Raw genomic sequence first — 129,463 nt, 5'->3', positions numbered from 1 at the left:
CTCTTCTTGATGGGCCCTTGGGCATGCAGGGCAAGGCTTTGAGGTCAGATTACAGCCATGGTATTGCTGACCCTGAGCTGCTTTGTGGGGAGAAGATTGTCTTCAATCGAGGGCTGTGCAGAGAACTAGTGTAAGTAACCACTTGCTCTTGTGAGGGTGAGCTAAAATCTAGATTAATTCAGCCCATGATTCTCTCTTTAAGTCATTTCAGCTCAGCCAGGGTGGAGATTGGGGGCTGGAAGCTGCCACTTCCAGGAAAACACCAGCTAGTTAGCTTTAGTCAGCTGACTCTTGTCTCCTGCACCTGTTGCCCCATGAACCTAAAACTGAGCAGTATAGTCAATTAAAACATGCTAAATAGTTCTTTCCAAACTGGGTCTGGCTTGCAAGCTCAGGTAGTCCTCTGGGTATGAGCTCAGGATTGCATCAAGCAGGTCTGTTCTCCAGCATGGCTGTACCTGTGTGCTTGTTGTGTGGAAGCACCACGTTACTCACATAGAGGAGCAGCATTTTCCACAAGTATTGCTAACTGGGAGTGTCAGACCCTTGGAAAGAACAGCTTTTGCAGCTCATGCAGATGCACCTGCTCAGCAGCTCTACCCACTGCTAAAACACAGCTTTGATGGAGGGAGCGTGATGAGAGGTTGATGCTGAGCTGCTTGGCGTGCAGCTTTATATAGGTTTGCGTAGATAACTGAAGCTTTCTTTTGTAAAGGCTGTGATATTTTTAAGGCTGTGATTGCAGGCTGTCACTTAGCTGAAGAGATGATTCCAGCTGGGGTAAGCTAATTTAATTGTGGTGAGAAAAGGCTGAGTGAACATTTCAGATAAGATATTTTTTTTCTTTTAATACAGCTTTGTATGTGTTTCAAAGTTAATTGGTTGGGGGAGAGGAGAGCGTGTGTAAGAGTTTTGTTCTGTACTGGGTGTTCCTGTATTTGAGTTAATCAGCACAGGAGTTTTCTGTGCAAGGCTTGTGAGAGCAGGGAAGAGAAAATGGTCCAAGAGACAACCGGTTGGTTCTGTATATTCTTTAGATCCCCCATGCTGTGCTTCATGTCACTGTTCACAGATGCTTGGCAAATAGCTGGTTTTGCTTCTTGTAATCAGAGAGTGTTCATTTAGTGGTGCCTCTCCTCAACACAGCGTCGTTACTGCGCTCACAGCAATTACCTAATGGAAGGAGTTGCCTGAAAACTTGTCTATTTTTTTCTAGCTATATCAGCTGGACTAATAAAAACGTTTCTCTCTCTATGCATCTTGTTTCTCCTATGTTCTTAAGCCATCAGAGCTGTTAACATCTGTCTGCTTTTAGTCCCTGAGTCCCTGCAGTCTGAGACAGCACCTGTAGCTGCCTAAACAATTGTGCTCAAAGCAGCGAGCCAGCTTTAATGCCTGCCTCCAACAAGAAAATACTTCTTTTTAATTGGTTTTCTTTGCCACCCACTACCTTTGCTGTGTTCCCTCGTGTTGCTGCCATGCGACCGTGCTTTTGTTTCAGCTTGTACAAAGCAATTGCAGATATTTCAGAGAAAGAATGTGTCCTGGCAAAAGCTGGACAGTGACCCAACCCCAGGTGGGACTTGCTAAAAACCTGTGATCAAGAGAGAAAGCTCCTGCCCTCTCACCTTAAGAGCTTTGGTTTGGTTTTTGGCATTACTCACCTTTGTGCCCTGGGTGTCCATCGTGGATTGTGTGGAGCAGCCGCTTGCTTGTGCCCTGGGCACTCAAAATGGTGCAGGCTGCCATGGGGTGGGGGTGCTTGGCCTTGAACCCGGCAGAGGAGAGGAGAGGAGAGGAGAGGAGAGGAGAGGAGAGGAGAGGAGAGGAGAGGAGAGGAGAGGAGAGGAGAGGAGAGGAGAGTCATCAGTGAGTGCTGTGCTTTTTCCAGGGAACCTGCAATAAACCACGTGTGTCCTGTAGCTTTTGGAAAGGAGCCGTGGCTCCTGCGCTCATCACACCCCACGGTGATGGCAGTGTCCTCACCAGGCCTGGAGCAGGGACTGCTCTGTGGGTCCCAGCAGTGCTGGGGGTGTGGGCTGGGGGAGAGGAGCCAGAGCCCTTTGGGGCATCTTTGGGCTTTCCTGTGACACTTCAGCTGAGCTTTTCTCCCCTACAGACTGAGGAGCAGGGATGGTCACTGCCATCCTGCTGCTGCAAGGCAGCCCCTCCTTGTGTTGTCCTCTTTCAGTACCCCTACTCCTACCGGCTGGCACGTTGTCCCTTGGGTGGGGTGAGACATATGCCACTTTTATAATGTTTTAAAAAGAAATTTCTGCCATTACATTTTCCTCCTAACTGTTTCTGCTTCCCTCAGGGAGCAGTTGCCCAGCCCTGGCTGGTGTGGTGCCAAGCCTTGCCTCTGGACACGCGTGGCACAGGCAGCGCGCTGCCTGCTGGCACCCCAGGGTCCTTGCTCAAGAAATGCTTGGAAAACCATTTACCTCTCATGTTACACTCACTGGCAGCATAAATGCTCCTTGTCCCACTTCCCTGCTATCTACTGGAAAATGATTCATGGTGTCTCACCCTCTTGTGGGCTGAGCACCATGGCACTGATCTGGGCTCTGGGCCCTGGCGTGGGAGGCTCCCAGCCTCAGAGAAGTGGTCAAGCTCCCCACAGGCTCCCTTGTGCCTCTGGCCAGGGGAGGGGACAGGATGGCTCCAGCTGCCCCAGGGAGGCTCCTGCTTCCTGGGACAAGTGTGTGCCAGGCCAAAGTGTGTTTGTGCTGCTCTCACAAACACAAGGGATAGAGCAAGGTGGTTTTACCTGCTGGATGCCTGGTGAGGGCTCTGCCTGGGGCACAGGAGGCTCCTGCTCGAGTGCTGCTCTCTGCAGAGGATTCTTGACAGCTCCAACCACAGTCTAGGGCAGGGCAATGCTTTCTTCCAGCTTTCCATTTTGCTCAGCATCCATTGTTAGGCCAAGGAGGAAAAGGAAGGTGCTGTTGCCTAATGTCTCCAGCACTCACCTGGGCGGGTTTCGGCTCCAGCCTGTCCTCAGATGAGCATTACCATATTTTTACGCAACATGGAATAACTGGAGCAGAAGACTTTGAGTGATCTTTGTTCTTTTCTCCACCCACCCACCCACACACAAAAAATGTGGTAGTGTGGTAGGCAAGGCACTCTTCTGAGGATGGAGATGGCATCACAGGCTTTTCATCTCCTGTTTGCTTTGCTTTTCCCCTGGGGAAGCAGCAGGCCAGCAGGCTCCTTTGGCTGCTTCACATTCCTCTGGCTAGTCTGCCTTCCCTCCTCCTAAAAAAACATAGTTACAAAGCTGGAAAAAGCCTGGGTGATCTTTTCTCCAGCTCTCCCCCGGTGGGGCAGGGCCCTTCCCCACCATCATGGGGCTTTGCTGGGCTTTATTTGTCTGCAGGGGAGGGGGAGCCCAGCCCAGCAATGGAGAGCACCCCACAGCATAAGCTGATCCCAACTGGGCCTCCTGCATTGCTTGACCCTTTTCCTCGGGTTATAACATGTTAGATTTATTTTCTTACACAGGAATCACACAAACCCCTGACCAGTTGCCATTCAAGGCTCTTATGGGCCACTTGCCCTGGACTGCCAGGCCCCCAGATCCTCACTGGCCAGAGATGAGGGCTGCCCAAGGTGTCACTTCTGAACCACTGGGCTTCTCCACCCTTTGAAACACCTTCTGGGTGGTTTTTTTTGTCCAAATGCTGCACAGAGCCAGGCTGAGTGTGCCAGGTGAGAAGTAGTACCTGCTGCAACCACAGTGTGAGTCTAGTGATCAAATTGGCCGCGTGAGCTCAGCCTGGAATTGACAATTAACAGGGAAATTCTGCAGTATCAGACAGGGTAAAAATAAACTCAGATGCATCCAAACCTACCAAAGATTTTTGTTTTTCTCCTTCAGCCAGTGAGTAAGACTCTGAGAAACCATTTCTATATATATACACATATATGTGTATATATGAATTAAACTTTTAAAAGGGCAAAATGCCTCATGCTCAACACCCAGGAAAATGGGTAGAAAAATGTTAACATTGAAGTTTTTAATGAATGTGAAAAGTTCAGCTAAAAATATACAAGAATGGGCAACCCTGAGCTTTCTTCAATGTAATTTCAGAATAAAACCAGAACTGAAAATTTAATTTACCAAATACATGCAAGCTCCAGATCTTTGCAAAGACCTCAGCTTTTCCCTGTTTTGGGCAGGTGGGTGTAAGGTTTGGCTGACAGCTGCAGTCTGGTTGCTTTTTCCACATCCATTATTGATGACAGGAGAGTGAAACTGAGAATAACCTGGAAGACCTTGGAAGTGTCAGCTTATAAATTTGCAGTGACTGATTGTGATGGTGTTTGATGGTAGCACGCAAGCCTAGCAAAGCCTTCCTGGATTATATGGGAAAGAGTGAGACTGGAAAATTACAGAATTAACTCACCTGAAACCCCATGCCTGGACCAGCAGAGCAGTGAGCACATACACCTGGGACAGGTTTGCTGGGGTGCAAATAGTGTCTGTTTGCAGTTCAGATGCTGCTGCACATCCAAACTGCAGCAAAACTGGAGATTTCATCTCTAGTGCCAGCTCTGCCCATGGGTGCTGATGGAGGTTGGGCACTGTCTTTGGCACAGAGGTGACTTCTCCTGCTGTGCTGTTCCAGCTGGCCAGGGACAGGCTGGAGATGCAAACGAGGTGGCTTTGGGGCACGGCTGGTGAAGCCATTTCGGGCATGGAACCTGGTGTTTCACTGAGGCCTTGCAGTTTGCCCACAGAAACTGGCCAGTCTCCCTGCAGGCTGTGGTGAAATCCCCTGAATCATCACTAATCCCTGCTGGGGCTGCCAGCATTCCCAGCACAGGGTGCCTGCCATTCCCAGAGCCAGCACAGCCACCCGTGCTGGCACTGCCCATCCAGAGGCCGTGCTGGAGCCAGGGACTGAATGTGTGTCCTGATGGGCAGGAGAGGAGAGGTCTCCAGTGGGAATGGACACAGGAGGGCCATGGAACTGCTCTGCTCCATGGGTGAGTGGGCTGTGTTCAGCAGAGGACATGGAGATAGCATTGTCTTGGATTGTTGCTGTAACAGCTCCAAGCTGGAACTTGTCTGGGGAGAGATGGCTCCAGAAATACTTGTGGGAATATGCATGAGAAGAGGATTGCAATGGATGGCCCCAGAGTTTCAGCTCCTCTCCATGGCAGAGTCATGGCTTGGCTTTTTTTGTTTCTTTTTGTTTAAATAACCCCTTATTTTAAGGGAAAATGTCATTGAGCATCTTGAGGATGCGCTTTCCCTTGTGGTTGGAATGGTACCTACCTCCTTCCTTCTGACCCTGGCATGTCCCCCCTTTGCCCTGTCAGTGCCCCTTCCCTCCTCCATCTGGTGGGTGGCACAGGGTGCTCTCTGTTCCCACCAAGGGATGGCTGATGGGGCCCCAGCAGTGACCCAAACCTTGCACTTGCCTGAAGGGCAGGCAGAGCCATGAGAAATCAAACAGCTCAGCTGTTTCCTGCTGCTGAGAGCTTCAGGAGAGGTTTGAGGTTTTCTTACAGCTGTCCTGGAGGCCGAGGAGAGCTGAGGAGCGAATGCAAGGTCAGGCGTGCATGGCCACATGTGCAGGGGCTGCAGTGTGCCCAGCAGCACCAGTGCTCAGCTCCTGTGCCCACCAGGTGCTTGGCACCTCCCAAAAATGCCTGTGGCTCTCCAGAGGCTGATCCCCAACCCACAGTAGTGCTCACAGCATCCCACGGTGTCCAAACTCTTCCCACCTGCCAGCTCTTTTTGAAGCCCTATCCCAGCAGCAGGAGCTAAGTGCTGGGGATGGGTGCACCCCCTGACAGCCCCCAAGTCCTGGCCAGAGTCCCTGGGCAGTGGTGACTGTACAGACTGACTCTCACTGCAAGCCCCCTCCTGACTGCAGTGAGTGGAAGAGAGCCAGGTAGATGATCATCAGCAGGGCTGCTCCAGCCAGCCCTGGGCAGGGCTGTGTGAGAGGCACCTGGGAATCATTGCTGGGAATCACTCCTTGCACCTGAGCAGCAGCCACCTTGTGCAGCAGCTGAGCTGCCCTCTGCCCATTTTCTGCTGTGCTTGCTCCAGCTCATTCCCTGTGGTGCTGTGAAGTGGGGCAGGGCTCACCTGAGCACAAGGCTGAGCCAGCAAGCAGGGACTGGCCAGCCCAGAGCCCCAGGTTGTGTGTTTTCTGTTACTTGATGGTTTGGCGCTTTTTTTTTTTGTTTTTTTTTTTTTTCCTTGAACCCTGTGCTTTGCAGAGACTTGTCAGCAGGACAGAGACCTTGCAGCTCAGCATGGGGGGGAGCTGCGTGCCTCAGACTGCAGGCAGCAGCCTGGGTCACTGCTGAGCTGAAACAAGGTGCTGAGGACAGCCTCAGCATGGGGTGGAGACAATCCATCTCTGCCAGACCTGCCCCTTGCTGCAGCAGAGCAGCAGCCCTGGCACGGGGGGCTGCATCCTGAGTGTGTCAGTAGGGAAGGGTCCCTGTGGCAGCACAGGGCTCTGCCCCGGCTCATGTGCATCACTTCCTGAGAGTAACCTAAATTTTGGACAGAACCAGGCCCCAGTCCTATTGGGAATGATCAGCCTGGCTGCAGCAGCCACCTGTGCAGCATCCAGCCTCTCTCCCTGCTGGCAGTCACAGATGCTCGGCACCATTTTGTGCTGGTGGTCACTTGTGTCCTCACACAAGCAGCAGGACTTTGTTTTGGGATGCAGCCCTCAGCTGCTACCCACTGTCAGAGAGAGACTGTGTCCCTCTCCTCTCCTGGGGGTACCAGGATGTTTCCAGGGGTGGAGCACCCTCCCTGCAGCCTCCTCTGCTCCCTGGAAATGCCTTTGGTGGCCCTGCTGCTTGAGTGTGACACCCCAGAATGTGTCTGGGAAGACCCTTGCATGTGGTATAAAATGAAGCTTTAAAAGCAGACTGAACCTGTAGTTTGTTTTTCCTCACAAGGAATAAAGGATGGTCCTGTAACAGTATTTACAGAAATTACACCAAGTGGTGGGTCAGCTGAAGAGGCAGATGGCCAGTGTATCTTCTCCAAATACTTTTATAAAAATCAGTGTCAAAACCAGCAGTGACATGTTTTTGTGGTTAGTGTATGTTCTCCATCAGCCTTGGCTTTCCTGGGGTACGTGTACAACCTTCTTTTCTTTTAAGATCATTTCCACTGCCATTGATATGGCCACATGGAGATTATTTTCATACAACTTAGTTCAAGAATGAAGCCTGCACCAAGAACAGCTGCCCTGGAGAGGCATCATCTTCTATAGGAGTTAAGTGCTTGCCTGACCTGCCTTTCAGCTCAGTTTATTCACTTCGAGTTAAAGCCAGCCCTGAACAGGGACCACCAAAACCAGGGATTAGATTATCTAAAAGGGATTTGGAATAAATGCATCAAAAAGATACAGAGAAACAATGAAATAACATTTATAAACCAAAGCGCTGTTTAAGGCTGAATGGGCATGGGAACACTTTTTAATAAGACTCAGGAAACTAGCAAGTGAGGTAAAACGATTTTTAAGATGCTAGGAAACATCTACCAGCGAGGGGGGAAATGCTTTGTTGTTTGCCAGCACTTTTAGTCCCATGACACTTCCAAACACTAACCTCCACCATTAAACTTCATTAATCCTCCCTTTTGATTTCTGTGTGGGTCATTTAGAATTACTTAATACTGAGCTTAGGGGAAAACCTAATAAGCCAACCACTAATCTTTGAACTTGGCATAATTCTCTTCTCGCTGTTTCTCAGCATGTTCTGTCTTGTCCTGCCACCCCACTGGGAGAGGCCTGGGGTGCTGGCAGAGGTGGCCAGTCCAGGCTCACACTGGCACCCAGGACACGGTGGCCGTGGCCAAGGGGCTGCACTTTCCAAACCAACTGTTGTGGGAGAGATTTTGGGACTTGGAAAGGAACTGCTCAGAAGGGTAACCTGTGGTGAGAGATGATTGCCCAGCCACACTGAGACTGGGATCCTTGGAAAGTAACACAAGGAAATTAGATATGAATGTGTTTGTTTTAAGCCATGGCACTATACTCTGCAAGAAACATGAAGCTGAAACATGTTTTAGATGCAGATGAAAGCTTGACAGCATTTTCCCTCCTTTCCAAAGTAGAAAAGCCTCCTGTCACACCCTGAGGTGAGGGGACAGGATGCTGATGCAGGTGAAGGAGATCCTAAAGTCTGTCTTGGAAAAGAAGACAAGATTGCTCCTTCAGCTTATGCCAGGCTTAGTGCTAACAGTACTTTGTGCTTCTGTAATGTTACATTTAGCAAAGCATCATTCAGGCTTTTAACCAGCCCCCATCTTAGCCACATCTCACAGCAGGGAGGAAGCTGCTTTGCTTTGGCTGGAGACAGGGTGACAAAGGTGGCTCTTGGACATGATCCTCTGCTGTGCTGCTCACCCTCTTCAGAGGTCAAGGTTTACCTGGTCACTCTTCTTCCTCTCCTGATGGAACAGGGGAAAAGAGAAAAGATCCTGGTTTGAGATATAGAATCCTCTTTTAGCTGAGTGTCTCTCTCCACAGTCCTGGGCAAGGATTTCAACCAAGTATTTTTGTCCCAGCTAGCCAGATTTTATTTATGCCCCTTTTAGTCTGTTCCTTCCTCAAGATTAAAATAAAAACAACAGAAGTAAAAATAAAGTACAGCGGTCTCGAGAGAGATCAACCTTTCCTCTCCCTGCTGCCTTTCCTGCAGAAATAGAAAATTCCTGCAGAATTTCTCGTGGGAATGGAAAAGCCTGTAAGAATCACTTTATCAAAGGTGAAAAGTATTGTGGTCCACTCGCAGCTGGACACCTTGGTCCCTCCCACAGGTCACCTCCCACCAGCATGAGGAGAGCAAAGGGGACCCCATCCTCCAGCCCAGCTCGGGACAGATCCCAGTGCCAGCCCAGGTGCTGGCAGCAGTCTCACCCTGCTGGGGATGTGGCTGATCCTGGCCTGCAGCCCCCAGCCTCACTCTTCCAGGTGCTGGGCTTTGTCCTCCAGCTTTTGGCCATTTTGGGGGTGGGTGGGACCCTTTGTGCTCCATTCCTTGGGATCCTGTGGTGGCAGGATGGGGCTCTGCTGCCCCAGGAGGCTCAGAGGGTTGGGAGGAGTGGGAGATGCTACAGAGAGCAGGGGCCACAGCAAGGGCCCGCCCAAAGGAGCCCCAGGAAGGAAAGGGGGCAAAAACAGGGAAAAGATGAGGAGAAATCTTGAGGGTGAGAGTGGAGTCCGAAAGCCAAGGCCAGAGCTGAGCTGCTGTGGCGGGCTGTGTTCCCTGGTTCTCATGGAAACACCAGCGATGCCCTCCAGCTTGGCTGTTTCCTCGGGCCCTTTTTAAAGGCAGCTCCTGTTGGTGCAGAGCGGCGTTCGGGCAGCCCCTTCCCGGGGAGGAGCGGGGCACAGCCGGGCACAGGAGGGACGGCAGCCCCTGGCTGTCCCCGTTATCTAATCGGGACGGCGGGGGAGCCCCATAAATGGCAGCACCGCAAACCCCGGCTCCGCCAGCCGGGAGGCCCTGGCAGGGCGGGGGCGGCTCCCGGCTCTGCTCTAGGTCAAAGTCCGAGCCCAGGAGCAGAGCCGGTGTCTTTCGACTTCCCCTCTACACTGAACAGGCCAAGCATCCTCTAAATAAAAAGCCTCCTTTGGCCTCTGCGTAGGGAACAGCAAGAGACTTCCAAATCAGGGCATCCCCGTCCGCAGCCTCAGTGCGGAGGGCTCCCAGCTGGGAGCGCCGGCCCGCCTGTTCCTATTAAAGGACATTGTTTAATCTCCTGATCCTCACGCAGGCTGGAAGCTGCAGCCCGGTAGAAATCCTTGGCAAGCGTCATTAGGACATCAGGTCTGGTTTGGGATGCCAAACAGGCAGGGGTGCTGCTGCTACAGCCAAGGTGCTGAGCCCTCATCCCACTGCCTGTGTGGTGCTTCCATGGGGCAGCACCCCCTGCCCTGCCCTGGGACAGAGCCAAACTGGTGTGGGATTGTGAGAGCTGCAGGTCTGAGCGATGTTCTGTGAGCCTGGATGTCACTGTGCAGGTGACAAGACCACGTGTCAGGAGAGGGGGACGTGGCACCCTGAGGTCTGGCAGGACAAGCTCAGAGACACAGGGTGAATTGAGGGCTCACAGCTCCTGGCTGCATTTGGGCTGGGCTCAGGGGCACTGGGCTTGGCAGGTGAAGGCTGCCTCCACCTCGGGCCATGATCAAACAGGGCCTGCAGGAAGGGCACAGTCCTTCCCTGACCAGGGTCTCACGATCTTCAATTGCACCACTTTCCAAAGCCAGGCTGACCCCACAGCAGCAGGTTGTGGACAGGATTCCACTTGCCTTTGAATCTTTATTTCCAGACATTCACCTGCAGGCCACACACCTGGGGCCACCATGAGTTCCTGCAATTTGTGACTGACCTGTTTTAAATGTAGGAACACAAATGCTCCCTACTATCACCTCAGAGTCCACCAAGGTGAGTGGGGCCAAACCTGACATGATGTGTCCTGCAAAGGGTTTCTGCTGATGTTTTCACCTCACTGAGGTGTAGCTTGGCCCAGAGGTTCACAAAAGCCACAGCTGATGCTGTCCAGGAGCAGTGAAAGGGGCAAAGAGCTCCCTTGCCTTTTCCTACTTACACACCAAGGCATCAGACTTTGCCTTTAGTTCAGGCACAGCCAGGTCTGGCCACCAGCACACTGAGCCACCTCCATGCCTCCTGTCTCCTCCTCCTCCCAGCTCCCCAAAGGCAGGGAGGGGTGCAGACTCATCACAGGAGCAGTGACTTTTTCCACAGGAACAGATGCCTGCTTCAGCCAACACGCTGTCTTTGTGTTGAGCTCGATCCCACCTATTCTGATTGCCACTGTTGTTATTATTTCTGTAACTGTTTTTCCTCCAGACTTCTGGCTCCAGGAACAAATTACTTCAGCCCTGCCCACTCCCAGGGCTGTGAGGCTTCAAAAGATGTCTGAAAGACCTGTCCTTCCTGGTGACAAGTGCTCCTTCCTTTGTATTCTCCGGGGACAATGTCTGCAGCACGTCACAGGTAGGGAGGAGCTGCCCGAGAGAGCAGGACCGTGGCTGTGGCCGTGGCAGGAGGGATGGAATTCTGGCAGCCAGCTCAGGAACAGCTTGGGATGGGGCAGGAGGGGAAGGGGTGATGCTCCTGGCTAGCACCAAACCAGAGGTGGCTTCGCTTCTTTGCCAAAAGAGAAAGCTTCTCTTGAATTCAAGCATGTGACAGCCTGAGCAGGAGCCTGTGCTGGAGATTTTTATGGATCACTGCAGGCTAAGAGATTCCCACAGCAGCCTGCTGGTTCCTTCAGCAGTGGAGGTGAGGCAGTCCCAGTCATCCATCCAGGGACACTTCAGCACAGGTCCCCCAGCTCCCTCCCTGGGACACGCACAGGACACCCCGGGTGCAGCTGTCACCCCACGCTTCAGCCACAGCCAGGGCTGTCATGGGATGCACAGCCCTTTTCAGCAGCTTCAAACAGACACCAGCTCTGTACAGTGGAGATCCAAGGGATTTTCTGCCTCCCCAGAGACATCACTGGCTGACCCTCGGAGCTGAGTGAATATTTATGTCCTCCAGGAAGGACAGCAGCAGCTCGAACACAGGACAAGTAGCCACAGGGCTGTGGTATTGTGCTTCCTCCTACTTCTTTGCTGAGTCTTATGACTCTAAAGCAAACCTGAAGGTCCTCCTTGCATGCTGTGAATCCCTTCTCCAGGAGAGAAAATTTCAGGAGGGTTCTCACAGTACTGTGAAAATGTATCACCTCACTTTGCTGAGAAGAAAATTTGGGACCTTCTCAAACTACTGCACTTAAATCTCCCAACAGAGCTTTTGTTGTCCTACACGTCAGCCTACCCACACTCACCACAGCGACCAGAAAGAGATCTAACTTGAGCCTTGGGAAAGTCTGACTCCTACTCTTCCTGCCTTGTGACAGACACTTGTACAAGCTGCACCACTCCCTCGGTGAGAGAGCAGGACCTTCCCTTCCTCTTTTGCACAGGCTCCAGTCTTGGCCATGTGGAAGGGCAGCAGAAAAGCATCCAGCCAGCCAAAGAAGAAGTTGGTTTAGCAACTAGAAAAGAAACCAGGGCTCAGAAGTGTCCTGGCCCCAACCCAGGATGTATTCAGACCAGAACAGAGAAATGAAACCAGCTGAGACAGGAAGAGACTTTTTGCTGTCATCAGGCAGAGTTTTGTCCTTCATCCTCCAGCTTAGCCCTGTCCTGGCTGCTACCACCCCTGCCAGCCAGAGCTCTGTGATGCAGATTAAGACACACCTAGGGAAGGATGTGCCAGGGGGGCTCTTGTTTCTTGTGCTGCTCCCCAGGACCTGCCAGGCTGGGCCCCTGCTGCAGGCAGGGGTGAGCACTGTGACCATGCACTGGTAGTGGGTCCCTGTTACAAGCACTGGAGGAGGAACAAGTGACTGCCCTAAAAACTGACCCCACCCTCCAGCAATGCCTGGGAGAAGTGTGCCAAGGGAAGGAACTGCTGCCACTCCCTTTTCAAATCCATACATCTATTCCACCTGCTTGAAAATAGAAGCCAAGATTAGATCACCCCAACCTTTCTTCCTCTAGATTTGCATCCATTTCTGCTCAGTCTCCTGCATCAGGACATGGCCTATTTAGGGACCCCCATCACCTGCAAAGACAGATTTTAGAACCCTTCCCTGAATCTCAGCACACTCTAGGATTTTCCACATGGCAGCTGGTGAGTGGGATTGCTGGCAGGCCTTTTTGTCTCCTGTGGCATCAAGGCTGAGCAGGGCTGTGCTCTAGCTCCTACTGGGTTTAACACCTCATTTCCTTTGCTGTCTGCCCCAGAAACATGAGGAAAGGAGGTTCTGTGCCCTTCAGGCTCAGCAGCAAGGTGTACAGCACCACACAAGCACCAGCAGCTATGGGCTGAAGAACTGGTCTGGGAGCCCAGGTTTGCTGGTGACTGCAGACTCTTTGCACATACACTGATTTCTAAATGAGCACAAGCAGCTGATTGGCTCGTCCCAAGCTGCATAAATAGGGTTGATAAGCTGAAGAAGCTGCTCATAGAGTCACAGAATGATTTGGGTTAGAAAGGACCTCAAAGACCATCTAGTTCCCACTCCCCTGGCATGGACAGGGACACCTCCCATTAGACCAAGCTGCTCAAAGTCTCATCCAACCTGGCCTTGAACTGTTCCAGAGACAGGGCATCTACAACTGGAGATGGCAACCTTTTCCATGGGCAACCTGTTTTTACACCTCAGCCTCTTGCCTTTGCACCAGAAGCCAGGCTGGAGGGTGCTCTGCAGCCAGCTGGGTGTTCAGTCCCCTTTGAGAAGAGACTGAGGCTTGGTTCTCAGCTTGAATGTTGTGCCAGCCTTGTTTAGTCACCATCAGGACTGGGGGTGCCTCCTCTTCTGCACTGCACTTCCACACCTCCAGCCTGGCTGTGAGGCATCCAGAAAATCCTCCAGCACAGCCAGTGTAACAGGTGCAATCAGCATAACCACAAATTTCAATGCAGCACCATGCTGATCCAGAGCTTCACTTCCAGGCTTTTGGTTTTTCATTTAGCAGCATGTCTATCTTTGGTTCAGTCCCAATTTAGGACTTGTTTTCATCCCCTGCCTTCCCTGAACTCTGCTGCTCGATCAATGAAACTCAGCTTTGCAATGAAATGTGGAATGCTACTGCTCCCAAGACAGAAAACTGGGAAAAGGCACCATCTGAGTGACAAAAAAAGACAAGGATGAAACATTCTTTATTCTCACATGTAGTTGGAGGACAGAAGGGGAGGGTAAGGTAGAAGTAACAGTAAGTTAATGAGAAATGCTGGATGCTGGTTAAATAAACAGCATGTGTCTGTCCCTATAAACCTTGGCTCTCGTCCCCCTGCTTTATTTTTATCCTTGATGAATGCTTTTGTCACTGCCTTTACTTCTACTGCTTTGCAAAGGTGGTTCCACATTTCCCCACTTCAGCAGAATTAGCCAGACATAACAGCATTTTTTTCCTGACTATTTTGCATCATGCAATGCCCACCCTGGCAGCCCCAGCTCATAATGTCAGCCGTAGACAGAAGATTGGAGAAGCATCTTTCATATTTTAAGCTACCCAAATTATTTGGTGCACAAACCAGAGCTCAGCTCCCCTTTGCACCCAGCAGAATTCTCCCCTGTTCTGTCAGGATTCACCCAAAGTGCAGCTCTCACCTAAAAGGTGACCTTTAAAGACGAGATGCCTCTTGGCCAGCAGCTCTGGTCCCTGCTGTGAACTGTCACAGTTTTTGGGCTGGTTTCCCAGAGGAACAAGCCTGATGCACACTGTGTGTGAGAGCTTGGGCTCTGTATGCTCGGTCTGTGCCCCCTGGAGCTGTGGCACCTGCAAGCGAGCAAGGCTCAGAGAGAAACCTCCCTGCTGCCATTCCATGGCTCCAGGAATGGGCCCCTCCATGCAGCCCCTGCATGCTGCAGCTTCAGTCCAAGAGCTGTTTGTTCCATCAGACTGAGAGACAAGATGGGAAACAGTGCACTGAGCTCCAGACCCAAATTCACACAAGCAAGGGGCCCTTTGAAGTGGTGCCCACTGAGCTCCTCTTTTGTCACTGGTAAGCTCCCACCATGTCTCCCTGTTCACCTTGCAGTATTCATTCCCATGTCCAAGTGGAGCTAAAGGGCAACCAGGGAGAAAAAAAATGGATGTGGTTTCCCACAGCAACATGGCCAGGACAAGCTTTTCCTCCTGCTGTGGCAGCCTTGCAGCAAGAGCAGGCTCCTCCCAACAGCAGGACAGCCCTGCCCATCCATGAGCACCCGGAGGCCTCACAGGCCCTTGCTGGGTGTTCTGGTGATGTGCACCTTGCCCATCACTGCACAGGCCCCCAAGCATTACAGAATACACCAAATAAAGAGCATTCTGGTGAGGTGCTTGGTTCCCTAATGAGAGGCCTGGAAAACACCCAGGAACTGGAGCCATCCAGAACTGATGACTCATTTTCCCCCTCTCCTAGGGACTGCTCTATATTCTAGATTCATTACAGCCTTGACTTTAATTGAGCTAAGCTGTCCTGCAGGTCTGGACTCACTTCAGCGACAACACAGGAGATCCCTTTGCTCTGGCCATGCTTTGCACCATGGAGCAGCATGGAGATGCTTCAGGGACCCCAGAGCACTTGTACTCCTTCTCCAGCTAGAAAAGCACTCACAAATTTGGTCTGTAGAGACTCATGGAGCTCTGACACCACAGGAGACCTTAAAAAGGGACTGTCCCTTGAAGCAAGATGAGTTCAGCCAAGGCTTGTCTCTGGAGATAAGGAGCAAGCAACAAGTTTTGAAAGCCAAGGATAAAGAGGTTCATCAAGGGGTCAGTTAGATAAAACCACTAAAATATATTTGACCTAACAAAGTTACTCTGGTGGCTGCTCCCAGACCAGCGATGAGGAACAGAACTTCCCTACAGCAGAATTCTGCTTTTGCTGCTCCCACTGCAGCCACACATGACAGGGTGAACCCTGTACACACCCCTCACCACAACCAACACTCCAGGAATTGCCTTGGGAGGCTCAGAAAAGGGCTCAGCAGCAGCTCATGGTTCTGGGACTGCAGGAAGGGAGGGATGAGACACAGGGCTCCTTCACAGAACAGCACAGAGGAGCCTGAAATAAACAGCTTCTCCATTCCCACTTGCCAAGTCCAAACACCCCAGTGATAAATATTAGTACCAGGCACTATTAAACCCACAACAGCAAAACTTGGATTACAATACCAGTGAAAGCTGGAGGAAAATGTGTGATTTGAAAAAAGCTCCTGTGCAAATAAGGAAGTTTTAGTTCTTGCCTACTTGAAGCACATGTGACATGGTTTGTTTGAAGAATAAAATAGACTGCAGGCATGGAAAATGCCAGGCATAAAGCTTTAGAGAGTTACTAATACAGTGGAATATAAATGGCAAGTGATCCCAGATTATTTTAGAAAAGGCTGGCTGCAATTTACAGCCTTGATTAGACTGATTACTAAAGGATGAACAGCAAAATAACTTCAGTAATTAAATTTCCGAAGAGGAAACCAAAGGTTCTTACTCGTAAAATGAGCTGCAAATGAATTTAAATATTCAATATGACTTTTGCCCTTCTCAGCAGAAGAGCATGCTGCCTGACATGGTCATTTTCTAGGAAAGGAGACTGAACAAGGCTTAATAAAGACGTGAAAAAGGGCTTCATAGCCCTATAGGTTTTCCGTGGGAAAGGTAAAGCCCATTGGCACTACTTCAGCTCAGAAAGCAATACAACTTAATGGAAAAATAAATGTTTCATTAGGGCATATGTCAAGTAGAAAAACACAGTTCCCATCAATATCTTGTGGTCAGTTTTCCTCCGTAATGCTTTTAGGTCAAAGTTGTCCGAGAGGATGGTAACACCGATAACCGATGTGAAATCGCAGGGAAGTAGTGATCCATGAAGCTCCTCTCGAAAAAAATTCCCAGAGAACCCCAACCAGAGCTGTTTCTGCGTTTGGGAGACATCCTGTGGCCGCTGCAGACACTGCACCATCCCTCTGCAGCTCGCCTTGCCGTGCAGAAGGGACCGACCGTCCATCCATCCATCCGTCCGTCCGTCCATCCCTCCCTCCCTCCCTCCCTCCCTCCCTCCCTCCCTCCCTCCCCACTGACATTTCAGCGGGTGCCCCCGCCACCAGCCCTGCTCCCCTGGGCACCACAGACAGGACCATTGCAACAATGCCTCCAAGCTCCTAGCAGTGTGTTTTTCCCATCCATGTGGAAACACGTGTGAAAACACTTCATTTCATGTCTTTTGACTGTGTGAGCTGGGGGAGGAATTTACTCCATGCTCAGAAACTTTGCTGTTTGTTGCTGTTTGTGCTGAGGGCTTGAGGCACCTCCGAGCAAACAGGATTCTACCTTGAGACAGGCAAATGACTGAAAACCATGTGAATGAAAACCACCAACAGTTTTGCTTTCTGATTCTGCATCCCCATCTGTTTTAACAGAATTATTTTCGTGGTGAGGTATTTTGTTATCTGATTTTATTCACCTAATACATTCAGTGTGATCAGTAACTACAACAAAACACAAACTGTACAAAGATTTTGGTTTTATGCCCTGAATTTTTAAGGGATGTTAAATGGTAACATAAGGGTATAAATGGAATGAGAACTGCAACATTTCTATGCCTTGAAACTCCATGCTGTGGTTCCCACAGCAACCATAACCATGGCCACTTCTCATGGATTTTACATCCCAGCCTAAACACGCTGTTCCAAGTGCTCAACATACACAAGCAGAAACCAAGCAAAAGCTCTTTTTTCCCGTGCAATAAACATCTTACCTGCTAAGTCACAACCACTACAAGGTGTTAATGGCACTCATAGGTGAAGGTGAACTCCCAAGCGCTGACAATTAATGCCCTGAATATGGCTTATTGTGCAGAGATACTTGCAGGATTCATGGCGTTGGTATTGACACCCTTTTGATTTCTGTTATTGCTGGAACAAGAGCCTGCTGTTTGTACCAAAGGTTAAAGCATTCTCAGAAGGCTAAAAGAGAACAGGTAAGATTCAAATCCTTTCATTTTGAATACCAAACTTTCAAATTCAGAAGCACTCAGTGGTCAAGAGACTGTTCCTCCATGGTTTTGCTCATTTTATCCACCCCTTTGCTTGCAGGCAGTGGCAGAAACAGGAACATGAAAACCATCAAGTTATCCAAGTAAGTTTACTGGTTTGCCTTTTCCTGCTCTTAAGTTTGCCAGAAGTAAGGTGGAGCATGCTCAGAGACAGCAATTCCCATATCCCCCTTGTTCTTTGTTTTCTTTAAGCACTTACTGCTGCTCAAATGCACGACTCTGACTGGTCTTGGGTATGAAAAAGTTGAACTTCTAAAAATTATTAATTTCTCTAGCTTGAGCTTTATCCAAAGCTCATGCCCTTTCCTGCAGGATCACAGTTTATTCTCTGAAGTGATGGAGTAATTGTCAGTGGTGAAATCAATGAAATAATTCACTGCTACTGGAGGGGAAAAACTCCAGTCAAAGGTGGAATTTTCAAAACTCCCAACAGAATGTCAAATCAGGTGTTTAACTGGCAGCACCAGTGACCTGTAACAACATGAGCCTGTCTTAACTGGAAAGCTCCAGGACCTTTCTATGAAAACTTACAGAAATGAGTTTATATGGACAGTTACAAGTCTACATATTTAAAATTAAACGTTAATCCACAGTGGAACCAGCGTTCCAAAACTGTATTTATTCTCCAACATCCGCAGTGTAAATTAGAACCCAAAATTTCGCATCAGTATGACCCTCCCCTTCCCAGATGGCAGAAATACCATCAACTACTGAAATTCTCTAAATATTTACCACTTTAGGTTACTAAGAAAAGATGTGGTCTTGCACAGCACAGTGAGAAACACCCAGCCAGGTCCCCCCTGAAATTCAGAGTGACAGTGGCTCGAGGGAGGTCCCTGAGCCCCCTGGGCAGTGCCCACGGTGGCAGAGCAGGCTCAGCACAGGGGCCGGGCACACGCTGCTGCTCCAGGACTGCACAGGGAACAGAGCTCTGGGCTGCCTGCAGGCCTAATTAATTTGCAATCCACAACGTGGTCTGTGACACAGCAGCTGTGGGAAACACTGATTAAAAACCTCTACACATTATCCCAACGGGCCCATGTATAGCTGAGCTTTTAACTGAATTGGGGAGAGCTCTTATTTAAATTCCAGATATGCCACAGTCTTTCCATATGACTGGGAGGGCTACTGAACCCTGCACATCATTTCTGCAACATAAACATGTGGGTATTAATTCCATATTTTTATAAATAATCTATCTTGACACAAACTTCTGTAATTAAAAAAACAAACCAGGATACAGTATCTTGCTATATTTGATCTTGAAGCCTCACTGTAATGCAAGACAAAAAGCTAAACCTTGCCCAAGCTTGGACAGAAGTAGTGTGCAAAACACTTAGCCCAGCAGGACTAGGTGTTCCTCCAGCCTACCTCTCTCTACTTCTCAACATGGTCAAGGACTTCAGGTCTTGTAAAGAGGTCAAATAAACTGAAGTGTTCCAGAAATCCTCAGTGCAGGGAAGGTTTGCATAAGAAAGAATGTATCTGAACTTGTTCCTGCTCAGTGTTCATTGTTTTATGTATGTATCTTTAAATGCTTTTATTTAATGATGTAAAACCCCCCAACTCAAACTCTAAATACAATTTTCTCTGCCAGGTCCAGGACTCTAAAGACACTTTCAGTGCTGGCTGACACAGGTTTCAGTGATGCAAACCTTCAGTCATGAGCCCATTACAATCAACCCCCAGCGCAGCATTTGGACCACACATTCCCAGACACCAGTCATGTCACCAAATGAAAACACTTCTCGGTTGCTGTTCATGTCTCAAAACTCCGAGACCTGCTGCTGCCTCCTCACCACACACTGACCTCTGATAATTTTTAACACTTGCCCCTTAAGGTGAGAAAAACCAGCTGTGGTTCTGCAGAGTCCCATCAGCAGTGGTGCCTGCAAACCTACAGAGATTCCCAAGAAATACGACCAGGTAAAAAGCCTGTGTTGGGGAAGCAATTTGTCTTTGGTTCGGAGAGCTGAAGAAAGAATTTTCCTTCCCAGGCAGCTCCCAGAGGCTTGAACACCAAGCATGCAGGGTGCTAAATGTTCTCATCACTCAGTAATTTTACAAGGCATTTGGGAAGGAAGCTGTTAAAAATCTTTTTCTGATTATATTTAGTGATTTTTTTTAATACCTCAAATAAAGATTTACTCTGAAAGAAACTTTTGAGAACACTTTCAGAAAAAATACCAAAGTACAAACTTTAAATATCCAAAGTATGATACTGGTGCACTTTTTAGAAACACTTACATACTTAACAGGTGAAGTAGGAAGAGAGTATTTCAGAAAACATTTAATATGAAACCTTTTGGAACTTCCATCGAATACAGATTTACATAATTTATCAGAACACTTTTTCAGTTCAGACAACAAAGTGCACTGCCAGGTGAAAAAAATACATTTGGAGGAGTGCTTAAAATGTAGGGAGTGAAAGGATAGGTGACCATTCACCTGAGAAAGTACAATGACTGCCCTGAAATGTCTTATTGCTATTACAAAATGGAGTTCTCATGGAAAAAAACCCATACTGAGCAGCACAGGCATGGGCAGAGCACTGAAAGCCAACTGAACTCCGGTAGCACCTGGAGTTCTCAAGCCATGGCATGATACAGAATATACAGAGAATAAAATGCAAATTCAGGAATATTTACTACATTTAACAACTAGGATTACCCTTTAAACTAGCATAATCAATATCAATGCTTAGGGGGAAAGAGAGGGGAAGTCTGCTGCCTTCACAGACTACAGATCACAAGAGCTAACTTGCAAAATATTAAGGACTTTGCATTTTCACCTCGGGTCAAATCTGAACTGTGTACTATGAGTAACTATTAGCTCACTGCAAATTTAAAATGCAAATTTAGGCTCCAGTTTAAAGCACATGTTAAGTACATGCGTAAGTGCTTCACTGAAATATAACCACAAAACATTAATACAAAAGGTCAAGTAGATAATGCAGGGTATTATCTACACAAGTCCTCGATGAAATAAACCGAGTGTCAGTAGGAAACAATGCGTGAAGACATCTCTTCATTCTAGTTTGCAAAATCAACTCCGCTTCACCGCTGTGCTGGCTAAAAGTGGGGGCTATCCCAGAGCAGCTCCACGTCCCCACCAGAGCTCCTCGGGGCGGGCTCCAGGGGACAGGGGACAGCTCCAGGGGACAGGGGACAGCTCCAGGGGACAGGGGACAGCTCCCTGGGCAGCACGGCACAGACACGGCACAGAGCCACCCACAGCAACGCCACTGCAGCCAAGGGGAACCACACGGGAAGAGAGCTGCAAGGAAAAGCTCCAGCTGCTCCTGCCTGTGGCTGGAGTTCAGCAAGCTGGATGTTGGGACAGAGGAGATCAGCAGCAAATTTGATTCCCACTTTTGGGGTCCCATGCTGAGGGGTGCCCAGGTGAGGGACAGCCCTGCCCAGCGTGCAGCCAGGCCTTGGAACCGCTCACACTTGGACGTGGCTGGCAGAGAATGGCCAGATCTGAGTCCCTTTGTGCTTTGTATCAGCCTGAGCCAGCCTAACGTGGCAAACCCGCTCTGAAAGCGCTGCTCAGCAATCAGCACCTCCTCTTACACTGCCTCATTCCCTGCAGGAACAACACAGAAACGTGCTCAGCTGCGATCAATACTCGTAAGCCCAAAGGACAAAGATACACTTTTAGTAGTTTAGCAGAAGCAGAAGAATGGAAGCCTTTACCCAAATATTAACGCACAAATTAACTACAGTATTAAAATTTGATTCAGACTTAAATAATAAATAGGTGGGCAAAATATAATGCAAGACTTACTCAGTAAAAGTGAATTTTTAATCATCTCATGAGATCTACTTAGAAAACAGGACTAATAATGTTCACAACCATAAATCCAAACCCTTCACACACTTTTTTTTTTCTTAACACAGCAGTGAACTGTAAACCTGTGTTTACTGGTTATCGTTTCAGTCATTTTAAATATTAACTCAAGTGTTTCCTCCTTGGCCATTTCAATTTTTAGCACCAAAATTAGCCCAAAAAGAGGTACTGGTACAGCTCAATGTTGTAAATGAATTGTTTACATATAATACTTTATATATTATACACACATACTGTACATTCACACATCCACACAAACAGGAGGCATATTTAAATGAATATATTCTGTGTTTCAATTTGTTGTCAAAGACTTAGGAGCAATGGAAATAAAGCAGAAGGGGTAATATTTTACATAGTAGGCAACTTTAATGCTGTAGTGCACTTATAAAAAAGTCCAACTCTCCCTCCCAGCTCAGCAGCTTTTTTTTTTAATATCACTATTCAGAAGGATGCAGAAGTTATTGCCTAAATGTTATTCTATACATTTCCATCGGAATTCTCAAAAACACTTTAAATTGCTAACTAATTTACAACTTAACTATTTTTTCTTGTTACAGCTTTAACTCATTGGCAATTTTGGAAGCAATGTTTTTGAAAGCTATGGATGTTCCCGATATCCGCTTAAAGCGAACTCCATTCAGGGACAGTCTTGGCAGTTTACACACCTCCATCTCCCACTGTACAAGGTTTTCCGCGTGCCCATCTCCATGGACACAGAAAAGCAAGAAACGCTCTCTTTGTTCATAGTCACAATTATTGGCATCCAGGACCTTTCGTATTTCCCTCATCATGTCATTGGGATCCATGGAGCTGGTGGTTTTCATGCTCCAGGTAAAACGCAGCGACCGAGGCTTGGCTTCCTTGTTCTCGTCCTTCTGATCCACGGCTACATTGCGGCTGAAAGACAGGAATTGTGGAGTGAGCAGGGCCAGCCACCCTCCCCAGGGCCACGTGAGTGAAGCAGCAACACTCGAGGCACAGCACCCGCGTTAGAGCGGCCCCGGAGCTGCGGCCGCGCCCCGGCTGCTGTGCACACACAGCCAGGGGAAAGCTCAGCTGCTGGGGCTGGAACACGGGCATGGCACCAGGGGTGACACAACTCACTGATACAGGAGCACGGGGGCAATGGCCTGCTGGGGGCAGAACTACATGCAGCACCTACGACTTGATTTTAAGGCAGGTTCTGCTCTAAACTGTACTCTTGGGGCACGTGGGCAGCTGAGACACCAGCTCTGTGCTAGAAGTTTCTGGAACATTGAAATAACAGCTCCCTGTGACAGCAGGGTGCTCACCCAGGCCATGGGGGGTGCCCACTTACATGGAATGGGTGAGCCCATGCACAAAGGCGCTGGGGGCTCCTCTGCACCTCCTCCTGGGCAGCAGCCGGGACACCGAGCCCAGGAAGGGCCCATGGAGCCCCGCAGCTCCTGCTGCCAGCAGAGGGAAGGACACAAGGATCAGGGTCACCCTCCTGCTGCCCAGGGCCAGCACGAGCCCCCAGACCTGCGCTGGCTCAGTTACACTCCAGCCTTGCTGTGCTGGGCGTGTTTGAGGCCATCTCTAGGGACACACCACGCTGCAGCCTCTGGGGGCTGCCTCAGAGAGGGGACGCTTCCTTCCTCCTAAGTTGGTCAGTAATTCTTTAAATTTCAACCACTGACAGAGGTAAAGTGATGGAATCTTCTGCAGCTACAAGCTCTGCAGTTAAGTGCCTCTGAGGGGGATGTGCATAAAGAGAGCTCCAAGTCACTATTAGACACCTCTTCAACATAGTTTGTAAAGATGGTGAGAGGGTACCAGTTTTAAGAGATGAAGCACTAAATATTGAGGGTGTGTTTCCCAAATATGCAGCTTTTTTTTTTTTTTTAAATAAAAAGGCTTTTCTTTTGGTATGCATAAGTGAAGTTAAACAGGACAAAGGAAAAAATGTTCCAGAAATTTCTAGTTTGCAATCATTCTTCTTCTTAAATTAAAATCAGTAGTCATGCAGCTAAAGAATAAGGAGCAAAATTTGGACTTCCAGGGATGAAATACGGAATTGCTTTGTGAATATTAGTACACTGTCAGTCATCTCTTCAATTTAATTAAATGTATTGACTATTTTCTGAAGACAGCTAACCTAACTGACCCCCAACCATGCAGTTTTGGGCTCATGTTGAGCCTCCATACTAAGCCAAGCTCCTCTTTGAAATAGATGGCAAAGGTTACACCACGTTTTATTTCTACTACCATTAAGCAGGCAATTATGAAAAAGTTAAATAAAAAGTGATAGCAAGGCCACGACTAAATAAATATATTTCTCAAATATAACCTATTTCATAATTCTCCTATTAAAAGCCTTCTTGTGACTGTGAGAGTCATAAGACTATGCAATGTGATTTGCCAGATGTTATAAAATTCATCATACAAGTTAAAGAGTATTTCGTTTTAAAGTTTTAATTTAATAAGACTGTCAAGGGCCAGGGAAAACCCCAACTTTTATCCAGTGCTCATTTTATTTTTGGAAGCTTTTTCTCCTTGGAAACATAGGCAAAACCAGCAGTTTGATAATTTCTAATATTTTTTTGATACACTGATTTTGGAAGAAGAGCAAAATATGAAAAATATTTAACTACCTGTGATTTTGGAGATGAGAAATATCTTATCACCTTTCAGGGGTTATTCCACACATTTGAAGCCTCACTAGGTACCACTTATCTACACATCTACACGACAACAGCAAATTACAATGACTAAAATGCAAAAAAAGAAAAACCACACAAGGGAAAAGGCAACAGGAAAGATGAACGTTTAGAACCAAGTCAGTCAGTGCTTTAATAGCTGTTTTGCAGACAGAAATGCTTCTTTGTTTAGTTCCAATGACTTACATGAAACAAAGCTGCTGCCTGAAGCCACTATGCCACATAATCAAGGGGAGAAAGGTTCAAACTCACCTAAATAACATTTTAAACAAAAATTTTACCCTCACCTTGAGCCCTCAAATCTCCCGTTCCTCTCATATTCAGTCGGGAGCCTCAATGAAAAGAATGCAGAAGCAAAAGGAAGTGGGAAAGAGAAGACAAATCTTACACTACAATATATAATATCTGAGTAGTTGCTAAAAGATACTGCAATCATACCAAAGGTGTGTTAAAATACAAAACAACAAAGATGTAAAGAACTTGGTAGGTTAGGCCAAACTCAGAATGTAATATATTGTCAAACCAAATGGAAGTCTATAAACTAGTTTTTAAACTGACCAGAACTAATTTTAACAGTGTATGTTTATATATTAAATCTATAGAACTCACTGAGTAAAATCTGAAGTTCTAAAAGCAGAAAATGTGAAACTGAAGTTACAAGGCATATTCAAGTGACTGTATTATTTACTAAGTACCTCCCACAAGAGAAATAACTCCCAAATATTTTTAGGCTAATGTTATTTTAAAAGTTTTATCTGGAATAAAGCATATATATATGAAAAATCCCCATGACTATTTACAGACAAGTCTGATCACCTTGTATATTTGCATGCTCATCAGATCTGAGGAGTTCAAACAATACCAAAATACCTTATGAAAAAGATGCACATACATTTTAACAGAACTTGAAGAGGTAAATCCAAGATTTCTCAAGCTGTGATAATTCCCCCCTATTCCCACACTGATGCATCTTCTCCACCCAAAAACGAGCTTAAGCTTTCTGTCTTCATGCAGTGCTTAAGGTTACACTGTTGGTCACTCCCATTGATTGAAAGCCCAGGGTCAAGAAGAATAAATGGGAAAATTATCTTTCTCTACCTTCCCATTGTTGAAGGAGGATGGTTCAATACATCAGCATTAACTCTGCCAGAGGGATGCTGCCTGTACACTGCTTTCATCCAGACTAAGGCAGTACCTGGCTAACACAAACACAGCAGTTTGGGTGGCAGGTGTCTAGGGACAGGAATGTAAGACAGCACCCTTATTTTCTGATGCAGAGTGATATTTATATCAGGGTGTGTGGGCTGTTACAAGGTGTGAATTCCTCCTTTCCTTCCTTTTGAGAGCTGTGGTGAGGGATCAGCCTTGCACGGTGACTCTGGCAGTCCCCAGGGGACCAGGAGCTGTCCTGGCACTGGGAGGGGCAGGGTGGCAGCCCTGGCTGCACAGGCCACAGAACCAGCCCAAATTCAACTCAGGTTCTACAGCAAAGCAACTGCACTGAACAGGGTGCAAAGCTGCTTAGCTGAGAGCTGCTGGTCATGGCAGCATCCGATCAGAACCCTGCTCTCTGAGGTACCACAGCTCGTGGGACAAAAGGGACAATGTCACTGGCAAATGAACAGCTGCCACAAGCAAGAAAGATACAAAAAAATGAGAAGACAATTGGAAGTCCCAGTGCAAAGTGGGCAGTTTTTGTAGTTATTTTTATGAGATCTCATGCTCCTAATCTATGGTGGATATAAGAGAAGGTGGAAAAAGATTTTTCATGCCTGTAAACACAGCATCCATGAAGTCATCCTCTATGACAGCTCTGCAGGACCAAAAAAGGGGTGGGTAGAAATCCCTACATGTACCAACTGAACAGATCCTCCCCTTTCAGATGATTGTTTTACTGGGCAAAGCAACCAACAACGTTAGAAAACACTCCTCAACTGAAAAATTAAGAGTACTTAAACTTCAAAGAGCCTTCTGTGTTCCTGCGAAGTGGAAGAGCTGCAAACATTTATGGATTTTTGTTGGCTTTGTGTTTTGTTTTGTAACTTGCCAAAGGTTGTAGAAAATGGGAGCACAACTAGTTTCCCCAACAATGAATAGCCTTACTGTTGCTGGAATCTGTCCAGAGAAGTCTGTAAGGAAAAATCCCTAATGATGTTCTGACACATTTTTCAGTTTGAAATTAAGCCAAAGTGTTCAGTTTGTAAACCACTGTACTCTAAATCTAAGAAAGGTCATTATTTAGAATATACCTGCCACTTTGAAATAATAAACATTTTCATGGAAGCCTCTCAGAAAATCCTCACTTTGCTCAGTTTTTCCATGCAACAATGTTCCATTCATTGAGCAGGAGGAACTGCAGAGTGACACACAACTTTAAATGTGAGCCATCATGCCAAGCTCAGGAGAGCTGTGCCAGTCTCTCAAGGTGTTCCTTCCTTCATGACAGACATGGTTATGGTCCAGCTCTACAGCCCAGCACTGCTGCTCTGGGACAGGCACGTACTGTACTGCCAGGATTGCTTTGGTTGGGGTTTGTGAGTCAGATGCAGCCCTGAGGCCTCCTCACTTGCTAATACAATCTTCACTTCTGTGCTAGTTTATGCTCTAAATGTTCTGCTTTTGCTTATGTTTTACATAAACTGATTTTATGGACCAAGACGCTTCCTGGTTTTGAGAATGGAACGAATACATATACAAGTTCTGTTCTCATTTGTCATGCCATGCCTACACATTATCTACCTTATGGTTTATGGAGGGCTTTCACAAATCTGATTGTTTCCACACAATCTGTCCCAAATTATGCTGTGTTTCCTGTTCTTTACATCTTTGTATGCTGTTTCAAATATCCAAGTAAACACAAAGAAAACTGTCTGAAAAGATACTGAAAATCAACAAAAAGTCAAGATGATAAAGTAAGATCAATTCATGGAAATGGAGAAATGATGCTGCAATAAAATCCAGAACACTGAGTTATTTTTTGCTGTCAGAAAAAAAAAGTTAAGACTTGAACAATATGCAGATTGGCAAAGACAGTGCATAGTACAAGATAGATATACATATATATATATACAGGCACACATATATATATATTTGATACCTCTGTGTACTGAGTACAGAATTAAAACCCAGCAGTTTAACAAGGAGTGACTGATTATCTACTTTCATTCAGCTCCCTAGAATTGATGTGGTGGCACTATGTATGTATGTGTGCCACTGGGCTACTGCAGTTCTTTCAAACTACAGTGAGCTCAGGTAGGATTCATAGCAAATATAGCCAGGAGAAACTGCCAAAAGCCCCAGCATTTTCAGCTTTTGTACCTACATACAGATCAGGTATGGAGGGACACCATGCATACTTAAAACAGAGTTTAAAAAGCACACTGGTGCTGTGCAGGTTGTGTAAGACTTTACAAATTTCTTATTCAAAAAGACATATCCATGGAAGCTGTAACAGATACTTCCACCATGGCTAAGACTCCTGGCCTCAAGTCAAAGATAATTTTAAAAAAATGACCTAAAAATTACCTGAACTCTCAAATTTTACAGTAAATTTTTAGTTTAAAACTGTACTCATGTAAGCATTTCCCATCTTTCTTCAGAGCACAGGTAGATGCATCCAGCTGTGGAGGGCTGCACAGATCACAATCCTTTGTTTCAGAAGTGGGCTGCACCCCACAGCTCATGATGCATGCTGGGCTAGAGCCACTGCCACTGCTCAGTTCCAGCTGGATGCTGAGCTGGATGGTTTCTTTCCTTAAATAAGTTGTTGCATTTTCTCCAGTCAGCTGTGACAATGCCAGCCAAGCCAACCAACACCAGTTCCAAACACGGACATGTTTGGAAGAGCACTGATTATTATCACCATGGCATGGAATTTACTCAGTTGATCAGGTAGGGAACCTTTAGCCTCGCACTGTACATAATAAATCCACATTTAGACAACAATTTACATGTCAGGGATCCCTGATCTAAGCATTTCCTGGGAATGGTCTAACTCCAAATTACAGTCACAAGCATAGCCTTGTATTCTGAAGGTTAAAACAGATGCCTGGGTTTTGGCCCCATCTCCCTGGGTTTGATCAGCAGTAGGGAACTGGAAGTACCACCCTCTAAGAAGTTCCAAGATGTGGTACAACTAAACAGGCTATTACAAAACTTTACTGGAAAATTTACCTGCACATCAAAACTGTATAAGCAATTTTCATGAATCATAGTGGATTAATGAGCTTGATTCATTCCCAAATTGCAAAACTAAATGCAATTCTTTGGCTTGAAATGTGAATCAGACTTCTGAGCTTTTCCCTTTTGTTGATAAATTTGCATAAATGTACTTTTTGTTTTTAACTGAAGTGCTCTATTTGCACTTCAGCTGCAACTCACTCCAACAAATGCACCCCATTTTAAACTAAATACACAGCTATTGAATCTTCATTCAATCTTCCACACAGATCTGTTCAACTCACAACTGTGCTCAGCTGCAGGCAATACTTCAAACCTTTTTTTCTCTTCAATATCAAAAAACAGAGTGATAATATAAATTTAACATTACTTACCTTTATTTGCTTGTAACCTTATGTTTTGTTTATATTTTCATCATTGTTATCAAACACCTCATTCTTCAAACATAAGCATGCTAAGTGTATTAGTACAGAGAACAGAATTACTTTGGCACTACCAACTCTATCAAAGAAAGAAGAATTCACAAGGCATGCTTAGCATCTTGTTATACAACACAGATGGTGCCACAGATTCTCAGGTATCATCATGAGTTAATGGATTTATTCTATGCTTTCCTCTGAAGAAAGAAAGTATTTAGTTCTCAGCAGGAAGTTTAGTTTTTGGAAAACCAAGGCTAGAAAAGCCAAATCTTTTGTTAATTGCAGGAGCCACTTTTTTTAAATATAAACAAATCCTACCTTTTGATAAACCTGAATGACATGTTTCTAAAAGAAATTAAGCCAAAATTATAATTAACAAAAAATTTTGTACAAAATAAATTGAAAAAGGCATTTAGAGCGAAACATGCAAAAATATCTCATTTTAAATGCACAATTAAATTACACTTCAATACATTCTCAGATTAGGCAGATGATTTAGGGGCTGAAGAGTCAAACTCCTGAACTTCTACTTTCAATGTTTTCTGGGAAATATCTAAACAGTATTTATTATGAATTAAAAATATGTACTGGTGTCAAAACACTTTAAAACTCAAAATCTGCAAGATCAGACAAAAATATGTTTGGATTTTCTTCATATATTTACTATAGAAAGCAAAAATTAGTAACTCTGCTATATTTATATCTTGAGTATCTTCAGAGTTAGGTTTCTTCCTTTCTTCATAACATTAGGTCACCCATGTTGTGCCAAAACCTGCCTTAAATATTTAGCTATTTTAGTGGCAGAAGTTGTAACAACATAAGCTGTACCAGAACATAAGTAGTTCATAACCAAAAGAATTCTGATTCCCCATAGAGAATGCTACAATAAATTAACAAATGATAAGGTTTCAAAATTTTATTTAACAGGAAGAAACATAACTATGTCCTTCAGTGGCACTATCCACCTCCTCAGTAGTTTGTACAGCACTGAATATAACAGAGCCCCAGCTGCAAGGGATCCTCCAAGAGCAAACAAATCATCTGTAACTGTGATATTGTGTTACAACTGCAAGTTATTTAATCAAGTCCAGGTGGAATTTAAACTACTGTCAAAAGTCATGGGGAAAGACTTCTTCAAGAAAACCACACTGCACTGCAAAAGTTGAAACTCTGAGGTAATGATACAAGTTTGAATGCTGCCTGAACAACTGAGTGAAAAGTTTGCATGTTCACGGTTTGAGCGCCCACGTTTGGAACGTCAAATGGAAAATTAAATAAGGATATTACAAACAAGAGTAGAGAAAGAAAGATGTGCCAAAAGGATGTGGCTGATTAAGACTTCGCTTGACATAAAGCAGATGGCTTAACACTTAAAAAATACTCAAATTAGACTTCTCTCTCCCTCAACATAAAAAGAAGGGGAAGAAACCCAAACTAAATTTCCTACAGCACAGTGTTTCCCAGAGAAGTGTTACCTGGCAGAGAACTGAGCAAATTAAAACATTTATCAAAAGCTAGACTGTCATGTTCTTGTTTTGCAAAGAGGCAACTTCTACATCTTTAAAGAAATTCACTCTCTAAACTGAAATCAGCCATTTGTGAAAAACTGGAGTCAGCATTACTTTGTAGGAATGGAAGATGGCAAAGGGGATACTGAGAGGGAGGCATCTATACTCATAAAATAGGCAGGAAGGAAATGGCTTGCTGCTGACGTGGTATAAGCTTGAAACAAAAGCTAGCAGGCCAAGATCAGAGTGATCTCGTCCAAAGAACTTCACCTGATAAGGAGTGTACAAAAGCTTGATGATTATCTTAAAGCAAAGACAAACAAACCCTCAATTCTGCAAATGCAAGTGATGGAGGTGAATGGTCTGAAGTATGTGGGATGGGAACTGACAGGTTTTAAATACAGAAGGAAAAACCAATTTTCAATTTTAGGGTTTGTAGTAACTAATCTAAATCAAAAATGGATTTGAAACTAGAAGTCCAGTTAGAATAAAAAGTGCAGGAGCAAAACCTGCTCAAAACTGCAAAACCTGAAGCTTGGCTTTGCCTAGACCACCATGCCTTCACACTTAACACAGAATCTGGACACGAACTAAAGGCCAAAGTAGGGATAAATTTTTCAAGGTTTGACCAGACTCCTGCCTGGACTGAAACCCTAATAACTGCCATTATTTTAAGATGGCCTGTGACAGCACTACTGCCAACAGGAGCTTTTGTCTCCTGCCCCTACCCTTTCACCTGTGGTATTTCTGTTTCTGTGTTGCCAGCAAGATTATGCTGGAAACATGGATGGACTGACGGGAAACAAAACCTGAGCTTCTAATGCTACATCAAATACCTAGTTTGGGATCCTAGTTTATGCCATCTACTGATGGGCTGTGCAGCCACTGAGCAGCTTTTCAACTGAGCTGAAATGTTTCATCTCTGCAGCATTCATACCTCAGACACGAGGCTGAAGAGCACAGAAGAAACAGCACAGACCAAACTGTCTCACATTTAATCCCATTTGACTCAACTCCCCAAAACAAATGGCTTCTGTAACCAAAACAGAACTATGAAAAAAATCATCAGCAACTGCATTTTAAGTTGCAGAACTTAAGCCAACGATCAGCCAACGCGGACAAAACCGCCTAGGCAACGAGGAATTCCTACTATACAAAGGAACAAAAGCCAGGAACACTACAGCAGCGTTTTGAGAGGCTTACCTTCTGGTCAGCTTGGATGTGAGTTTGCTGAAGAGGTTGGTGGAGCCGCGGGCGCGGGTCTGCGCCAGCGGCGTGGCCTCGTGCGACAGGCTGGGCGAGGCGGGCGGGCCGTTGTAGGTGGCGGTGCGGCGCTCGCGCAGCTGCCCGTGGAACGTGCTGCGGCTGGCCGTGCCTCTGGGGAAACGGATACGGTCAGGGGTGGTGGCACTGCTGATGCTGTGGGTGGAAGCAACGGGAGTTCTCTGATCGGGAATGGCGCTAGGGCAGAAAACAGAACAGAGAAAACAACGCTAGAACGGCTTCACACGGGCACTGCAGCTCAGCAGGAGACACAGAACACTACGTTCTACAGTAAAGCATAAGCAGACACTCTTATTTAGGCCAAGGTTGGAAATACCAACATTATTACAGCACTGTATGGAACCAAAACTTGTAAGAAGTTAGGATTAAGAGGCTGCCGAAACAGAAACCTACATAGGCAGAAAAGTGCAACAGGAGTATCCTGGAAAAGACCAGATAAACCAGGCCTACAGTGTTTCACTGAGAAGACTGATAAAAGAATAGACCGGTAAAGTTTCCTCCCAGGAAAGAGAATAGGTAACTTTAATGTCTCTCCATCCGCATTCTGTACATACATCTTTGAAAGTCTCGCTAATTTGGAAGTATCCTACACAAAATTCTCTACAAGCAAACCGCTCCAAGTAGCGAAGTCCTTCAGGATACACAGTTAAAGTCTCCCACAAACTTTGACAATAGGGAATGTCCAATACTCCTAACAATAGGAAAAAATTAAGGTTCACTATTGCAGGATTATGTCACAGACAGCCTGACACACCACAAGACAAATGTAAACGAGACTAAAAAAATGAGGAAACACACATCTTGTGGGCAAAATATACTAGAACAATCTAGGACTAAAATTCCACAGCACAAAGTTAAGAAGCAGTGGGTATAAGTTAGTGTCACAACGATTTCTGGTTCTTACATAGGCCTGAAGTTATCTGCGCCATTGTCTATTGGAGGCAACATCATCTTCGTGTGCACAGAGGCTGACATGGACATCGACTTCTGATGTCGCAGCCGAACACTGGAGAAGGATGTGGTACAAACTGAAGCAGGGCTAGCTGCGTAAGCGAACATTTCTGTCAGGCTGTGAGGGGGTTTGGGTTCAGGCAGAGGCAGAAAGAAGAGCATGATGGACCAACAACAAACTACTGCATAGAAAAAAAAAGCAAACTTTTCCTTCTATTAACTGGTTTATCAAAGAACACGAACTCTAACAGCCCTCCTCCTCTATGTAAACAGCAGTAGCTACCCTACACTCCCCTTACAAAGCATCCTTACTTACATGGCACTGACATCTATAAGTGACCATGCTCTTACCATTAGCATTAGTTTGCAGTGATACCCTCCTTGATGTACAGAACCTGAATAACTCAGAATTCTATGCCAAAGCTCTATGATAAGGCACTGATGTAACTCGTATTGCTCTTAACAGTAAACAATGCATTAAAACCCCCACCAAATGCACCTTCCAAAAGACTCGTGATAGCTCCATTACTACAGCGAAATCCTTTGTTTTCAGAATGCATCAGTGTTAAAAGAAATCAGTGAAAGTTGGGCAAGCTGTCAAATCTACATTAGATAACCGAGAGACTTCACAGGTACAATCAAAACCAAAAACACCATGATCTTTAACAACTCCAGAGAGGCCAAAAGAAAAAGGCTGCTAATAATGAACCTGTATGTGTAGTAGGCACTGAAGACGCCTGCTGTTCTCTGAAGAAAGAAGAATGACTGTTGAAGAGCACCTTGTATTGTTTCGACCATGAACATTAAATTCTCCAAATTACCATTCAGGCTTTGAAGGAAAGTACACAGCACCGTCTTAGCAGAATGGCCAGTAAGCTACCAGCTGTATGATATGTTCAAATAGGAGCATTAAATTTGTTTATTTAGGCCAAAATACTCTTTGCACCTTCACATTATCTAGTAATGATAAGGATAGGAGAAAAGTGAGAAACCACAAGATGTTTTGGGCCTTTCAGACTACACCACCATGTCATTCACCTGAAGTCTAAAACTAAGACAGCTGTAATTGAGAAATTTTGCTGGAGGTTAAGAAATCAAGAATTCTCAATGACAGTTTCATACATTGCATATGCACTTCCAAGTTACTTCATGGTTACACACAAACTCAAATCCTGTTACAGAATTCTGGTACATCAGAGTCTGGAGAGGAGAATACTAGTGCAGCTCCAAGTGTGAGCTCACCCACTGCTCAGGCTGGCTCCCAAAGCACCAGTACAAACCACGACACGGCTCAGGCATCTGAACTGCTACCTAAAATGCTTAGCAAAACATACTTGGTTTTGGTTTGTTTTTAACTTTTCAGGATCTGAAAAACTTCCTCTGAGTTGAGCATGCATCTCAACAATGCTGAATCCATCAGGATGACAGCTACAAGCACTACCTACAACAAAGCCTTCAACACAGGCCCAGCATTCACATTGCCACAGGGTTTTAAGGAATGATAAGAAAACAAACATTCATCTCCAAACTAATACCCTGAAGTCACAGCCACTGGTCACTAGTGACTGGTCACTGGTCTCTCAAGCTCTTCCAGCTCCTTTCCTCTATATTTACTGCATAAGATAAAGAATCTGCTTTGACAACACAAGACCCAAGTTTTTAGTCACCTGCCTCCAAAGATGTGACATCTAAAGGTATCAGTAAGGGACCTTCTCTTCCTCTGATGCTTTGCTAGAAATCAGCTTCCTTGGATTACTAGCCTGGGAACACAGAACAGTGAACTAACAATCACCAATTAGTGCCAAGGCTTATTAAAAATCTGAAGCCGTTGTAAATCATTTGTGTTACAAATGATTTAAAGCAATTGCCTATCATTATGAAGAGTGTTTCATGAGTCCCCAAGTGCGTTAATTAATGCTCAGGCTTTGGAGGAAAGCCAACAGAGTTGTCTCCAGCAGAATGCCTGTGTCAGCCACACAATGTGTAAAAGCAGAGATGGGAGACTTAGGAGCTCTTTCCTTCTACCAGTCTGGCAGGGGTCTTCAAGACTGCTTTCTCCAGCATCAGATCTACTGACTATTGACTCTTTAAAGTTTTCACACTTTCAGAAATAGTGCTTCCTCAGAATTCAATGTGCAAGACAAAAGCAGAATAAGCAATGTTTTAACACTTTCTCTACAGGAAAAATAGAGATTTTAAATGTATGCATCTTGCCATTTACAGTAAGTCTTCCAAGTTTTCACTGGGTCACAGCCAGTATCTGACTAGCTATGGAAAATCTAAAATCCAATCGGTAACATTACATTAATTACTCCTGCCTGTAATATTTGCCACCAACAGATATTTCAAAAGCATAAAAGTAATTTTTAACTAAACCTTGCATATGTTTATGCATATAAGCATATACCCAACAAAGCCCAGGTTCAACTTCAGGTCTTGCTTTACAGAAGAAAAAAGAACAAGTTTCTACAGTTACTTTCTGCCAAGCGGAGAGTACCATAACATTAAAGATTAATTCTGAAGAGCCAGTCCCATCAATAGTCATGTTGATTTTTCCTGCATTAAAGGTCCCTGCATTTCATGTGACCAGTCAATGCTTTACCCAGTTACAGCAACAAAATACATTCAGATGTAAATTCTGAATTCTGTGCCAAATCACAGTAATTTTGAAACTGTGCCAAAATGAACATGCAATTTAGTATTGAAGCATTTCAGACAATGACAATTCTCCAACCGTAATGCAATTAGCAATGCATTCTCATTATCTTTTCTCTTTTTAACCCTCAATAAAAATTAATGAATGTAGTAATCAAAAAAAGCATGATAAAAGCTATAAAGACATTTTTACCTGTGTAAATATAAATTCTCAGACATTTCAAATGACCCAAATAAAGCTAGTTTGTAAAGAAAGCAAATTAGGTTTAAATATCATATTGACAATAAAAGGTAAATTACACAAGGATAGCCAACTATGAATATAAAACACAACTAACATATACACAACTAATATAGTTGTCAAGTGCTACTCATTTTTAACTTTGAGTTTAAGGTCTATATGTGACAAACCAATGAAAAACATCAGTTTCCTGAGAAACTCAAAGCTGGTGAAATAAAATTACTTCAAAAGATAGCTCTTTATGAGTATGAACTTACTCCCAAACTAAGGGAACATCTAAATCTCAAGCATTCCTAATAAACAATATCTAATAGCTTTTAAAAACTTAATAAAGAAATTGTAGACATGATATTAGTTTAAGGATGAACAAAAATTGTATTAAACCAAGTAATAAAAAATATCAAAACTACTATGGACAAAAAGATTTATTTTTTTCAAGGAGTGTTTGGAAAGAAAAGAGCTATTAACATATCAAATCAGAGAAAGGATGGTGAGCTTTAACCTAGACAACTTGGTAACATTAACAAGGAGTAACCAATGAAGGCTGAGACAGACATACTGAGAGACAGTGCCAAATAGCTGTGCTGTACTTCACAAGACAGGTGACTGCAGGCCCAGCTGGCCAACTACAATTCTGGCAGTCTTCAAACTTATAATACTTGACTCTTTCCTTAATCACTTTCCATTTGCAGAAAGCTATGAGGGAGAGACAGGGTCAAAATCATGTTCTTTATCCCTAGGCTCCAGGAATCAAACAGAGAATGGACAGGCTTTCCATTCAACATCACAATTCCTCATCAACTACCAAAGGGAGGGAAAAAAATTCTGCAAAATATGCCAGATCTTCTGACAACTTCAACACAAGTTAGAGAACAGGTATTTTCTTCCCACCCTTTACAAAATATCACAATACTAGAAAGAGATGGAGAAAATTGGGAAGCACAGTAGAGGGGTACACATTTCTTTAAGTACCAGCTGAGTGCTCTCCTGGCAAGGGTTAACTACTTAATTGTTACCAGCTTTTGACAGCAGTAAAATTCTGAGAAGAAGAGCTGGAAATTAAAAACCTCAGCCAGCCAGGAAATTGGTGGTATTCCTCCCAACTGCTACTCTATACCTGATATCTACATTCACTATAATATTATTTCTGACAGCTCTTCTCAGTCTTCACAGGATGGCAGTAGATGTGCCAAGACACACAATGGTTAGCTTCAGTTCCACTGCATGCTCTACTCAGAGTTTCATTCAGTAAATTAAAAAGAAATTTGTTATTTCTGTGAGTGTTTTCACTCAGAATATGGAGATACCCTGAGGAGGGAAGCAGCTGAGTTCTGTAAATCCTGGGAAACAATTAGACTGCCACAGTGGCAGCAAGGAACAGTCTTAGGCCAAGACAATGGCTAATTACCATTTCATTTTTGCTCAGAAAAAACCTGCCTTCTCCCTGAGACTTTGCAGCAAAATTGGTATTTCAAATAATCCCAGTGACGCAGAGTTTAGAGTGAAATATAAAAGGAGAATGGCTCAAGAAAGATGGACTTTGTAGTCTGACACTAAACAAGGCTCTTCTGCAAGCATATGCTGTTTGGCCACAGAGTTCACAACAGATTTAAGATGAAGACTGCTACAAATATTTCATGTATTTAACAAGAAATTAGAAACTACCTTTTACATTCTAAATCTAAAGATTATAAAATTAAATATAGGAAAAAAACCCCAAGCCCCAACATACTTACAGGTGCTCCATAACCAAAGATGTGTACTCACCTTTCATTAAGAATAACATTAGAATATCACTTATTTTTAAATTAGGCATTACAATTGTTTTGGAAAGGTGGAGACAAGGGACATACACCACAAGAAGACATTTCATATACCTGTTCTCCTTGCCATTTTGTATCACTGAATGCCTATCAGCAGTGGTTCTTTCACTACAAACATATGTGTTGCGCCGTGTCATTGCTCCAGGGGTAGTATTATTCTACAATTAAAAAACATAGGTTTGTTATTCCCCACAGAAGGCTTTTCTGATGTTAGTCTGCATATAATTGAAGGCTTTTTAATTAATGCTAGTTCTACACAGTTCTAAAACTTACAATAATTAAATGACTTAATATACAAACTCCATCTAGTATTTGTAAGGAATAGTGCAATCAGAAAAAATAATTCTAACAAGGTGTTCTGGTATTTCATACTGACGGCTCAAAATTAATATTTCTTAAAGTTTTTAATTACAAATGCTCTGAATTACAAATTCTGAGTATATACAGCATTCTTCTACATTTGGATAGCCTGTGTCTTTATAGCCTATTTTTGAAATACTTTACCACTTGCAGCTTGGAGAATTTTCTTTTAAGTTAAAATCATAGCCTTAAACAAGATAGGAAAAGCAAAGACTTAACAAACAAATGTGGTAAAATTCAGTGGGAAGGTAAACATGGACTTGTAAATATTAAGACAAGTTTTAAAAACGGGGAAGAATAAGAGACAAATTGCAGAGAATTTTAGTAAGACATTTTTTAAAATACACATTTAAATACAAGCATAATACATTGAGGACAAGAGAACCAGGGGAACTTAAACTACAGACCTTACTTTAGAGGGGAGAAAAGAAACAGAATTACTTTGCCTCTGTCTTTACAGAGAAAGAGGGTGGAGATATGCCCAAGTTGGCGGTCAATTTTCCAGGAACGACTGAGAAGCTATAGGTAATTCACAGATAACAGAGTTATAAAAAGTTAGATGCAATTACTGTAGGAAAAGCACGGTGGTCCAGACAAACATGCACCCCCAGGTCGTAGAGGAAGTAAAAGCTGGCAAGCCTTTGTATTTTTTCTCCCCACCCCAAGAACAAAACACAGGAAACTGCAAATGGTTGGAAAAGTGGAAAAAAAAACCTTTAAAAGTTTTCTTTAAAGAAAAGGATCACGGGGCAAAGCAGGAAGCAAAGAAGGCTATAAACTTCAAACATCACTGCTGGGGAAAGTCTTGGAGGAGGCCAGCTTAAGGGAATGACTGGTCAGCACCTGGATAAGCACATGTTGAGTAAGGAGGGCCACTAAGAATCAGGCAGGGGACTTCATGCTCAACTAACCTTTTGGAGCTCTTTGAAGAATTATGCTATGATGGACAAGGGAAACTCAGCGGATTTTAAAAATAGCATTAAGAAAAGGTTTCGCATAAACGGTCACAGGAGAGAGTCATGGCAAGAAGGATTAAAAAAAAAGAAAGGAAAAACTAGTTCAAGCACAAAAGCAGAGTAGCCAAACCTTTTTTGTTTCCGAACCTGAAATAAAACTGTTAAAGTGGAGCATTCTCAAGAACTAGCAAAAGCTCCTCCAGTGCCTTAAGGAAAAATATCTGCTGTCTAGGAAGTCTCAAGCAACACATTCCCTGAGCTATTTAACCATGAAGCCATCTTCTCTATGAGACTGCTGACCTGTTTGTTACACATCTTTTTACAAAAATGTACAAATTAAAATGCAACAGTGAAGTGCACAACCTCCTGGTGTTAAAAAGCACAAAGACAAAGGGTATTTTAGATTAGCAGAACAATTAATTAACTTGTAAGATGCATGCAGCTATCTGAAGGGATTTCAAGTACTCTTCACTAAAAATTCCTTAGGGATAAGCATGTGCTAAGCACCAGCAGAAGCCTTCCTGGCCCTTTCCCTGTACTTTATTCCTAACACATCCCTTGTCTTCATATTTATTTAAAAAAAACCCACCGTTGATTCTTCTACTTTCCTCTGGCATTTCTCACTGTACAAACTCCCTTCTCTTTACTAAGCTTGCCAGCAATGAAAGTTGTGCACAGGTGAGGTTTTGCTTCTTTGCTATTGGGACATTGTGCAGGACACTTCGTGGAGGCCTCACAAACAAATGGTACAGTGAAATATTGCTTACTAGTGTTTGCAGAACATTTTGTTCTGTGTTCTGAACATACTAGGGGATGAAGCACTTAAAATATCCAACACTGGTCTTCTGGTGGGAAATAAGCACAATAATCAGTGGCTTCCCTCTTTCCACTTGCTCTCTTTGAACATGAAATGTTGGTTTCCTTTGAGAAAACATCACATAACATTCCAATGTATTGTCATGTTGCACATCTGGAAAGACAAGACCACAATCTCTGTGCTGGACCAGACTTTTAAGACTATGCAATTTCAGGTTGGAGAGCAGACAAGTTTTGTTATTCATATCTGAAATTTGAGGACTGCAAGGACATGCTTTCCCAGCTCATTCTGAAATGCAGAGATGGAAGCATCAGTATACATTTTTTCCTGTTTGACTCAGATTTCAGAGGTCACGGGAAGAGAATTAAGCATTTCAAGGTTTCAAATTTCAGTTTTGGCAAGAATAGTCTTGGTATTGGGGCCTTTGCACTTTCTAGTGTATGACCTTTCACGATTCATGAAGGAAGCTCTTCAGCTGTGACTTTTTTTGTTCAGCCAATCTACAGACTGTTAATCTCTGGACATGACTAAACACCACAGGTGCACACACTGGAAACTGGTGTGAGCAGCACCCCACTCCCTGATGGAATGACAATGCCCAGGGTCAGGGTTAGCTGCCTCAGTTCCCCTTCATGGCATCATCTGCCTTCCTTGCAGGAGGGACACAGCAAAGCACATGTTGAGACTTGTGAGCACATGCACAAGGTTCAATCACAGCACAAAGGATGAATTTGTGGTACAGAGTTCTCCTCTTCCCCTAGAGAGTGTTGTGTGCACTGCTCAGGCAGGCTATTTCCCTTCAAGAGACACCACTGATGAAACACTTTCAAAAAAAGCTTCTGACTTACAGAACAGTAGTGAACACATCTATTTGGTTAAGAGCACTAGAATGGTATTTAGTCCTGGATGATTTTCCAAATCTACCATCTATTCTCCTCTTCCAGTTTTCTTAAAGCTATCCTAAAGGTTCTGGGGTAGCTTTATTACAACACTGAGGAAAAACCCAAAGTTCTAACAAACAAACAAGGAATTATTAAAACACAGATATACCAGTTCCTGCTAACTATCCAACATCTGTAGCAAGTTTTCATTATTAATTTGGTATTTGCCCAAACAGCTTGAAGATTTTTGATGTGTACTTGCTCAGCTTGCAGAACTATTTGGTTTACAAGAGTTTAAACACTCTGTCAACTTTAGAAGTACAGCTTGGAGCCCCTCACTCCAGTCTCAGACTTAGCTATCTGCTCTGCAAGCACAACTCTTATCCTCAAGTGCATGCTTTTAAGCTTTATTATTTAATAAGAGTAGCACACAGGGTCTCCAGCATGGACTGGTTCTACTGCTTTTGCTGTTCTGTCAAAACAATAATTGTTTTCATAGGGTATTTTTCCATCTCTTCAGTGTGTTTTCATCCTATTACAGATTTCAGGACTTCAGTGCTCAGAAAAACAGAAACTCTCTTCAGCTCAAACTTTTTTCAACCTCAGGACAATATGGTAACTCAAATAATTTTTTTTCCTTCTACTTGACTTCTAGATGCATGCCAACAATGTAAGAAACAGAACTCCCTACTCAGCTGCACAAATTCAGTGCTTCCTTTCATTCCCAAAAACCAGAAAGTGCTATCTTTTGCAGGGCAGGAAAAAAGGAAAGGAAAAAAAAAGAGTTTGAACTGTCTGGTGTGAAGAGCTATAAGCAGAGACAATTTTAAACACTAATTATTGACTGACAATGTAAGTCTGATTTCCTGTTCACCACCTGGTATTGCTGCCAGTAAAAGATCAGTTGGATCAGTTGCACACTGAGTCAGGGAAGCATCGTATGGTTATGAGCTGAAATTTTATTTCAGGTACAGTAGTAAGAATTTCGGAAAAAGCCTACTGGAATAAATCCCCAATATTAGGGAGTGGCACAGAATAGCAGACGAAAAGATACTGAGTGTAAAGTATGTTGGAACTATGACACAAATCTTTTGAATAAGGCACCATACAACTGAATGTAGGACAAAACTGATTTGATTATTCCACTATTTTGAGATTAAATAGCTAAGAACTGTCTTTTAAGAAAAAAACAAATCTGAAAGATTTCTGGATTTATCAAGAACAAAGGAAAAATGTGGGGGACCACAAAAATCAAAAACGGGTCCCTCAAAATCCTGAGTTCTTGTTCACATTTATGAATAACAGCTGCTACAGTAGAAGATGTGTTTTTCCAAGGAAACTCTTGGGCTGATATCCTTGAGCCAAGCTGCTATTAGCCACTGAGCCAACTGACAATACAGGGCAAATAAAGTAAAACAAGTTTCATTTCACTTCTTTTGCTTCAGGCAGGCTGTCAAAAAGCTACAGCTCAGGAAGATATGTTCTTGTTTGTTGTAAGTAAGGGTGCTGAGTATTATGACCAAATAAATGACAGCTTTGTGGGATAAGTTAAAAAAGAAAAAAGTTCTGTTGCAAATTGAATAAAGGACTGAGAATTCTTTTCTTCTGAAAAGAAGAAAGTTTTTCAATGCAAAATCCCAAAGTTTTAGAAATTAAAGACTGAAGCATTATGTGAAAGCAGATTTCCAACTTTGCCTTTGAGGGAGGAACCACAGAGAACACATGTCAAAGCCAAAATGAACAAATGATTTTCTTTCTTTTGGCATACTGCCTATTGCTAAACATGTACATCCACTACTTTTGCTCCTTTGTATGTTTTTCTTGTTGTTGTTGTGGTTTAGAGGCAGGTGGGGGAAGCCCACAAGGACAAAAGCCAGGCACACTGCTATTGAATGCAGGCTGAAATACATCTTTGAAGGGTTCTTAGAACTACATTTCTTTGATAATCTTAACAACAGAACTATGACTTAAAATAGCATGTTTGAGAACAAAGATTAGGTGGCTCCTTACATACATGAAACTATAAAACAGGGTAACAAAACCAGAATTTTAATTCTTCTGTACACACACTACAGAGGAGAGGTTTGTGATATCAGGAGTAAGATAACTACCTTTTTTTTGTTTGTTTTACTTTTTTTAATACCAGAATCATGTTTGTTTACCAAGAGGTACTAATGCTAATTATAAATACTGACTACTTCAAGACTATTAACTTGAGGTAACTTGAATAGCTGACAGTGCAAGGGAAAAAATACCTACATTTACTCCTGATAAATGAAAAGGAAAATCAGCATCACTTTTAAAAGCTTAACACTTTTTTAAGCCTCAAAAAATGAATGGTTTTGATAAATAAATGTTTCTACTTACACTAGGGACAGCTGAGCTTTTCTTACGTTCAGGAATATCAGCCTTATTGGGATTGCTGGCGTTTCCAAGCATTGGGCTAGCTGGTGCAATTCCTCTTCCTGCAACAGCACTGCTACTGGATTTTCTTGACTGAATTCCTTCCTCTTTGAGGTCACTGTCTGTAGTACTAGTCTGGCTTCTTTTGGGATATGCCACTACTGAGGGGATGGATGGTCCAGCTTAAAAAAACAAACAAAAGAAACAGGAAAAGGATTTTTCTTCTCAGTTCAGTAATTGTTTTTTATCACAATGGAAATGTATTCACACATGAGAACCAACATAGTTAACACTGGTAATCAGAGTTGTAAAAAGATAATTAAATTATTGGAATAGATGTATTTCAGGAAACAGTAGCATATTGTGAAAAGTAAAAACCTTGCAAGGTGAAGGTACTACTTCGTTTCCACCAAAGTTTCAAGAATTTCATTAAGGTTTCTCATTTGGCTTGCTAGAAAAACCTTTTAGAGTCACCTTAAAGACACTTTACAAGTAACTGACTCATTCAAAGCAGACCATCCCTCATTACCACAGTGCTGCCATACGCTGTTCAAGCTGACTGCCCAGGAGAGGCAGCTGGTGACACAACCCTGGGGCACCAGCAGCACTGATGGCTGTTGCTCTGTGCTCCTGCAACAGCCAGGAGTGGCAGTGGCTCCTCATCAGCCTCCCCATGTGTGCCAGAACAGACAATGCTCCCAACACCTGGGAATGAGGAAGCCCCTTCAACAGTGGCAAGCTCCCTCTTGCTTTAACAGCCTCCTGGACACTGGGTAAAGTGCCAGGATTGTGTTTTCTGACATCTCACTTCGACTTCTGAAGAGGATACATCAAGTTACATCAGCTTCTTAGTGAAGCATTTTCATAAGAATTAATCAAAAAGCGTATATATATATACAAAGACATAACACATACATATAAATACATAAACATATAATGTGTAGCTAAAATGTTTTACAAGTATCAAAACCCCCAGTAAGTGGCATCCCAGAAGACTCTCCAAGGAAAGCAACCTCTGAATGGAGAGAATGTAGGCATAAACTGGGATTCCTTTCACAAGTTAAGTGTCTGAGCAGGAGGATGTTTAAGACATTTAGAAAATCCTAATCTACTCTATTGCACTCTCACTAAGCAGAAGAGTTGTAAGTTTGTTAGAGTCATTGTTCTCTAGAAATTGAATTCCTGCAGGACAACCAAGTGACACTACCCTCAGGAAACAGGAAACCAGAAATATTGGCAAACTGACATTTCTTCAAGTTTTAGACACAAGCTGACCTACTAGTGTCAAAAGAAAACAAAAGCTGAACAGACATACAAGAGCATGGGGGAGGAGTGCTGTGCTTTTCATGAAAAAGGGGCTTGCAACATTCTCTTCAATTTGTGTAACAAGACTTTGCCAGCACAGTCAGGAATGTAAGGGACAACACAAGGCAGAACAAGAGAATTAGGCTGGTGTATTCAGGGTTCCTCTAAAAGCTCTTTTGAAGGCTTTATAACAAAACCAATTTAAAAAATCAATTATTCACTAAAATATTTAACCACCATGCTGTGAACTATGCTGTTGTCATCCTCCCTATGCTTGGGGGATGGAGACAAATGCAGAAACTGAGCAGAACTGGAAGTCACTGTAGTCTGCAATACTGAAAATGAGAAATGCTCACCGTGATCACTGTACCGCCGCTGTTTCTGGCTAGAAGATATGCTTCTCTGAACTTTGTGATGAGGAGATTGTCCAGTGCTATTATTAAGATCACTACTTGGCCTAACTTTGGCAAGTGAAAGATTGCTGCTGGAGCTTGAATCACTTGCATCCAACTACAATACAAATGAGAGTATTAAAACAAGGAGTTCAGACAAAACAAATTAAAACATCCACCGCATTCTGGGAGCAGGAACAGGGAGGTGGAAGATGGCTCTGCTACACGGGAAATTAGTGATGGCATGGGCAGTTGCTTAGTGGTCCCACCTTCTCTAAGGTTGTTGTACAACTGTCTTAGGCAAAACTCAGTGGAATTTGCAGCTCCTCAAAGGATAACCAGTAAAGAAAATCCATTTGTCCTTTCAGAACTCTCCCCTCAGAGTTCTCCAAGATTTTAACAGGAAGAGAGGATACACTTTGTAGAGGCCACCACACCAACTCCCCAGCAGAGGAACCAAGAGCAGCTTACTGATGCTGAGCCCTCTCAGCATCATATGGAAAGGTAATCTACAATGCAGGAACTTTTTCAGGTTGTTCAGTCCTGCTCCTTGGTTCTCTTAAAACAGTTACAGCTGGCACATTCCCCCCTGAGCTCCTAGGCTAGCCAGGACAGTAACTGCACACAAAATCCTTCAGAGGAGTAACTGCTGAGGAAACAGGGCAGTTCTAGAGAGCCTAAAGGCAAAAGCTTACTGCCTCAAAGTCAGGTGAGAACAAATCTGCTTAATTTGGACTGCTGATGAGTAGGACAACATGACTTTAAGTGCAATGGATTTTTGTGCAGGAATGAAATGCCTACAGTAACTGAATTAATTTTTGTTTCTAACTCTGCTAAGGACACTTTCTGATTTGCTTTGCAGTTTTAAGAATGGTACTTACCTCTGACGACTTCCTTCCTAGCAGTAAGTATGTAGCTGTGATTTCATCATACTTCATTTTACTAAGGGATTCTTGAATTTCTTCTTGAGAATATCCCATTCCTACCATAATATCTAAAACCAAGCAGACATTCTGTAAGTAACTGAAACTCTGATGTTCAGGCTGGCTGAGTGCTCAAGAGAAAGGATGGAACATTTAAAGAAATACAACAGAATTATTAATTTTGAGAACATAAACCTGATCAAGTATCAGTTTTAAAGGATTAGTTACTTCTTCCAAATGTCAAACAAACACAGAGTGGTGGTGGAGAAAAAAAAACCCTCCCACATCAGGTAAACAGTATCATACTCTGAAAAGTACTCAATTACCTATTCTTTTCTGGTCCGAGATGTCTAGTTCTGGTTCAACAAAAGGTTTAAGTTCATCCTCCTCATGCCCTGCATTGATCCACCTGTCCTTCATAATTTGCTATGAAAAAAAGAAAGTTTTGTTAGTAGAGTACACTTAGCAAAGAACCTGTGGGAAGAACAACTTCTTTATGCAATAAACACCACAGTCTTTCCTAGTTTTTATTTTCCACAACATTTCCAGCACCTATTGCTTTTCTCCAGTGAGGAGAACCAACTATGCCCACCAAGCCAAGCTTCTCCCCAGTCAGCTGAGAGCCAAAAGCCTGCAATGCAGACCAGGAGCAGTGTGACAACTTTGACATGGCTTGGAATTCCTAACTCCACCAACAGAAGCCCATGGAAGCCCTGTTTTGGTCTTTACTCCTCCATGATGGTAAAAAATACACGCAAAAGGCAACTACAGCAGCCAGTATCTCCAGTTCACAACTGAAAATGTGGAAAACAATGTGGTGGATCACCCATTAATGCAGGAATCTACAAGCTAACCACCAAGAAAAGTTGTATGACATAAAAGGTGTAGTGACACATCAATTTTGCAAGTAACTGGAGTCAGGTGTGTTACAATACCTTTGAAGAGTCATGTGTTTTCATCAAAAATCCCACCTACAAAGCCCACTCCAAATATGCATAGGAACAGCATGGAAATAGTAAGTCACAGCTCAAAAATGCAGTTTGCAAAATATGTTGAGCTGTCTGATGCACCTCATTTGTGCAATTACCTCTAGAGTGCCTCTTTTTGTTGGGTTTAGCACCAGGAAACGTTTGAGGAGGTTTTCACAGTCTGTGGACATGTAGAAAGGAATCCTGTATTTTCCCCTTAGCACTCTTTCTCTAAGTTCCTTGGTAACAGAACAAGAACATAGAAGTTGAACATAGTAAGTTGACAGCAAGTCACTTAAAATATTAGATAAAATATTAGATAAACATGGCCAACAGAGTCTACAAAAAGCTACCTTTAAGTTCTGTCCATCGAAGGGAAGAGATCCACTCACGAGAGTATAAAGAATAACACCTAAACTCCAAACATCTACTTCAGGTCCATCATACTTCTTCCCTTGAAAGAGCTCTGGAGCAGCATATGGTGGGCTGCCACAAAAGGTGTCCAGTTTATTTCCAACTGTAAACTCATTGCTAAAACCAAAGTCAGCTATTTTAATGTTCATATCTGCATCTAGCAATAGATTTTCAGCCTGGAAGAGAAAGAATGGTTTGTAAGATGAAAAAGATATTTGATTTAGAACGCTATTGGTTGCTTTTACTCTTTCTTAAAAGGCAAGAAGCTGAAATACCCATTAACACTCCCTTCCTTGCAAGGTCTTTAGGTGTACTTTAGTCAATCATTAGCATATCCTGTTTTAAAAATCTCTGTACAATGGCTTCAGACTATGGGAGCTCTTTCACTACCTGAAAACTTGTTACCACCTGTTTTTTCTCCACAGAAATGTATCTTACATTTTGATCTATTCAGATGAAAATAAGATGCAGTCTCACTATCCATACTTGACAGCATGTGGTATTCTTGCAGTAGTCTGGTAATAAATATAACTTTTAAAGTGTTTTCAAGTGTTCTTTTTTTTTTTTTTAGCGGTGGTATTGGTTTTTGCTTTTTTTTTAAGTTACAAAGCTATGACAAGTTGAACAAATTATGTAGCAATACTATTAATATGAAAGGCACAGTTTAAAGAAAAGATATGCTGTTTCATGCCAAGGTACAAAGAAGCCATACTTCAGTTTCATTATCACTACTGGTAATTAATCCTGTTCAACATCAACCCTTGTCATATCTCTATCAAACCACTACTTATTTAAAAAAAAAAAAAAAAGATTTCTCAGCTAACACTGACCTGCATCAGATCTGAATGTGACCACTGGGGGAGAGGTTATCTTTCAGCAGCCATTAAATGTTCGCATTTAAAAGCTTTATAAATCCTCTTCCTTCTATTTCAAATGGTTCTAAGCTGCAAATATTTCTCAAAACTTGCTATAACATATGTAAATAAATAAATCAGAAAGCTCAGTATAAACTGGTTTTTTATAAACAATAAAGGTCACACCCAGGGGTACACAAGCTGACACACACACTTTTTCCTACTCACCTTGAGATCTCTATGAACAATATGCTTTTGATGGCAATACTGCACTGCAGATACTATCTGGATAGGAAACAAGCACAAATTATGTAAGTGACATCTCAAAGAAACAGGAGCTTTAATCAAAGATTTCAACATTTATTACTGAAGTTGACATGAAGTTACCTAGCCAGAGCTACATAAACAACTCCTACAGTGACCAGTATATTTGGGAAAAAGCTGCTGAATAACTTCAGTGTTATTTGATCTATTTGCTTTCTCCTATACTTGAACGAGGATTTTGTTTTTCCTGTGGGGCTAATTATAGACCAGTAGAAGCAATGACTTTCAGAAAGGTTACTGAAGTATTTCCATTCCAATACTGTACACAGCTATAAAAGCTTTCCTCCTAGACTGAGGTTTTCCAGGCCCTCTCCAAAGGTGATTTTTCATGCCATGCCACACAGAAAAGAGTAAGAAATGGGCTTTGGTTATTTGAGAAACTACTGGGACACAGCCTGTTTGTCAAAATTTATGCAATGAGAAGCAACTGTGCATCTGACAGAGATCTGCTGTCTAAGTGCATGTAGTTTAGTGTGTTTTGTATCCCAGCAAGCTCAGTGGAAAAACTCTCTTACATCTCTCAAATGTAATGGAATAATTTCTTCCATTATAACTTCCAAATATCATAAAGTTTCTCCTGCTTCATACAGCAAATCATATAAGCTATTTACACGATGCAGTGTCACAGTACATTGCTTTTTAAGAGTCATAAGCACTGCTGCAGAACTTCACATGTATGGAAAAGCTGGATAAAGTATTATTCCTACATGACCACAAATGCAGTCAAATGCATTTTGTCATGCATGCATGGTCAGAATTGAGGCAGATGTTATGACTTCTTAAAATCAGTGGAACTGCACACCCAAAAAATAGTAACTATATTTAAATAAATGTATTTTCAGTCCTCATTCAGGAGTAAGAGGACTTTCCTGGCAGAAAGGTGAGGAAGCATTACTGTTACAAGAAAATAACTTGTGATCAGATCATCAGTTTAGTGTAAGTTTAGTGTGCTCCTTAGGTAAGGAGCCAAGGGTTCTCTCTCTCAGCATTTAGAGCATGTGAAAGGTACTGGTAAGTTCTTGGTAGGTCAAATAACTGATGTACCAGTAAGTTATGTATTTGAAACTTAAGCACCAAAGTGATCTTTGTGTCCTGTAATATTGAATCACTCATATGCAATGGCAGAAAGCTGAAGTGCTATTTCCATTCCCTACACTTTCATTCTGGTTTTGCTTTTTCCTTTCTGTACTGGTTCCCTCTTTCAGACTGCAAGTTCAGATTTTTCCAGTTACTGATACTGCCCCAGTGCTCCCATGCCACCACTTGTCCCATCCTTTTGGTTTCCCTTCCTTTTCTCTCTGCTGCCATTACCTCAGCGCCAGTCACAAGCTCACTGCAGGGGCTTCCAATGCTGCCAGCATGACAAACACCTCAGGCTTTATTCAGGATTGCAGAGACACAGCACTATTACCACTCACTCCTGAGCTGCTTTATTGTGACTGCCTAAGAGCGGAAGGTTGAGCAGATGATCAATCAGTAATTTCCTTAGGAGATGCTTTTGAACTCCTCTGCATTGCCACAGGATGGCACAGAGACTGCAGAAGAGAGTCCAATCCACATGAAGTGAAATAATGCAATGAGTAGGACATTAATAATTGAAGAAGAGCAGTCTTAACTGAATGAAAAATAGCACAAAGCATGGCTGCACCAGACTGAAACCCTTGTCTTCCACCTTCCATCACTGCTTCTATCGACAGCTCCCTCCCTTCCTAACCTTCTTGTGTGAGGAATTTTCTGACACTTGGCAAGTGAACAGAAGAGGGGGAAAAGCATCTGAGCTTTTTCCTAGAAGTAACAATAGGAGCATTGAAAAACTTTTTAAAGAGTGGTTTAAAAAATCTGTATAAATCTAGGTTTTGAAGATGTTCTCTCTAGGAAGAAGAACCATTCTCTAAAAGGATTAAATGACAAAAGGATAAATGACCTCTCAAGGCCCCTTCCACACTGCTAAGAGCATTCTTTTGCTTTACTGGAACACATGGAACACACTGGAACCAATAAGATGTATTTTGTGGATTTTATAATTTTCTAAGATCTGTCCTAACATCCACTAGCATTAAGAATTCCAAACTAAATCAGCAGGGAAACAGTGAGAAGACTGAAGAAAGCCAGATACTATTGCTTGCAGAAAAGAGAAGGAATTAATACACACAAATTGAAGGAGACTTGATGCTCTGCATCAGATTTTTCTGTGGAAAAAGGATGAAACTGAACCAGAACTGCCTGGAAGTCTGTAATGGGAAAGAAGAATTGGGTGACATTAAGAATGCAAAACATTCTCAATTTGAATCTCTCACACATGGCTACACAAAAGGAGTTTGAAATGGAGAACTCTATAGCATGTTTGTATTTTTAGATTTTGTATCTTCTCCTTTGTTCCTTGTCAAGTGCAACTGGAATAATATGATTACTGTCTTTTAAACTCTATTTTTCTGCTAAAAACCTAACAAATATGTTTAACAAAATGGACTAAAAAATAGTTCCTTTTTATCTTTAACAAGCAAAGAAGGGAGGATTACCAAATTCTGCTCTTTGCCTGCTAGAGAGGAAGTGTCTCCTCAGACAAAACACAAGTGCTTGATCCAGAAATCACATCTACTGAAAGAGGAAACATGATCTGAGAACAAGATATAATACAACCTATTGTAAGAACTAATCTCAACACCACGGCACAACTGTTCCTTCAGTTTAGAAAGAGCCACTGTCTGCTAAAACAGTTAACAAATTAAAAAAAAAAAAGAAGACTATTATGTCATAAGTCTCTATCTAACAGAGAACAGCTGCACTGCATCAGATAAAAGGCCTGCAGAGTGCATTCTTCCTCCAACAATGACCAAAAGCCATACAAAGCTATTCCGGGACTACAGTAAGGTGAAATGAATAGTTAATAGTTGCTGGGTTATGACCTATGAACCCAGCAAGATCTAGTTTCCTTGTTTCCTTTGACACTGTCCCTCAGCCTGAGCTTTAGCATCTAATAAAATGCCAAGCTCTGATCAAAGTTACCTGATTGTCATCCAGCATGAATGCTTTTCTCTCTAGCAAAGCCCAATCAGCTTGTGCTACAGTTCCTCTCCTCTGCTTATTTCTAGGGTTCTCTCTTTCTTCCCCAGGAACTGAGGTTTTTGAAGCTTTCAAGAACCTCCCTTCTTTGAGATCAACGTCCTCTAAAACTGGTTGAGCTCAGCAGCAAGGAAATCAGCTGTTGGGGGAGGACAGGGCACAGCTGTCCTGGTGACTGCATTTATTCTACTGAAATACTAAAAAAAGCCCAACAAACCAACTCAGAAAATCATCAGGCTGGGAGTACATAAACCAAGTTCTTGATGGGTCAAATATGCAGCTCAGCAGGTAACTCCCTTTTAAATTCTTTTCCTCCACATTTCTTTTTGAACATGAAACTACATATATCCTGTACTACCCACATTATCTCATAAAATTAAGCACTAAGTGTACCTGTAAAACATGCTTGACCTGTTTCTGTAAGTTTTCACTTAAAGGGGACTAAAATTAGAATTTTAGAAAAAAATAGGTGTTTATTGAAGAAACGTGCAATTTAATGTAATTACTGCAAGATCTTTTTCCACATAGCTACTGATGAAAGAAATTGAGGACTGAGAGCAGAGAGGCTATCAGCAGAAGTTTCCAATATTCACATCTGAGAGAGAACAGTCAATCCTCTCAAGTTACTCTGAAGCTCTTCAAGTGACATTACAAAGGCAACAGCCAGGGATTTAGAGGAGATGGCTGAAGTGGGAATGACTGTTTCACATCCCACCCCTTCTACTCTCAACACAGCACAGAAGCATAAACCAGAAACCTTCAACCACAAAGGAAAGCACTCTACCTACCAGAATATGAAAGTGAAGGCGGTAGCTTTAAAAAGACATGTAAGAAATTGTTGAAGAATAAGGGAAGTTTTCCTTACTGTCAAGCTGTAGAACTCCAGTAATCATAAATGACTACTGGGGAGATGAAGTCTACAGGGCTTTTGGGTTTTTTTGTGTGTTTGGTGGTGGTGGTTTGGGTGTGGGGTTTTTTCCTCCCAAAAGATTAAAAAGGGTAAATACAAGATTTAATAAGATGAGAGAAAACAAAGCAAAATCATTAATTTAGTTCCTGGAAGTCTCATATCTTACATCAAATTTCTTTTATGTATGGCTACACTTAAGAAGTGAAACCATCAGAGCTTCCTCTTCTAACAGGGAAATGACTGACACCTCACTGCCATGATCCAGCAGTTTAAACCCCCTACACAACATTCAAAAAACCACTCTTGTCCCTGCTCATTATTTTCAAGTGTCATTAAGCTGGAGCATAATTTTGACATTTATTATTTTTCACAACATTACCAAGGCTATCCAAGTGACCAACGGGAATAGGCATTTACAAATTTCAGCACAAGAATACAAAACAAGTGTGTAAGACTGGTCAGATCTGAAACTCCAGATGCTACAAGAGCAGACATTTGGATTTAAATTAGTTATGCAAGAATATCTGGTTATGCTCAGTACTGCTTTACTGTAGAATGGAAACGCTTTTGCAGATCAATGAAAGTCCAACATCTTGGCAGGGCTAGCTTATTCATCATAAAGAAAGCTAAACTAACAAGTCTAGAAATTATTTTTCTGTGACTCTTTAGAACAACTATTAAATAGTATCTTCTCATGTAAGCAGATGAACGTGAATGGATCCCTATTACATGCAGTGTCTGCATTTTGAGACTGGCCTGTTTGTAGCCTGTTACATTTGAACAACTTCCAAAATGTTACAGACCTGCTGAGCTAAGAACATATGAAATCAGCCCAGAGGAAATGCATTTTGGAATGGAATACACTTCCAATCCAAGGAGTCTCTATGTTCTGGCACTCCTGGACACCCTGGCACTCAGCACTAAGGAAATCAGCACCACTGAACAGACTACTGACTCCTTCAAAATACTGCTGTGACCTAAGTTTTTTCTTATTCAGAGCTACAAGCCCACAACATGCTGAACACTGCTGCAAGTCAAATGCAAAGGACAGCTGTTTTACTCATTTCAGCACTAAAAACAGTGGTGAGGGGAAAGCTGACATATAGGAATGTTATACATACCTGTCTAAATTTAGCTCTAGCCTCCTTTTCCTTCATTCTTCCATGTGCAACCAGATAGTCAAACACCTCCCCTACAATTCAATAACGAGACACATTAATGCCAATTTCAGAATGTAGAGATTCCTCTCCAGCAGCTGCCCACAGCAGCTTCACTGGAATGACTGTACTTCAAGTTTATGATTACAGGACAGCTCAAGAGAACAAGGCACAACTGCTGTGCAATTTACTACACCATCATGTCTTTTACAAGAAAATAATGAGTGACTGGACATACACAAAGGAAACCATTTCCTTCCAATTACTTAGGATAGAAACTGAGCAGCATACTTCTGTTTTGTAAACAAAGACAACATCTACCCCTTCACAGACTTTCTCACAAGAGTTTCTTTTGTTTCAAAAAAAAAAAAAAGCTTCATATATGAGAACAGTTGATGATATTTGTACATGCCATCATACCAACACTAAAATTTTGATTTGTGCATGTGTATAAAATGGTTCTGAAAAAAATCAGAAACCTTAGCTTTAACCTAGGCCTGGAAGAGGTATCTACAAGGAGTGTCACAAGAATGCACATAGCAGGACACACTGATATAATCCCTCACACAGCCATCACAGCTGTAAAATACACTGAACAAGCCCACTGTTGTATGGCTGTGGATGACTAAAGATTCCTGAAGATCTACCATGTTTCAGTTTTTCCCCTCTTTAATCAATGTAGTCATTTTAGAGAATGTTAATACAGACTACAGTGTTGGAGCTTTAGGTGCAGGCCACTGGTCCATGAAACACTGACATGTTTGTGAAAGTATGTGAGATTTTCTTTACTAAAAACCAACAGTTATGTACATAAAAACTACAAATACGAAATATTAACAGGTTTTAGAAGTCTTCACCAGTATGCAAAAACCATAAAAACTTAAGTGGTTCAAATATTTAAACATTCCCTACTGAGCAAGGGAAGATCTGAGTAACACTACATTTCTTTTTTTAAAAGACACAACTCCACCAAATTGCAATAAAAAAGGAGGAAAAGCAACACTGCAGGAAAAGCAACAACCGAGCCATCTGAGGGAATGTCAGGAGTTCTTATAAAATAGTCTTCCCTCTGCAGTGTATTCCTTAATACTCAACTCAGGTAACTCTCTCAGCTATATTTTAGAGCTGTTTCTTAAAAAATCTTGAAGCAGCAAACCTGAACACTTCTTCATAATTCAGGAAAAAGACACCAGGGTAAGAATTATCCCCAATTTCTGTGAAGCGCTGCAGCTGTAGCAATAATGTCTTTCATCCTGCAGCCAGAGTTCATGTGCATCATGATGATAAAGAGAAAATAGGGAAGCTAATGCCTGCCACTGTGATTACCTGTCCTGCACAGCATGGCACATCAAAAGGTACTGCTCTTGGCCTTGTAGACCAGTACAGCACTTACCTCTCCTTATCACCCTATGAAAGCTCCTCACTCCTTTAGAGAACCACTGGCCTTTCTACCTCCTATAGGCCAATCACTAGATGGCAATAAGGCTTCACTTTTAAGTCTAGTACTATCAAACCACACAGAGATGTCTCCCCAAACACCTCTACTAGTCAGTATTTTAATGGTATAATACCCACTCTGTTCCTGTGTAAGCAAATCTTGGCTGAGCATTCAGGAAGCTGCTGGAAGAAAACACAGGTGGGCAGAGAATCTTGCTTTATTTGTAGCAATTGATTACATTTCACATAATCTAATGTAAGAGAGTGAATTCAATGCTGATTTTCTCTGAAGAAAGTACATCTCCTTCCTAAACCTAAAGAGCTTCAACTGTTTGAGATTCTCAGATGCTCAAGGGTCACACTGACAAGCTGAGTGATATTAAGTTCTAGCCAGTAAGGAGTAACTTAAGCCTGAATACCTTAATTCTGGCTCTGGTGAAAATATCTGACACTGCATGATGTGCATTTTTCTATCCCCTCTACAATCAGCAAGAGCATGTAAGCTCCTCCTAAAATGACATAAGGCTAAGCCTAGCAATTCTTGACAGTAGAAGGCCTGTGATTAAGATATGTAAGATGTCATCAACATCTAAAAACAGAAGTTGCAGTGCTCATGCTTTTGAAAGCAATAGTTAAAGAAACACAGAAATGTTTCATCTGAACATAATTTTACCAAATATCTTATACAAAATAGGACATCAGAGGTAGGGAACTGAGAACAATAAAATGAGAACATGAGTATTTATTATGGGCAGGAACAATAAGTAGCCGAGAAAAGATTCCCAATTAATTTGAGTTGTGAAAAAAACCCAAATGTTACTAAGTTGTAGTAAGTTTAGAAGCTGGTTTTACAAGTTACCTTTATTATTTATGTTAACCACACAAGTCCCAATGAATATTAAAGATTTTGCTTAATATTTTACATTACCTTGACACAAATATTTGCTGAAAAAGAAAGCAAAACTTTCAAGAAAACAAGTGCTTTCTCCCACTTGGCAATTTGCTTACATGTGTCACTACAGCAAAAAGGTACTTACCCCCACTTGCATATTCCATTATTAAATAGAGAGTTTTTTCAGTTTCAATTACTTCAAATAGCTTCACTAGAAAAGAAAGACATTTAGTCATCAGTTCACTAGCTGCAGAATTATTATGTTAACCCCCCTCCAGAATTCTGTGAGAGAAAAATACCCAAACTGTTTGCCTGCCACTTGATAGTATCAGACTATTTACTCTAAAGAAGCTTTTTCTGTTGGATGTAGAGAATACTGAAACACTTTTGGTCAACTCATACAGAACAACATATTCTCAAGAAACAATACTTTGCTTCTGTTAACATGGGAACATAACTAAACTAAGCAGAACATTCACACAATAGCCATGTGTGTGCACTGAGCTGACACATGTAGTGACACATCAGTTACCAGTCTGCTGACAGTCCCACTGGAGTACCACATCATTTAAATGTACAAACTTCAAAAAATTCTTGACCACTTCTTGGTTTTGGTGTATGTGCTAATTTTTTATGAGAGCCTGAATTCAGTCAAAAATCAATACTATACTCAAAAAGAGCAAATTTATCAGTCAGCTATGCAAATAACAGTTCTGTGCAAAGGGACTAAAATGTTTATTTTTTTTAAACACACAGTTCTGAAATACCATTTATTACTGCTATCTTAAATTCACACTTTAGTGCAAAATTAACTTTTAAACTCATGCCACAACAATCTTAATGGTGAAAAAGCTAAAAGTTCTCCAGAGATAGAAATTATGTGAGAGAAACAAGATACCTATATTTGGATGATTTAAGATCTTCATTATTCTTACTTCTCTAAAGAGCTGAAACAAACACAAAACATGAAATAAGTTAATGAAATAATTTACAAACAGCAGGTCTCCTTAAAGACTTTGATACATTTATTTAAACACACAGGGGAAACATTATTAGCATTTCAATGATGTTCATGAAATAAGCACTTATTGAAAGGAGAGTTAAATGCCTCTCAAACAAATGAACCCTCAAAACCCCAAAAACACCCAGGTAGGACTCTGGACAGCTCAGGAAAGAAGCGAGATGTGGTTTGCACACTTTTGGGGTCAGAAGACCATTGTGAGCCCGCGCAGATTCCTTCTCGGTAGCACATCTCACACATCTTTCCCTCCTTTCACAAAAAGTACAATTCCACATTTTCGTGGCTCCCCACCAGGACACCTTCAGAAGACCACTGCAGTATGTTACTGGTATGAATTCAGCATTGCCCAGTACTTTGCTAAAGCCCAGGAATGACTGTGCTACAACAGCAGATCACAGGTGAAAAATCAGCTGTTCTATTGTGCCAAAATCACGTTCTCCAACTACACCAGCAAGGAGCAAGTTCTAAGGACAGAAGGGAAGACAAGGCCACCCTGAGCCCTTCAGAAGCATTCCTGCAAGGCAACTGAGGCACAGCAGCACTCAGCCCTGGGTCTGCCAGCACAGCTCCACTGACTCCCTTCCACACACAGCCTCAGGCCTGCCTGGACCTGCCAAAATTACCAGGGCAGAACACAAACGGTGCCTTCCTGAGCCCATCCTGCTGCTTCCCTTCGTGCAAGCACTGCAGTTAACCCTCACTGACACACAAGGTACAGGAATTTTTAAACTGAAAAATCTCACTGAACACACAACTCCCCCATGTAAAAGCACTCCATCTCTAGCCCACCCCAGCAGGATGGTGCTGAGGGACAACTGCCCATTTCAAGCTGCAGGATGGCACTACATCCCCCGTCCTAAATCCAGAGAGAGTGTACTGATTGTAAGGATATTGTCACGTTTCATGCCCTGTCTGTCCCTCCCCCACTGCCAATACTCGTGTGAAGAGGGCTTTGCTTGACTATTTCTGAAGATTTTGACTTTGCCTGCCACACAGAACACACACTGTCCTTCTGCAACTGAATGAAAATATGGAGTGACATTTAACAAAGTAGAAATGAAAGCACAGTCATGACTGCACAGTTGTTAATTATTTTCACCTCTCAAAACTCTTCTGCAAAAGGCTATTGTAAGATACACACAAATTTGTAACTGTAATACTAAAAATGCCACGGGTGGTGTTACTGCAATATAAAACATTGGTCTGAACAAAGCTGGCAAATAGCAGATTAATTAAAAACAGTTCCAAGATAAAATATTAGTACAAAAAACTTGAAGCACAAATACTCTTGTATTCAGAAGACCAAAGAATTCTCTTTTTATGCACTACACTACATGGCTGTCAAGTGTGCAGCTGTTCTCCCTCTGCAGCTCACCCATGCCAGCCCAAGATGACAGAGGGCTGATGTTCTTCAGTGTCAATTATTTTCTAACAGCATGCTTCAAAAAGTGGGGGTAATCAAGAAGTTTATTAGAAACCTAACACAAATTTCTACAGGAATATCAGTAACCTAAGATGATACTGAAATTCATGTAAAGAGACTGAAGCAGAATAGAAGTCCACAGCTCCAAGGGAATGCAGACACAGGAAGAAACCCACGAGTTTTGTAGATATGGGATAGGGATAACAGCATTGTTAATTACAGTAAAGGGGAAAAAAGTGTAGCTGGAAGATTTGGCTCAGGTCAGATTTCAGATAAAATGAAGAAATTTGGTATGTCTACACATATAAGTAACAACTCAAAACCTTGTAGGTATATTCATTCAATGAAAGTAAAGAAAAGGTGAAATTTTGTTACAAAAAAAGCTGAAACATTAGAAAAAAACCAGAAAACCGCTAAAGAGTCGACAAAACAAAATCCTTACGCCTCTGTGATTTTTAAGAAAAGAAAATGCAAGGGGTGGATTTTAAATCAATCAATAGGACAAATTCACAACATGGAGACCGGTTGTTCTAACCATTCTCTGCATTTTGACATTTCAGATTCATAGAATTTCTGCAAATGCCAACATTTGGGGAGCAATCCTCACTGCACTGCCCAGGAGATCTCCCTGCTACAGCCACAGCTGGCCTTGGCACACGACCTGAACATAGAGAAAAAACAAACAGTTTTCCAAATGCTTTTAATTATCTTGCTATCCAGGTCTGTGCCTGACGCTTTGCTAGATGACAAGCTGCTTAAATGAAATCACAATTGATTGATCAAGTAAATTATTTGCCATGCAAAATAGTTTCAAAACCTCTGTGTGCACATTTTCTTTATCCTCTAGAGAGGTGAAATTGCCTTCTTTTCTTTTTTCAACTATGTTATTTCTGGAGCTTTTTCATATGTAATTAGGCAGGGTAGACTACATCATCTCTCTCTTGATCATCAGGAATTTAAAAGCAGTTGATTCTATAGCTATTTTTTTCTTGCTTTTCATTCATTTCAGCTAAACTGGTGTATAATATATTCTGAATACTCCATTAATACTTTTAATCACAGCTTATATAACTGAAAGCCTCTTATCAGTTTTTACAATTTCAAAGAGAGTTTGCTTAATTCACTCTCAAATTCACTCTCAATTGATATCTGCTATCTTCCACCCCCAATACCCAGATAAAGCCTCCTGGGTCAGACTTTCACCAAAACACTGGTCCACAAAATGACTACTTTGCTTTACTAACCCCAGTGAAGCATGTCAAAAAGCAGCTTCTACATTATGAGCCATTTGTTCAAGTGGTGACTAGGAACAAGCTCTTTTAAAAAACAGACTATTTCTGTCTCAAAGGAAATTAAAAATAAAAATACTTGAGAATAGAATACAACCACCACCAAAGTGTAATTTTAGTTAGATAAAGGCACTTCAGATTGTGTACCCTTGGTCAGTTCATCTATGTTGCATTTTGACAAAGAAGGAGATATCTGCAAATGCCTGATATTGCAGTATGTATTACAGTCTATTTCTTATAGAGGAATAAAATGTAAAACATCATACAATTTTCCCAAAGTATGCTGGATAAAGGTTTTATGCTGAATAAAGATTTCATTTCCCCAAAATACTATGTGCACCAGCTTCTAGGAAATGACATAATAACTATCATCACACAATAAAATTCATTGCAAACAGCCAGATATGATAAAATCTCACACCTCTGAGGTTTCCTGCCCACAGGAACACAGAACAAAGTGCAGTATCAGAAAATGTAACACGAGGGTTCTCAATACAGAAAATTATTTTCTTCGTTTTAGGAACTTACTTGTCATAATGAAACTATAAAGGCAGACAACAACTGAAAACAGTTCTCATCAGTTGAATGTCTAATACTGAGCTTAAAAACTACTCCCAGCTTGTTGAACAGCTCATTTTCCGTCAACAGGAGCTCTACAAATGTTTCCAGGCAAAGACAAACATCCTTAGTCTGCCAAACAAATGGCTTTCAGCTTTGTTGTGGTCTGGTCCTTTGAGTGTAAGCCATGTCAGATACAGGAAAAGAATGCCATTTAATTAATGTTGTGAGCCAAAAAACTGAATAAAAAACCCCCAACGAACCAGCAATGGAAGCTGGTTCTTTTAGGCTGACTCTTTTTGAACCCAGCCAAAGACAGACTAGAAGTGCTCCTGCGTAGCTATCACAAGACTGTAACAATTTATTTAAAAAAATACTGAAAAGGTTTGCTAAAAAGTGAGTTAGTGCCAGTTGCAAAGCACCAACCTCTCCTGGTCACCTTCTCCCATAAAGGTGGAGGTTTTTCACGGGATGTTGACCCAAGCCAGCTCAAGCCTGATCTGTGTATTAGGCTTCTCCTGGTAACTGCTCACTGAAATATGCCCTACATCTAATAAAGAGCCTCAAGCAAAAAGTCTTTACACAATACAAGTTTGCCTCAAACTAAGCACAACTTGAAAATAGAAAGGGATACTCATTATAAACAGAAAAGCCTGAGATTTTAAATTCTCCTCCTTTTTTTTTTTGCAGTTCTTAAAACACTGATTGACCCACGGTCAGAAAGGACATGAAACATGTTAAAATTCATGTTTAAGAACACTTAATTCTTTAACAATAAGTATTGCCTAAGTAAGTGGCAAAACATCTGCACATAATGAACAAAAATATTTGGCTGAGGAGCCAAGTTCTAAAACAGGAAAATGAGAAGTGATTTAGTGCCATTACAGAGGCTTGATAAAAACCCTTGCATATAATGGCATTGCTAACTCAAAAGAAAAAAAAACCCAAACAATTTTATTTTTTGTCTAGGAGGAAGTGAACTCCATAGCATCAGCACTTGTTTGCAGTGAAACCGATATCCACTGGAACAGCATACACAAGTCCATTTGTGGAGAACAGGGATTATGACTAACACCACCAGCATGGGAAAAAACCTCCAAGAATTCCCTTCTCTTTCAAAGCAGGGAAGTACAAGTTACAGCTTCCTCTTCACTAAGCAAGAGCAGCAGAGCAGTAATCAGGTCCTAAAACAACAGTAAAGAGTGGCTGCGTGTGGCTGCCTCAGAACTTCCTCAGCACAGCCAAGAAACCCGAGCCCTGCGAAGAGCTGAGGATCAGCAGCGCGCTGTCAGGGCTGCAGCGAGGGCATACCAAGAATTACTGCTCCGGAAAGCAAAGCAAGCCCTTAACAAGGTTAACTTCTTCCTGGCAGCTGAAGAACCCGTGTGCAAGATGGAACACAAAGAAATCAGAACTGGCAGCCTTTAATCACCATTTGTTTCCCCACCTAAGGATGACTCGGGCATGCAGCTACACCGCAGCTGAGACGCTGTACACCACACCCTCTTCTGGGCACAGCCCTTCCCTCCCCACCATACCTCAAATATTTTATCTCTCTCTCCAGAAGTGCAAGATGGAAGCACTTCCATCCCAGCTTCCCCCGCATCCACAGGTCGCGCGTGCAGTTGCTCCAAAGGCACCGAGGCGGCGGCACTGCCGGCAGTGCTGGGGGGAAGGGGGCAAAGGCTTGCAAAATAAAAAGCCTTGGTCAGGCAAAGCTGGCAAGCAGTATGTTCTGCATTCACCCTGCTTCCTACAGCAAGCAGGTATTTAATTTTAATAAAACTGCTTTCAGCTTTTGAATTGAAAAGTGACACATCTTGCTAAATTCTTTCTGTGCTTGTATAATGAATGAGCTTAGAGAGGAGAGCACATTAGCAATTTCACTCCACATATTTGATCTGATATCTACCCTGCTATTTGGTACTGTTCTTCCAGACTCCTAGTTAAAAATCCAGTAGTTCACAAGATCATACTACAAATCACACTTCATAATCTAATTTTATAGATTGTAAATAAAAATTAAATTATAACAGAGATGGAGCCATGAGTGGACACTGAGCTGGCTGAAACTCAGTAATCAAAGGTCCATCATGCACATTTCCAGCTTGTGGCTTTGGCAGCTGAACACCTGTGACTCGTAAAAGGTTTCTGTTGTACCCTGGTATGAGCATCTAACTGGCATTAGAGCCCACAGAGCCCATCATTTGAAGGACTATGATTTTACATGTTTAATTGAAAACATGGCCTCTTTACATCTCTCTGACCACTCCTCCCATGCCCTGATCTTTCCCCTTTTTACCACACAGCTTTTGTTTCGCTTTCAAGTACTTCAAGCATTCAATCCTTCTTATTTAGGTATTCCAAGTTGCAATCTGCCACAGAAATCAACTTTGTCTAATCCATCATATTATCTAATTTGCACTTTATTTTCACCCTGCTTACCCAGAAACCACCAATAACCTCAGGGACTAAACTGTGAAAAATTCTAACAAAAATAACCAGATTATCTACTTTTACCCCATATCCTGAATCATACAAAGTTGCTGCCTGCTCAGATGATGGAGCCTTTCTTCTACAGGTTATTCTCTGCCTCTCAACAAAACCATAAACTGTAAGAACTTGTGTGTTTTTCCAATTTACTTTTGCACCATTCATCTTGATAAAAAATCTAGTCACATGATCTTTTTAGTATTTGCATAAAATACAAATGTGTATATTCTCCGGTTTGCTCTAGTTACTCTTTCATTTTGTTTGCAGGTAAATTCTGCATATTCTCTTGTTCAAACAGAAATATTTCAAGGGGGTTTTTATCAAAGTACTCAAAAGTAAACAAAAATCCTTTGACTGAAGCACTTAAAAGGACAGAGCTAGAGAAGTCTCGAGTAAAAGTAACATTTAAATGTACTTCCTGCATGGACTACCAAACAGACTGGGTTGCTTAATGAAAGAGCAGGGTTTATCACTCTGTACTAAAAAGATAAGGTGATACAACTCTAACAGCACATTAAACATTCAGAGCTAGGGGCAAGAAATCAGAATGGCCATGGCCCAATTTGTTTCATACAACTGCATCACTTCTCCTGCTGCAAACTACATGAAAGGCACACATGCTGCCTGGCCTTCAGTCCACAGGCAGTATTTTCAAGGCCAGTTTAAGAGGACAGAACATAAGTTTTGTATTTCCAAGTTTAACAAAGTCACTGGCACAAAGGAGACATGGGGGCATGACACCAAACCACAGACGTCCTCTCTTCAGAGTCACTTCTGCTTGGGAGACACAGGATGTGGCAAATACCACAGTTTTCTCAGTTTACAGCTCCGTACGAACTCAGCTTGAACAACTGCAGGGTCGTCAAAAATATCTGTTCCAAACCCAGTTATTAAATACGGTAGTCAGACGTGTGCAAAGGTATGCAATGCTTCAGATTCTCCAGCACAGGCACTCAGGGTTAATGGAAGGAGGTGGGGAAGTGAACAAGTTATAATACAGTTGAAAGATTAAATGTGAAAACATACCTTTTGTAGACTAGTTGGGTTCAGCTGTGTTTTGTCAATTATTTTTATGGCAACCTAAAGGAAGAGTTCATGATCAGTATTTTCCATAGGAACAATACCCCGTTATTACAACATGCACAATTCCAGTAACAGAAATGGAAAACATGAAAAATTACACAAAAAAACACTGAAGTTCCTTCTGCAAATTATGTACTTGTATTTAAACTAGAAGCAGGAGTGGAAAAACCCTGTTATTTTAAGGATGAGAAGCTTTATTAAGATGAGAAGCTTGCTGAATGTTTGACTTGACATTAAGACCATCACAGTCATGACAGTGGAAGCTCCAACAGCAGACAGTGCCCTGATAGAGAGCAGTGTGCCTACAGATAATATTTACACAGTATAATTACACAACAGATTACACAGTAGTGACTGGGCATTGGCAGTTTCTAAAAGCAGATATTTCAGAGCATATTGAAAGCATTTCCACACAAATTTGGCAAGAAGTTAAGTTCATCTCTGGAAATTCACTAAATATTTGTGTCAATTTGCTCCCTGATGGGTATTAAAAAAAGTATTACTTGGGAATCAACAAAAACACATTGGCCATAGTACAACACTTTGGGTAAGTACATTCATTTAGTTTTCTCCTCTTTTCAGTAAATGCTGCGCAAAAATATTACAGAACAAAATTAAAAATTCACATAATAAGCAAGAGAGAATTTCTGTATTTTGCCAACTAGTCAGAACCTGAAGATTTGAAGCAATGAATAGGAAACAGAAACTTCAGTGCAATGCAATTTGGATACTGGATGAGGTAGAACAAGAAATGAGACTCTTTCTAGAATTACATGCCAATTGGTATCCTTCCTTTCTAAATTAGAGACTAAGCATACCAGAAGAAGCTCTACAGAAGGAGATGGTGCCTCTCAAAGAGGCAAGATGCTGCAACTCAGCTGATTATAATACCTCACTGGTGCAAAGCAAAGGCTTTCAACTCCACTTCAATTTCTGGCTCAAACAGTAGATGCTGCTGCTTCCCATGCCACAGCTCCCATTTCCCTGCATCACTTTGTGCTATCTTTGTCACCTCATTAACTTGGGGTTGTCAACATATGGAATAAAGAATATCTTACATCAAAGCCAATTTATATCCCTACATTCAAGTGCAAAAACACAGGGATGGATTGTCACGATGGAGAGGGCAAGAGGGGAACAGTCTTCAACACTTGGGTGCATCATGGAATTATATAATGGATACGGTGTTTTCTGAAACTGATATTCAAGACTTATTTTGAGCTCTTCTAGATGCAAGATATGATGAGACATGACTGAGAAGCCATCTAAGAATGCTTTTACTTTGGGGACTATTTTCTTCTAAGGCAAGCCACTGAAATTAAGGATCGCTATTTCCCGAGGCAAAATTCCATTGCAAAACCTTGAGAAATCACTTCAAAAATATAAACAAGAGAGAAAAACATTAAGCAATAGGTATTTTTATATTAGCAGCTGTGTACGAAACTAAGAAAGATTTTTATCTCTACCTTTATGCCTGTTGTTAACTTTGTGACAATAGTTCAAATTATTAGCTTCTTGCAATCTCTTGTAATTCCATGCTGGATGTGGTGACCACTGCCTCTGTCAACAGCAGGTAATGATATTTGAAAGTGAGCTGGTGCCACAAGACTACTCACAGCTGTTGACTTGGTAAGTGCATTCCACTCAGAAAAGGTTGCATTTTTGTTCTGGGCTAGACCATTCTGATCAATCTTTAATGAATGTAAACTTTTTTCAACCCATCAAGTCTCAAGGTACCATGTTACTGCAAAACCAGCTCACCTCAGTGTGCACTTGGTGCCAGATAACCAGAAAGGTCTCTGACACATCAGACAAATCCAGACCGGGAGATACAGACCTCAGTTTTCCAAAAGACACTCTCAGGCCTGTTCAATGCACTAATTATAGCCTTAAAGGGAGGCTGAATTTAGAGAATTCCTACCCACATGAACACTGAGAGTACAATGTGTTAACATGGACTGTGAGAGCTTGAACCCATCATCAGAACAGGGAACAACTTCAGGTGCCTTGATAAGGTCTCCACAGGCAAAGGCAGCCTGCCCTCAAGAATAGTTCTGACAAGCCTGAGAAAGTTAAATGGAGAATTTTCTTAGTACAGTTACTAAAACATTAAATTGCCTTTTGAAGCAGAAACTTTGCTCTCTTTACATAAAATGCATTTGGAATGGTTTAATGTACTGTGAGCTAGGGCCAGTGTTGGGAAAATGCAAGTCCAACCTAGACTATTACACCATTGCCATGTGAAATTGTTAATAGAATGAAAACGGAGTTTGCATTCACCAGCCACAAAAATGCCACTTTAAGCATTCCTCCTACATGATCTGAATAAGAGAGTTAAAGAAATCAGAAGTTTGGACACTGAGCAAATTGGCCAAACTGCTACTATTCAGAATGTTTTCTCCCTCTTAAATTTCACTTTTTTCCAAGAAAAGAACAGAAAGAAGATGACAATAGATTCCTTGGAGTCAGACTTGGATTCTGAAAGAATTCAGCCTCACTGGGAAACTTCAGCTCCCTGGATATTAACTAAACACATCGTTACTGAACAGAAGGGTCCATAATAATTTTGGCCATCTCAGTAACAGCAGAAGGTAGTTTTACCTTTTAAATTTATTTTGGCAAGTACAGAAAACTTATCAGAGGAAACACCCTTTGATGAAACTACAACAGAAAATACATGGATTGTAGTCAAAGAATTAAGAAAAGCAAATTGTCAACGAAGATGTGTGGTTTCAAAAGGGCAGACAGCTTACAAATAACACTCCCCTAGGCAGAGGATCAAGATGGATGGCGTGTCCAAGCACCAGCTCTAATGCAGTGAAGCTGATCTCTGGCCACACACTCCTTGCAAGACAATTCAACCCCCTCAAGTTAAGCTGATGTTCTGATCATCCCCTGAAGGGCTCAGCATTTTTTCCTTTCTGGAACTTGAAGATGGGCTCTCATCATGCATCCTGCAGACACGCTAAAGATGGAAATGAAAAGGAGTCCTAGAACTTACTCCAGTTGGAAACATGATATCTTCACCTCAAGCAACAGGAAAATTCCCAGGGAAGGACTCCAGATGCAGGGAGATGAGCAGCTACCCTAAAAGAATGCTTAAACAAACATCTCCTCCTCCCAGGAAGTGACAGAAAAGTGCTGATCTGCTTCGGGATTTGGAAGCTCCTCAGCACAGAGGTATAAAGAAGGAATTGCCATAAAGTGAAACCAACATGGTCACTTAAAAGGACATTCAGAACAGAGACACAGATAACAACGAAAAGATAAGTGGGATTCAAATACAACAAGAACATAGCAGAGATGAAAACTCATTTAAGTGTGACTCCCTAAACAAAGCATTTCGTTTAGGTTTTGGTACGTAAGATAGAAAAAAAAGAACAGGAACAAAGACAGGACAGACAGCAGGAGCAAGTGTGTAAAGCAGGAAATCACAAATTTAGAAAGCTAAGTGCCATCTGGCTGAGGCCAGGCTGAGAATATGACCCTGGAATTCTTATGAGAAGCAGGTTTTTAAAGGAGAAAGAAAAAAAAGCACTCTTGCAGCACAGGTTCCTAGCATCTACCAAAAACAGCAGAGCACGATTTAGAAATGAGCAGACAATTTTTTTTTTCCAATTAATCATGAAATTCCTGAACTTGAAACTGGCAGGGAAAAACCAAGGCAACAGAAGGTTTAAATGGAACATATTTTCCTACAGTTAACTGTACCCTATGGGAACACACAAGAAATGAGTATCTGGACTACTGAAAAGCCTCACCTAGGACGCTGCATGGAAATTTTTCAACTAGATAAGCTGAAAAGTGCAGAGAGTTGTGTTTTGTTGTTTTGTTTTATTTTTTTTCCCTAAAAAAAGATGGCTGAAGAGATATTAGGTTGGAAATAAATGAATAAGAGTTTTTGAAGGACAAGATTTTGGGACCAATCTTGTTTAATATCTGTATCAGTGGCCTTGGCACAGGATGTCAAACCATAATGATTAAGTCTGTTGCAGGAGTTAAGAGGCACCATCAAATGCAATGGAAAACTGATTTAAACAACCTTGGAGATGAGTTAGCAATGAAACTGAGATTCAACATACAAGGTTGGTGCTGTTGCTGATCACAAGCAAAATACATCAATTTAACAGCCACGAGAAAGTCTAGCACAATCTGAAGATTGATCAGATAAATACTTCTGTAAGGGCAAGGGTGAAGTAATGACACTGGGGAAATTGCTGTCCAGAATATTGGAAACAATTCTGGTGACAGACATCTAAAATTATTAACATTGTACAGTTTATCTAGCATGAAGAGAAATTTTACTCATCTCCCTCTTAAGGAAAAAAAGTTTTAAATATCTTGAAAATATTCCTATAAAATTAGCTTAACTGTTCCCTTCTAAGGAATGACACTCATTCCAATGGTCACAACCCAGAAAGTATTTGTGCTCTGAATTGATTGAACTACATCAATTCCACGAGTGGAAGAAACTCAGGACTTGAACCTTTCCAAATTTAGCCAAAAATTTTAGTGTCCTCTTTGTTTGTTGAAATTTCAAACAAAAGTGATGAACCAGAGGTCAACACAGTTACCTGCAAGTAAAGGAAAATGTACTTCAATTTTTGCAAAGTGTGACACATATCTATTTCCAAGTTCTACACCTATAATAATAGCAAAGAAATACTAACCAAGTACTTGCATATCCTAAGTATCATTAAAAAGATGAGGGAACTTGAGTAGAAAGGAATTAACCAAAAATTTTCTCTACAAATGAGAACTAATATCAGAAGACAACGGGAATTTTCAGCCAAAAAAAAAATCCATTTCAACAGCTCTTGCAAAACGATGTCCCCTCTCTTCTTCCCTCTGTTCCTGCTACTGAACTCTGTATTAGCTCAGAAGAGAAATTCCCTTAAAGCAGTGCAGTCAGCAACACAGCTTCTGTAAAAGTCCTTGCTGCTATCAGCAAACATTTACTTCATCAGACAGGTTTAGCAAGAAAAGGTCAGCAAGGTGCTTCTCCTTCTTTCAGTACTTCAGAGTTGCTTTTAATAAAACAGCACCAAGAAACACCTTCTTGTAACAGCTCCCAAATCAGAACCACCATTAAGTGCAAGTGATTAATTACATTGCCATGGCATGCAGAAACTAAATATGGAGCTGAGTCTGACTCCAAGAAGAGATGCAAGAGAAAGTTGTCTATACTACACACAGTGGGCAAATTGCCACTGACACACAGACTATCTCTGAACAAACTGAAGCATCTTCCCAAAGCCACTCAGCACTGCAGACACCCTGGGGTGATCCACCCTAGGATTCCTGGGAGATACATTGCTTTGGCAAGAAAATGCTGCATTTGGGTTACTTAGAACATAATTAAGACAACATTTAGTTCTCATGCCCAACTTTGCCTCCAATACAGCTCTGCAGTATAGAGATACTAGAGGCAGTCTTTCCAACAAGCTTATTTAATTGCTGTATATTGATCTGTTTTTTGAAAATGGAGGATTTATCCAAGAATATTAGTAGCAAACTTTAATATAATTCACCTGGACAGAGACTTGTCAAAAAATAAATTTAAGAAACCATTTCCAAGAGAAATTGTTTTGTAATCATTTACTAGAAAAATAGTTTTCAATTTCTGCTTTTTTCTACATCAGTGGCAATATCTTTAGTAAAATGTACTCTGTGTTCACTGACTTAGACAATGCTATTCCAAGAGAACTTCCACACCTACAGCAACTCACTGCTGTTTACACCCATACCACTTTACCTCTCTGCCAGTCAGGATGTGCCTTGCCAGTTTCACTTTTGCAAAATTCCCCTTCCCAATGGTTTTAAGGAGTCTGTAATTCCCAATGTGCGGCTGCTCATCGGCACAGGAGGCTATGGAGTTCCTGCAGCGAGCTCCAGAGCGCCCAGTTCGGGAGGAAACTTCCTGCCGTCCGTCTCCATGGGACGTGTGCTGCAACAAAAACACACACTGGTAAGGCTGAGGAATAAAGACAAAACACATCAATGATGAGAAGCACACAACATTCAAAAACATCAGCAATGCCTTTGAAGAAACCTTCAAAGGCTCCAATTGAAACTTCGTGTTCACACTGAACTTTGTTCTGATGGGGGGAATAAAGCGGTGCCTAGTTCACAACAAAATATTCACCTCATCACCTGCTAAAGACAGTGGAACATCACCTGCACTGCAGCAACAGCTGAGCATTTTTAAGTAACTTAAATGGACTGCAAGATCAGGTACAAAATATGGAGGTGTTTGATATTATTTCCCATTTGCATTACTGTGCATAACTAGTGCAGGAAAGCCTTTGGAAAGGAAACATGAATACAGATTTTCCAAGAGCACAAACTGTTAACCATTATTGGACAGCTTATACTAATAAAAGGGTTTTCTTCTTTCCTGTGGTACTAAACTTGTGTTCCTACAGATCCACATGACTGAAAATACCCAGGATGACCTGGAGAACAAGAGAAGAAATCTTACCTAATGTACTGAAACCTTGAATATTGATAGGCTGAAAGCCAGTTACAGAGACGTGAGACACTGTCTGCAATCTTTCAAGTTTCTTTCACTCTCATTTCCCTGAACAGCTACTAATTGTAAAAATTAATGATTATATATTATCTGTAACAGTCTTTACTCATTAGATCACATGGTTAAGATGAAAGTATTTTTTTATTTCCTGATAGCCTGTTTATGAAAGCACAGGTGCCCTCTTATATTCTTAAATCAAGGCTGAGGTCCATACACCTACCACACTAATTAAGGTATTAGCTAGAAATGTTTAGGGCTGTCCAAATGTGGAGCAAATATCTAGCTCCACCAAAGATGACACATTAAATTCATAGTCATCACAGAAACCCAAGATCTTGCTCTCCTGCTACTACTCATCTTGCTGAAACCCATTGGGGACAACCAAGAAACTGGCACACAGCAACATTCAGTCTGAAAATCACTGTAGTGTGAGGATGAGATCATACCTCAAGAGCTAACAACCATGGTCCAGGCACAAATGAACAAATCCACGCTTGCATGACACTTGGCAAGTTTCACTTGCCTGATGTAACCTTGTGACCATATACTCTCGCATCTTAGGTCCCTTGATTTGTTGAATACAACAACTGTGATCCAATTATTTTTAAAAACACATTCCTTTCATTTAAGAAATGTTACTGAGAGGTAACTCCTGGAAAATAGTTTTAAAAGTTACTATTTTAAAAAACACACAATGTTTTAGTATCAATCTGGCTTTAGCTTCTCCCTACTGCCTGGCTACTGCACTGCCACAAGATTTGCACTTCCCACAGAGGTACTTAATTTTTCTGATGACAGTACCCTTTCACTTTAGTAAATGATATGTATATTGAGCCCCCCAAACAGGCTGTTGTATGAATGATTAAAGACAAGGAAACACTTCCTCTACTTCTGTTGAGAACCCTCTTCTACTTTTCCAACATCTTTTTGTGGGGTTCCTGGTAGACAGGACCTACCACACCAAGAGTTGGTGCAGCAGGACTACACACAGAGGCTGCATTTTCTTTTCAACACCCCACTGATTTCACAGGGGCAGAACTAACCCTCTTTGCAGAAGACCATCTGTACCTGACCACTCCAACACCAACCCTGATTTACTGCTTCTCATTCCTGGACCCTTACATGCATGATCACATTTGGCTGAAGTGAAATGCAAAGTTTCATTTCATGCAGAATATCAAGTGTTCCTGACGAGTGGCCCATCCTGCCCTATTTCATAGTCTAGCAATTTTATCACACTTTTCAGGAGCAAGAGTACACATTTTTTCCAAACCACTAATAACTGGCACAAGAACAAGAAGCACACTCGTAACAACGTCCAGTAAAAATTCACTGATAATAATTCAGTGTTCTAAATAATATCTTGAGACCTACAACAACTGGGTGTTTATCAATCAGTAATTCTCAAGGAGAGAAAGGACGAGCGGTCAACTCTTGTTCCTTCAGTCAACTGGAAGAACTACTAAAGCCAGTGAAATCCTGTATTAACCATTTCAATATTTTGCATGCCCTTAACGTCAGGCTGGTGCTTATTGTTCAGGCCACCTCAGCCATCCCTGTGTGTACTGGCACAGCACTGCCAATCCTCTGTATTTCCCTAAACTTTGACTTCTAACACAACGCAGAGAACTTCTCTGTCAGCTCCTTTCCCACCTTCTAGTGTCAAATTATTCAGACCAGCTAGAAAAAAGCAGTAACTGCTAATGCTAGATGCTAACACCCTCCTACATTGCTACCCCTGGTGATCAGGGACCACGATGTTCTGTACAGGGCCATGAGGATGTTTCTTGGATATATTAGAGGAAGGTTCATTTCAGTTCAAGTACAGCATCCCAGGAATACAACTGTACTACTTACACTGCACTTCACTGAGCTGATAACTTTCCTCAGAAAAAGAAGTGTACCACAACTATTTAAACTCCGGCCCTTCCACACCTGGCTTCAGCAGGAGCCAGACTGCCTCCCAGCAGGGCTTGTCAGCTTAGGCTCTCCAGCAGACAGACTCAACAACTTGAATTCAACAGCTTTTGAACCACACAGCTGACTGAAAACACAACAGTTGTGCTGCCTTGTGCTTGAACTAAAACACTGCTAGCCTTGAGCTAGCCTAAGAAGCAGCTGAGATGTGGGCATCAGGTATGACATATTCCCAAGCCACAGAACAGGTTAGTCAAAATTGATCTAACACATGCCCTACTTCACACAAGCACTATGAGGTAAAGGAAAATTCTGTTATACCAACATAATTCTATTCCACATAGTAAACCACCCAGTTAATATGTCTTGAGAGCTTCACTGTACTCTTGTTGAGAAATTACTTTTTGTGTCCTGTAATTTTTTCATCCTTCCTAGCTTTGCATTTAAAGGGCGGAATTAAAAGCTGTAAACTCATTTGGACCAGGGCTGAACACAATCTCCTTGTATGGAGGTTTGCATTTCCACTCCAACCCAGATTATTTCTTTTCAAGAATATGACCTTTTTCAGCTGTAGGTTTTAAGTATCAAGCTGTGCGTTCCTAAGCAGTTCAGTCTTCTCCAACTGATTTGCTCAAAGCCGTGTTTCACTCTGTAGAAATCCAGCCATTTGCAACCATATCTAATTTGGACTATGTTCCACTTTACATAAATAAATCTATCAGCAAGTCCTTCCTCTGTCAGTTACATTATTATACTGCACAGACAACAAGCTTTCTAAAAACCACAGAAAACAGATTGTCCATTTCAACATGGATTTTCTTTTGCATATGGAAATGAAGAGCATAAACTCAAAACTGAGTGAAAGTGTTTCTCCCAACCTAGTCATTTTCAAGAAGCCGTGATAGCCAGATGGAAAGCTAAATGGTGTAGGCAAAAAGCAAAATATAGGTGGTCCAATAAAAGCTCAAATCATGCACTGGGTGTATAGCATCTAGCTGTGCTCAAGTACTTCCCAGGGCAGTTTCCTCAGCAAACAGATTAACAGTGCCCATTTCAGCCCAGAGAAATGCAATAGCATCCTCTCCACTCCAAACTGAGATGCAGGTCATTTGTCTTTTCCCTCAAATCTGCACATTTTGCCTCCCTTACTATACTGACCTCACCAAAACTGTTCAAATTTCAACCTTCTTTTCCAGGTCCACATTTATATGGTTTCAAGAAGATACAGGGTTTATCTTAAAAACATAAGATTTAAAATCAACATGTGTTTATTTGTAGTAAGTTTCCACATATTGTGGCAGGCAAGTTGTATTACCTGGAGGTGTTTTCTGTGTAAGAATTACGCTTGCTAATGAACTCACCATGGCTGAGTGATTCCCAAAATATCTGTCTTCATGTAAAGCAAGACCATTACACTGTAGAGGAAAACTGAGGCAAGGAGATTGGGTACTTTGTGCAACTTCAGGTTTGCCAGTCCCCACCTCTTTTAAAAGAAAAGTCTCCTGAAATCCATTCATGACAATAAAGCACTTTCTCCCATACCTTGGCATGCATCAGGTTGCATTTAAAAATCTTTTAAATACTTCAAACGTTTGTTCTTTTTTTTGCACTATCCATTTTCAAGCTAACAGGACAACCTTTGTCATTAAAAAAACCCCAAAACAAAACATTCTCCTCCTCCCCTCAGCCCCACCCTATTATTACTCAACCTAGAAGGAAATGAAGTAAAACATCTCCATTTGTGAGAGGGAGGGACTTACTGCAAGGGAGGGACTGAACCCAAGACCAACTATATTTGGAACACAACACAAAACCCACCTTTTCGCAAAAGCCTTCCCCCAATGATGAGCCGACATCCTTTCATAGCCAGATAATGATTAGCATGAAGAGAAAGAAAAAAGAAAAGGAAAAAAAGTAAAAAGCAAATGAAGTATGAGGGTGTCAACAACTGAAATCTTTTTGGTAGATGTTAGTTTTATCCAGTATCTGTATGGTTTCAGGTATCTTAACATTCAGAGCATCAGAAAACACACAGGGAAGGACATGACTAGTATCAAAGTTCTTGAACTGCTTAAGAAGGTGCCAAAAGTTGAGGAAAAACCTGAAAGAAACAGAATCTGATATCCATTCGAAGAGCTGAAAAACAGTAAGAAATCAGAATGTCCAAGACCTGCAAAAATCCATGTTTAATTACAGTAAACAGGAAACTTTCTGAAATGGAGGGACAAATGGCATCAACTTTTTAAAACTATTTATTTAATTAAATAGTGATAACTACCTTATCATGAGCAAAAATGAACTAATAAAATCTAATCTTACTAAGTCTTCAGGAATCTTTATTACCTTAGCTGTTACCCCACCTCTGCATGAAATACTACAAAGTGATATTACAGAATTTCTTGGAAAGCTGTCAGACCAGTAATAGATCATGACAGCCTAATTTTATTCAGCTTTTTTAATTGTAGTAAGAAAAAACTGTACTTAAAGCCTATACTTTATAATGTTAATAACATAAGCATTCCAGGACATGAACATTTAAGACACTAAATTGTTTCATTACCTTTAACCTGGGCTCACAATATATAAATACATGGTAATTTCTGGCTGTGCACTTCTCACTAGCACTCACATTTACAGAAAAACTTAACAGGAAACATACCATGGGTTTGTTTTTTTAAAAAAAAAACGACTCAAAAATATTTTAAATCAAACATGCAAAGACAAAATTTCACTGCAGCCCTTCCCAACAATGTGTTGTATTTCATTTCCCACTTTCATTAACGTCTTCAAGAACACACAGACTGCTGAGTACTACTCAGTGTAAGAGCAAAAAGGTAGCCCTGAGGATATGCACAGAGGTAGCATCTTACTGAGCACAGATATCCCTGAAACAGCACAGCAGGGCATCCTGCAACTGCTGACAAAGGAATTCTACTGGAAAGTCAAAACAGAGACTTACGTTTCTGGCAGCCACCAAAGGGTGTCACAGCAAACACTCAAACACAGTTGTTTATATACCAGTTACTGCTCTGGGAATCCCTAAATCACCATGTACTATAAAATATTATATTATTTTCCTAGATTATAAAACAGGAACGCATCAGGTGAAAATGTCCTGTACTTGTTCTGATTTTAGTTCCCTCCTACCAGTGACCAAGGCACAAATCAGGATATGGAGTGAGGTGGATTTTGTCAGACCCAGTATGCATATGTTGATGTTTGCATAACCAATTATTTGGTTCAAACACATATAATTAAAAGGTAGTTTTTAGACTAGCTTGCTCCATAATCAATCTTGAGGGTAAACAGTCACAGCTTCCGTCTCTCAAAATTTTAAAGTGTCTCCCACAAAGAAAAAGGCACTTAAGTTATCAACCCATGAGGACAGATTTATTCACTGATGTGGGCTACAGCCCAACCATTACAGATGTTGTGATCAAGTGGAACAACAGAAAGGGTCAGAATTCATCTATGAAGACAAGCAGACCTTCTAGAAATATAATATAGATGTTAAGGGAGAGAAAACACTAATTGTGTTTGCTTCCATTGTCAAAAGGGGAAGATTTCACTGCACAATTCTCAGCCTGTCATAGTGTTCATTCATGTAATTGGGATGACATTTCATGAAAACGAGTGGCTATTCTAATTAGGTCAGATCTGTCAAACCACTGGATTAAAGGGGGAACCTGAAGAGTAAACAGCCTTTAGCACATGGAAGCTATACCTCTGACACACATTCCTAATTCCTCCACACCTCAGTGGGGAAGGCAAAATAAAAGAAAAAACAACCAGGAGTAACACTCAGGACACGGCAGATCCAGCTCAAAGTGAGCACAGCAATGCAACGCCCTACCCTGGGCAGCCTGATGGAGCAGGGAGACACGACACTTTCACCTGGCAGAGGGAACACTGCTACCCACAGCAACACTTGCACACTCCTTTTTCTGGCTGCTGACCAGCAGTGGGAATTGCAGTGGGAATTGCTAGTGACAAGTGCAGCACTGCCCTGAAGACCAGAGTGGGGAAGTGCTGACAGCAAAGCACTGACAGTCCTCAGCAAAGGAAGGATGCTCTGGCTCAAGAGTTATCCCGTGTAAAACCACTACAGCCTCTGCGGTGTGCTTGGCAGTATTTGGCTCATGGCCTATACAGCATATGAAAGAGAGTGAATCTGTAATTCCATGATTAGCACTGAACAACACAACAGTGAAGAAATCCTGCTTATATAATCAAAAAGATAAGTCTGGTGCCAGTTAGAAAAGCTCTTTAAAAGCTCCTTTGTTGCTTCACATTATCAAGATCTGACATTCATCATATCTTTCCAGCCAAAGTTCCTTTACTGCTGATTAAAATGGGTATTTATTGACACCAGCCTGGGGAATAATAGCTGAAGAGCCAACCATATTCTATTCTTCATCAACAATACTGCCAACTAAGTTGTTTCCAGAATCATCACTGTCAGTAATTACATGCTAAACAAAAAAGAAAAAAATCCAACCACCTCACAGTTGGTTTTCAAAAACCACACTGAGCTTGCAGATAGAAAACTTTGCTTAGGCTTTAACCCCGCAGGAACAAATTTTATTTGAAAGTCAATTTCTGTTTATATATCTATATATATACATATTGAGCTCAGAAACTTGCTGCTTTATGGAGCAAGAATTCCTCTTAACCCAAGGGTGTCATCCTTATCACAGGAGTACTCAGTATCTTTCAGGTTTATTTTTTAAGAGCAGTACACACCTATTTATCATATGTTCTAAAGAATTTTAGTGGCAGATGATCTCCATGTTAAGCAGAGCCAACCTTGATATGCCATGAGCCTAAAAAAAAAGTGACCTCCATTTTTCATCTGGCTGACACCCATGAGGCAGCATTACTTGACTGAGGAGAAGAGGAAGTTGCAGACACATGCTACTTATATATCATATGAAATGGAGATTGGGAGAGACAAATGCCTCCACTCTTTGAATTCCTTTGACTTGAGTCACCTGAGACATGTTGTCAACAGGAACTGTCCGCTTACATCAACATGAATATATCTTTTGGCTAAAACTAAAATGGAGAGTCGAGCAGGTAAGGATACCAGGTGAGTGGGTAAGAAAAGCTAGGAAGAAGTCTATGAAGTCCAGTGTACTAAATATTGTATTTCTTCTCATTTATTTTCTGTCAGCAATTCCTGTAGCTCTGTTTTTCAGACTGCTACCTCTAAGGCTGCAACATAAGTCACATTTGGTGGTGCTAATGAATTAAATCTATGTAACATCTTCTGGAATAAGGTCCTGCAAACTAGTTTTTCTGAGTTATTGAAATAATGTAAAAAAGGGGTAAAAAGTTTATTTCCAGGAACAAAAAATTCCAAATTACACTGTTGTAAATATGTATCTCTGTTTGTAGTTGTGGCACAACTCCAGCCTTAGGGTGCTGTGCTACGACTGGCTTAATTCAAACCAAAACAAAAACACTAGGCAGCATTTCTAACCTTCCCCACCAGAACTGGACACTCTTGTTTGCTGCCACAGAATGGGGATAACCCCACTTTTCTTAAGGTCTTACAGCAGTGGGATCAGAGCTGACCAGACCCATCACACAGCCCCATGGTAATCAGGGCTGGCACAAACCACGGGTGGGAAGAGGCACCCGAGGCTGATGCCCCCAGCAGCCTCTCATCAGTGCGAGCTGACTGAAACCAACTGATTAAACAGCACAGGCAGCTCCCCACAGCTAAGAATGAAATGTCTCACTGTAAAAAGGTGAAAAGACTAGCAGCTGGTGACTCGCAGTGTCATGCAGCCTCACCAGGTATTTTCTGAGTACACAGTACCAGGTCTGTTGGGCATCAGCGGTTTTTTCTGCTCTGGGGAATTTTGGCACTAAAAAATACATCCCAGGTGAATTCCTAAAATCTTTTTTATTTCTGGTTATCTTGCCACCTGATTTAATTCAAACCGGAACATTTATTACAACTGGTGAAAAATATGGAATCGTGTAGATGGTCCTGTAAAAGAAAATCTATCAGAACTCTTGGCCACAGGAACGCTTCCCTCCTCAGTCCTGTCTTTAAAAAAACCCACAGGATTTCATGCTACGGAAGAAAGCATTCCAATTACAGATCTATCTGTAATAGGAGAAGACTGATAAATAATATATAGAACAATGCAAGCTTGCATATTGTCTGCAAATGCTCTAATGCATTTCAGTTAATTGGTAATAAACCAAAGCATACTGCACTAACTTTCCCAGTATCTTAAAATACATTTTTGTACCTAACCCTGCCTTTACTAGATCTTTTTAAATAAAAAAGGGGTGGTACTTCTGCTGCACAGAATCCTTTTGTGCAAGCACAGTTGCCATCATGCTGACATTTTTCAATAGCAAATTTTTCACATTAGGCACAGTCATGGAGATAAGAGTATATTTTAGTCTTGCTTTTCCTCAAATTACATAAATTTTTAATTCAGATTGGCCTGCAGAACCAACACATTCAAAACAGTTACCCTTTTTTTCCTGAAAAAAAACCACAGCTGTGCAATGAATACATAGGTTTTAATTAAACTCTTTAATCCAAGATTTTCCTTTTCTATTTCATGATGTTAAAAAAAGTAATCTTCCAACCTCCATACCACCTGTATTTCCTTGTTTCTATCTATAGTTTGCTATCATCTTCCCACTCTTTGAATGGTTTTTTAATGAATAGTTGTCCTACTCCTCACAATCTTGCTCCTTCTGCTCCTATTTCTTTGTCACTGGTTGTCCTCCACCCTGCTATATGCACATCCTCTGTGACTCCTCTCATCTTTTGTTTTCCACCTTCTATCTTCCTGTCCCACTGTGTTTCCACACTCTATTCTCCTCCATCTTCTCTCCCTTCCTTCTCATCACTAGCAGAACAGGTTTACTCATTCTTCTGTCATCTAAAGTCCTTCTGTGTCTATCCTGTCTCCCAGATTTGCGTGAAGGAGGTCTCTGCTGCGTCTGTTGCTTTCCTTCTCACATGCAGGGCACATTTTTGAAAAAGCCAGAGAAGATCTGATCCTGTCCTGCACTTCTGTCCCCTAAGCAGCTGGCAGCCACTGCTGCACAAGACATGGCCAGAGAGGAGCTGCTCTGTCTCTGCAGCGAGGAGCCAGCTCATGGCAGGCCCACAGCCAGCTTCCAACTGTCCAAGTGTGAAGTTCCTATGATCACAGATCATCTGGGATGCCTTTCCTCTCAAAACCAGGTGACTCGCAGCCAAATTCTTTAATCTCAAAGGCACTTAATGCTTGGTAGCTCTGAGTAGCTTTTGGGGAAAGTCAGTGACATATTTCCACTTCAGCATGTCTTGATAGGAAGCCTTAGGAAAAAAAAATAAAAATCAAGTACTGGCAATTACACTTTTTTATTCAACAGGACGTGCCAACCGCTGAACGTGGTTAACTGCAAGCACAGACAATGATAATTTACACTCACTGTCATTCTGGAGGCTAACTTCATTTTCAAAACTGCAAGTATAGGCATGGATAAGCTATGATCAGCACACTTCAACCAGATTCAACACCAGCCAAGCCTTTGTCAGCAGAGCTAACCTTCCAAGCAGAGAAAAGGCATTAATGGGGTCCACAACCATGGCCCAAAGGCTAGCTGAATACCTTGGCATGTCCTAAGCCTCTTCAAAGAGTCCTCTGAATATTAACTAATTAGACTTCTCTTATGTGAAAGAGAATGAATCAAGGCTCAATTTACCTGCCAACAATACACACCCAGATTTGGAGCAGAAGAACAGTTAGCTGAAGTAACAAAATTATTGTATTTGGCATTAAAAAAGAGACCTGGCATTCACAGCTATAGGGGTAATTCAGACAGATTAAATGTCAGATTTAAATTTAGTTTTTAAGCAAAGCGTTACAGAATTTAGTTTGGTAAATTTCTAGATAGCTGACAGCCAAAACATCAGAGAGCCTCCTGAAGAACATGGTATTGTACTTGGGAGGGGGCTTGGCTTATTTGATCTGGTAAGTACTTGGATTAATCACTACCTACAGGTATTTCTGTGGACACCAGCACAGAATACAGCAATTAAAAAATATGCTTCTTCTAAACCTAAGGCAATTCATCTGCAAGGAAGACAATCCATGTACGTCAAATTATGAAGATAACTAAACAGAAGTGTTAGACCAATATTTTGAAGTGAGAACAAGGTGCCTTAAGTGGAAGACATGTAAAAATCTAACTTCAAGTGCTAGAACGCACAGCTTGTGAATAAGTATTTTTCCTCAAGCACATATTAAGTCTTTCCACTGTTAAGTTATCCACAGTAGAGTTTGAATTAATTGGGGAATCTGATCTGAAAACGTTCTAAAATTATTACTATGTGGCCTCCATCCATTCACATGGAGCTTCAAAACCCCAGTCAGGTTTGGTATAGACTAAAACAATCATCCAAATAAACTCTGCATAGTATTTTGTAGAGTATGTTTCAACTTCAACTCTCCCCATGGCATAGGAAGGGCCGTATATTTTAATTATTTTCTTCCACAAGACAGGAAGCTCATTGAGATTTTACAACCAAATATGCTTAGTTGGCTTTTTGCTCAATACAGCCCTTAGCCTGCAGGTTGCATGTAGTGCTAAAACAAATAAAGATCACAGAAGTTAGAAGTGCCTATTATGTCAATAAAATCTAAATCCCTAGTAATGCAGTAATTGTTCCATGCAGCATGTTTTCTAATGCTTTGTCTGGTCTTGTTTTAAACAATGGGGCTACCATCACTTTTCTAGGACTATTTATGGTCTGGAACAATCCAACAGTTTTTCCTGATCTTTAACCAAAGTTTCCACCTTTTATGCCAGTCCAAAACACAAGAAGCCCTTTTAAAAAATTAAAAAAAAAGAGTAAGCTTCCTCCATCAAGCTTAGGATCTATCTTGTAAAGAATACCAGATAGCCTTCACAAAAAGCTGAATACAAAGTTCAGTGATCCACTCATTTTAGACTATAGTGAGTGACAACTCCCTTCTGTTTATCATCTGGGGACATGTCAGAGCCCATGTAGAAAAATAGTCAGACAGGATACAGCAGGATCAAGTAAGTTTTAACTCAGGAAAAACAGTTTGTATCTGCAGAAAGGCAGTCTCCTACCAAGCTTCAGCTTCGTTTGTTGCTATATGCTTATGTGGTAGGACTACTTTTTTTTTGTTCTTTCTTCCTTTAGCATACGACCTTTGTAACTGACTTAATCTTGTAAATCAAGTGTCAATTCCTAAACCTTGGCTTTGTCAAGGTAGGAAAAAAAAAAAAAAGGAGAGAGGGTATTCGGTGTGAAGGGAACAGGCTCCCTTGCGCGAAGGGTAATTCCAATAAAGAAACCCTTTTAATGTCATCTGAACAGGTGACTAGCCTAACAGCGTCATTACCATCGAGAACCCTGCAAATTAAGCAGGGAAGAGGCCTATTATCTAGGTCACCTAGCCCACCCCTAGCCAAGCTGAATTATTCCCATCTGTTTACCAGAGGTTTATTCGGGTGCTTTAGCAGTAAGTTTGCGTATCAGGAGAACGCAGCAGCCCCCCAGAGCTCCCCTCCCCACCGCGGATCCCCGTTACCGACAGAACCAACCCGATCGTCGCCACCCTGCGACACTCAAATAGCACAGGGGGAATTAAAGAGGGGACACCGGGTTTGGGAGGGGGAGAGATGCCCGCAGACGCCACGGAGCCGGCGAACCGTGCTGTGGAGGGGTTAAAAAAATAATCAATTCAGAATAAATCGGCAATTTGGGCAGCGTACAGGCGGCGGGCGGCAGCTGACAGCGCCCCGCGGGGCGATGCCCCCGCGGCGGGGCCGGGCGCGGCGGGTCCCCCGCGGCCGCGGTACTCACGTTCTCCGTGTCGCGCTCGTTCACCGTGGGCAATGGAGTCCGAGTGGACATTTTCCCTCACTCGGGCGGCCGCGGCGGCGGCGCGCACAGACACACACACACGGGCCCCGGGCTGCGCGTCTGCTCCGAGATGGTGGTCGCAGGGAGCCACCATGAAGGACGAGGTGCCTGGCGGGGGGCGGCGTCGCGTCGGTGCCCCCCCACTAGATCCTCCTCGGGGAGCGGAGCGGCCTCGCCCCCTCCGAGTCCTTCGGGCTCATCCTACAGCCGGGGTCCGCAGGGGTCAGCAGCGGGGAGGGGGCCGCCTCATCCAGCGGGGAGGGGAAGGAGCCGAGGGAAGGGATGGAGCCGGGGAAAGGGAGGCGGCGAGGGAGCGGCTCCGGGGGGGAGGGGGGTGAGCGCAGGGCGGGCGGGAGGAGGCGGCAACGGGGCGCCGCGCAGCCCGGCTTCTCTCCGCTGCCGCCGCGGCACGGCTAGCGCAGGCCCGCCGCCCGGGGGGCTGCCCTCTCCTTCCCCCGCCGCGGCCCCGCTTCACCGCGCCGCCGCTCGCATCGCGGCCCGCCCCAGGCTCCGAGAAGGCCGGCGCCCCGCGGGCTGCGGACGCTCCGTGGGTGCCCGCCCGCCGTCCCCTCCCTGCCTGCCTGCCCCCTCCGCCCGCCCCGCCGCCGCTCCCGGACGAGGCAAGATGGCCGCGCTGCTCCTCCGCGCCAGCCCAGCGCCGACATGAACCGGAAGGTCCCGCCCCCCGCCCGGCGTGAGCGGGGCCTCGGGCCGGCCCCGGCCCTGCCCTCCCGGGGACCGGCCCTGCCCTCCGTGCCGGCCCCGCGCCCTCCCGGGGATCGGCCCCTGCCCTCCGTGCCGGCCTCGCACCCTCCGGGAACCGGCCCCTGCCCTCCCGGGGATCGGCCCCTGCCCTCCCGGGAACCGGCCCCTGCCCTCCCGGGAACCGGCCCCTGCCCTCCGTGCCGGCCCCGCGCCCTCCCGGGGACCGGCCCCTGCCCTCCGTGCCGGCCCCGCGCCCTCCGGGGATCGGAGCAGCCCCGGGGCGGTACAGCTGGAGGGGGTTCGCCTTTGTGAGACCCCACCTGGAGCGCTGCGTACAGTTCTGCTGTCCCCAATACAAGGAGGACATGGAACTGTTGGAGCAGGGCCAGAGGGGACCTCGAAGTTGTTAAGAGGACTAGAGCATTTCCCCTACAAAGCTGGGGCTGTTCAGCCTGCAGAAGAGAAGGTTGCATGGGGAACTCAGCAGCCCTCCAGTATCTGAGAGAGGCTATAGGGAAGCTAGAGAGGGATGCTCCATCAGGAGCTGTAGTGATAGGACAAACAGTAGTGGGTACAGATTGAAAGAGGGAAAAAATAGATTAGATATTAGCAAGAATTTCTTTACCATGAGGGTGGTGAGGCATCAGAAGAGGTTACACAGAGAAGCTGTGGATGCCCCATCCCTGGAAGTGTTGAACCCAGCCTGGATGGGGCTTTGAGCAACCTCGTCCTGTGGGAGATGGCCCTGCCTATGGCAGGGGGGTGGCACTGGGTCCCTCCAACCCCTTAACAGTGTCTGATTCTATGATTCTATCAAGAGGCCCTCAGGGAGCTGTGGCCCCCCATGGAGGAGATGCAGTGTGAGGTGAGGTGGGGAGCTCGGGTTTTGAGGAGCACCGTGGGGCAGAGGGGATGGTGCTGCAGAGTGGCTGGAGAAATGTCAGATCTCCCTACAGAGCCAGCCCTTAGCTGGGAAGGGGGCAGACCCCACTGCCCACTCACAGCCCCGAAAGGGACACAGGCTTGGGAACTCCAGCAATGGTCATCCGTGTTCAGGGTTCTCCATCTACCAAAGGATGTCCTTCCTTTTCTGAGGCTTTCCCAGCCCAGAGGTATGTGTCTCAGAAGGGGGCTCACACCTGGCGGGGGTCTGAGGCTGGTGTTAGCAGATCTCACCTGGTGCCATCAGACATCCATACAATGTTACAGCACTGTGTTTTCATAGCAGCTTGATGCTTGCCTCCTTTGCTGAAGAAGGGTGGAAGCCTGGGCTATCAAAACATTCTTTGTATGTCCAGTAGTTACTCTGTACCACCCTTTTTAAGTCTATAAAGATCTTGGTATAGTCATGAGTAGGTCTAATTGGGAATGAAAAACAAGAAAGAGAAATAACTTCTGTATATTCAGTATGTAGGTGGTTTAAAACCAAACCTATTTCTGTTTGGGTTTTATTTCTTTTAACAGAAAAATTATGAACCTCTGTAGAAAAAAAAAAAAAAAAAAAAAAAAAAAAAAAAAAAAAAAAGCTGGGTCTGGTGGGATTTGTAGAAACTTGGCATATCTGCAGATCTGGCAGCCTAGCAGTAACATTTTGTATTTCTAAAGTGGAGTTTCTCTGACAAACTTTATGGCTCTCATATATATTTGCCAGCTCAGCCCTGAAATCCATCCTACCATGTAGGTGGTATTTCCCTTGGTTTTAGAGACATGAGCAAGGAAAGCTGGCCTTTGAATGCCACCGAATAAAGTTGTCTGTCTGTTACTTCGTCATGAGGACTACAGAATGCTCCACAACATCTGACCTGCAGATTTTCCTCCTTAACTCTCTCATTGAGCTGATGCCTTGCTCTGTGTTAATGACAGGAATTTTGGGTTTCAGGACTCACTCCTTGTGCAAATGATTGTACTTCTGTGTGTACATGCCCATCCATGTGTGTATTTGCTCAGACAATACATTCATAGTGGAGCCACTCTCCCTGGGAAGCAGGCAGGACCCTTTACACAGAGCAGGGAGTGGGATTTGTCTATATCTGACTTGTCAAGGTCAGTCACAAAGTCTAAAGCAAAGCCAGGAAAAATTTCCAGATGTCCTGACTCTGCTTTTGCCACAGGGCTGCTGCTTCGTCTTTTTCTTTTTGGTTGCCAGTAGAATATGTTCTTTACAACATGTTTGTAAAAAATTGTAATTGAGTTATGACAGAGTCAGAAAAAGAGCAAAAATTGGGCAGAGGTTTCTTTGGGTTGTTACCCAGCCTAGTGCTCTCATTCTGCACTCGTGGGCACTCCAGCCAGCATGGGAAGGCTGAGCTGCCCACGTTGGAGCAATTGGCAGAGTGTGAGACGTACACGTAATGCTGTTTGCACCCAGGAGTGTGCCTGTCCTGATCTGTGGAAGTGCTGTGCACAGGCATGAAGAGGCATTAAACTTAGCATTGTGCTTTACATACTTGCATTTCTGCTCCGTGGAAGCTCTAGCTCTGATAAAATCTGAACTGTACAATGGTGGATAGCCAGATGAAATTCCTGGGCCTGTTGATACCGTAGGAGTTCCAGTATTGCCCTTGATAAAGACCACATTTAATACTTGCTGTCCAAATTTGAAGGGGCTGGGGAAAGGACACAGGGAGCCGGGGAGCTGTGGGGGATGCCTGTATCTTTCAGAGTCGTGTTTTTGATTGGCAAAGGGATTTTGAAGTAAGAACTTCTGAAGAAGTGCTTGAGACCACAAAAATAACAGTAGCTGATTTTGCTATTTTATTGCCATTAAATGACAACATTGATTAGAGCTGGTTTTACTGTGTAGCAAAACTTGCACAGGGAATGACAAATTGCATAGCAGGTACTTTCTTCTACATTTCATTGTTGCTATATTCTGCTTCTCCCATTTAAACAGAATAGTTGATTTCAAAATGTATTCATGTTCTTCTTAGAAATTGGGCCACAGAAAAAAGCTGATTGTATGGGTTTCATCTTTCTTTGTTGTCCATAAATATTCTGTGTATTATCAAGTACTACTACTCACAAATCAGAAGGTGAGTTCGTATCCTTTACAAAGGTTTTTTAAAACTCAGAAAGCAGTCTGATAATCCTATCATGCTTTGTGGTTCTTGTGCTATCACTAGTGATAATGGCAGTGACTTTGTCAGGGGGCTTAGATGATAATGTTTGTATATTGCCAGAGTAGGCTGCAATGTGTGTTTTGAGCTGTACTGGCTACAATGCTAGCAGTTATAAAAACTTGGTTTTGGCAGTAGAACTGGAGAACGACTCAAAAACATACAGGAAGCAGATTCTGCTAGTTAAGGTAACTTTTTTATGTCACTCATTTGGCTGCCACCTCACGGAAAACAGTGAGATACAGAACGACATCACTGTGATGAAGAATTTAGATTTTTTTTTTTTCTTCTGGACATTAAAAGCCACACTAAGAACCTCTTAACACTGCACTGCACAGAGTAGACTCCAACAGCATTTGCAGTCAGAGCGAAAAATGTTGGACTTGACTACAATTGCTGGGCAAAACATAAGGATTAAGTTTAATGTATTCATATGCACAGGTTTTGAGTCTCAGTTTTGGAGGAAGGATTACAAATGCAGAACTGACTGAGGAATTTGTATTCTACTCACCACTCTTTAAAGGCTGGGGACTGAAAGACATAAGTTGGTAGAGACAAGTAGAGAATCAGCTAATGTAATTGTTATAGGTGCTTTGTTGTGTTCTGCAGCTATGACAGTGCTTACCAGCTGGGAATCTGCCCAAGTATTAAATCATTTTAGTTTATACTAAAAGACCAGTTTAGATTGATAGTCATTAACCCTGATGAAACTTTTTGGTTTTTTCCTTAAGCCTTTGAAAAACACATTTTAAAATATATAACATCCACTGGGATATAGCTAATATTATTCCTTCTTATTCCAATGTCTTTTTTCTTTTTCTTGTAGAAATTCTAAGAAATTCCATGGAGTGAAAGATTTCCAGGACTGTTTCATCATTAGTGTTGTCTTTAGACAACACTTCTTTAGTGAAGTCATTCCTTGCATTTGAAATCAGTATTTGTATTTGGTTTTAAAATCTTAACTTCCAGACAATACCTAATCTTAACAGTGGTTTATGGTAGGAAGAAGTGTGTGATTTTTAAAATGTCAATGACAAAGCTATTGATAGAAAAGGACTGATTACTGTCTGCAACCTGAATCAATAGTCCGTGCTCAGTTATGATGAGGCTCAAGTGCAGCTTGCTGTAAGGCCAGAGCAAAATGTGGTGTTAACAGCAGAGAAAACATTGGAAAGGGAAAAGATCTCTCTTCTCAGCTTCATGGCAAGCAGAGACTGAGATCTGAGAGGTGGGAGAAGATTTTGCATGTGTTGACTTCTCCCTTTGGTCCATACAAGTGCCTGGGGACAGCAGAGAGGCCGTGGCACTGAGACTGCTCTGCACTCCTCAGCTGAGGAGAGGGTCAGGTTTGCTCCTGTGGCAAACAGGCGCAAACAACAGTGGTTCCTGAACTGCACACTCATTTCATTCCCTTCCTGGGGGGCCAGGCATGCTGTGCTTTGCCTGCAGAACCATATGGTGTGGCACAGGACACGTGAACCTTCATGATGGGATGGCTATCAAGTGCCTGAACTGCACTAATTCCACTGCATTTGAAGCAAATGCCGGTATGGATCACAGCTCCAGGACAGAACCACGGTGCTGCAGAGAGCTGGGTGAGAGCATCGCTCCCGTGGGTTGGTACAGGGTCACTGTTTAGACAAGTGGAGGATTGATAATACCACCTTAGCTTTCCATGACCCTGATGCCATGCGGGTTACAAAGGTAACACAAGGGACAAGTCGCCAGTTGGTGGTGACGCTAGCTCTGAATTTAACTCTGTAGGTTTGCAGCTAAAATAGGTGTTTTCTAGCAAGCCTCTTCCATTCCTAGCACATGACTCCATCAAAGCAACATCCTAGATGCTTTGCCATCTAAGTCAGGCATGTTACTGTGCCTCCTATGCCATTTCCTGTGTGGTTGATACTGAATCAATGACTCTATTCACAATGGTGGGAAAAGAATAGATGACTCCTGAACATGTCATATTTTCAAGTTCTGGTTAAGAATTTGTGTGCCCAAGTAATAGTGGGAAATAATTGTTTTGTAGCAGCAAGATAAATTTCAGGGCTCTTGGGTACAGGTTATCCTAAAAATTGGTGTAGCCCACACTTGTTAAATTCACCTTGTTCATACGAGAGTGTGTGTCGAGGTCCAGTCATGGGCTGAGCCTCAGTATTTTCCTAAGGCACTTTAGGTGAAGACTCTGGTTTTTTGCTCATACAGTCTCCAAAGTTTTAGCAGAACCAAGCCCTGAAGTCTTGTGTTTGATTTGGATTGTATCTTTTACTTAAATATTACCAGAAGCAAGGAATCAGTGAGCAATTTAGGAAGACTGTCCATGTGATTGTTCCTTCTTGCTCTTAGAAACCTTTGCTTCTGTTCTGGGTATGCCTGCTAATGACATCTTCCAGCTACGGGAACTTTCCTGTTTTTTTGTCATGGATGATCAGACTTTTACTCTAAATCAGGACCAAGCTCACCCCACATCTATCTCTTTAAGAGACTAAAGATATTGAAGTCTTGGGGTCTGTTATCAAAAGGCATCCTATTACAATTTGTAAGCAGTAGCATGCGTGTTTCCTCTGATTCATCTCTATCTTATCTATTGGTTTGTGCTGTGGATACCAGATGTGAATAAGGTTTTTCATCAGTAATAACGTGAAACCCAAATATAGACATGATATAGATTATTTAGCTGATGCCATGGCCAAAGAACCCATTTAGCCCTCTCAGATACTATAACTCTGAACTCTGGAAACCCACATTCAACTGTGTTTCATGTGCCTTTTTCAGTATCTCTGACCCTTCCGTATGGTATCTCCTATATTGAAACTACCCTCTGTTATTATTATTCCTACGGGTGTGATTTTTACCCTTGATTGTACCCAAATGTGTATTGTTCATCTGAATGCAAACTTATAAACTGTTCTGCTTGTACTGGTGACACATCCTTTAATTTTAACCTTTTTTTCTCTGTCTTGGTGCCACCCACAAACTTTATCAGCAATCCTTTTGTTTCTTCACCGTTCTTGATAAAATACCAGTTGGTCAAGACGAAGAACAAATTTTGCAGGGTTATGGGACCATAATTTTTCTGATGTTAAAAATTTGTCGATAAATAATTGCCATCCTGAAAATTCACACAATGCAGAGGCCATCCAGGGTGGGAAAGGAAAAAATAACCAACTCTGAGAAAACACAGCTGATTAGTGGGGTCTGCCAGCAAGCAAAGGGAACGGGTGCAAGGACTGAGGACTGGAAAAATGGTGGGGTGGGACACTGAGCTGAAGGTGCTGCTCACGATGGCCCAAGCACCTGTCCAGGAACCCCATGGTGGTGTGTCAGGGATGATTAGTTAAACAACCAATTTATATGTGTCACGTTGGCTTTGGATTGTTCCGGTTTCTTAATCACCATGTCTTGCTCCAACAAGTTGAAGGCCTTAAAGAAGTCCAAGTGTTTTACATCAGCTTTGTTACGTTTATCACTCAACCTTACAATCTCCTTGGTGAAAGATAACAAGTGAGTTTGAAAGGGTCTCTTTCCATAAACTCCTGTTGATTGGCATTAATGATATTTTCCTCCTTTGATCCTTTGTTAATCTAGATCCATATGAGTCATTCCATTATATTGCTGGGACTCGTGTCAGTAGACAGGCCTATAATTACTTAGATCCTTCTCTCTACCTTTTCCAAAACCTTTTCCAACATCTACTTTCCTTTGGAGCTTCCCCACTGCCCAAAAAGTTACTGGATATTACAGGCATCTGTATTGCTGTGCTTATGTGTGGAAGACATCCTTGATAATTACCCAAAGTCAGTAATATTATATGTGCTACTGAAACACAGGGGAGTTGAACAATGAATTAACTCTACAATCATAAACAACCTTTGCAAAAGCAAAGAAGAAATGTTTTATTTGCATGTTTATCCTGAGTTTCTATATCACAACCTAGTGTTATGGCTACAAAGGGTAGAAGGTCAATAGTTTTAAACTGTATTGGAAAAATATCACATTAATGCTGTTGCCCCAATCCTGATTATAATTCACATCACACAAGAGCATAAAAACACTTTTGGATGGAGAGGGGATGTTTTATCATGTAAGGACAGGGCAGTTTTCAAGATGCATAGAAGAACAAAATGAATTAGAAGGAATGCTTTAATTTTACCAAAATGAAAAGCAGGAATTAAGACTATCATAATTTCAAACACACACAAAAGATACACTCAAGCTCTTTATTCATCTGCATCTGTATTTATCTGAACAGGCATCTGAAGTTGCTGTAGAGGGCCAGGTTCCCCCTGGCTGCCCCTGCAGCCAGCCTGGCTGGTGCTTCCCAGTGGGAAAGATGTACTCCCAGCTCAGGCTTTGGAGGAACAGGACGTCTTTGTCCCAAAATAGTCAGGGCACCAGCTCTGCTTCTTGCTGGCCAAGAGTGCCTGTCACAGCTTAGCCTTTTTTCACTGATGACAATAAACGTTGTGGGATTAGGTCTGTGGTCTGTATGAATCACAGAGCTTTGTAGGACTTGCTTCAAGTGCCTGGCACTATATAACCATAACAAATGAATAGTCCCTGTTGGCAGTGAAGTCCATGCATGCTGCAGGTATTCCGAGCAGAGAAAATCAAGTCTAGTGTACAGCTGAGGAGTTTTCTCCATGTGTCATGGAGTTTCCCTTTGCATAACTTGCTTCGATTTTCTTTTCATGTTATGCACCATCACATGATTTATAGGCAAGTATCTACCTACATCTACATAGTATTAATCACCTTTCATCGCTTTTATTCTCTTTTGCCCTTCTCTCTTTTATCCCAGTACTTCTCCTGTGACTTGTTGGACCAGAGTTTCCTTTCACCATTCATAAAAATACCATCAGAGCAGCCACAGCTGTGAGTGCTCTGAGCAGGGCAGGCGGGGAGCCCTGGGAACCCTCTTGCCTGGGGAGTGCTGCTTTTTGGGGGCTCTGCACCTCTCCCTTGCCCTCAGTGAATGCCCAGTTTGCCACCTACCTTCTCGCTGGCCCCTTAGCTAGTCTGTCAACAGAACGATAATTCTTGCTGGCTGGATTTTCCCCTGCAAATATAGGATCCCGTTGAGCTAATAAATACTTCCTGTCATTGCCTACGGTTGCCAACAGTAACATTCCCTCCCCCATTCATAGGAGATACTGAATATGGCACTGGCACTATTAACACCCTTAAGGTTTCTCCCATTAACATTTTCTGCCTGTAAAAGGATTTTCATATTTTCTGTTGATTCTGGTTTTGCTTTCTTTGGTGGCTACTGAATCTTGAACCACCTGAACTTCAAGGAATCAGACCTTTAAATTTGTTTTAAAACTTTTACAATAATTGTAGATTTTTCAGTCTGACTTTGAAAAGCAAGATAATATTGGAGAGACATGTGGGTGTATGACTCTGAATGCCTTAGGAACCTTTTATATTTACCCTTTTTATTTCAGCAGCAATAGGGAATCAAATACCCATGAAAAAGAGACACCAATAATTAATAATGTAAGACTTTTCTATGGAACAGAGGAAATTAAAAAGGGAAGATTGAAAAAATGGAAGATGATGGAATGGAGAAGATTTTGCAAATTTTTAAAGGTTCAGTAAATGCTTGCTCCTGTTTTTCAAACAGCTTTTGCTGAAAGCACTTCTGTGTATCTGCATTAGCAGATGAGATGGTTTTAACCCCAGCAAGCAGGGACACGGGAGCAGTGCTGGCTCCTGCTGCCTTGCCCCAGCAGGGGAAGTGAAGGATGGCATTGGAGGAGCTGGGCTGTGGGAGGCTTCCCAGTGGGAGAGGAGGAAAGGAACACATGTGGACATGAATGAAGGACTGACAGACTGGAAAGGCACATGGATCTGAGGGATGGGGAGAGAGCTAGCAGCTGGAAAAACATGCAGACACTAACCCTGAGAGTAAATCTGCTCTTCTCACAAAGAGGAATGAACTCAGAGGCTACATTAGGTCCCACGCTGGGTGTGTTCCTGGATGGTTTGAGTTCTTGTTTCCTCATCCTACTGGGCTGCATTGAGTATTGCAGTAGTTATTGTGAAGCTGAGCCTCTAAGACACCCTTTAAGAGGAGGAAAACCATTTTGCCTTCATATATGAGGGAGATGATCTGTGAGGACTCTTGTCTGCAGGAGACACTGCTGAGGGTCAGAGGCATCACCTTTAGTCACCTGAAATGGAGCCTGGGCTCACCTGAGGCCAAAGTCTGACTGCAGTGAGCTGAGCAAGGATGTTTGGAGGATACTGAAGTGCTCCTTTAGTGGGGCTGCCCATTAGAGGAAAACGTGTTGTTTCCACTGGGCTACGTTTGCCATTCCCTGCCATGTCCTGTATGCCTCTCCATGGCACTGTGCCATGGATTTCAGGAGCTCTGGGCTTCTCTGGGAAGACTCAGCATGGACTGAGAGAGTACTGGGGAAATGCACTCTGTGCTTGAGACACCAGTGTGGGGCAGGCACAACCAATGCTCCTTGGCAGTGCTGAAAATTGCTGTGTAAGCATCCATACACACACACACATATATTTATATTCCTCTGTGTCTGCATGCATATAACAGGAAATCTTCTGCTCCCCTCATAGCAGACCCTCCTGGTATCTCTAAGTGTGACACACACACCCCTTGGGAGTCCATGGAGGCTGTAATGTCTAACAGAGTACGATTTATCTCATTCTCTAACACCTAGGGAAAAGACTAATACTATTTTCTAAAGTGCTGCATTGTTTTTAGGTTCATCTATATTGCTTTTAATATTTTATGTATGTGAATATGATGTACTGCAATGAAAACACCCTTATATCTTTTTCTAGTAAGTGCGTCTTTCAAAACTAGAAATGATGTCAAATGATGGAGAGGAGCTCTGTGTCTGGAAGGCACAGGGAAATGCATAAAAGATGAAGGCCTATTTATGTTTCTCACACGCACGAAAAACCCTCCAACCAAAAAAACAACCCACCTACATTAAAGAAACACTATTCAAGCTACAAAGAAAACCAGCCAGCATGTGGCCTCTCTGTACCTGCACATTAGGATCCAGGCTTTAATTACAGGACTTCATGCTGCCTTCCCAGAGGCCCCTGCACACGGGAACTGCGCTGGGAACAGAGCTGTGTGTGGGAGAGGAATCCCCTTTGCTGGGTTAGCTGGGTTACAGCAGGTACCTCTACCAGGAGCAATATAAATGCAATATTAGCACAACAGAACGGGCTGATTTCCTCTGTGCTCAGCAGTTAAACTGCTTTAGGGCCCACACAGACCTGCTTCAGGTATTTCTCCAAGAAGGATTGAGGCTCAGGTGTTGTTCTGCAAGTAGGAACCATCCATTTTGTGCATAGAGATGAGCCTGGGTGCGGAGCCTTGAGGAAACAGTGAAATGGGAAACCTGCAGAGGCAGCTTTGCTCGGTTTCTCCTGCCCCTGGAGTGGCTGGCTGTGTGACCTCAGCTCACTGAAGGTCACTGAAGGTCATGCTCACATCTGTGGGGCTGCTGGCTTCCAGCAAAGCACATGGGAGTCCCCAGCAGGTCCCCCTGGGGGGTGACAGGGCCAGCAGCACAGCCAGAGTACAGAGGCCACCGGGGAGAAGTGTGATGGGATCCCATTGTTTGTTTCATTTCACTGTTTGTCCCAGTGAAAGGACACAAAGCTGTGTCAACTGATGTGAGAAGTGGGACCATCAGGTTTCAGCTGATGACACAGGAGAAACACAGCTGGGAATATTGATTCTTCCCAGACATTCCAAGGGACACATCCTAAAGAGAAGGGACTGCTCTTTCCTGCTGTCCCATGTCCTCTGAGGCCCACTCCTTCCTTCCCCCTAGCTTCTTATCCCAACCTGCCCCTCCTCAGCCATCCCACCCCATCTCAGACTTTCCCCCTCTGTTCCCAGGATGCCCACATCTCTTCTCTTTACCTCTTCATCCCAGAGCTTTCCCAAAAGGTCAGGGACAAAATATGTCATCTCCCAGCCTCACCCTTGCCAAACTACCTTGACCGAGATATCCTGGTGTGGCAGCCAGCTGGCACATCTACGGCCAGCCCTGGTGGTTAGAGCCTGACAAAATATGTCTGAAACAGGTTTCACAGAGAGAACCCTGTGCCATGGTGACAGCAGGCAGTGCTGCCAGTCAGCAGAGACATCCTGTGCCTGAGCAGCCTGCGGGGCTGGCAAAGGCAGGGCGTGTTCCTGCAGGCTTGATTCCTGGTGGCCATTAGAACACGACTTGGGGATCATTCTGCCTTATTAATCGGGGAAAATAATTGGCTTGCCTCTCATGATGTCCTTCAACTCCACCAGCACTGGGCTTCATGGTGAGCCCGTTCTGGGAACCAATTCCTGCAGTTAGGAACAGACATTCCTGCTGAAGTCAGTAGCTTCTACTTTCCACCAGGCAAAATGCTGGCTCCAAAATTCCTTGCAGTTGCCCTCTTTCCTGAGAAAGCTGAGTCCATGCATGGTTTTGTGGGCTTATAAGCATTTCATAACCTAATAATAGGTCATATAAATTCAATTTTTTGCTCTGCCTTTACTCTTTAGAAAAATGGAAGTTATTTTTTAAAAATAAAGCATTGCATATGCTGCATGTGGGAAGTGGTGATTTCTAGCTATGGACTGAGGGGGCAAAATTTATAACTGTATAATAAATAATGAGTCCGATGCCTATGTTACTGTGATTTTATACAAGTCTAGAAGAGGAATCCTGAAGCCAAGACTCAGCCCTAATATGCTATCACTCCATTGCAGAGCTACAAGAGAGTGGAAAACAGATCCTTAGTTAATCAAGAAGAGTTTCTTTAACTCTATTTTTCAGTTCAGCTTATAGCCAGGTTGTAAATCCATTGCATGATTCAACCCTATCACTTTTGCACCAGAAGATAGGCTGGGGTAGGTGTGGAGTCCTGGACAAGAATCAAGGACTGGCAAAATGTCAGGAAAATACCTGCTCATCTGGGCTGCCTCAGGGCACCTACCCTCACTTGTCCCAGCTGATGAGCTGGCTCTGAAGTCACAAGGCAGCACCAAACCTTCAGCATGCTGTTCTTTGCCTCTGATTTCTTTGACAGACATGAGTGCAAAGCAGGATGAGGTCCGAACTTTCTCAGCACTGCGAGTTCAGAGAAGCAAAGGTTGCTGCTGACTTGTCAATTCTCAGTCTTCCTCAAACAAACCCACATTACTGTAACTCTGCTGCCTTGGAAGGCTGAGATGTTTGAGCTGGGTTCACAGCACATGCATTCAAGCACAGAACACAGGCAGGGTGAAAATCCAAGCCAAACAACAACCACACAAAACGCTGAGGTACAACAGTCCAGATGATACTTGTGTCCATCAGGTACAGACTCCAGCAACTGCAGACTCTGAATAGGAGGGAAGGTGAGGCCTTCTGCTCTGTGCTGCTGGGAATGCTGCCCCAGGATGTGGCAAAACATGGCAGACTGGAGCTGTCTGCAAGGAGCCCAGGACAGACTGCTCCCCAGTACACAGGAACAGGCCCTCTCCTTCACAGCCTCTCACACTGACACAGACACACATGTGACTTTCCCCCATGGGTTTATCCATCCTGACACCCTTGGGCTGTTCTGTCCCCACCCACTGCTGGGAATATTGTCCCCACTTCCAATGCAGCTGCCCCTGGGTGCTTGCACCCCTCACTGCCTCTTGCTGTGCCCACACATCCACTGCAAGTTCCAGGAGTTCCTCAAAGGCCTGATCCTCCTTTTGTGCCAGAGAGACAGTCAGTATCTCCACTGCTGGCTGCAAAGTCTATCTTGATGTTTCCATGCTTAAACAAGAGGAAACTCGGGGTCCTTCACTGCAGGAAAAAGGCTCCCAGGACAAGGGGAGAAGACATCCCTATTCCTGTTCTCCTACCAATTAACCCTTTCATTATGAGTACTAATGACCACTGACCTTTCACTACAGCACACAATGTACAGTGCCCTCCTCCATGTGTGAGAGGGATGGGATGGTCCTTCAGTGGGTTTGCCTTTCCCTGGGAAGGAAGAACTTTAGGGCCATGGCCTCCCACCCCCACAGCAGCTCCCCATCCCTGGGGCTGGCCACTGCTTGCTTTCCCAGTGAGGTTACACAACGGCTGTGGGGAGCGGCGTGTTAGGACAAGGCGTGTGAGTCACCAAAGGTACCGGAGTCTTACATAACCCCAGCATACATTTTTGGAGTACACTTCATCTGAAGGGGTTGTCAGGAGCCCTGACTAAAGTGACAGCCTGGGAGGAGCAGGGCAGAAGAAAGCTAATACTTCTGTTCCTTTTCCTCCACTCCTATATTTGATCCTCCTGGCAAGACCTTCTCCAGATCCAGGAGGTCTTGGTCAGTCAAGGACCAGGTGTGTCCCACGGTGTGTGATGACATCTTCCCCAGGATGGGCTTCACTCTGGTGTTTTGGACAACCAAACCACAGAAGAACCTCTGATCTACATAAACAATGAATTTACCTCCAAACCCTCTCTCTTCTGATTCTGACTTAGCCTTCTCTATCAGCTAAGCCAGCATAACCCCAATTTTCCCTCTCTGCTCTTCTCTGAGCTGGTATCATGAGCCTTTCCTTGGATTTCTGCCATCCCATCTGTACAAGCTCTGGGTCTACTGGGGTACAGCAACAGCAGGGCTGACAAGACCTGTCTGAAGCCCCTTGTACAGGACCCACGCCAGGGTCTCAGCAGGGTCTCCTGGGCAGAAGGGCTTTGCTTGGCTCGCAATACGTCCTGCTCATTGGCAGAGAGGGACACAACCCAGCTTCCAGCCTGGGAGTGTGGCACACTCAGAGTGCAGTTTGGGAGAGTGTAGGTGGGGATCAGAGGAGTTTCCAAGTGATGGGGTTCTGATTGCTTTAACTGTGAACTGAATACCTCTTCCAGTTCCCACATCAAGTCTCATGGTGTAGCCAATATTTCATGTTTCAGGTTCAACTAAAGTTTCATTAGACAGCTCCTCTGGCTCCAGGATAGACTCCTTAGGTAAATCCAGGACCAGAGGAGTGTGAAGGGTTATGGCATTAGCTTCTTGTGTAGGCGAGAATGTGGCAAATGAAGGAATCTCTCGTTATGATTTGGACAATTTCTGCATAAACAAACCTCTAAGAAAGTCTTGGCTCCCTCCCAGCATGGAAGGGGAACACTGCCTGCAGCTGCTATATTATGGGCTCCCCTGATGCCTGAACTTTTCTGCAGGGCAGCAGAGCTTGGCTGCTGTGGAGGCAACCAGCAGGGCCAGGGTCTGACTCACCAGAAGCCAGGAATGATGACACATGGACTGGGAAAAAGCAGGCACAGCTTGGACCTGGACTTTGCATGGACACCAGCGTGGGCTGGCATCTTTGCAGGGAAGCAGGGACTGGCCCCTGGCAGAGCTCCCTCTTACCTTGCTGGGGTTTTCTCTCCGTGGAAGAGTGTTTCAGGGTTGAGCTTGGAGGCTGTATGTATCCTGTGGAATGGAACACATTCCCATCAGATGCCTCTTCCAGACGGTCCTACCTCATTCCGGGGCACCCTGTGCAGCACCTTTCCCCCACAATGCTCAAAGGCAATGAGGAGGCTGAGCTGCCCCACACCACTGCTGGGCCAAGCAAACCCACCAGGGGAGCTGGCCCTTTGGGATTTTGCAGATTTTGACAGCCCAAGGCTGTGTCTCAAAAGAGGACAGCCAGGTGCTCCTGCTACAGAGCAAGGAGGGAGATGGCTCCAGAGGCAGGGCTCCCCTTCCCTGTGAAGCAGCTAATCTTAACTGGGTACACGAGTGTCAACAGGTGCCTAGGAGGGAAGAGGGACAAGGGGATATTGGTGCAGCTGGAGGAAGTATTTATAGCTGCTTTTTAAAAAACCCTGTATAGATCACATCTCTGTTAACGTATGTAACACAATCGGGAACCTGAGCTTTTCATGATCCCATGGCTGCAGGATTTCCTGTGGAATCCTCTACGGGCCACAAAAACAAGCTAAAAATAAATGCATTTAAAAGAGACACATACTGAGGCCCATGCCTCCTCTCTGGCCAATGAATTGGATTGGGGCAATCAGAGTAGGGAAGGGGACAGGAAGTACCTGGAAACCCTCTGTAGTAACTCCTCTGGTGGGACACAGACCCCAAAGGGCTCCAGGCATGCAAAGGTGAGAGCACACACTGTTGGCAGGGGTTTCAGGGTCCCAAACACAAGCAGGAGTTAAGGAAAAGTTATCCATCAGAAGAGAGCAGAAGCAGGTCAGGATTCCCCCACCTGGAAAGCAAAGCTAGAGAGCCTGCATCTCTCCTGTGCAGGCTGGTCCTCAGCTCCTTCCAGCACCACACAATCCCGGGCTCTGGAGAAGCAAACCTGCACATTTGGCACTCCCATGTATTTTAGGAAAAGGTGTAGAAGTCATTTTCTTGTGCACTGAGAGACGGAAATGCCACCAGTTCATCTTTCACAGCTACTCAGCTCCTATCAGGCTGGCCAGCAAAACACAAGAAGAGGGTTTTGGCACTATTATGATGCTCATGGGCCAAGCCCCACAGGTAGCCCCATCACTGCTCTGCACTATCTCCCAAGCCCCCACTGGCACAATAACTTGTCCCTGCCACATCCCCACAGCCAGGCCCTGGGCACCAGCTCCACTTGGAATCACGGCTGAGACAGGGTGCAGTTGAGCTGGGAGGGAGCAGTGGGGAGCAGACAGGACCTGGAGATGGTGACAGCATCACCTGGCAGCTCAGCTTCTCACCCTCCCTTGGACTCCCCAGGGTACCAGGACACCTTCTCCCCTGCGATGGGCAAAGCCATCACCTTGCTGCTGCTGCTGTCTGACACCCGCATCCACTGTGTAGGATCAGCCATTAAAGGAATACATCAGTTAAGAGGTTGTTGGAGCTACAAAGGTGTTTGGAAGGGGGGTAGTGAGATTCCCTGCAGCCTGAGCTTCATATCCTCTAATTGCCCCAGGCTGTCGGGATTGGTCGGTGCTTTCAGCAGACGCCCTGCAGGCAGCCGTGATGGAAGATGCCTCTTTCTGCAGATCTATTCAGCCTCTGCCTTTCTCCCAGCACTGTCATGCAGCACAGCAGCTGCCTGCCCCTCACAGTCCGGATGGAGTCAGGAACATGTGCTCCTGGCTGCGTCCAGCCTGAGCTTTTTGTGGGATCCCTCCACACAGAGCTGCTCCATTCCCTGTCCCATGAGGAGCTGCCTCCTGCAACCCACAGAGAGGCAAAAGCATCCCTGGGGCATGGAGAGAGGGGAGATATTCTGGTACCTGCCTGGCCATATATCAAACCCTCTCTCTTGCTGGGGGAGCAGGTAATGTGATTAGTAAGAAGGCACCTTAGTTGAGCTGCTTTGGCATATGTTCCCTTCCCCCAGCACTCTGCTATTAGCTGCCAGAGATGAAAAGCTGCGATGTGCAGAGAGACAGCTGGAGGTGTCAAAGATGTCACCTGCAAACTGGGGATAGGATGGGAATGGGGATGGGTGAGAGCAACCAGCTGGAGGAACCAGAGCAGCCTCATACCATAGGGGAATGTGGTCAGGGTTGGGGCTGCTCAGTCTTTTCCCACCCTGTGCCCACTCTGCCTCCCCCCTGCTGCAGGGGATGGCCTCTGGCACTGAGGGGGTGCCTCCGTGTGCAGGAGCAGTGGAGGGCAAAGGGGCTGCTGAGCACCAGTGCTGGGGGCTCTGAATGGAGTTCCTGCCATCACCAGTAAAACTCCCTTCCCAATGGGGTGTTTTGTGCAGAGCAAGCTACAGATGTAAAGGCTGACCTGTTTTTAATTTTTTGGGATGATTTTTAAGCAGCATCCAGGGAAAGAAGGTAACCCATTGAGAGAGAAATATCTTTAACCATGCTGGGGGGAAAGAAGGATAAAGGCTGTTGGTGTCTACCTCTGTTCAGTGTTTGGAAGTCAGACCCTGTCTGCTTGGTTATTTCTGGATATGCAAACTAGAGGAGAGTAGGATAAGGTCCTTCATGTCTAGGCCAGCATCATTTCTCATCTTACATGCTTTAACCTCTCTGGCTCTGATGCATCCCCCGTCACAGCGTGTGCAGCCCTTCAAAGCCCTTCTGCAAAGCTGCTTTTCCTGGCTTGTTGCTTTGACAGGTTTTCTTTGTATCACTTCCCTGGCTCCTTTCCTCCTTTGCATCCAGGAAAATGTGATCTCCCTTTTACAGGAAGGCCCTTTGTAACATTTTCACATCAAACCTGTAGTGCCAGCCAGGGACTGAGTGCTCCTTTGTGTCCCAGCAAACAATCTTCTTCCTGCAGAAGTATTTCTTCCTCACAAAAAGGTTCTTCCAAATACCCCATCTTCTTTTCAGCCTTCCTAAACAACCTTCCATTAAACTTTAAATGTTAAATCTAGATGCTTACAAAGTCCCACTTGCTGCTGCAGCTGTGTCCCTCCAGTGGGTCTGAACCACCCCTCAGCCCCATTCATGGCTGCCCCACACAGGCATGGCCTGTTTTGGGTTTTCCCCTCCTGCAGCAGTTCTGTGAGCCTTGAGTAGCCCCAAGGAGCTCCTTGAACCCACTTTGAAACCAAATCAGCCCAGCCTCTGCCATCATCCCTGTTGAATGTCCTGCTTTCTCAGCAACAAAACTGAGGTGAATCAGCCCCAAAACATCCTCCCACCCTGGGCTGATAGGCTCAGAATAGCACTCAAAAAAGCACTGTGCTATTAATACAGAAGAAAAGGGGAAAGGTTTGTTTTTCAGGGATGGATTTGGGGTGGTTTGAATAAGAAAGGCTCACTTGGAGTCAGTGTATGGCATCGTGGCTGCTGTGGGGGCAGACACATCAGTTAGACCTCTCCCTATCCCAGCTGGATGGACTAGACAGAACCCAGTCCTCACAGGACTGCAAGGCTGGGGTTACTTTTCTGCAGAATTAACAATAGAGGCCCACAGCTTCTCTCTGTCCCCCAATAAAACTAAATCCCTATCAAGCTGGAAACCTTGATTAACAGGCTGCGAGGAGAGACAAATCCTGGGGATCTTACTGTATGTCCAGAAGACACTGCTCCAGGGTAAACCTGCAAAAGAGAGAAAGAACTGAGCTGTCCTCAAGGAAGCCTACAGATTCACAGGAAAAACTAGGGGAAAAAAAGGTCGTTTCTTTGGAAGTAATTTTCTTTTAAGAAGTTCTGTCTGCATTTTTTATTAATGATACAACACCCTGGATGTGTCAAAAAAATATGAGAATACATTTCCTGGTGGGGAGCTCCAGCCTTGCAGAGTCAGGCAGTGCAGCTGGGCTGTCATTTGCTTCTTGGAATTTCATTTCCTAATCAACACATCCATGAAATGACTGTATTTTCAAAGCTTAGTTTCCAGAGCTGCTGTGATCAAAGACTGGGGAGGTGGGAGGAAAGCAGGGAGGGGGAACCTGCCATCCCCACCAGCAGCCCAGTGCAGAGAAATTACCTGCCTGAGAAAGCCTAAACAAAGGATGGTTTAAGGCTCTGACCTGGCTTTAATGTTTCAGAGCCAAACAAGAAGATAGGGATGCAGAGACCAAACTCTCATCATATTCCTACTTTGGTAAAAAAAAAAAAAAAAAATCTGCTTCTTAGAAACCTGGGGACCACCTTAAGATTTGCAGGCTCTGGCTGTCCCCTTCTAGGGGGGAAGTGTGATGGAGAGCCCTGGAGCAGAGGGGAGGGCCTGCAGGGACCCTCCTGAGCCACCCAGTGCTGCTGAGGGTGACACCAGTCCCTGTCTCCACCCTGTCCCTGCAAACAGATCCATCATCCAGGTCCAGGATGATATCTCACCTGCCTTTCTGTGAGCATCTGATCTTACAAAATTGTCAAGCAAGAGGAGCTCAAACACATTAAAATTGCCCCAGTCTGCCCCAGGCAATCAGGTTTTTGCTTCTCTGACACCTACAAGGCCATAAAGTCACTTGTCTGGCAGTCACCTTAAAGCTCTCCCAGGAGGCTATGCTTGTCTTTGAAGAACTTAGGAAGACTGGGAAAAAATAATTCCGTGAAAACACACAGACCCCTCTGGGGGTCTTGATTTATCAGGAAAAGTGGATGTGCACTTACTGATGATTTGCAGATGATTTTTGGGTAGTGGCTTCATCTGTCCTTTCACCCTGCCTGACAGAGCTACATGGAAGCAGCCAGATGCCAAGGGCAAGATTTTGGACATCTCAGCCTCCACCAACCCATCCCACCACCCTGCACCACCTCCCTCACTGCCCAAGCAAAGCCAAGATGCTCAACCCTGCTTCCCAGGACCAGCTTGAGGCAGAATCATGTGGGGAGCTTTCTCCTCCTGCACTGCTGATACTCTTGGCTGTTGTGCTTTTCATTTCAGTTGTGCTGTGAGCAACATGATCACAGAAAAATAACATCAGAAAAAAATAAAAAAAAAAAAGGATTCTCAGATTCACCCCATTGGACTGCTGAGCAGGAGCTGGATGGTGTTGCCATCAGTTTTATTTTCTGTGTGGCTCCCTGCAGCTCTGGGTATGTCCATGCTAACACAGCTCTTCAGAGGTGTTTAATTACAGCAACCTGGGTACCAGAGATGCAGATGGAGGGGAGGCCATGGAGCTGCAGGGTGGTGCATGGTGAGTCACTGCTGCGTGAGAGCGGGGACCATCCTCTTCCCAGCACACATCCCGTGCTGGAGGAGGAAATCTGAACACCAAGATCATCAGCAGGATGGGGCAGGCATCCATGCAGGCAAAGCAGCAACGGGCTGTGTGTGCAGGATCTCCTCACATGACATTTGGGTGAGTGCAGCTGCTGAAATGGCTCATTACAAGACATGTTAATGGGAATGAGTCAGGTAGCACACAGATGTGGAGGTGAGGTAGTTTGTTCCTGCAGGTAAAAGTGCTGCTGAGGGTGAGCAGGCTGCGTGTGGCCTGATATTTCCTCCAGTGATGTCAAAGGCATCACTTTTCCCTCAAAGCATGGGCACTGAGGTTACAGGGACCAAAGTTTTAAGACCATCCTGATGACACAGGTTGCAAAATATAAAAAAACAGGTTCTCCCTGAGTGTGATGTGGATATACCCCTGGAATGTGTGTGATGGAGAGGCAGCTGCAGCTTTCCCTCTCTCTCACAAATATTTCCTTGACAGTACTTTCAATAAAGCATTATTTTCACTACCCCCATGCCTTTCCCCATCACTCGTCTCCTTGCTGTTTCCCTCCAGAGAGACATCTCCATCACTGCAATGACTGAGCCTCACTAGGGCAGAGGGTGACAGGGCAGCCACTGTACCACCTCCCTGTCCCAAGGCCTGCACATCTCCTGGGCCCTGAAGGAGCTGTGACCCCAGCAGGGGCAGGTGTGAAAACAGGGACCCCCTTTCCATCCAGCACAGAGAATGTTGGACTTATTCCCCAAATACATCCCTCAGACAAGATGAGCTCAGTGGATGCTGGGAGGGAGAAGTCCCATCCCGGTAGATCTGTAGCCAGACAATATTCAAGAGGGTGCAAGAGGGTGAAATTGGAAAGACGAGGATTTTTTGGGTGGTTTTCATTTTTTTTAAATTTTTTTAAATTTTTTTTTCCTTTGTTCTTTTCTTCGCTGTCTTTTTTTCTTTTTTCTTTTTTTTTTCTTTTTTTTTTTTTCTTTTTTTTTTCCTTGGATTGTTTTTTCTGTTCGGTTCGGTGTACGTTTTTATTCTCTTTTCTCCCTTTCTCCCGTGCCCGTCCCCGCCTCGGGGCCGCGCTGGGCCGGGGCGGCGCCGCTGGCGCGCGGGCGCCCCCCAGCGGCCGCTTCGCTTCGGGCGGCGCGGGGCCGGGGCGGCGGCGTGACCCGAACCCGGTGTGTGTCCGCCCCGCCGGGACCCCGCACTCCTGGCACCCCCCATTCCCGGGACCCCGAACTCCCGGCACCCCCCATTCCCGGGACCCCGCACTCCCGGCACCCCACATTCCCGGTACCCCGCACTCCCGGCACCCCCCATTCCCGGCACCCCGCACTCCCGGCACCCCACATTCCCGGTACCCCGCATTCCCAGGACCCCGCATTCCCGGCACCCCGCACTCCCGGCACCCCGCACTCCCAGCACTGGGACCCCGCATTCCCGGCACCCCGCATTCGCGGGATCCCGCATTCCCAGCACTGGGATCCCGCATTTCTGGTACCCTGCATTCCGAGGATCCCGCTTTGCCGGCACTGGGATCCCACATTCCCGGCACCCCGCATTCCGGCACTCCGCACTCCCAGCACTCCGAATTCCCGGGACCCCACATTCCCGGGATTCGCATTGCCGGCACTGGGATCCACATTTCTGGTACCCTGCATCCCGAGGATTCCACTTTCCAGGCACTGGGATCCCGGCAACCTGCACTCCCAGCATTCCCTGGATCCCTCATTCCCGGGACCCTGCATTGCCTCCCCCGCCCCTCAGACGCTCCAGTGCCCGGCTCCAGCTCCCCCAGCCCGACCCCACTGTCCTCGCCACGATCTCGGCCACGACCCCTGCACCTCACTCAGCCCTGCCCCGGCGACAGTGGTGGATGCTCGGGGTCACAGGTGGCACCCAGGCCTCGTGGCCTGTCAAAATCTGCCCCTGAGCCCTTCCCATCCTGCCTGCCCGCCTGGGCTGTGTCCCAGCTCGATGCTGAGGGGCCGTGAGGGTGTTACAGTGATGGGGGGAGCAAGGTCAGTCCCGGCTGGGATCCCTCCTGCAGCCTGGGGACATTCCTGGGGAATGGGTCTTCGCCACTGTCACGAAAGAGAATTTTGGGAGGAAAAGTAGGTCACAGAAAATTCCCGGCACTGGTGGCTTCTCTGACACCCAGGTGCCTCCTCAGGGCATGGGCCATGCTGTCAGCCCTCTGATAGCTCCAGGCATCTCCCTTACAAACTCCAAACCCACCACTGCTGACCAGGCCTGGACCAGGCACAGGCTGTTTGACACCACAGCAGAGCAAATCCCATGGAGCAGGAAAGGCAGGAGACCCTCCTTCCAGCTGCTCCTCGAAGGTTATCAGGTCAGGCCCTGAACAGTGCCTGTTCTCTTTGACCAGAGCTGAGAATGGGTTCATGGGAAAGGGGAAAGGTAGAGGAAGGAGCCTGTCATCACCCTCTGGCCCTCTGTGTGCAGGGCAGGTTGGGTCATGATGCAGCCGCTCCTTCCCCATCCTGCACACATCTGCAGGTTTTCCTGCAGAACAGGTTTGCTGGTATTAGTGATACCACTGCTTCTTTCTGTCTCCCAGTCCCACCCCACAATGCTGAGGTGAAAAAAAAAAAAAAAACCTGAACAAAGGCAGACACAGTATCATAAAAGACTGTAAAATAAAAAAAAAAAAAAAGAAACTGCAGCAGTTACTGCCTTGTGTTAGTGAAGCTCCACAGCTCCTCAGTGCACATCCCTGAACGCCCCCAGAAAGGCTCTCACAACAGACAGGTACCTGCTCTCCCACTTTTCCTCCCACCAGGAACACTCAGTTCCCCTTCAGTGATTCAGATAAAACCACCCCCTTGCCCGGGAGAAGCCTGTTGGTGTTACTAAACAGGAAGGCCTCAGTGATCACCTCTCAATCCTCACCACCCACATACCACAGCCACCTTCGCTTCCTGCCTTCCCTCTCGCCGACCCAGGCCAGGATGAAGCCATGCCCGTGGTGCTGGGCCTGCCTTCCTGTGTCTGTCCCAGCCCACACGCTCCTGTCCTCTCCGAGGAACAGGTCTGGAGCAGAGGTTTCACCCAGGCACACAAACCTGGCCGTGCAAAACTGAGAGCATCCCCAGGTCCACACAAGTGAGGAGGTGCACGGAGGCTGGTTTTACCATCTGTACAGTTCTGGGGACTCCAGGAACACCTCTTGCTTCCTACAGCATTTTTTGGCCCAAATCAAATGCATTGCTCCTGTCTTCTGGCATCAGGATTGACCAGGACCTGGTTAGGAGGACTCATCACCCCTCTATGTCCTTGATTTTTAGTCAGAATGAGGAGTGCACAGATGATTAGTTCTCTATATATGTTACTGCTATTTATGGTGGGGTTTTTTCATCCCTAGACTCACCTTCAGGAAGTTGTGCTACTTGCTAAAACTTTGGCTCTTCCATTAACTGAAAGGTGAAGGTGTTGCTCTTCAGTGACCTGTGTTGGGTGGGATCCAACTTGCTTTCCTCACAGAGAGGTTTTCCCTTCCCTGTTTCTGTACTGCTCCACCCAAGTAGGGGTTTTGCTCTTTGGAGGTGCTGTGTTCCTGACAGCAGCCTGAGTTGCTGCAGCTACCACATCGTTCATCTTGTCAAAAGTGTTTCTTGGCATTTTGATGAAGTCTACCAATAGTCAAAGGGGTGGGTTTTTTTTTGTTTTTGTTTTGTTTTTTGTAGGTTTGTTTGTTTGTTTGGTTGGTTTTTGTTTTGTTTGTTTGTTTTTTTTTAAATTTTCCTAAAAATTGCCTCTTCTGCCTTCTGGAACTTTAATAGGCATCTTTCAGCAGAATAAATCAAAACTAAAATCTAGCCAATCCTGTTCATGGAGAATGCAAACTCTTGTATTAAATGTTAGCTGATGAATAAGAATCTAAAAGAGATTGTTTAAAATCCCATTACTTCCTCCACACAGAACAGTGTTTTTCTGTCATTGGAGCTGTGCTCCTGTTTCCCATCTTGCCTGACGGTGCTTGCCCACCATCCACAACCACCCCAAGTTCCACAGCTGGAACCACCAGCTGCTCTGGTCTGTGATGCAGAATGTGAGCACAGGATGAAGGAACAAAGGAGGCAGCAGGTGGAAGCTTTTAAATCCAGTTTTCCCAACCCCAGAGACCACTCTTAGTCTTTTAATTTAGTCTTTTACTTCTTTATTTAGTCTTTTCCTATGTGAACTATTCTGTTCACAATTTGTATAGTTCTGACTTTGCCCATAAGTGTGATTATTAATTAATAAACAATTTATTAACAATTCCCTGACAAGACAGGGATGGGATTCTCCTGGGGAAGTACACTTTCTTCATGCTTCTTTTCAAGATGTCAGATGACTACCTTAATTGCACCACCTTAAAAGCCAAACTCCATTGACGTCAATGCAGTTACCTGGGTTTTATTAATATCAGATAAATATAAAAAACAGTATCAAGCAAAAATTCACAGAGAATAATAAAACACCCACACAAACCTCCCGTTGAGTTGCTCCTGCTGCTGATACTTCCCTTATTTGGAATGTATGGCTGCAGTGCCTATGACTCTGCTCAGACCGGAGCTCTCCTTTGAATCGTCTCTTTTCCCCTTGAGAAAATAATGTGCAGAAAATGCCTCTAACACCACAGTAATGGGATGAGATTAGCACCAGAAAAAACAGCTCCAGACTCAGAAAATACCAGGGACCTGGGAGCAGGAATAGGCTCTGCAACCTCTTTGCCCTCCCTCCAGGTGCAGGACTGCCTGTGTTCAAGCTCCAGTGTGCTGCAGCTGAGTAACCTTGGAGCTGAGTGACATGGAAGGACCAGTGTGAGAAAGTCCTGAGAGAAAACGTCTGGGGCCAAGACACCTTGGCACTTGGGCAGGGGCCCTTGAAAAGCTTGTGCACCCCCTGGGCAGGTCTGTGCCCAGCCCTGTGCCTGCTGGTCCCAGCCCTGCCTTGCTGACCCGGCTGCCTGGCTTCACTCCAGACCTGTCGTGTCACAGCTGATCTGTGTGGCCAGCACTGGAAGCCAATGCTGTCCCATCCACAGGACACCCAGGACTGGTAATTTAGCCACAACAAAAAGCTTAAGAGCCCTAACTATTGAGTAAGCAATGACTTTGAAGCACATGCAAGCAGGAAAACTGATGTGCAGAAAAAGATGGTTTAGCATTCATTTGGTTTCCTTGGCACTAAGTACAACAGGAAGAAGAGTTCCCTCTGCTTACTGACAGAGATTGAGTGAATCTGATTCTTAGGTTCCTAACCCAAACTATCAAAGATGTTTTTTGATTTTGCTCTGAAAAAAAATGAGGAGTTTTAGAATTTTACTGAATAAAAGCAGCACCCTGGGCACTGGGGCCATGCCCTTGATGGATGTCAGCTGCAGCAGCTCTAAGGCAGCTGTGGAGATACCCTGGTGCTGGTCTGCACTGAGGAAGGAAGTGACATCCTGGAAAAGCTGCTTCCTCAGTGGCTCCAGAACATCTCCTCAGCAATTCCAGGTCGACAGATTCTGACACCTCTGTGGCAGCAAGATGATCATCTCCAAAATGAAAACACAGCAGCCTGTCAAGCATATAAGTAATCCCAACAGCTCAAACAACTTTATAAACCTTAAGCTGAAATGTAAATGTAACCATGCAGTGTTTCATAAGATAAGGCTGAAAAGAGCATTGTTTTCAAGCTGCTTATTTTTTTTTGTCTTTACTTCTTGGTTTTCTGTTTCAGAACTTTACGGTTGAGTGGAGTTGCCAAATGCCAAGGAGTCAATCCTCAGCAACATGCCTGAGGCTCTTTGGGACTGATTAGTTGGGAAGAACACAGTTTGGAAAGACTAATGGGGGTCGGCTACTTTTGTTCCATCTCTCCTTGCCATTTCTGCTCACTGCTTGCACTGGGAGCCCAGAGGTGCTGTGATCTTTATTACAACTTTGTAGCAGCCCTCAAATGAATGTTCATTACAGATAGCTACATTATCTACCTTTCAGAGGTACCTCTCCCTTGCAAACTGGAAGACACCCACATGCTAAGCATTATTTATTGTAAATCAACTTTTTAAACTCTGTGGTACATCTGGACAGCAACAAATCAACCGAGCTGTTTGACTTGGGTGGAGATTGGGATCTTTTGGCAAGCCTCTTACCCCAAGGAACAGGGCAGATCTTAGGGGGAGGAATGGCAGCCTCCTGGTGATGCCTCACACAAGTGGCCCAGCAGAGGTGACCTCTGGGGGAGCACCACATCACTGGCAAGGGAAGCCACTACCCCAGCAAGGTAAAACACAAGCATTGAGCACATTTCTGTGCCTACTGCAGTCCATTCAAATCACTTTTCTCACCTTTAGTCCTTGCCTCACTACATCTTTTATTTCCACAAGCCCAAGCTGTGCATGCTCAGGAGCAGAGAGCATTTTTATGTAATACATATCCAACCAGATCCATCTGGGGAGGCACTGGCCTCTAATGACAACTTGTAGGTTCTAATGGACCAAAGTAGAACCAGGCAATTTTACTTCTCATGTGCACAACAAGAGCCAGGATTTCAAACCCCAGTTGAAGCTGCTGAGCCCCAAGCAGAACTGGCAGCCGAGCAGCTCCTTGTCATGCAGGATGAAGAGAAGCCACTGCCAGAGGCTGCTAAGCTGCAGCAAAGCTCCCAGTATTAGGCTCCTGCAAGGGGATGAGGCCAATGGATCTGCCACGAGACCCTGCACCTGCCCAAGGGCAGTGCTCACACCGAGGTTTTTTAGACACATGGTACAGCACCAAGTTAGGGAGTCACCCAACACTGTTTCCTTCCCAGGTGCCAGAAGTCTACCTTGGAAGCTTGGAGCAGATTTTATCTGAACTCCAAGTTGTCTTTTGAAGATGTTATTTTTAATCATATAGCAGAGGCAATACATTCAAAGATTCAGGAAACTTTTAAGTCAGACTTCTTTCCCTTAAGCAATAGTCAGACAAACACTCAATTTTTATGAGGTGGTGTAATCATTGGTTAATAATCTGAGACAGAAACAGCAACATGAATATGAAAGCAGGGTCAGAAGTGTAACTCAGCACAAGGAATTTCACAGTGGCAGCCTCAGCACTTCTAGAAGCCCCCCATGACTGAAATTAGCACTTTGTGATACACTCACTCTGATCCTGTGGCCTACTACAGACAAGAACCATTCCCTGCATGTTCCCACCATGTTTTACACCATATCTACCATCCTATAGCTTTGGTATGACATCATCACTTCACTGACCCTATGAAAAACTTTTTTTGGATGGATTTATTTCCTAGTTTCCCTGCAGGAAGGAACAGGTATGTCTTGCTAGTCTTTACATCCTGGGGGAAAAGACCAAACACGCAGAGATTATCCCTATTGGTGGCAGCCTGCAATTGCCATCAGGTCTGCCCTGAAGTGGGACCTCACTGGTGTCACCATTCGGAGCAGCAACACCACAAAACGTGTACTTAAGACAGAAACCTTCTGGTCATGAGAGCAACATGGTCTTATTAGGGTGTGCTCACAGCAGTTACACGAGGGAGGCATGTGCCTGCACCAGGAGGAACAGATGTCATCCTGGGAGGGTACACAGGGATTAGTAATCCATTTTCCAGGTTCCCAAACATGCATGGAAATGGACACTTTGGAAATACAGACCTGGTTTAAACCCAAGGGAGAACAGATTTTCTTTTTGACAAAAGCCAGGAATAAACCTGTCTCTAAGTTAAAAACTATGGGTTTGTATTACAGCAATAAAGATCCACCTAAGATAACAGGGCACTGAAATGCTCCATGGCTTTACTCCATTGTTCTAGCGCTGTTTGCCACAGCTGCTAGTGGCACCTGCAACACAAGACACTGCAGAACAGAACCTGCAGCTCAAGACACCCCTGCTTTCATTATCCAAACACAATCTTTGCTTTTGTCCAAGTTCTGCCAGAACCTGACTAGAAAAAGCAGCTCACTGTGCACTGCAGCCTGTCTCTCAAAACTTCTCACACTGAATCCAACACAAACCCCCAAAACCCACACCCACTCTCAATTTTCTTGGCAGGCAGCTGTGAAGGGCAACAAACCCTCCACCCTTAATTCCTCCCTGGCCAAAACCTTTCACATACCATGTCATATCAGGTCCCTGATTTTGATGGATCAGGTTTTTATTTGTCCTGCTTCTCAAGGAATCTGATTCCTTGGCATACAGGGCACTCACTTCCAGAAATCAGCAGGTGAACTTTGGGGACTTCTGCACTCAGGGGGCCAGATCTCCTCCTCTGCCCCTCCCTCCCCCAAAAAGGCTGGAGCTGGACACTGCTGGGCCTGTGCCCTGGTGACACTGCACAGCTGGACCCATGGCCACAGCCAGATCCTCAGGACAGCACACACCAACTGCAGCAGTCCCAGCTCCTGCAGCCTTACTCCTGGATTTGGAGCTGTTGAGAAACACAGGAAAGGAAAAAACCCAAGCCCAAACCCAAATCATGTAGTGATTATCAAGAAGTTTGTTTAAAAAAACCCCAAGCCTCCAAAGATCAGAATACAGACAGCTGTCCTCTTTTAAGAAGTTGGCAGCTGCACACTGTTGATTACCCAACACCTGCTTCTTGCCCAGGTTTCAAATCTCCACTGTTGGCAGCATCCAAGGTTGATGTGGGGTTTTTTTTGGTCTCATTTGAGAGCTTGTCATTGTATGATCGGCTTTGCAAATTTCATTGAGGTGTGTAAATACTTACTTGGAAAAGCAATAAGGGGGTGGAGTCACAAATGAAGATTGACCAAAACCAAATCCTTTATTTCCACAACTGTATAAATGTGCTCCAAGTATGTGTCCAACACAAGTTAGAAAAACAAAATAGAACATGCCAGTTGCAAACTAGATCAGTTCACCGACGTGCTGACTCCTTGGTATTAGGCTTAGTTACACAAGACCAGTCACAGTAAAAAGATACATTTTAGAGTACAAAGTAGCAGGATGTTAAGCCATTTGAGCTTGTGCACATACAAGTCACACTTCTGGCAGAAAATGCAGAGAAGTTTGCATTCCTATGCTGGAAGCTATGTTGCATCACTTTAAATGGCATCAATATCAATATCGTCGTCTTTATTGTTTGCAGGCTTCACAGTTTCAACTTTAGGTACACTGGCAGTTGTGGAGTACACCACCTGTGGAGACAAGACACTTCCTTCAACCACAGCACCCACTGCCACACCAAGCACTGAACAATTCCAACACCCACCACCCAATGAACCCCGTGACCATGAACCCCTGCTCGGTGAGGCAGAGCTGTGCACCTGCAGGAAGCTCCATCTCCTGCTCAGGGGCAGAATAACACAATACTGGGAGGAGAACAACAACCAACCAATCCCTGTGTAAAAACTCCCAGCCAGTCAGCTGGAGTGTCACCAACAGATTGTACCTAGGCCTGAACTGTGAGGAAAATGGCCAGCTATTCTTCCAGCAGCTTATTTAACAAACACACCCCCACTAACTCATATACAAGAGAGACGATGTTTGATACCTCCTGTCAACCTTGCACTGCATGAGGCTGCTACTGCAAGAGACTGTCACTGCAGAATGGTGCAGTCCTGGGCTACCCAGCTGCAACTGCATTACAGTGATCTCATGTAGACAGCTGATGACAATTAGCAACACTTCACAAAGCATTGTAAATGGAGTGTTCCTCCTGCTCCCAACATGCACAGGAATACCCCAAGTAACCCATTTCAGAGGGCACCAGGACAAGGTTACAAGACTTAACAATGCAGGAACAGCGCTGCCTTGGAGCTGCTGACAGTAAATGAGCCTTTCCTACCTCTATGTTTTCATCTTCATCTTCTTCTTCATTACCAGAAGATTCTTCTTCAGCTTCCTTTAGCCATTTAATAAATGGTTCTGCTTTGACACGGATTTCTTTGGCAAGGTCCTTTGAAACGTATTTCTTTGAGGCCTGAAAAACAAACTTTGTGTGAACACTGAAGGCTTTTACATCAGACTGTACCCAAACACTGCCTAAACTGGAACTGAGATCTCACTCACAGCCTTCCACAGGCCATTTGGGTGAAGGAGGCTTCTCGCTGCAAAAACTACACCACAATGGAGAGGCCAGATACAATAGGCTACTGGTTGTGTTTTAGAGCAAATTTACTAAGAAAACTTTTGGGATACAAGCATCATAAAGTCACCCCCAGACAGCTACCTTCAGATATTTAATTGCTACAGTACATTACATACTGCCCTTTACCTTTTCTGCCCAGCCAAGGATGACTTCTTCTTCCAGAAGATCTGCATCATACATTTCCTTCAAAATATGGGGGATTTTCGAAATAAGCTGAGACTGATGCATAGCTACCACACACTCGAAGCCATGGAGAAGGTACCTCTGAGCTTTTTTGTTGTTGTGGCAGAACTAGAATTGAAATAAAAGAAAAAGTGATTAAATGAGCTTTTTTACCCTCTTTCCAGACTGAATAGAGCAGAAGCAGCTCTGCGAGATTGTAAAATTTACAATAATTCATACTATCCTTCCCAGCAATTGCCTCTAGCTAAGGGGAAGCTTAAAAATAAAACACTACAAAAAGTCCTTCCCCATAGTACCAACCAACTGCTACAAAAAACTACAAACAGTTGTCATAACCCGTGCAGAAGAGATGGCTTACACGAAGGAAGTGACGTCTGTATTTTCTGATTTGTTCTCGAATCTTTTCGTCAAAAAGGACTTCAGTGAGAACAAGCGGGCCCATGGCCTTTACATCCAGCCTCTCTGCTTCTGCTACAATGTCTTTGTCAGAAGTATCGATGACACCTTCTTCCTTCTTTTTCTACAGGGAAACAGTTACAGAGAGAAACGTTACAATGCCACCTGAGTTCTGCATTAATGTTCTTTGCAGTCGTCCCTTCCCACCACTGGCAGAATCAGTACTTTGCAGAAACTTGAGCAGTCTCTTTTAGTTTCCTTACAAACATAGCGTACAACTGCAGCTGAGTGATTACATCAAGCCAACAACCAGAGAATAATTACCTTTACAAAATCAAATAATAAGTTGACTCTCTCCTCTATAGTTCTTTCCAGGTCTTCACTAAGTGTGAGGTTCTTCGCATGGTCGCTGATTTCATCCATTCTACGCCTCTGGGCTTCTTCTGTTGTGTCCTCACCCCAGTCATCATCATCCTCCTCCTCCTACAATACAAAACCAAAACAAGAGATCCACACACTATTACTGCAGGCTTAGTATCACCCAAAGATAGAAATGATACAGACTTGACAGCATTTTTCTAAAACTACAGAAACATTAACAGTACAATATGCAAGTCAAAGATCATGGAGAAAGTGCCAACATAGGATATAAGTAATGGAAGCTGGACCCAATTCTACAGCCACTTGTAGGGCTACCGGAACTGCAGTTTTACCATTCTACCTAGTACACAAGAGACAATACAGGTGCCTGAAGAGAAGTGGTAAAGGATAGGCAGCTTTCACTTGGCAAGGAGCACAGATTCTGGTACTGATGAGCTGATAAAGCTGCTATAGAGGAAAATCAGGGACCCTTCTATTCCAGCTTTAAGTTCTGGATACAGTAAGACCTTTAGGTGCAATGTTGACCAGTAAGGAATGCCAGTGATTTCAAAGGTTTAAATCTGGGCAACACACCACACACCCTTATCTCCCCACTTTCCCTTCTACTTACCACAACCTGTGGAGGAGTAATCTCCTCTGGTGGTGGGGGTGGAAGTGTCTCATTGCTGGACACAGAACCATTCTCTTTGTCCTTGCCTTTTCTGTTCTTCTTCTCCTTTTCTTTCTTTCCTGTACCAGTGTCACCACTTTCTGCAAGTGAATTTTAATGTTTTGTTCTATGAACTAAAGCAAACTAAGAAGTTCTTGCACCTCTGCCAAATCCCCAAGTGGGTTTGGATGCTTTCCTTAGCTGCAAGTTATGGGTAGTACCCATCCCCAAAAACACTCAGGGAAGATGTGCATTGGTGGGGAAACCCCCAGCTGCAGTCAAAGCCTTGTTTGTCACAGAGATTGTCCAAGTCTATATAACAGGTGACCTCACAAAGCAGAGACCCCTGGAATAGGTTAGACTTTTCTATTCTAGCAAGCTTAAATTGCAGCAGGCAATTAGATGCTTACTACAGAGTGTTGCTTGCACAGATCACAGTTCACGTTTACTACAGTTTTCACTCACTTTCTGCTCTCGCATTTCATGCTGACCTAAAGGAACAACTGCCAAGGGCTACTGCTAACTACCTCGCTTCCTTCCTTGTAAGTTTTGTTCTGCACAGGCAAATCCAGCTTTTAACAAATAGCTCTACTTGGGAAGGACACATTGTTAAGAAGACATTACCAGCACAGCTCCTTCATCTCGATCCCCAAACACACTCTAGGAGTATGCTGGTGCCTTTTTACACCTCAATTAGATGTGAGCTATTTGTTTTTCAACTTCCATAACACCAGTAATACAAAGTTCTCTTTATCCCCAGAACTATGGAAAGGCACTTACCAGGTGGGTTTTTGAGAATGAACGTGCAGAGTTTATGGTTTGTGTCAAGCATGCCTCGATAGCCACAGGCTTTGCAAGAGTTACCTATAGTTTGTTTCTTAGGATTGACATGCTGTTAAGAGAGAACAACCTCCAGTTAATTCACCACTTACAGAACAACTCCATTAAAGCCTAAACCTGATGTCTACATTATCATCTCCAAAAGGTTAAGGCAGAGATTTAAATACTTTGTATCATCCTGTAAAGTTTAGAACTAGCAATGTATCCCAGAAGTTATGAACTGTTAGGGATGTTAGAGAAAACCTTTCCAAAGTGTGTGAGAACGTGTACTCGATTTTCTGTTCACAGACACTCAAGTTTGCTTTTACTTTGCACCACTTCCACAAACATCTAATACAGTGTTTTCAGTGTCACTGTTAATGCAGACGGAGCACTCACCAGATCAGTTTCAGGATTCTCACACTCAGGACAGAGAACAAATTTTTTAATGAATCCATCCAACATGTCTTGCAGCTTATTCGCCTCATGAGATCCATTGACAATGTAACGGTCATTCTTAACATCAAACTGGGTCTGTGCTCCCAGCTCACAACCAAAAAATTTGGTAGGATCTGTAAAGAAAGAATTATAGCTACTACCACATACATATCTTTGTTGTGATTCTTAAAGAGCAAGTAAATATGCTACTGTTTCTTTCTGTCCATTATTTAATCCTGAGATAATCACATTTCTTTCTCACAAATCTTTAAGGAATAGTATTAATGCTTTACTAGCTAATTAACCCTACCACCTCAAATGCCAAAGCATTAAAAAATGCGGTGTCACTCCACAGTACTACTTACACGTTGGAGGCCGATTAAGCGCCTTTGCAACGTCAACCATGTTGACTATAACCGTCTTTATTCCATTTCCTTTGCCCTCCACCTAAAGAAAACAAACAACATCTCAAGGTTAAGTGCAGTAACAGCCAAACCCAGTGTGCATTTCCCATTTAACTACACCAAAATTCTGCTTTGAAGTGCCTCTCCTTCCAAGACCAACGCGCACTGAGTGCAGACCGAAGGAGCAGACCCCCTCCCTGCCTGAGTGGCCAAGGATTGCTGTGGCCTCTCCTTCCCCTCCTGGGAGAACACACCCCGCTCACAGCTGCTGAGGAATTTACCTTGGCAATCAGACGGGGCATTTTGTAGCGATAGAACTGATCTGAAACACTGCGGTTGACGTTGACAGACATTTTGCCTTATTAGTAGCTTTATCAATAAGATGAAGAGATCTTTGATTGCAGTTTTTTGGTATCTTCTGTCTGGAGAAGACGGGATGACATAAACGACTGCAAGAGTTCTCGGTCTCTGACATGAAAAAATTTTCGCCACTGAGGCTGTAAGGTTCTTGCTTGTATGCTATGTTTCCCCAATACAGGTACCAGTGGCTGCGCAACAGCTCTGCAAGTGTTAACAGAAAAAAAAAAATTAGCTTAATATACATCAATCCACTCCTGCTATAAAGCTATATAAGGGATTACATCTGAGTGAGAAAAAGGGAAAAGTACATTTGTTACACTATGCCTTTCTTCAACCTATAGAACTGAAATCCAGCCTTGCCTTGTACTGCTAAGGAACTTTTCTTTAACAGCACCACAATGCTTTCCACCCTCTCTTACTACCCTAAAACCACTGAACAGCTTCCAACTACTTTTTAATACAATAAACTCCAGCAGGAGTTCTGGGATCACTAAGGAAGGGTACACTCCTTGATTTATTATGCAGACCAGAGACTTGCACCATAAGGGTCATGTGGTATGGTTTCAGGCTGAAGGGCATAGGAAATCAGGAGAAAGATTTGGAAATCCATTTCAAACTCCACATCACAGCATGAACCTATTACTGAAGTCTGCCAAAATGTTGAGAAATATAAGTAAGATGAAGCAGCAACAATCTGTAGCCCAACATAGTTTTTACATGGCTTACCAGTTTTTGGATCGGAGTGGAAAAGAGTTGAAAATTACGTAATTCTCTCTCACTTATGGATTCTCATAGCAGCTTCTGTTGAGTTCTGACTTAACAATAAGCCTGATAAAGTCTGACAGAAGTTGCTTCACTGTAGAAAGCCTAGCAATGCAGAGGTACAGAGCAGTGCAGCAGCTTTTCCAGTTGATTTTTTTCTTGGGGGAAGGGAGGAGGGGGAGGAAGGGGAAGGAGGATGAATCCTATTATTAACGTTGCCTTGAGCAGTATTTACATATTTAAATTAACACGTGCCTCTCTAATCAGATCTAAGAGTACTTAAGCCACAACTGGTTGACTACACAGCATGGCTATTCTGACACGTCATCGTGTTGTTATCGTTAATGACAGAAGCGTTGACACATTAAAAAAGCCTTCTCACTGTTTATGCGTAAGAGCGTGCCTATGGTGCAACACGATCCGAGTCCTTCTGATCAGGTTTACAACTTCTTTACACAATAAGAACATAGACTTGTACGTGCCTTGTGTTCTACATTAGCCTTGATACAATTTTACCCCTTTTCAGCAAAAAGTACACTGCGGACTGTTTTAAACACACCACTTCCTTCCCCAGGATGTCTAAAAAGAGCCACCACGTAACCTGACCACGCGTTTGCAGAAGTGCTGAAGAAGCAGCTCTCTCGGTGACCGCGTTCCCAGAAGGAGCGTACCGCTTTTCCCTCCTTCCAGAGCGCAGCATTTGTCTGCTGCAGGCTGAAGCTCCCTCTCCTGGTCCCTACGACACCTCATCCCAAGCACCACCCCCCTATCCGCCGCGCACGGAAGGGAGCGCGGGACGGCAGACCGACTCCCTGCCGCACAGCGCCGCGTCCCCGCCCCGCTCGCGGTGAGTCATAAATGCAGCAATTAAGCACTGAGTCAGCGCTGGGGGCCATGGCGGAGTCACCCCGGCCGCGCATGCGCCGCGCCGCGCCGCGGGTCGGGGGAGCTCCGCCGCCCCCCCCGGCCCGGGCCGCCCCCCGAGCGTCCCCCGGGGCCGCCCCCGGGAGCGGGGCCGAGCGCCCCCCCCCGCGGCCGGGGGGAACTGCGCCACTGCCCCCCCCGGCCACGGCGCGGGAGGCACGGCCCCGCCGCCGCCATCTTGTCTCGTCGCATGGCGGCGGCGAAATGAATATGAATAAATAATTTAAAAAATAAAAGAAAGCTTCTCCCCACCAAAACACAAACAATAACCCCAAGGCTGAAGATCTACGGCTTTTAAAGCTGAATTTTGCTGTGCCTTTTTGTGTTGTTTCCCTCCCTCTCGCATTGCCTGTCTTCCCCCTCCCGTCAAAGTCCCGGGCGCTTCGTTACACAAAACCTCCGCAAATATCCACCGTTCACCGACAGCGTGAGGCCCCAGCCCAGCCCAAACCACCCGCCCGCCCCCCTTCCCCTCACCTCGCTACCTTCATCTGCCCTAGCCACTACTAACACTCACCGTTTTCGTCCAATAAAGACATAAACCCAACGCTGCTCGCCCCGGGCTGCGACGAAGCCGATTATGAGAGGAGAACAGGGCCGAGGGGGCGCTTATATCCAGACGGAGAGGGAGGCGGAGGCGGACGCCGCAGCCTCCGGGTCCCGGCGTCCTGGAGCGGGCGGTATCACCAGGGAGAGCGGTGCCGGGCAATCTGCGGGCAAGACACAATCAGGAGCATCGTTAGCGGCGGCACCTGTGAGGGAGAGGGAGGAGGAGGAGGGGGGAGAAGAGGGAAGGGGGGAGGGAGAGGCGGCGAGAGGCGCGCAGCTGAGGCAGTAGGGGCCGGCGGACAGGACCCGGCAATGGCTGCCCCGTACTCACCTCTAGAATGTTCTCGCTCCGACTGAACAACGCCAGAGCTGGGATCAATCAGCCAGCGGTGCGCCCCGCCCCCCACCATCGCCATTGGCTCACCGCTCACCTCGCAGCTAAGCTATTGGCTAAAACCTTGCCGCTCCTCTCGCCTATTGGTGAAAGCCGCTATCAATCAAGGCTTTGCCTCCCTCCCCCCCGTGCCCTCCCCCCGCCAGTGCCCCAAAGGACATCGCGTCTACAGCGACCGAGTCTCGCGAGAGAGCGCGGGACAGGGGGGCCGGGGCCGCGCGGGCCGGGCCAGTGCGGCGGGGCTGAGGCTGAGGCGGGGTCTGAGGGGCCGGCGGGGGCTGAGGGCGCTCCCGGCTTCCCCGGTCCCCTCCGTCCTGCCCGGTGTGCCCAGACACTGCCCCGGCGGGGCGAGCAACTCCCTGGAGGGCAGTGACCCAGTCCTTGACGTCTCAGCAACTATGTTACAAGTAATAATACAAATAATTTAAAGCAATTAAGTTGCTGAATAAGTTGTGTTTTTCCTGCATAGCCGGCTTTAGGGGTGTGAGAAAGAGCCTGTTATTTAACTCCAGTGTCATAGAGGCTCAGCGTTGGGCGACTCTCGGTGCCTGGGCTGCCTTACAAAGGATGACACAAGTGTCATATGCATTTACCCTGTTCTTGTGGAAAATGTTGCCAGCCCTATGTAGCTGAATTGGGACCCTGAATAAAATGCATGTCTGGATTTATTTTCACGTAAAGAGCAGAAAACTTGCATCCTTTCTTCCCCGTTACTCTTTCTTTCCCATCCTCTTCTGTCTACACTCCTCCAGTATCACAGGAATCATATATTTTGGGTATTTTAGGGTGTCGATAATGTTCAAGTGACAAAGAATTTTTTCCTGACTTTATGAATTGAGTGTGTAAGCAGCTCTCTTACCCCTGTAAACACTCCCCAGCAGAGCAATGCTCCTCAGCTCCTGTCACTGTCTTACTGAGTAATGTTGTAAAGCTTCTTGATGGCTCTGTGGGAGTATAGAGGAAAAGAGAGGGAGCGACAATAAAACTAGTAGTGACATTAAACAGTGTTATATACTCTACACCTCTTCCTGCCTCAAGTTAGTTTCAACACGTAGTTTTCCTGGCTGACTTTGATATCACATTGATGTGGTCAAAGGAGACACCCCTCCTGATGAACCTTGAAGTACATATTGAACATTTTTGGTCTGATATGTAGAACTGCACTCAGGAAGGTGGCTGATAAATGAGGTTTTCTTAGAGGTCACAAAAGCAGGGCTACTGACACTTCAAGTTGCACATAGCAACAATAAAAAAATCTTGTTTACCAGAGGTAAATGTGCACATCTTGGTGCTTTCTATCAAAACCCTCATTCTGGCAGCTGCCCTTGCTACACATCTCCTTTCAGTATATGGAATAGCTGGTCTTTCTAGCCAGGACACTCTTCTGTAAAGCATCATGGAATGGTTTGGGTTGGAAGGGACCTTAAAGATCATCTAATTCTAACCCCTCACCATGGGCAGGGACACCTTCCACCAGACCAGCCACATCCGACCCGGCCTTGGACACTTCCAGGGATGGAGAGTCGATCATGTAAGTTTGTCTTGGACTTCCCTATCAGCATGTGAAAAATTCTTCAGGATATGTTCAGTGTCTCCTTGATAAATGCACAGCAACACTTTCTGAAACAAGAGAGAGTGTTAGGGCAAAATAAGGAAGCATCTCCAAAATATGTGAGGCTTGGCAGTTACCACCAGGGAAAAAAAAAAAAAAAAGTAATAAAAAAGTGGGAGGGAAGAAAAGCACAGCAGGAAATCCTTTGCTGTGAAACTATGTGGCACATGTAACTTGCTAAATGCCTCCTGCCTGTGGCTTTAGCTCGGTGTTACAACACCTAGGGGGTTAATAAATTACGAGTGAGCTGCTAGGAAAGAGACCCTGGATTTAGTACTATTTGACACTAGGAATAACTCTGAACCATTATGACTAAGAGCATAAAGAAAGGCAGTTTTTAAATATAGTATATAAATTGACAAAAGTTAAAGAAGTACCTTTTGAGATGGTGTTTCTCCTGCAAAAAGCATGTCTTATCCAGGTGAAGTCACATGACATTCTCCTGGATTATGCAAATCAGACTAAAAGTGTGGGTTATTGACTTCATGGTGACTAGTTGTTGACATTTTTCCTCAGCAGAAAATTCATTACTATCAAATATTGGATCCCAAATATTTTTGGGAATCTTAATATTTACAGTTTGTTCATTTTAATATTTTGTGGTATGGACAAGAAAAATATTTTCTCTCCTCCCTCTTAAATATGTCACAATTTCATGAATCCCAAAGTTCATAGTTCACTTTGCTTGTGTGACCTTCAAAATACAGACTCTTGTGTACTTTGCTTTTTATTGACAGAAACTATGTAGGTTTTATATATACTTTTGTAGATATAACATTTTAAATGACATTAGTAAGTCAGATTTTACAAATCTTTTCATGTCTAAGAATAGGAAATTTTCCACAGTTGAATTTAGGGTGAGTTTCCTTATCACAGAAATGCTTTGTTATTGTTGAGTTCAGCCTTGAACAAACCAAGTTTGCTCTATGTTGCCTTAGCTGGTTTTTATTAGAAATAACCAAGAGTCAATGACTGTGACAATGCAGCAAAATCAAAACTCTGTTGAAATTCTCAACATATTTAAAATCCTCACAATTTGGTTTGTAATCTGAACAGTTAAAATGTGTCCTTTTAATCCCCTATTGATGTCCTTCTGTGGTTTAGTCAGTGAGTTTGTCCTCTCTTAGTTGTGCAGCTGGCTGCAAACATAACCCTAATTCAATGCCCTCTTGGTAACCTTGGCCTTGAAGAATGTTTGTCTCTGCTGTGTTATCTCCCAGTGGCTGGGTCAGAGCTCTCATTTCCTCCAGTGCAGGCAGGAACATTAGCACCTGGGGAAGGGATTCCTCCTCGAGCCGTCTTCAGGGCTTTGGCTGTAATTTCAGGAGATGGAAGGAGGGCCAAGCTTATCTATAGTTGTGTGGAATAGCAACAGCCTTTCCTCTTCATATCTCAGCAATGTGTAGAGAAAGTTTAATTATTTACATGTCAGGTTGGAATGGGTAACCTTTAGAGAAAGGTGGGTCCGAAATCCATCGGGGTTGACACTAGACATTGATCAGCCACAAGGGCAGAGGTTAATTCTGGTTTTACTGTCCAGGAGCTTCACAGTAATTTCTGTCCAGCATCTCACTTGGCTGTCCTGGGGAGGTTCAGTTTGTGCTTTTCTTTCCATGCTCTGCAGCACCATCATTCCTGTTAGCTATTATTAGTAGCTCAGGAATTAGTAAACAGAGAAAAACATGAGAGCAAGTGTGTGATGTTAGACACACATATAGCCATTATTTATGGTGGTTATTTTTGTTGCTTCTATTACTATGCAGAAATGCTAAAATCTCCCAGCTAGTGTTTGGGTTTGAGTGCCCTGAAAGGGCTCAGTGTCAGCTGACAGCATGAGCTCTGACCCAGATCTGGTCTCGTCACCAGTGAGGTTCCCTGTACCCTCCTTCTTTCTCTTCCAGTGTATGTTTGCCTATACAAGGGAATCACCTCAGCAAGGAGAGGAAGACCATTTCTCTGCAGAATATAAACCTGTGTTTGATAGCAGTGAAGTCTCTGCCTTGGAGACCTATCTTTTCTCTCTGTGTCTCAGCAGTAAGTGGAAATGCTGGTGATAGGAGTCAGGGAAGCCAGGTTTTCTCAGTTTGTCCAGGCAGCAGCTTTGGCTATGGGCCTAACTGGCAACCTCTACCATTACCCAGCAGTTGCATGCCTGTGGTTGGCAAACCTGCCTGCTACATTTATATGGTTGCTGAAAGAAGTGGATGTGGAAGATAAGGAGTCCCTGGGAATACAGCTGTCAAAGCTACCTGCCTGTTGATAATGCCCATTAGTAACTACTGCAGTTACATTTCCCTGCTTCTTGTCATAGTCAAGCTGCAGACATCAAGATCTGCCTGTGGGTTAAGTTAAATCTCTCTTCCAATACCATTTTAGTAATTTGCACTTGATTTTGTTAAAAGAATTGCTCAGGCCCTCTGCAGCTGTTGTGCTTTGCCAACACCTCCACAGATTAATCCTCCTTCATCCCTTTTCTTTGGCTTCTGGTGGTCTGGCAACCAGTACTGTGATTATCAGTATAGATTTCCCAGCAGATGTTAATTCTAAGTAGTAAAAAAGAGTAATGAGTACTTAGAGTTACCTTTTGGCTTTCTACTTTTCCCCGAGGGAAAGGTGTGGTAGCCCCTGCTATAGAGAGCCTATCTCCAAACCTCCTCCTACCCTGGGGACATCCTGGAGATCTGAAGTGCTCTCACAGCCCTTCTCCTGTAGCCAAAATGTGGCTGCTGTTCTTGTTTCTAGGGGTCTGCACTGCTGGGTGCAGCAAGTTTTGCTCAGCTGTTCTGCCCAGTGGAGCGTGGAGTTTCTTTGCTGTAGAACAATTGAAGGGCACTGCTGGGAGAGCTGAGATTTGGAGGCAGCATTGAGGCCCATGTAGGGATTAAGTTTGTGCTTCTGCTGGCAGATCTAGGGAGAGGATAAGGCATCCCTGATGCTTGTGGTGAAAGGAAAGAAAAAGCCAGTTTTGAAGGCAAAGGAAAATTTTATGTTCTCCAAAATAAAACCTTTGAAGGTGCTGCTTGGCTGGTAGGGCAGTGCTGTGCATTTGGAAACAGATACATCACAGATAATGTCTTTTTTTTCTCCTAAATCTGACTTCAAATCCCTAAGAGTTTACTCTCTCACAGCGTTGAAGGTATTTTGCAGGGAGCTACAAGTCCTGGAGGATAATGTTGAATTTGTACATCATGGTTGAGAATTTGCTGCTTGTTTGGTATGTTTAACCAACAGCTTGAGTACAGCTGGTGCCAGCTTCTTAGTAAAAACACAGGGATTACCTTTTGTAATGAAGCAAATAATGCATGACTGCCATGCAGTGCCAAAGGCTTTGAATGCTCTGGTGGTTTGCAGCTCAAATATTTATATTGCTAAAGTAAATTATTTGCCAAACTGCAAAACAAAGCAGGGGGAGTGGTACTTAAATAGGAAAATAGAGGCAGAAATTTTGTCTTATGGTTTGTATATGCCAAGTGTTCTGTATGCTTGGGGTATTACACAGACAAATAGCAATATTAAAATAGCTAATAACACACATGGTTTCCAAGAGTGGTGTGATAAGTTAAGTCTGGTTTTGGCCAGTGGAGGTTCTTTGACACCTAATAAAAGCTGCTTTGAAGCACTAATACTGTCTCACTCTGTCTGTGAATGACACTGTGTTTGGAATTATGCAGGGGGTTCAGGAAGAGGTAAATGGTGCTGAAGACACAGGCAGGTACATACTCACACACAAACACACTCACTACCATTGCATAAATCTTGTTCATTTAAGAAACGAGGCTAAAAGTATCCTTGAACATGAATCCAGGTCAAATATGGTAATGGCTGTAAAGCCTAGCATGATTTTATTGACCTAATGTAGACTTTTGGTTTTGAGAATGACCCAGGAGACACTGAAGGGAAAGCTTTTTTACAAGGATTTTACTGCTTTGAGTTGTTTCCAAAGTCAGTTTTTCAAGAGTCTTAAGACACACTGTTGGGCCAGTGAAGTCTCAAAGGCTTAATGTAGGGTGAATTTTCCCTTGAAGCTCAAGGGTATTATTTTAGGAAAAAAAAATCTTATCCACATTGGTTGTTTTTGAAGTTTTAAGTCAGGAAAGTCTTAGGATACAAGCTTTCCCAATGCAGGCCTCTTCATAGAGTGGAAGGGATCTAAAATAAATGCCAATTGTAACACGATTTGTGGCTACCACGCTCATCTGGGAAGCTGTGGCACCCACAACTGAATTACATTATGTGGTAGCTGTGAACATTTTGACACTGTAATTCTTTCAGAACTTGATTTTAGGATTCCAAATGATACAAAAAATCCATGGAGAACAGTACAAGCACATGTTGCACTTATTCAGATGTCTTATCAGACACTGAAGCAAAAATTCTACTATGTTTGAAATTACTTGTGCAAATAAGGCTTAAGAAAAAGACATCATAAGGATACTGGTGAAACAAGTATAAATTAGACTAAGTGCCAAATAATGCTTTATACATGTGATCTCACATGCACACAATCTTCTATGTCTTCTTTGCAATAAATGACAAAAAGTAGGACTTCCTAAAGTTCCTCACAACCACTCTAACCTCTAAAAGATGAGATACTCAAAAAACATGCTGGCTGTTTTCAGTGTTGTTTGCTGCATCTCACCCACAGTTAGTTTTTAATCATTCTCATGAATGATTTACAGCTCCCTTTCTATCATGTTACTTTTTCATTGTTGCCTCCAGCAGACAAAAAGCTTTCAAAGGGTTCTTTAGGGCCTAATGTATTGTTTGTCCTAGATATTTGGCATGACTTATTCAGAAATGTGTAATAAATACACAGCTCCTCTCATTTCTGATTGTTTGCACATCTGAAACATGTATTTGTCCTAGCCCTGTAATGAAGAAAATCAACTCTACCTGAGCTGAAACCAGCACAGGCATTTGGCATATTAATGGATGATCAGATGATGGATGAATAGTCTCTTCTACATGAAGTTAGGAAAGGTGTGTGGATGCAGGTGGGATCTTGAAGGTCATGTGAGCTCATTCAGGTCTGTGGAGATGAAGCATTTTGTACCAGTGGATAATGTGCTGGTTTGATGTTGGAGTCCAGAGGATCCCTCTGACAGCCCTGGAGAATAAGGGGGCTGTACAGGGGGGTCTGGGATCTGTACAAGGGGGTCAGCCAGCCTCCCACAGAGCCCAGAAGGACTCTGATTCTAGCTTCTATCCATGGAAGTGAATGCTCACATGAAGAAAGAATCACAGATCCTAAGAGTTTTGAAGTAGATAGTAGTTTGTTATAGAGATTAGGATTCATAGTATACAGGGCTGAGAGGACAAGATGGAGGAATTGGGGAGTGGCCCCTAGTTTCCTTGTTCTTGTTCTCATCCCCCATCTTTTGCTGATTTGGACTTTAGAGATTGGTTTAGAATAGAAATGACATGTTAGCGTAGCAAGTTAGTATTGGTAATGTTCTGTAAACAATAAATACGTCTTGGACTGTGGTTGGGTCGGGGACATGGTACATAAGGTACGGGGCTCTCCGATCCGCCCCAGTCCAGCGGCAGCCAGTCCAGCGGCAGCCCAGTTCAGGGCAGCCCAGCGCCAGTCCAACGGCATGTCTTGCTTTGCTGGGGACGCCTTGCAAAGCAGAACAAGAACTGTTAGATAATATGAAATAAACAACCTTGATAACTTAAGCTGCTGGACTCACAGTGTCGTCTCTGCCTTTGGTGTGAAACGCTCAGGGCAAAGAGAAGGCAGAAAACCTTATTATCTTGGGGAACAGCAACCCCAGGGAAATACCCAGGGAACAGCAACCCTGGGAGAAGATTACACCACCTCGGGGAGCGGCCGCCCTGAGGGGAATCACGGGGGACATCAACCCCGACAGTTTAACTCAGAGACTTTACTTCTGACACATCTTTCCTGGCACCAGCTTTGTGCACATATCCCTGATTATGGATATAATACTTCTATCTTCAAAGACATATGCTTATAAGTGGTTATATTTTGTAAGTAGATATCCAGTTCTTTTGATTGATTGCACCTAATGTAGCTAAAGAAAGCCTTTACTTTCCCTGCTTGCCTTTTTTCTTTCCCTAGTGCACTGAGACAAGACGTACTGTGACAAGGGATTTTGGTAGCTTAGTCTATCTGCTTTGGGGATAAGTCTCTGTGTGGGTCTATGTGCTCTGAAGGATGTTTACTAGTTGACACTTGATAAAACTTCTTTTTGTTTTATAGATAATGAACTGGGAATCTTAGTGCCACTGCTGTTCCCACAGAGACTTACAGTAAACAGCTGAGTCATACAGATGAAGCCTAAAATTTCTTCTCTCACAGATGTGGAGTCCCACTGAGTTCCTTTGCAGAGAGTCCTGAGCTACTGAGTCCTGCACCCTGAAAAATATTTGAGTGGGCAGAAGGATAAACAGTTGTCCAGCTCTGTGCTAACCCTGGTGCTTAGAGGGCATATGCTGGGATGTGTGCAGGCGGATTGCTCGCAGCTCACTCACATCCTGGAGCTGCAGGGAATCAGGCAAAGTAGTGGTGGGCTGCCAAGCCCCAGCCTGCTGGCCAGGATGCCTGAGAGTCAGCACAAACCTGCTATAGAGTGAGGTCTTTTCTCTTCACTCAGGTTTTCTTTTACTCTAGCAAAGGTCTTAAAGCAGCCCTGTAGCTGACTTTGGGTTGTGGCAGATTCACCTGATTTTTGCCTGTTTACCTATCGTGCTCCAGATCTGCAAATAGTGTTGTGTTTCCCATACTGATTCTAATGTATTCAGTACACCTCCTGAGAGATCTCTGGGAGACGTGATGAGTGCTGGGGAGGTCTGTCTCTCTACATCTGTGGAGTCTGCACAGAGATATTGCACAAAAAGCTGTGCAATGTATTATTCCAAACACCTGCTAATGAGAACACATGAAGCAAAGGAGAGTTAGTAATGTCTTTCCCACAGTGGTCTCTTTCGTAACTGATAACTGATGACTGCTGCTCAACAAATACATAAAAATATCAGCTAAAACAAAGTCAGAGTCTTAAGCCTGTACTCAGGACCAGTTAAACTTTAGCCATTTGCTCTGACCACCTTTGAAAGCTTGGCATGCATTGCCTGCATGGTAGAGCTGTGCCAAAGCTGTGAAAAGCCATATATGACTTAACTTGTGTTCTGTGTCTTTCATCTTGTCCATTTCCCACTGGCACTGACTGCACTTAAAGCTTTTTAAAGGCCCTGTCATTGTGCTGTCCATGCTGCTAAGGCATGGACAGACAGTATTCTGTTCTTAAATCCTGCTTTGAAAATCTCTTCATATTACATCCCTAGAAGAAACTTCTGGTTTGTTTATTTTGATTTGTCCTTTGGCTGTGGCTGGTTGCCCAGTCATGGGCCAGAATCAAACTGGCTGACTACCAACACAGGGTAATTTGCAGCTCCTTGTAAGCGCCTTCAGTTCACTTTGGCCGTGCCTCTGCAGCGTTTCGCAGAGCCAGTCATCTGTGCTTCAGCTGATCGGGGTGCAAGCTGAACTCTGGCTTGCCTGGCTGAGCCTGCCAAGAAAAGCATTAGCTAAGCAGAAACAGTGTGTGGCTGGGGGCAAAGGTGAGCATGCATTAAGTATCCACATCTTGATACTAAAAGGATACAGCTACTATCTAAACAGGGTAAAGGGCACCGGGCAGGCAGACAGCCGCCTGAGGTGACCCAGGAGTGCACGCCACGTTGCTTGCTGAGAAAGGCCTCTTTGTCTTCCTGTATTATGCCTGCCCGTTTTGAGTGAGATGCAAAACAAATGCAAGAAAACAAACTGTATGGCCTTGATGACATTCCTCTGTTTCTTGGCATTGGTTTGTTGTGCTTAGAAAGGCCTTGAATGTGTTGGACCATAGTGCGTATCTCATGCCCAGGCAAAACAGAGATATTTGTGCAGCTGGATTGAAGCTCCCCTCTCCCTTATATGCAGTCTAAGGGATGGAGAGGGTGTCTGAATGCTGGGGCACCAGCTGAGAGACAGATACAGATACTTGAGTTCTTCATCTGTGTTTAGGAAGGAGTGAGGAGCAAAGGTGGGGAGGAGACCTTCAACCATCACTCTATCCTGTTATCACCAGCTGTTGTCTGCCAGTATTTGTATTGCTTCCCTCTTCCCATTTGGATTACAGCTTGACCAGTGTGACCTGGATTTTCAGACCTTATTTGAACACAGCTAATGCAAGTCTTGCTTTGGCTGAAGCCCTGCTGTGTCCACGAGCATCTCTCAAAGAGACAGGAGACTGTTTCTTATCTGTTTTAGAGATATAGTCTTACCAAAGTTCTTGTACTTCACCTGGATATGTGCAGTTCCTTTTTGTTGTGACAAGGCTTTACCACTTTGATAAATTATTCCTGCCATAGGCTATAGATAACATGATAAAACAGACTTCAAGTTACAACTGGTTTTCTTTTCAGACTGTCTTTCATATCTATTTCTGCACTGACAAAATGGTCAGACTGTGGACCTAGAAGCTGCAAGACTGAAAGGGGGAGATACCAGTTCTGTGCTTCCCTGAGCTTTGACAGCATTCAGAAGTTTGGATGTACATCTTGACTTCCATAACTACAAAATGCCTGTTTGGCAAAATAGTTTTCTTGAATGGCACTTCCCAGATCTGTATGCAGCTCGGCACTCTTTGGTGGGGCTGTTTTGCTAGGGGAGATAGATTTGTCTTCCTGCAGTGGGTTCAGATCCAGCCAAGAGACATGAGGGGTGCTGGCCTGAGGTAGCAGTGTCCTATAGCAGTCCTGGCTGCTGTTAGTGAAAGGCAATTCTAGTAAATTAAATTATTATTTCTCTTAGTTGTCCCCTACTTTTTTGTCTGGTAGTGACAACCTCTGAGGCCATTGGCGTGACAGTAGCTTTGGTCACTTTTGGAAATTTGTGACTGTATGGGCTCAAAACTTTGCCTTTCCATGAGAAGGCTGAGATAAGCCCCACATTTGAGCTCCAATCCTGTATCTTACACAGGAAAATTCCCATCTCCCATTAACTAAGTAGCTTTAAAAGTTAAACAGCAAGCCTCTTCAGACTCATTTCTTCCTTTGTTACTCTCAAGTTCGTTCTCATTTCAGCTCCCTAAGGGAAAAAACCAAATGTCATTTGCAGTTCACTGCTGTGTATTACATTTATTGCCCGTCTTGATCGCTTTCAGAGCATGAACTCAACCAACCAACTTCTTATCAGTTTGACAGGCTGTGGCTGTTGTCCTGGTGACCAGTGTAGTTGCACAATCATCATGTACAGAGGGCAGAGAGATGCCTCGATGTGTGGGAGTAGCTGTGCATGCACATGACATGCTGGGAAGTCACTGGGATACGTGAAGATAAGATCCAATCTTGGGTTATGTATGTGAAAGATGAAGCAAAAACAAAACGGAGAAGCATGAGATGTTAATAGCTGTAAGAGAAGAAATGGGGCTGTGTGTAGGAGTAGCAAATGCTCTGCTCTTCTCAGCATCTGATCTATGTACCCGTAATTCAGTGCAGTTGTATTTGAGAGATACTTGCCTGCCAGCCTGCTGTCTTTTTCTACCCAC

The 129,463-nt window shown here is 43.9% G+C and overlaps 2 protein-coding genes and 1 non-coding gene across 14 annotated transcripts; all 3 read right to left on the bottom strand.

Annotated features, from left to right (window-relative positions):
* Window positions 1–19,891: 19,891 nt before the first annotated feature.
* MARK3 (microtubule affinity regulating kinase 3) lies at window positions 19,892–81,585 on the bottom strand. 12 transcript variants are annotated; one of them, XM_063399428.1, is made up of 20 exons: window positions 81,444–81,584; window positions 73,403–73,441; window positions 68,891–69,082; window positions 63,079–63,132; window positions 56,167–56,215; window positions 55,414–55,479; window positions 52,904–52,974; window positions 47,714–47,770; window positions 46,571–46,807; window positions 46,337–46,456; window positions 45,576–45,675; window positions 45,208–45,320; window positions 44,291–44,444; window positions 42,594–42,811; window positions 37,267–37,370; window positions 32,447–32,611; window positions 31,462–31,719; window positions 29,069–29,095; window positions 24,440–24,484; window positions 19,892–22,368 (listed from the first exon to the last, which is right to left on the bottom strand). In XM_063399428.1, the coding sequence occupies exons 1-20, from the start codon at window positions 81,492–81,494 to the stop codon at window positions 22,023–22,025; spliced, it is 2,466 nt and encodes an 821-aa protein (XP_063255498.1). In that variant the 5' UTR covers window positions 81,495–81,584; the 3' UTR covers window positions 19,892–22,022. The 12 variants fall into 12 exon arrangements, with proteins under 12 accessions (XP_063255498.1, XP_063255499.1, XP_063255500.1 ...); XM_063399429.1 differs by lacking the exon at window positions 73,403–73,441 and having other exon boundaries at window positions 81,444–81,585; XM_063399430.1 differs by lacking the exon at window positions 24,440–24,484.
* Window positions 81,586–110,687: 29,102 nt separating this feature from the next.
* On the bottom strand, window positions 110,688–118,371 carry EIF5 (eukaryotic translation initiation factor 5). Its single transcript, XM_063399427.1, has 12 exons — window positions 118,235–118,371; window positions 117,872–118,064; window positions 115,590–115,869; window positions 115,270–115,351; window positions 114,866–115,038; window positions 114,428–114,539; window positions 113,609–113,748; window positions 112,942–113,100; window positions 112,580–112,741; window positions 112,165–112,329; window positions 111,736–111,870; window positions 110,688–111,085 (listed from the first exon to the last, which is right to left on the bottom strand). The coding sequence occupies exons 3-12, from the start codon at window positions 115,659–115,661 to the stop codon at window positions 110,993–110,995; spliced, it is 1,293 nt and encodes a 430-aa protein (XP_063255497.1). The 5' UTR covers window positions 115,662–115,869; window positions 117,872–118,064; window positions 118,235–118,371; the 3' UTR covers window positions 110,688–110,992.
* LOC134551787 (small nucleolar RNA SNORA28) lies at window positions 113,949–114,072 on the bottom strand. Its single transcript, XR_010080687.1, has one exon. It is a non-coding gene; the product is annotated as a small nucleolar RNA SNORA28 (small nucleolar RNA).
* Window positions 118,372–129,463: the final 11,092 nt, after the last annotated feature.

Source organism: Prinia subflava, chromosome 5, assembly GCF_021018805.1.
Source record: "Prinia subflava isolate CZ2003 ecotype Zambia chromosome 5, Cam_Psub_1.2, whole genome shotgun sequence".
NCBI classification, from domain to species: domain Eukaryota; kingdom Metazoa; phylum Chordata; class Aves; order Passeriformes; family Cisticolidae; genus Prinia; species Prinia subflava.
Note: the sequence above shows the minus strand (reverse complement) of the source record. Positions and strands in the feature narration are given on the sequence as shown.

What these genes read in the sequence shown, in the direction of transcription:
- EIF5 (XM_063399427.1), bottom strand. Translation starts at nt 115,661, where the DNA reads ATGTCTGTCAACGTCAACCGCAGTGTTTCAGATCAGTTCTATCGCTAC. An exon ending in CATTCTCAAAAACCCACCTG is followed by an intron (nt 113,749 to 114,427) that starts GTAAGTGCCTTT and finishes ATTCACTTGCAG; the next exon opens with AAAGTGGTGACACTGGTACA. An exon ending in TTACTCCTCCACAGGTTGTG is followed by an intron (nt 113,101 to 113,608) that starts GTAAGTAGAAGG and finishes TTTGTATTGTAG; the next exon opens with GAGGAGGAGGATGATGATGA.
- MARK3 (XM_063399428.1), bottom strand. Translation starts at nt 81,494, where the DNA reads ATGTCCACTCGGACTCCATTGCCCACGGTGAACGAGCGCGACACGGAG. An exon ending in CTCGGACCAGAAAAGAATAG is followed by an intron (nt 45,321 to 45,575) that starts GTAATTGAGTAC and finishes GCTTGGTTTTAG; the next exon opens with ATATTATGGTAGGAATGGGA. An exon ending in CAAAATGGCAAGGAGAACAG is followed by an intron (nt 32,612 to 37,266) that starts GTATATGAAATG and finishes ACCCCCTCACAG; the next exon opens with CCTGACAGAAATGTTCGCTT.